General features: G+C 39.0%; 14 protein-coding genes and 1 pseudogene across 17 annotated transcripts; 11 read left to right on the top strand and 4 right to left on the bottom strand.

The window, feature by feature from the left end:
- Positions 1-284: 284 nt before the first annotated feature.
- On the bottom strand, positions 285-6,913 carry zgc:193811 (uncharacterized protein LOC559801 homolog). The gene is made up of 5 exons (XM_067374937.1): positions 6,709-6,913; positions 5,552-5,731; positions 5,329-5,445; positions 1,706-1,794; positions 285-640 (listed from the first exon to the last, which is right to left on the bottom strand). Exons 1-5 carry the CDS (start codon positions 6,805-6,807, stop codon positions 286-288), a joined length of 840 nt encoding a protein of 279 aa, XP_067231038.1. The 5' UTR covers positions 6,808-6,913; the 3' UTR covers position 285.
- A 906-nt stretch (positions 6,914-7,819) lies between these two features.
- lin7b (lin-7 homolog B (C. elegans)) lies at positions 7,820-14,291 on the bottom strand. Its single transcript, XM_067374936.1, has 6 exons — positions 14,043-14,291; positions 13,351-13,469; positions 11,536-11,607; positions 11,253-11,462; positions 10,934-11,097; positions 7,820-8,857 (listed from the first exon to the last, which is right to left on the bottom strand). The coding sequence occupies exons 1-6, from the start codon at positions 14,116-14,118 to the stop codon at positions 8,836-8,838; spliced, it is 663 nt and encodes a 220-aa protein (XP_067231037.1). The 5' UTR covers positions 14,119-14,291; the 3' UTR covers positions 7,820-8,835.
- Positions 14,292-16,712: 2,421 nt separating this feature from the next.
- snrnp70 (small nuclear ribonucleoprotein 70 (U1)) lies at positions 16,713-26,968 on the bottom strand. Of its 2 annotated transcripts, none has more exons than XM_067381981.1 (10): positions 26,779-26,968; positions 26,137-26,290; positions 25,916-25,978; positions 24,027-24,081; positions 23,879-23,943; positions 23,711-23,773; positions 23,538-23,619; positions 18,766-18,867; positions 18,413-18,512; positions 16,713-18,324 (listed from the first exon to the last, which is right to left on the bottom strand). In XM_067381981.1, exons 2-10 carry the CDS (start codon positions 26,281-26,283, stop codon positions 17,514-17,516), a joined length of 1,488 nt encoding a protein of 495 aa, XP_067238082.1. In that variant the 5' UTR covers positions 26,284-26,290; positions 26,779-26,968; the 3' UTR covers positions 16,713-17,513. The 2 variants fall into 2 exon arrangements, with proteins under 2 accessions (XP_067238082.1, XP_067238083.1); XM_067381982.1 differs by lacking the exon at positions 26,779-26,968 and adding an exon at positions 26,639-26,771.
- Positions 26,969-28,616: 1,648 nt separating this feature from the next.
- Positions 28,617-34,250, top strand: rnf113a (ring finger protein 113A). The gene is made up of 10 exons (XM_067374935.1): positions 28,617-28,752; positions 28,908-28,984; positions 29,092-29,190; positions 29,348-29,455; positions 31,982-32,091; positions 32,204-32,310; positions 32,407-32,496; positions 32,577-32,670; positions 32,883-32,989; positions 33,133-34,250. The coding sequence occupies exons 1-10, from the start codon at positions 28,650-28,652 to the stop codon at positions 33,198-33,200; spliced, it is 963 nt and encodes a 320-aa protein (XP_067231036.1). The 5' UTR covers positions 28,617-28,649; the 3' UTR covers positions 33,201-34,250.
- Positions 34,251-34,562: 312 nt separating this feature from the next.
- strada (STE20 related adaptor alpha) lies at positions 34,563-47,867 on the bottom strand. Of its 3 annotated transcripts, XM_067374934.1 has the most exons (12): positions 47,794-47,839; positions 47,646-47,703; positions 44,426-44,454; positions 39,039-39,141; positions 38,810-38,931; positions 38,242-38,350; positions 38,027-38,150; positions 36,973-37,144; positions 36,440-36,544; positions 36,090-36,343; positions 35,842-35,884; positions 34,563-35,740 (listed from the first exon to the last, which is right to left on the bottom strand). In XM_067374934.1, the coding sequence occupies exons 1-12, from the start codon at positions 47,803-47,805 to the stop codon at positions 35,585-35,587; spliced, it is 1,287 nt and encodes a 428-aa protein (XP_067231035.1). In that variant the 5' UTR covers positions 47,806-47,839; the 3' UTR covers positions 34,563-35,584. The 3 variants fall into 3 exon arrangements, with proteins under 3 accessions (XP_067231035.1, XP_067231034.1, XP_067231027.1); XM_067374933.1 differs by lacking the exon at positions 44,426-44,454 and having other exon boundaries at positions 47,794-47,867; XM_067374926.1 differs by lacking the exons at positions 44,426-44,454; positions 47,646-47,703; positions 47,794-47,839 and adding an exon at positions 41,400-43,426.
- A 2,065-nt stretch (positions 47,868-49,932) lies between these two features.
- LOC137017583 (ATP-dependent RNA helicase DDX42-like) lies at positions 49,933-59,262 on the top strand (annotated as a pseudogene).
- A 269-nt stretch (positions 59,263-59,531) lies between these two features.
- Positions 59,532-61,370, top strand: LOC137011766 (zona pellucida sperm-binding protein 3-like). Its single transcript, XM_067374916.1, has 8 exons — positions 59,532-60,095; positions 60,166-60,287; positions 60,374-60,477; positions 60,549-60,726; positions 60,792-60,909; positions 60,986-61,071; positions 61,146-61,234; positions 61,303-61,370. The coding sequence occupies exons 1-8, from the start codon at positions 59,532-59,534 to the stop codon at positions 61,368-61,370; spliced, it is 1,329 nt and encodes a 442-aa protein (XP_067231017.1).
- Positions 61,371-62,730: 1,360 nt separating this feature from the next.
- On the top strand, positions 62,731-69,488 carry LOC137004486 (ATP-dependent RNA helicase DDX42-like). The gene is made up of 13 exons (XM_067364856.1): positions 62,731-62,766; positions 63,123-63,215; positions 64,346-64,450; positions 64,536-64,655; positions 64,762-64,938; positions 65,120-65,307; positions 66,815-66,915; positions 67,028-67,125; positions 67,207-67,483; positions 67,597-67,823; positions 67,938-68,048; positions 68,212-68,316; positions 68,498-69,488. The coding sequence occupies exons 1-13, from the start codon at positions 62,731-62,733 to the stop codon at positions 69,065-69,067; spliced, it is 2,208 nt and encodes a 735-aa protein (XP_067220957.1). The 3' UTR covers positions 69,068-69,488.
- A 669-nt stretch (positions 69,489-70,157) lies between these two features.
- LOC137011759 (zona pellucida sperm-binding protein 3-like) lies at positions 70,158-71,996 on the top strand. Its single transcript, XM_067374902.1, has 8 exons — positions 70,158-70,721; positions 70,792-70,913; positions 71,000-71,103; positions 71,175-71,352; positions 71,418-71,535; positions 71,612-71,697; positions 71,772-71,860; positions 71,929-71,996. Exons 1-8 carry the CDS (start codon positions 70,158-70,160, stop codon positions 71,994-71,996), a joined length of 1,329 nt encoding a protein of 442 aa, XP_067231003.1.
- A 3,155-nt stretch (positions 71,997-75,151) lies between these two features.
- LOC137004477 (ATP-dependent RNA helicase DDX42-like) lies at positions 75,152-79,710 on the top strand (the record flags this gene model as incomplete). Its single annotated transcript, XM_067364843.1, has 10 exons — positions 75,152-75,280; positions 75,387-75,563; positions 75,745-75,932; positions 77,443-77,543; positions 77,656-77,753; positions 77,835-78,111; positions 78,225-78,451; positions 78,569-78,679; positions 78,841-78,945; positions 79,127-79,710. Coding segments are annotated over 10 exons (1,983 nt in total), but the record flags the coding sequence as incomplete, so codon positions are not given.
- Positions 79,711-80,787: 1,077 nt separating this feature from the next.
- Positions 80,788-82,626, top strand: LOC137011755 (zona pellucida sperm-binding protein 3-like). The gene is made up of 8 exons (XM_067374888.1): positions 80,788-81,351; positions 81,422-81,543; positions 81,630-81,733; positions 81,805-81,982; positions 82,048-82,165; positions 82,242-82,327; positions 82,402-82,490; positions 82,559-82,626. The coding sequence occupies exons 1-8, from the start codon at positions 80,788-80,790 to the stop codon at positions 82,624-82,626; spliced, it is 1,329 nt and encodes a 442-aa protein (XP_067230989.1).
- A 3,150-nt stretch (positions 82,627-85,776) lies between these two features.
- LOC137004470 (ATP-dependent RNA helicase DDX42-like) lies at positions 85,777-90,332 on the top strand (the record flags this gene model as incomplete). The annotated part of the gene is made up of 11 exons (XM_067364830.1): positions 85,777-85,905; positions 86,012-86,188; positions 86,370-86,498; positions 86,558-86,567; positions 88,017-88,166; positions 88,279-88,376; positions 88,458-88,734; positions 88,848-89,074; positions 89,188-89,298; positions 89,463-89,567; positions 89,749-90,332. Coding segments are annotated over 11 exons (1,983 nt in total), but the record flags the coding sequence as incomplete, so codon positions are not given.
- Positions 90,333-91,409: 1,077 nt separating this feature from the next.
- LOC137011750 (zona pellucida sperm-binding protein 3-like) lies at positions 91,410-93,248 on the top strand. Its single transcript, XM_067374875.1, has 8 exons — positions 91,410-91,973; positions 92,044-92,165; positions 92,252-92,355; positions 92,427-92,604; positions 92,670-92,787; positions 92,864-92,949; positions 93,024-93,112; positions 93,181-93,248. The coding sequence occupies exons 1-8, from the start codon at positions 91,410-91,412 to the stop codon at positions 93,246-93,248; spliced, it is 1,329 nt and encodes a 442-aa protein (XP_067230976.1).
- Positions 93,249-94,603: 1,355 nt separating this feature from the next.
- Positions 94,604-100,734, top strand: LOC137004465 (ATP-dependent RNA helicase DDX42-like). The gene is made up of 14 exons (XM_067364816.1): positions 94,604-94,639; positions 94,996-95,088; positions 96,220-96,324; positions 96,410-96,529; positions 96,636-96,812; positions 96,994-97,122; positions 97,182-97,191; positions 98,643-98,792; positions 98,905-99,002; positions 99,084-99,360; positions 99,475-99,701; positions 99,815-99,925; positions 100,085-100,189; positions 100,371-100,734. Exons 1-14 carry the CDS (start codon positions 94,604-94,606, stop codon positions 100,590-100,592), a joined length of 1,860 nt encoding a protein of 619 aa, XP_067220917.1. The 3' UTR covers positions 100,593-100,734.
- Positions 100,735-102,029: 1,295 nt separating this feature from the next.
- LOC137011745 (zona pellucida sperm-binding protein 3-like) lies at positions 102,030-103,868 on the top strand. Its single transcript, XM_067374861.1, has 8 exons — positions 102,030-102,593; positions 102,664-102,785; positions 102,872-102,975; positions 103,047-103,224; positions 103,290-103,407; positions 103,484-103,569; positions 103,644-103,732; positions 103,801-103,868. The coding sequence occupies exons 1-8, from the start codon at positions 102,030-102,032 to the stop codon at positions 103,866-103,868; spliced, it is 1,329 nt and encodes a 442-aa protein (XP_067230962.1).
- The last annotated feature ends 656 nt before the right edge of the window (positions 103,869-104,524 follow it).

The following is a 104,524-nucleotide window of genomic DNA, read 5'->3' as shown; positions in this document are numbered from 1 at the left end:
CCCTGGTCTTCCCTCTTTACTTGCATTTTTTTTTCCTCCAGAATTTTTAGCATACTTCCTGTATTCTTGAATTTTCTTTTTTGAGTGAATGATCCCTTTAAGGATAAAGAATACATACCCACAAAAGGCACACACTCCGGATCAATAAATCAATAATGTTTCCACCAACATGTTTCATTCTCCATTTATTACAGATCCTCTGAATGACAAAAGAACAGAAATATTGATGAATCCATTTTAGAAGTTCAGATCAATTAGAGCCGAACTGAAAATCAAACTCTTTTCTTACAGCAAAGACATCTTATTTGTTCCATAAGTCTGATTTTCAGTACTATACATTTTAGGAACACCTAAAACATCCAGTAACAGACCTCTACCACCATTTTCTTCCCATTTCACCCCGCTTTGTGCAATATCAGCAGCTTGTGATGTTGGGGGAGGCACAGGTACCGTAAAACTGTCCATATACAGACTGCTTTTGCCCCTATGGGGCAAAGGCAGAGGTGGGCGAGGCAGCCGGGGTTGACATGATAAAGTGGATGGAGCTTTGTGAGCAGGAAGTCGGCTGTGAGCCCCGCTCTTGGTAAGTTTTCCATTAAAGGTAGCAGCATCCAGGTCAGAGCGAGAAGACAAATCTGACCTGAAAAAGAGGATTATCAATGACTATGAAAAAGAAAGAGAAAATGATTTAGTGGGTAAAGTGGAGGCACGAGGCTCACAGAAGGGTATTAATACATTGCATCCACACACTAGTGCTTTGAGGTCCATTATCTTCTTGCCATATCACTATGCTGACCATTCACTTAGCCCATATATTACTTTGTCAATAGAAACACATTTGGGAGATTGTGGGTCCTCTGAGACTAAAGCTCTTCATTCCTTAGCATAAGAAACATCTTTGTATATGCGCCATACCCGCTCCCTCAATAAAAAAAAAAAAAAAAAAAAAACTAAAACACAGGAAGCTTTAAAAGCTCTTAAAACAATTTGTTCTTAGTTATGAAGTCAGCAAAGTAGATGTACCCGTTCTAAAAAATATGCACAAAAAGAGACATTCCCCAGATGTTACACTGTCATACATAATCCTGCTGTGAAGAGGTGTGTGAATTAGTATCAATATGTGTTTGTGACCTTGAGTGCAGCCCACCAATCAAGAGCTGACAAGGTTCAGGAGGCCAGGCCAGAAGGTGAGATGAGCTATGCTCACTAAATCATTTCAATCTGCCCTGCAGCAAGCCAACATGAAAAATAAAGCATCCATCTGATGTACCATGAGACTAAATAAAGACAGAATTTTAATTCTTAGGTAAACTATCCCTTTAAATTGCTTGTGTTGTGATCAGTTCTGACCCTGAAGATGTGGTTTGCTAAGCTGAGCATGTTTGAAGACATTTTTGATCAGTTGGAAAACCAAGAGTGTATTATGTGCATAATTCTAACTAATTCACGATGGGCCAGATCACAAGATTTACATCACCCCTGATGTTCTTGTGATGGATGCTTTGCTCTAATGGTATCCTGAAAGCAGATTACTCAAATAGTACATTATCCTCCACTTACATCTTGGGATTGAATCAGATCTGCAAACCCTTTGATCTCCATCATCAGTTTTGAGAAGCCACCACTGCTGACCTCAGATCTTGGAATTAGTATTTAATCCACCAGACCAGTACATTAACACTGCCCTCTGGTGGTGGAGAGTTACCTGTGAAAGCGCTTGAAGTCGGTCTTGGTTGTGCTGAGCACTGGTTCTTGCACGATCGCCTGAGTCGTTTCCAGCTGTCTGTACAGTGCCTGAGTAAAATCAAGAGAAGTGTGATTCATTCCATCAGCCCAGAAGCTCTGGTGGAGATAAAACAGCTGGCAGTGTGCTGCTGAATCCTGAGAGCTGTGGGAGTCATCTATTAATATACTTTGCATGAATTAGCATTTTTTAATATTGATGCTTGATATTTCCTTATCCACACCATTTAAAAAAACACATTTCTATTCTCCACTTGGGTTTAATACAAGTTAAAGGGAAAGTTCACCCAAAAATCAACATTTTGTCATCATGTTTTTCCAAACAAATATGACTTTCTTTCTTCATTGGAACACAGAAGATGATGTTTTGAAAAATGTCTCAGTGTTTTATCTCCTTGGTATCCAAAAATGGTTACCAAGGTTCTTAAAAATGTATTTTGTGTTTCGCAGAAGAAAGGAAGTCATGCAGGTTTGGAAAAATATGAAGGGGAGTAAATCATGCCAGAATTATCATTTTTGGGTGAACTATCCCTTTAAGCTCACTAAACAGCATTTTTTATGTTGATTACCAAAAAAAAAAAAAAAAAAAAAAAAAAAAAAAAATGATAACACTTCACGTAAGGTTTCATTAGTTCACTACTTGAACATGAACTAAGAATGAACAATACTTTTACTGCATTTATTAATCTTTGTTAATGTTCATTTCAAAATTTATTAATACATTATTAAAATCAAAAGTTGTATTTAGTAACATTAGTTAATGCACTGTGAACTAACATGAACATACAATGAAGGACTGTATTTTTATTAACTATCATTAATAAAGATTAATAAATACAGTAACAAATGTATTGCTCAATGTTAGTTCATGTTAGTTAATGCATTAAAGGTGCCCTAGAACGTTTTTTTTTTTCAAGATGTAATATAAGTCTAAGGTGTCCCCTGAATGTGTCTGAAGTTTCAGCTCAAAATACCCCATAGATTTTTTTTTTATTAACTTTTTTAACTGCCTATTTTGGCGCATCATTAACTATGCACCGATTCAGGCTGCGGCCCCTTTAAATCCTCATGCTCCCTGCCACACAAGCTCTCGACTATAAAACAGTGCATAAACAAAGTTCACACAGCTAATATAACCCTCAAATGGATCTTTACAAAATGTTCGTCATGCATACTGCATGCATGCATCAGATCATGTGAGTATAGTATTTATTTGGATGATACATTTGAGGCTGTGCTCTGTGGCTAAAGCTAACATTACACAATGTTGGAGAGATTTATAAAGAATGAAGTTGTTTATGAATTATACAGACTGCAAGTGTTTAAAAATGAAAATAACGGCTCTTGTCTCCGTGAATACAGTAAGAAACGATGGTAACTTTAACCACATTTAACAGTACATTAGCAACATGCTAACGAAACATTTAGAAAGACAATTCACAAATATCACTAAAAATATCACTATGATATCATGGATCATGTCAGTTATTATCGCTCCATCTGCCATTTTTCGCTGTTGTTGTTCTTGCTTGCTTACCTAGTCAGATGATTCAGCTGTGCACAGATCCAGACGTTAATACTGGCTGCCCTTGTGTAATGCCTTGAACATGGGCTGGCATATGCAAATACTGGGGGCGTACATATTAATGATCCAGACTGTTACGTAACAGTCGGTGTTATGTTGAGATTCGGCTGTTTTTCTGAGGTCTTTTAAACAAATGAGATTTATATAAGAAGGAGGAAACAATGGAGTTTGAGACTCACTGTATGTCATTTCCATAGACATCATATAGGTAGACGCCCTATCGAACGCTACTGCCTATTGGCACGGACGAGCCGTGGAGCCGCCATCTTGGACCGGTCGCCAGCTCCACTCAGTGTAACTTGTTTGACAGGTGCAATGAGCTGTCAGCGCATTTAATTAATCATATCTCACTGAATACCTAACTGATTTTGACGCAGGTTTTTTTGCTGCAAAGGTCATTCATGTAGCTATGATACAGGACACATTGTTCAGTGTATTTTAATATTCATAGTAGGCTTAACAGTTATATAATATTCTGATATAAGATATAAAGTGACCAGACGTCCAAAATCAAAATATGTGATGTAGGATATAAGGTAATTTATAAATCACACACTATAAATATGATAAAGAAGCAGAAACAGATAGTTGCAGTAAAATAAGATATCTCAGTAATACTAGCAGAAGTGGGAGGGGTAACTCGATTTGCGCTTTGCCGTCATGTGTGAATACATTGCTTCCTGATATCACGTGCACAAACACAAATAACAGTTATTATGTCCGGTCGAACAATGTATGTATAACTTCAGATTGGATTGTGTTGGTAATAGGCACTTAACGTTACCTAACGCTAAAAGTAAGTTTCGTGCATTGAGCGCATTCTAACAAGTGCGAATTCGAACTTCTTTCTGATCTGAATAGTAGGCTAAATTATGTGGAAAACACTTGCGAGGTTCGACGGTTAAGCAGAGCGGTTAAGATAAAGGGGCTTGAATAATTAATAATCAATATAACCTGACGAAAAGATATTTATTAAATGTTATCCACATTATATTTCATCTGCAACAGCATTGTGTACTTTTATAATGATGCGTTGGTCATTAATTTTTAAATGCATCATTATGCAAAGATGAGGAGAATTCTCTGCATGAAAGACCCATGACTGGCAGATCAACGTGCGACTACATTTCTCTCCGAAATGGTAGGAAAATAAATTGAATTGAATGTGGAGGATTTTAACTGTGACAAGATGATTGACAGGGTAGTTTAAACAGTTATAGGTTGCGTAAATAAGCGACGGAAACGTCAATTAAAGATGCAGTTATGACGAGGTAGTATGTCCCAAAGCTTGTCTACTCTTCTGCTACACACTCAAAAGTATGTACTTTTTCTTTACAAAAACAGTAAATGCTTTTAGGACGTAGTATAAGTAGGCGAATTGGGACGCAGCTTAGGAGTACGACCGGTCTAAGATGGCGGCCGCAAATCTCATCGCCCAGCGGCCAATAGGGCGTCTACCTATATGATGTCTATGGTCATTTCCATGTATTGAACTCTTGTTATTTAACTATGCCAAGGTAAATTCAATTTTTGATTCTAGGGCACCTTTAACTAATGTTAACAAATGAAACCTTATTGTAAAGTGTTACCAAAACAACAACAACAACAACAAAAAACAGCAAGAAATCATCACTCATTTTCTTGGAGGAATTAAAAGCAAAAAAGCTTCAAAATTTTATAAAAGAATTTTCCTGTTAAATATTGTGTGTTATTTAAGCTGTACAGTTCTAAGAGACATTTTTACAGTCATTTTAGTCCTTGCATTAAAGTGGATACAACTTTACACAGAAAAGGTTAAGTGATTGTTTTTTTACACTAACATCATGTTACAATGCATATTGTTTACATCTTGTGACTATACTTTTGAAACAGTGAGTATTTTAATGTTTACAGATTGACAGTGCTTTGCTGTAACCCAGATTTTGTCTTTATTTTAAAAGATAGGGATGGGCAAGTGGAAACTTCACCTGGGCCTATAATGTTCAGCTTCTTTATCTCACCTGTATCTTGCTATAGTGTTCACCAAGAGGTTCACATGCTGCTAATTGACCTTTGTACTGGTCCTGCATTTCACTGATGGGGTTAGAGACCGCTCGCACTGTTGGATGGTCTCTGAGCTGTGGAGGATCAAACAGACACATATGAATGACTTGTACATACAGTTCCATAAACAAAAAGGAGATTCTCTAAAGAAAAACTCTCTTTTACACAGACACATCTCACCCTCTGGGCCAGCTCATTGAGGAAGTGTGTGGTCCAGTGTGGAGGGGCTTTAGAGTGGATTTCATTATACAGAGGTCCATTTAGTGGCTTTCTGTTATGCTTAGAGTGTGAGGTGAGAGAGAAATGAGCAGAGGCCGGCACTCTGTTCTGACGCTGGAGGACTGGAGGAAGAGGGGCATTCTGGAACAGTGACAAGAAGATGGTCAAACATATCTATATTTGTAACACATCTTGTTTCTTTAGTTCACTTCACATATGAAGTACATATGGTATCAAAGCTCTAAATAACAAGAACAAAACACATTCTAATTGTGTCTTACAAAGTGTATTTTTGCAATTGTTGTTTTTAAATGTAAAAATATAGTTAATTTGGGTGTCCTTAACCTGTTAACTGTCACCCCCACTTTTTTATAGACATGAACATGCACATCCAAACTTAAATGGTTGTAATTCAAGAATACTTTGGAATATAGACATGAGGCTGGTCTTGTTTTAAAGATGAAATTTGTCAGATTATTGTAGAAGTGAAATAACTGAAATAACGTGTAAGTGAAACAGAAAAAGTTATAGAAGTTTAAGTTTATGAAAATGTAAAACGTAAACATATAATATTTTATATTTTTTTATAAAATATATATTTTACAAAACATGTTTTACTCTAAAACTGCAAGGAAATCAAAGCCAAAAATCTGAACAAGTTGTGTTCCAAATTTCAGGTTGATATCTCAAAAAATGAGCTTTCAGTAGGATTTTGTTTGGGCGCAGTACCACACTTTTTCACTAGATGACAACGGAGCTCCATTACTGACCATATAAGGGCGCCTCCATTTCCATATATGGTTTGAGTGATCTGATCTGAACCATATATTTCCATTATTTCAATTTATGAAGTAAACATCCTATATAGAAGTAGTATGGGAAGTTTGGCAGAATTTGATACGAATTCAGCCTCTAATAAACATAAAAACAACATGTATGCTGCCACAATCATAAATATACGTTATATTTTTTTCTCTGTATTAAAAACATTTTCAGACCTTTTTTAATTGAATGGATGTTATCTTTTGAACTCTTGGCATGAAAACAAACATGTTTCAACCAATCTTTAATGATTTTTAATGTTCATCGCTAAATATATCGAGAGTTAGTGACCATACCTTGCATGTTTTTAAATAAAACGGAGAAGGCTGCAAATACACATGTCCAATGGTTGTGCTTGTTTTGACGTTTCGTCTGTGGTTATCCATTTGCTTCATCCACTCATTCGCAAAAGTAAAAATAAACAACCAAATAAACGCAGGAACTCCTATCCGTCGAAAATTAGTGACATATTACTGAAAGACCCTTGACGTGTTTAGTCAGAGATAATGCTGCTTCCATCCATAGGAATGGAGCCTGCTTTGTTTATCTGCTGCTATGGAAACGAACGCACGGTCGGCCACTGGCGGTCAGAGAAACATTAACCTAAATAGTTAACCCAGGTGAAAAAATACTATAGTAATTTATAGTAAATACTATAGTGTTTTTGATCCATACTGTAGTATATTATAGTTTACTGTATATATATGATAGTATTTACAACACTTGTTAATGAATGCTACAGCATACTGTAGTATTAACTATAGTGAACTGATAATCTGTAATAAATACTGTAGTATACTTTAGTTTTTACTACAGTAAACTGTAGTGTATTGTAGTATAATATACCCTATAGATTAAAGAAAGCTTAGTACAGTATTGGGTAAAGTAATTTGATTATATTACTATAGTTGTTATATTATCACAGCAACTATAGAATTAACACAAATTAATTCAAGTGTTACTATAGTATGGTTCAAAAACACTATAGTATTTACTATAAATTACTATAGTATTTTTTCACCTAAAGCTGAAAAAATAAAGTAAAAAAAAAAATAATTTAGTAAAATTCCATGGTAATTTCTGTAATTATTAGGCTATTACGGTGAGCGGTGCAAGATGATTTTATATTTCTTTTCATTTTTTTTTTTTCCTTTTTAAGTGGTTGTAGTAGGGCCATTCACAACCTTAGAGGTGAATTTAATAAAATATATTTAAACAAGTTCTGTCCCAGTCAAATTTCACTCAGATCAAAAGGGGGGAAATAATTTTTTTTTAATTATTTTTTTCATTACAATTAGTCAATTAAATTATTCATAAACCATGCAAAACAAATGCTCACTCTCATTAATACAAAATAAATGGTATATATTTTACATTTTTAAGTATTAATAGAGCAAAAACCTCTAAAATAAAACATCTGAATGTAGGCTACAATGACAAATTTTGGGGGGAATGTGCTTAATTTTCATTAAAAAAAAAAAAGTGTCACAATGCACTATTGTTTTTAAACTTTTTCATGAGTCACCCATTACCAGAGGAAAAATTCCTCCCCTATATTTTCAGCTTATGCTGCATTTGCTCTCCCCAATCCTGAGTTTATCCTGAATCAACTATGATATTTTGTCAATACTATGACTACCATAGTAAATGCTTATGAACAACAGACAGACTATTAAATGACATTGTTGATTTTAATGTATGAATAAATATATAAATAAACTCAAAAATTCAAGCATTGAACATAGGCACTATGACTGGCAGCACAAAGCCACTCATAGCAGCACACTTTCATGACAACCCTATTTGAGTATGGCGTGCTTAGTACAGAGCAATCAGTTCAATCAGGAAGTGTCCTTATTGTTTGCAATAACAGTGTTTGTCCTCGTTATGTAGTTCTCAGAGCAGAACACATGATACAAGAATACTTATACTGTAACTGGGATGCATAGCTTTAACTCTATTGTCAATGCATGTTTTCTGAAACACTCAATAAGTGAGTGGGTGAATAATGGTCTAAGTAGGAACCATCATGCCATTCAGTTCAATAAACCTACAGCAAAAGACACACATTTTGTCCTACAAGTACACATACTGCGTGCTATTTGCACTCTCCAGGCAACTGTTAAAGCTCTCCTCTGTGCTAACAGACACACACACAACCACCCAGCATATCACAGGGTGCAGGTTCCACAGAAGAATACAATAGAAAATCAGACTCAAGACAGACCAGATGCACTATGCAGTCTCTCCCTCTGCATGGCCAGGGAAAATAGTATATTTGAGGTCTACATGTTTTGAGATCGTTCCACTAACATAAATATCTAAGGGTAGTCTACACTGATCTCCCCAGGGTCTTCTGTCATCCTACATGAGCAGAAAGGGTGGGAGAATGGATCAGCAGCCAAGTCAGAAGTTAAGATTGGTTAACCCCTGGACTCCAGAGACCTGTCGGTGAAAAGACAATGATGGGGAAATGTCAAAATACAGATAGGCTACTTGTACATTCAATATCATATCCCATATTTTATTAAAAACATTTAACATGACAGATGACAAGACATTTTATTGAATGTATTAATTTTAGCAGTCTATTGTATACATATTGTCTACTCTACTGTAATAAAAATAAATAAATAAATAAAAACATGATGGTGATGTGATATTCACAACCATTAAAAAGTCTGGGGTCAGTAATACTTTTTTTTTTTAGGTAATTTCATTTACCAAGGATGCACTAAATTTTTATATTTATAATGTTACAAAAGATTTCCATTTCAAATAAATGACGCTCTTTTGAACTTTCTATTCATCAAAGAATCCAGAGAAAAAAAATATCACAGTCTCCACAAAAATATTAAAGGATTAGTCCACTTTCAAATAAAATTTTCCTGATAATTTACTCCCATGTCATCCAAGATGTTCATGTCTTTATTTCTTCAGTTGAAAAGAAATTAAGGTTTTTGATGAAAACATTCCAGGATTTTTCTCCTTATAGTGGACTTCAATGGACTCCAAACGTTTGAAGGTCAAAATTACAGTTTCAGTGCAGCTTCAAAGAGCTTTAAATGATACCAGACGAGGAATAAGGGTCTTATCTAGAGAAACCATCGGTCATTTTCAAAAAAATACAACTGTATATGTTTTATAAACACAAATTATAGTCTTACACGTGCTCCTGCTTTTCGCATTCTTCAAAAAGCTTACGCTGTATGTCCAACACCTTCCCTATTTAACTTACGGAACGAACGCAGCGCCGGTTTCCTTTTTTTTCCCGTAAGTAGAATAGGAAAGGCGTAGGACATACAGCATAAGCTTTTTGAAGAATGCGGAAAGCGGAAACACATGCAAGACAATAATTTGTGTTGATAAGACCCTTATTCCTCATCTGGTATTGTTTAAAGCCCTTTGAAGCTGCACTGAAACTGTAATTTTGACCTTCAACTAATTGGAGTCCATTGAAGTCCACTATAAGGAGAACAATCCTGGAATGTTTTCATCAAAAAACTTAAATTCTTTTCGACTGACGAAAGAAAGACATGAACATCTTGGATGACATGGGGGTGAGTAAATTATCAGGAAAATTTTATTTGAGCGTGAACTAATCCTTTAAGCAGCACAACTCTTTTCAACAACGATAATAAGAAATGTTACTAGAGCACAATATTAGAATATTAGGATTAAAATATTAGAAGGATCATTTGACACTGAAGACTGAGGCCCTGTTTACACTAGTGCATTTTCATTTTAAAACACATAACTTTTGCTATGGTTACGCCTGTCGTCTACACTACTCCGGATTTTTCGAACCTTTGGAAAAGCTGCAGACCCCATTTTAACTGGAAAACTCTGGGGTTGCTTTTCAGTATAAACGGACCAAAACGAAGAAGGGCTGGATGCCCACATTACGCTACCGAAACAGGAAAATAACGCACCTGGGGTACAGACTATGCTTTTGGAAATGCACCCCAGAGCAGTCTCTCTCAACGGCTCTTTAACAGACCAGCCTCGACGACTGTGTAAACAATAACATGGAGATGGAACTAAATAGAAGCTTTGCTGTCCTTTTTAGCAGCCACTGCGCAGTTAAACTCTGCATTTATAATACTGCAGCTGCCTACAAGCTATTATTAGAGCAATCGCCAACTGTTTACACTACGTGCATGCCCAATGTGCATGAATGGTCATGTGACGTGCCTTTTCGGTCATGTAGCGTGGACAGAGAAAAGCCAGAAGTGGAAGAGCCAGTATGGACAAAGATCGTTTTCATTTTAAAACACAGGAATAAATTACATTTTAAAATATATGAAAATAGAAAGGTTACTTCAAATAATAATGTGAAATATTATAAAAATTTAATCAAATAAATGCAGCCTTGGTGAGCCTCAGAGATTCCTTCCAAAAACATTTATAAATCTTACCAATCCCAAACTTTTTAACAGTAGTGTACAATTTTTAAAGGAAACAAAAATGTCCCAAGAAATAGGAGAGTGAAGTCAAAGAAAGTGATAAAGTCACACTCACGAGTAGCTGGTATGTTGCTGGCGTCTCCTGGCACTTCTCATCTTCTCAAACCTGGCTTCCATCTCTTCTAGGACTTTAGGGGTGTAACGCACCACCAGTTTCACTGAACCCTGAGCTGCCTTTAGCAGCTCTACAGCTTTCTCATGGTGTTCTCCCTCCACACTCTACACACAATGAAGAAATAAAGGACATTTTGAAGTCTGCAAGCACATTAACATGTAATTGTGGCAAACCACAGCTTTTGAAATCAAGGTCATGGTCACGTGCAAAAATATAACTACTAAATTATACATCTCAAAAACATACTGTCCAAACATACCACTCCATTTACAGAGAGCAGTTGATCTCCTCTCTTCAGACCACCCTGTCGGTCAGCAACACCTCCTGGGATGACCCTAGATATGTAGATGGGAGAATTTTGTTCTTTTCCCCCCATGATGTTGAACCCGAGCCCCTCGTCCGTTTTAGGGAGTTCAACCACTCTTGGGTGTGCATGGCCTTCACTGGCTGCGAACGCTGCTACTGTGGCCTGGAAAAGAGATCAAATAAACGTTATGATCATTCTTGATTAACATAGTGGCAGATTTTTGGTAAAAAGTTACCTTGGCAGTGGCTTGCGCTCTGACCTCAGGCCCACCTACAATGTCCAACGTATCATAAAGCTGCTCGTAGACCTAAGAGAGGGCCAGTCATGACATTTCAACTACACAGTGAGAAAGTATTTGTACTGTAGCTTGATTTAGAGATCATTAATTAACGTACATTGAAAAAATAAAATTGAAAAAATAAATGTCCTGAAACTTTGATTCATATTGTCATGTGCATACACAATGGAATGAACACAAACTATTAATTAATAATGATTGTTAAAGACTTTAAAAGAGGTGATAATGTACAATCAGCTGGTCACAATTGCAAAATAAACCCCCAAAGTATCCCACAAACCTTTCTGCTTCACAACAGGATCCTGATCATCCAGTGGGGGTTTAATTTGTGACAATGACCGTGTGACTGTCCATTATTTTGCTTATTACATGGCTGTTTATTACCAAATTAAAAAAAATGGACATTAAAGGGATAGTTCACCCAACAATGAAAATTCGTGTCTTAGGACATCAATGTGTCGTCACGAGCCGCAGGGTTTAATATGGATTTCTCTACGCAAGGTTTTTCGACTCTTATTGATCCAAGTTCCCATTCACTCCCATTATTTGACTGACAGATGGCAACGGTTGGAGTTAAAAATCATCATTTGTGTTCTACTGAAGAAACAAAGTCACCTACATCTTGGATGCCCTGGGGGTAAGCAGAATTTTTCATTTTTGGGTGAACTATCCCTTTAAATATTGACTTTAGCTTTAATTATTTAATTAAATGAGGGGAAAAAGACATCAGGGCGATATGAGAGACATGAATCTAGCATAGCTACATTCTTAAAAATAAAGGTTCCTAAAGAGGGTTTTCACAGTGACACCACAGAAGAATTATTCAGTGAACAGTTCTTAAAAGAACCATTTTTTTCTTAGCGTTAAAAACATTTTAATAATCTTAAGAATCTTTTTTTTCTCACTATAAAGAACCTTTTGTGGAATGGAAAGATTCCATAATTGTTAAATGTTCATGGAACCATTGAAGCCAATAAAGAACCTTTATTTTTGAGTATGTAAGAAATCAGTTTCTTGAAACAATGGTCAATTACACAGTTTAGTGCTGACAGAAGAATATTCGACAGCAGAATACTATTAATGAACAATCAGAATCAAGAGCCATGTAATAATTGAAATTGTTAAATTTTATCAGTAAATCCTATGTAAAATTTGCGAATTAGTAGGCAAATTTTAGTGGGAAAAATCAAGCAATGCAGATATACTGATCAAAACCTTGTCTTATAACCCAATTCTCTCTCAGATAAGCAAAGAGCAGGACACCTGAAGGACATGTGAAAACTAAATAGGTCTGACATGAGTAAATCTGTTTTATTGTCGTGCATAGATTGTGAACAGACTGGCCTCCTGCCATAGGAACCAATTACCACAAGTCACGGAGTGAGATACGGAGGCTGAAGTGAGATGCAGTCTCAAAGAGACAGGAAAGTGAGTCATTCAGGAGGAGGAACAGTGCAGCACAATTCCTTCTATGAGAAACGACCATATATGTGAGGAGGTGGAAAAGGACAAAGTTCTGCCTTATGTGGTGACAAAATTAATTTTATACCTAGCTATTTATGTTGCATTAGTGTTCTGTGAAATCAGCACAAGAAAAAGGTAAAAATTAGTAAAAATTTCTCACTGTCTTTTTTTTATTTTTTTTATGAAGGCAATTTGTTCCAACTGTAAGCAAGAGAATCCAGGAAAGAGTTATTAATAGAAGCAAAGAAGTCAAGCATTCTCATGTTTGAAAGCGTGAAGCAGCTTTACCTCTCTGATGGCAGCACAGAACTTGCTCTGTAGAACTCTCTGTAGAGCCTGAAGTTTGGGAGGAGGAAGCTCACCGCTTCTTTGAAGCCTGTCCAACAGTTCTATCACTCTGCAAACATCTGGAGAAAAATAAAACATTACAGAAATACACTTGAAAACAAAGGTGTCCTGGGATGGAAAGCCAATTAGTCATGGTTATGAAATTATAAACCTGGATTTTTTTTTTTTTTTTTAAGCACCATATTTTAGAGTAACGATGCTTTAAGGGCACTTATTAATAAAATGCCGTCGATAACTTACAGTATTCTTTTGATAACCAAAAAAAAAAAAAAAAGAGGCACGAATTAATGCAGGAAGATCCGGTATAGGAAATAGACCATATACAACGAAATATGATCACGGATGCCAATTAAAGCAGGGAGCATAGGCAAAAAAAACGTTCTGCCATGTGCTTCCATATGCACAGATGTGACATTTACTTGTAAATGAATCGGTTTTATTTTATTTCATTACATTTCAAGCATAAATCAAACATTGACTCATTCACATAATGAGCACTACTCAGTGGCCACTAATGCTGCCTGATTAACAGACACAAAAACCTGTCTGTTCATTGGTTAAGCTATCTGCCATAGCATTTTCCAAATACTACTGGTCTGTTGGGATATAATAAACACGACTGAGTAAATCACCTCTTTCCAAGCAGAGCGGTTCCGTCATCGCCGCCATATCCACCTCTTTCCCCGTATGATAATACGATGACATCATGAGGACAGTCTGCTGCAGTGGAGGACTGAACGGGTTTCAACGCCGTTTTACCAGAGGTAGAATTGAAAGATACAAGATATCGTTTTTGGACCAGAAGGAGCGGGTTCTTAACTGTAAAATTCAATCGTCTGCTGCAGCTCCACAGCGAAAGCGTAGATGCATCAGCTAATGTGGCGAGATGCGCGTGCACTCGTCCCAAGCAGCAGCTTACTGAGTGACGCAATACTATACGTCAGAGGAGCAGGTGGGTGCGTTCACACTTGTAGTTCGGTTCGTTTGGGTTATTTGGTCCGGACCAAAGAAGAAAAAAAAAAAAAACATTTATTCCTGGGTCGGTTAGCGTTCAGATTGGCAATTTTATCCAATATTTTTCGGATTTTCTGACGTACATTCCGAACATCCAAAACAGTGTTGTTTTCTGAGGTAAATGCGCTCATTTGTGTGTGCGTAGCCTGTATGTGATGGTATTTTGGCCAGCTGGGAACTCGTGAAGAGCTTATAAAATGTGTAAAGTAGTCAAAACACCAGCGGGAATTCATCCGTCACACACAGACGATCTATTGCGTGGGCAAACTCGCGACTATGATGAGAAAAACCGATATGCGTGAGGATTCTGTCCTTTTTAGGGTCTCGTCTTCCTGTTTTTGGTTCGGTTACATGTCTTTGGTTCTTGTTGTGTTCATATAATATCATTCGAACCGCACCAGAGTTCGTTTTCAGCGGTCTCGGTCCGCTTGTTTGGTGCGCACCAGGGTTCGGATGGCAGCGTTCACATATGTTCAAATGAACCGCACTAACCGAGCAACCGCACCAGGGTTCGTTTTAATCGAACCAAACATGACAAGTGTGAACGCACCCTTAGGGTGTTTTCACACCTATGGATCGCTTGTTTTGTTCCGAAACAGGGACTAAATTTGTTACAATGTTGCTTTTTTTCTTGGTTCGGTTCGCTTTCAGATGGCAAAATTTCAAAGCGTACCAAAATGCGTTAAGGTAAGTCACATGGGAGTAAAACTGTCCTCTTATTGGTCAGAATTTTCTCTGCGTCATCCATCAAAATAATGATTGATAAGTTCGCTCCATGAGTTTATTGTGGCTTTATTTGTAACTGTCCAGACACACACAAACACTTTATAAATGTAGCCGTCTCTCCCGCAGTTAATTCATATTTGCTGCGGCAAATTCAAACCCGCGCTCTTTCTCTCTCTCTCCGTCTCTGGATTTCCCAGCGCTGTCTAGTAGGCGACCTGTTGTCCGTGTGTCTGTCGAGAGAGACCATTTGAATTTTTTAATGAAGCAGAGCGGGAATTGAGACTTCGTCGGGACAGCATTCTCGCACGGAGAAGTGTAATTACACACCAGAGGCGATCGTTGGCTTTCAGATATTGTAAATAATGTGCTCACTCACAGAATCAGACATTACTGATTTTTATATCATATTTTCCGTTATGAAATGATATAATTTGGTTCGTTGGTCCGTTAACTGGGTCGATTGCTTTCACATCTCAAGCGAACCGCTCCAGAGTTCGTTTGAAAGCGTACCGAGACCACCTCTTCAAGCAGGTCTCGGTACGCTTGTTTGGTCCGCTTTTGGTGCGCACCCGAGTGCGATTGCTGCTTTCCCACCTGCCCAAACGAACCGCACCAAAGGGGCAAACGAACTCTGGTACGATTCAACCGAACTAAATGAGGCAGGTGTGAAAGCACCCTTAAACAAGGAATGAGAAACAGTAAAACATGTGTTGGAACGGTTTAGATATTGATTACTCTTGTAATTTCTGTAAAGGAAACTAGTTTTCATTTATTTTTCCATTGTATACATACAAAAATATTTTGGATTGATGTGGAGCATTAAGAAAGAAAAAATTGAACATTGAATTGCAGTTGAGTGGACTTGATATACACTTTAATTATCATGGGCTTGAGAAAGAGAATGCATACTTCATACAATTGTTCATATTAATGGGAAAGTTTCACATTCATGGGCCAGTTGTTCAAAAGTAATCTGATCGGATTCCGGCTTTCGGATTGGATCAAATCTTGAAAATGGGTTGTTCAAAATGAAAAAAAGGATTCTGAAATTCGATTAGATCACAAAATCCAATCCTAGTTTTAATCTGGATCAAACCTTCAGTTTGTGTTGTTCAACTTGTCAGTAGGATTTGGATAACTTTGATCCAAAAGTAAAATGGATTACCTGATCCTGGATAGCAAAACATGGGATTTCCAAATCCAGATCATTCTGATCCACATTAAACTTTTTGAACAACTGGCCCCATAAGATGAAATGGTCTGACTCCAAGCCAAAAATGACTTCAAACTGTATTGTTCCGTTTTGTGTAATTGTAAAAGTAAAAAAGGCAATTCGAGCTTATAACATTGTAAGCAGATATGTAGAGAGTAGCACCCTTTTCCATTTGTTTTAATTTTGTTCTTGTCCTCTGGCATTATTTCATTCCATTGTAGTTGCTGTATTTTTTTTTTACTTCAATGATCTCATTGTTGGTTTATGGCATTAATAAAAAAAAAAAAAAAAAAAAAAAAAAAAATTAGAAAAGGAATCAAGACAACTCAATGTTTCAATAAAAAAAAAGAATTTATTCGAGAATGAAAGGCAGAACCAATACGACCAGAGATACAAGCAAAAAGAAAAGAAAATTAAGAGCAATTTTAGTGAACCCATGGCAAACATTCATATTTAAAAACATTTGTGTCAGTGTTTCCTGCCTTTGTTCCTTCGGTAAAATTAGGGGCCACTGTACGGTTTGCAAACGATCCACATACTGAACTAAATATAAAACAAATGTACAAGACAAAAAAACAAAACAAAAAAAAACATTGCAGAGAAACTGGGGGTTGAGGAAGACCAGTGTAAAAGGAATTATACAGATAACAAACCAAGTAATCACTCTTGTAGTCCATCATATATGAAAATGGACAGCGTTACTAAACAACGCCAATCACCCATCCCTTACTGAATAAATGACACTGTAAAAATACAGTACTTCAGTCAAGAGACCTCTTCCCAGCAATGCAGTCAATGAGTTGATGGTATAACAGGGAATTCAAATGCATCATAAGGCTAGTGAAGTGAAGATTTGTGTGAATAAAGCCCCAGATATAAATTTAACCGGGCTCAAAATAAAAAATAAAATAAAAAAAAAATGCTCACAGTTCAGCTACATTATCTTTTTATTTAACAAAAGGACGATTCTTACCAGGGAGATACTAAGCTCTCTCAGTGATAGCTGTTGGTAGTACAGTATAATACTCACACACTCTGGACATAGTGCAAGCAAAGGGTGGAGGCATTAAATAATGGTTTAGGATAACTGTGAATCAAAATCAACATTACAACTGAATGACCTTGGATAATTCACACAACGGTGGCACTTTCAGTACTCATCACCCTGGCCCTCCAGCCTGTACCCATTCTCATTGGAGGCATAGCCCTCTCCTGACTGTATGGAATCCTGATCCATCATCATCATCCTCATCCCATCCTGTGAACCTTCTTCTGATTGTGGCGGCACTGGCCCCTCACCCCCTTCGCCACCATTACCCAAACCCTCTTGATCTCCTGAGGATGATACGTGCCTATCTTCCCTCCGGTCCCCACGGTCCCGATCACCCCGGTCCCGCTTGTGTTCACGATCTCTATCCCTATCTCGCCTTCTCTCCCGATCCCTGTCTCTATCTTTATCTCTATGGCTGCGCTTCCTATCACGGTCTCTTTCCCTGTCTTTGTCTCTGTCCCTTCCTCTCTCCTCTCCTTCAGGCCCTCCATCCTCACCTCGTCCTGGTTCACCAGCCAAGGGGTCCTCCATACCCCTTTCTCCCCCTTCTGGCATCATTCCGTCACCTAGCCCGCCCATGCCTTCCTCCCCTCCGTCTGCACCTTTGCCTCTTTCCCTATCTCGCTTTCTATCCCTGCTCCTGCTTCTCCTCTTGCGGTCCCTTTCTCTATCCCGGTCTCTACTCCTCTCTCGGCTGTCTCCGGTGACACCTCTGTCTCTTTCTCTGTCTCGACGTCGGCTGCTGCCCCCAGCCTCCTCCCCTGGAACCGCAATGGCCCTCTCACGCTCACGAGATCTGGTGCGTCTCCGTCTCTCCCGGGACCGAGAGCGGCGGCGCTCTCCACGCTCCTTGTCTCGGTCACGTTCGCGACTGCGCTCCCTGCGTTCGCCACGATCCCGATCTCGGTCACTGCAGGATAACAGACAACAGGTAAGGTTGTGCGTGAAAGACTGAAAGTTACCCATCTAAAAACACAATTATGCTCCAGGCAACTTGCCTGCCAATTGGTCGGTCATCATATCGGGAGGTGTCATCTCTGCCAGAGTGCTTGATATTGACATCTGCCCCTCCTCGCCTTGTACCCCCAAGACCTCCACCTGGATAGTGAAATACATGTATATTGAAGACGTGAAGTCTTAACACATACCATCCCAACCCAACCGTACTATCTTTACCAGGGGTGGGCAACTGTGGCACTGTCACGCAGAGTTTCTTTTTTTCAACTGTAATCAAACACTCCTGAACAAGCTAATCAAGATCTTCTGGACAGACTACAGGACATTGGCTCTCCAGGATCATCATTGGACACCCCTGGCCAAGAAAAGAACACTTGATTAGAAGAAAGCTCACCAAGTCGTCGGGGGCGCCATCCTTTGACCGTTCGTCCTCTTTCAACATCAACAAGTACTCTACGTCCATCAATCTTTTTGCCATCTGCATGCTTGTAGGCAGCTAGTAGAAATGATAGATGAGCAATAGAAAAGCGGAGATTGAGGGATGAAGGGAATAAGGAGTAAAAGAAAGAAAGAGGTGGGCAATGAGAAAACAAGAATACACACAACAGTATTTCCTACTACATACCTTGAATTTGGGAGGAACTCCATTCAAAACATTTTAAACTATTTGAAGACACACGCTTACCTCCAATTGGATAAGACACCAGGAATGAGATAAACTGACAATGCGGTCATGAGCTCAAAAAAAAATAATAAATAAATAAATAAAAAAATCTTCTACCTCAGTTTTAGTTAATGATTACTTGCATGGATTGAGGCACACATTAATACTTCACAAAAACAAAAAAAAAAGGGGGGGGGGGGAGCATTTACTAATTACTGATGTTCATGATTTGGATTATGGATTTAAGCAGTTTTTCCAGACAGCTTTCTTTAAAATAAATTTCAATGCTTAAGAAACAGCCTGTATGTTATGAATTCATAATCCATATGCTAATTTCAGCACTTGACGAATAAAACCTAAACTGAATATTGCAAGTTGCTGAAAAATATGCCAAATACCTTAAATTTAAGGATATAAGGAATTAAAGAAATCAGGGAAAGTTAAAACATTGCAGTGGCATCTAAATTCTCAGTATGAAGATTCAAACTCTGGATACCACATAAGCCGGGCGTACACTGTTCCTTTTTGTTGTACAAGCTCACAGGTGATTTTTCTTCTCTCGGGAAAAATCGCTTGGAAATTGTTGTTGCTCATATGGTCGTGGCTTGCTTTGTGTGAGAGGAATTACGAGCAGAGCATGTTAGGAACATCTAACATCCCAATAATTTATAAGCTTTTTTTTTTTTAAATTCGAGATGTCGGCCCGATTTTGACCAGTGTATATGCTGTCCCCTATTGCCAAATCATACATAACCGTGTCACACAGACTAGATCTACAAATATTACAGCGTGCACATACACTGACAAACACAACTACACTCTGGTTGTTTTTTGTTGAAAGGAATGGCTGTGCTGTTCTCTGCTTTTCACCAAATCATTTGCACACCCATCCTTTTATTTTCTTTGGTTTTTCTATCCAAAGCTATAGCAGCAACACGCTCGAGTCTCCATGTTAAGCGCGAAAGCTCATGCAATTGCTGCTGGCTCACCATGCAATACAGTCGTGCCGTGTACCAGCTGCTTTGACACGATTATCTGGTTAACCCGTAACGTATGTAATGGCTTCCAACCTCTCAAACTCACACAGTGTATGCCCGTCTTTAGAGTTTAGTGTTTAAAGACACTAAACCGTGCTTTCTAAAAACTATGTAATATTCAGGAAAAATGCAGAATTCTTTCTGGAATTCAGAAAGAAATATTAAGGAATATTTAAGTGCTACGGTAGACCTCGAAACTGGCACAAATAAAATTTGAGGCAGTTCTTCTAACAGTGCAAGGTGGATCACAATAACAAAGCAGTACTGAACTCAACAGCTTGGACCACTAAAGTCATCTCCAAATTAAGTGTGATCCACATTAAACTGCCCATTAATGCCATTTTATTCTCATTATACCTTGATAGAAAGCCACAATAAGAAAAAAAAAAAGGCACTTAGTGAATACAGTTAAGCAAAAAGCCATCCTTTCCATTCTCCAAAATCTCTCAGAAACATTCATTCACACTCACACAGAATTTCTATGAGCATTAAAGCACCTTACACTCACATCACGACAGACCAAAGGGGGGCTGGAATTTTTTTTTGCAGATTTACTTCTAGCTTCTAGCTATATATTATAAATAATGGGTGTGCTAGAAGTACTTTTAAATAAGTTACACAATTCCCACACTTCAATATGGCCAATACCCTTGGGTCTTTTCCTTCTGCTGGTCTAAGATAAGTCTAAGCCCTTAAGTATTTAGTCATTATCTCAGTCTTACCACATTACCTGAAGATGCTATCTTACCATAACACCTGGCCAAGGATGAAGTCCTTGATGGAAAACCCCACGGAAACGTAGCCTGGCGATTCCAGCAGCCTCGAATCAATGTCTTTCAGTACATTTGATACAATTCTTTTTTTAAATCAAAACTGGACAACCTTGAACCAAGGAATTAGGGATCCAATCCTTCAACAAGGGATACGATGAAATCCACGAAGCTACTCTGGTCTGCACTGTTGATGGCGTTCAGTTGAAACCCATCATGAGGGCGTTACCATCAAACCCTCAAGTTATTTTGCACACACCTGTCCTGACATCTCATCCAGAGGGCCTTACCAACAACCCTCCGACTACCATACCAAACTAGAGGGGCTTACCAAACACCCTCAGCACACCTACCCAACAAGAGGGCCTTACCATCCACCCTCATTTTTAACAGTTAACAGAGGGCCTTACCACAACCCTCACCTACCTAACCAACAAGAGGGGCTTACCAACCACCCTTATATCCATAACAAAATCTCTCAGATCAGTTTTTCCATTCAATTTTAATTTACGATTCTACAGGGCCTTGCAAGTGACATTTTAAAAGATCTAGAATTTTTTTTTTTAAACCTAGAATTCAAATTCAGAAAAATATGAGAATCGTGAAACGAAATGGTATAAACACATATGTGTTAAGAAAAGTAAAGATAATTCTTATTTAATTAGCTGTATCCATGTCACCATGTCATTTTTTCAGCCCATTACGAGCTTTACAGATAAGGATTTAAATAGCCAGTTTAGACAAAGTTTACAGCTCCTCGCTCGACCTAAATAGACATTTCTTAGGCCTATGGATCAAATATCTCACAGAGGAACTCTGGGACTGAATTTTAACCATTGATGCTGTACAAGGTGAATCCATGGCAATAAGAATGTTTAAATGTATTTAGGTTCCGTGCAATGATTTAAATATCCAAAGCCTTTGGTTAACCAATTCTATTAAAGCCAACACCACCATTTCAGCGAATACAGTGCCTACACACTAAGAATTTTGATTTAAATACATTACCAAATAGGTCTTTTGTGCAATTATTTACATTACAAAACAGTTATGGTCCTGGCTTATTATAGTAGCACTTAGCAATGTAGTAATAGTAATAACAAGAAACATTCGCATTGTCTCTGCACAACACAAGCCGATGCTTTTCTTCTAGTTGTTGCATAGCAACAATGTTAAGGTGCAATCACATTAGCACAAAATTTTGAAGGAAAAAAGATCCACTGTCAAATTGTTAATAGTGTAGCTAAATCACTTTCAAACCAAGCAGCTTTCTGTCTATCAACATGCCAAATCTGCGTGACCAACTTGAACCCATAGCAAAATCTGCGTGGGTATATCTACCCAACCGAAACGCAAAATTCTACATTATCATTACGTGGATTACTATCGAAATGACTGAAAAACTAAGTGTAAAAGCACTTTTATGGCAGGTATGACAACCTCATGGAAAAAAAGGCACTTGACTTTAAAATATTGACTTGTAATAAAATATTTTCATAAGAAAACATGCATCCATTCTGCATATTTTAACAAAACGAGAACCATCCACTTTGACACGGCAATTGTGCTGCAATTGTGCGCACACACACAAAAAAAAAAAAAACTTCTTTGCAACACAGTTCGATTTCAAATATAACTAAAACCGCAGTCTAAATCTTGCAGGGTACAACCACGAGTAGTACAATGGCTTTAATAGAAGAGATTAATGACAGGCTCGCACTCACTATAACTGGCCCAAGCCACGTTCAATGACAACTGGCTATGTTTAGCCCTAAATTGGGGCAGATGAGAAGTGATTTGGTACACCTATCACCTATCAACTAAAATTAGATGAGGGGTGTAAAGAAATCTTACCCATCATACAAACCCATCATACCAACCATATACTGAGCTGTGGTAGTAGGGTGTAGATGTATCAAAACCATCATCATGATCTGCAAGCCAGCTCTGGCCAATAGCCATCAGAGATAGGCGGCTGCAGTAGCAATGAGAACAACACACAATTAATAGAAAGCATTGACTCGCTCCACAACACTTCAATTATAAACGCCCCTGTTTGAACTTAGGTATAAAGAGCCTGGATATTAACGGCTGTTTGTGCACCAGACATAAACAGGTGTGTAAGTATATGGGTCACCTTTTTTCACTACAGACGGCCTTAGCCTTTAGCTTACCATCACCGCTCCGTCCGGAAACACACTGCTATGTCACACTGCCTAAACATTACAGAGATGCCATAGAGTGGCAACATTCATCAGAATGTGTGTTGGGCTAACGCACAGCCACACTCCGCTCCTCACCCACATGTGCTGCACCGTCACACTCACACAGATGCAACACACAAACGGGGTAAAAAACAGGAATATACTACGAACACAGGTATGATAGGGTTGACAAGCGGTCATACAAGCACACACACACACAAATGGAGTTTTATAACATGACAGAGTTACACATTCTCATATGGTTTTACATTTGATAGGTTCGCTACACTTAAATTTGTGGTGACTGGAGAAAAAAAAAAAAAAAACAAAAAACTAAATAGATGGACTATGTCCAACATTTGTTGTTTCAAATAAAAATAGTTTTCACGAGAAGACAATGAATGCCTCTCTTTCATTGCAGTAAGAGATGGTGTAGAATTTCCAAGTCATTTAAGGGATTTAAAGAAGAACGAGATGTCTCGGTTACTCACAGTGCATGTCTCTCTCGTGTTCATATTCAATGAATGCATAGCCTCGTGGTTTTCCAGTTTTCTTGTTGTAGACAATGTAGATCTAATAAAAGCATATAATTAAAGGATGAGATTGTGGGATTAAAAAAAGGGGATGGTGAAGAAATGTACATAACACATTCAACACAACTTACCCGTTTGATAGGACCATAGACTTCAAACTCACGCCGTAGTTTGGATTCTGTGGTGTCATAATTCTGTATGAAGAGAATCCAATGCATAAGATTCACATTTTTAGGGCAAGATCTCAAAATATTTTTTATTCTTGTTGACCAGCCCATACATTAAACAAAAATACTCACAATTCGAGCAACAAACAAGGTCTTAAACGCATCTCCTTGAGCATTAGTATCGTTATGTGGGTCCCCTGTGGAGATACAAGAAACAATTGATAAGGTTTTATAATACAGTGTTGCAAAGGTTCACTTGTTATTAAGTTCAGATACTTACATAGCTTCAGTTCTGTTTCCACCACTACTTGCCTCCTTTCCATCTTCTCTCTTCTCTGGAATTGAAAATCAGTGGACCATATTACATTCAAAACAACACCTCCATCAAAAATGAGATGATATTGAGCGAAAGCTCGCCGCACATAGTATACATTCAAGTTCTTCAAATCCGCTAAATCCCAGCGTCAGCCCATTCAGAAACACCAGGGGTCTCATTTATAACAACCTTTGCATGGGAACTGGCGTACGCACAAAATGGGGCTGGAAACGTGCGTACGCCAGTTCCCATGCAAAGGTTGTGATCTATAAAAACAAACTTGACGGGAGAATCTGCGTACCTTTAAGCAAACTTTGAGCCATGCGTACACACAGTCTGGAGACAAAAGTGATATGAATTTAGATAGTAGATGTGATACTTTCTATCACTTTTCCAGTGACACACTGTTTTAATGACAGTGAGGAGCGCTGGGAGCACAATAATTCCTCTTTAAACCACACTGCAGATGGTATGACAATATTTTAGCGAGAACGATGGTCAATGCAACTCTTAACTTCGATATAATGGAAGACACTGCGGATTCGGTGGTAGAAAGGTCCGTTGTCCAGTTTGAATAGGTCCAAAAATGAGGTGTCGATGTCGTGTGAATAAGGATATTCAAACAATTACCATTTGAAGTATATAATGAGAAAAAAGGTAAGATTTGCATGTTTTCTTTTTAAAATACTTTGTCAGTGACATGCCGAGACAGACGATTACACTGCAGTAAATAAGTAGGCCCATCTCTTTCCACTAAAAATAGCCTATAAACTTCCTAAAAGATATGTTTATCTTATCAGCACAACTGCATACATTTGATTTGAGTTGTTTAAAACTATTAAAATACTATTTGGCCAGTGGAAATGAATGAATCAGCTCTATTCTAAAACCTTTATCTGAAGTATTTAATACAATTTTGTTTTAATGGATATTTTGATATATTTATTCTAAAACATAAAGAGGATATTGGATGATCTTTATCAATATAATGTGTGGCACAAATGGAATTTATAGTCTGTATCTAATATTTTCCAATGTGTTGTACCTTTGACAGTGTTAACCATGGTGTCACGTGGATGGGAATATGTATGGAAATGATATGCAGATGAGGTTATGCATAGTAAAACTAGGCGTCATAATCTCCATATATGGTGATTTCGGGGAGGAGACAGGGTGGAGATGCACGTACGCACAATCTCCCACTGACTGGGATTTATAAAGGGATTTGAGTGCAGGTTCTGGCGTACGCATGGTTTTATAAATCTGAATTTTTTTGTGCGTACGCAGAATCTAGCTTTTGCTCGTACGTACACTTTTAGTAGGGATCCCACGCACAATTTCATAAATGAGACCCCAGTTTCTTGGCAAAAAACACTAAACACCACTTCCCTTTGTCAGAAAAACTCCAGAGAACTACTAATACAGGAGTCAAATCATATGATTTCCAGATGAATGACGGTGTGTATGATCCAGCTTTCATTTTCCGAGCTGCAAGTTAAAATGTTTTGTCCATCATTACAGTGGGAATGACAGGATTTCACGAGTAGCGAGTAAACAACAGTGTTCTTTTGCTGCTGTGAAACTGACGTTTTACTATGTCTTGTTGTCCAAAGGGTAGACTTAGAAGTTTTTGCAAAAAAAAAAAAAAGCAGACTTAGCTGGTTTTGCAGAAAGAATCTAATTTGTTAAACAACAATTAATTGACTAAAGTGACATTTTTACAAATAAGGCATTTCAATAACTGACTAATAACCTTTTCATTGCCATTAATGAAGTCTGAAAATCTAAAAGCCATTCAGCACAAGTAAACAGGAAAGTGAACTCCCCAGAAACAAATGTTAAAACTTCCTAACCTTCCTCTCCAGCCTCTCCTCCCGCGTCTCTGCTCTTGTGGGTGGCGGGGCATCTCTGGGGTCCTAACCAACAGTACATAACAAAAACAACGTTATATGATGTCACAGAATACTTCAAAAATCTTAAGTAATTTGCATCATGCACACAACAATAATCTTATTAAAATGCTTGATCTTTACTGGAAGTATAAAAAAAAAACTTATATAATGTCAAAAAGCACCTCAAAATGCCGGATGAAAGGGGCAATTCCGCAGTACGGCTGGTTGTGGTGTTTCTCGTGGGGAAGCTTCTCCAGCTGCGGCAGGAACGGTATCGGGTCCCGCGGGGCAAACAATGCCAGCAGGTTCGGCGGAAGAAATTGAGTCATTGTTCACCTAGAAGAGAGAAATTAAAACCTATTCAATTAAAATTCAGACCAACCATTAAGAGAACATTAAATACCAGATCTAAGCATTTACGGCGGGTAAATGATTGAGAAGTTCGAGGAGGTTTCAGCTACTCAAGATGGATGAATAAATTCGACGTTGGTAAACTTTAACTGAAAAGGTGGCGTCTAAGTATCTTTCAGCATCTGTATCAACAGCGAAACACCCCCTAATCGAGGCTCCAAAAGTTAGCAGTTAGCAGCACTGGCTAACTCGGCTAGCTTCGGGCAAACAAACATCACTGTATTTGCATTACATAAATGATTGAATTCTCTTACAAATATTGCATAAACTAACCGGAAGAATCACACAAGTACTGGAAGTGCACGTTTTGTTACAAGCGTGTAAACCAAAGCTCAGTCCTGGCTAGGCTCAGCTCTACTGATCAGATCAGAGATCGCTAACATTTCCACGGGCGGCCTCTTACAGCGAATTACCTCAACTTCTCATTCGGTTCCGACGAAACCTCCTATTTTAGACCAGTAATCTCTGCGTTTTTTGTGGGAAATCTTCGTGGATAAATTTCTTAAATCCCTTCAGTATTTTTGTGTGTATTTTCCGTCCACACAATACCCAACGTGTACTCTAACCAAGCTGAACGAGTCGTTCCTTTCTTAAAATGGCGCGAGGCCGTAAACCAGTGTGATATTTTACGACGCTTTTCCTCGTCTACTGGTACTTTACGATAGGGGTGTGGTTAAGTAGTGCAAAAGAAAAGCCATGACGCTTCTTGAAGGACTTTGTGATCTTATAAAACCTTAAAGTGTACCATATACATAAACAGAAATGGGCTAAAGGAAAATCCAACTTTTTGCTATTTCAGATAGATATAAAAAATTATATAGAGTTACTACTTTGGTTGAAAAACAGTAAAGCTAAACGCACTAATTCTCTTTGTGAAGCTTTTATGTTATTTATATGATAATCTCATACCTGTTCTTTTTTTTCTGTTTATTTTTTAATTATTTTATTTATTTTTATTTATTTTTACCTGTATTATTATTATTTATATTCTACTGTACATTTTCTATTTTTTGTTGTAGTTTATATTTGTTCAGTACTTTTATATTATATGTTGGAAATCAATAATAATAAAAAAAAAACTTAAAATGTATGAATAAAGAGCCCTTAAAGGATTAGTTCACCCAAAAATTCTGTCATTTATTACTCACCTTCATGCCGTTCCACACCTGTAAGACCTTCATTAATCTTAGGAACACAAATTAAGATATTTTAGTTGAAATCCGATGGCTCAGTGAGGCCTTCATAGGGAGCAATTGACACTTCCTCTCTCAAGATCCATTAATGTACTAAAAACATATTTAAATCAGTTCATGTGAGTACAGTGGTTCAATATTAATATTATAAAGTGACGAGAATATTTTTGGTGTGCCAAAAAACAAAATAACGACTTACTTAGTGATGGCCGATTTCAAAACACTGCTTCAGGAAGATTTGGAGCATTATGAATATTTTGTGTCTTATCATGATTGTTTTGAAATCGGCCATCACTAAATAAGTTGTTATTTTGTTTTTTGGCACACCAAAAATATTCTTGTCGCTTTATAATATTAATATTGAGCCACTGTACTCACATGAACTGATTTAAATATGTTTTTAGTACCTTTATGGATCTTGAGAGAGGAAATGTCATTGCTCCCTATGCAGGCCTCACTGAGCCATCAGATTTCATCAAAAATATCTTAATTTGTGTTCTGAAGATGAACGAAGGTCTTACGGGTTTGGAAAGACATATGAGGGTGAGTAATAAATTACAGAATTTCATTTTTGGGTGAACTAACCCTTTAATTTGTGCAGTCTTTTAATGCTGCTATTTTAGTTTGTTTTGTGTTTAATGAGGCATGTTTTGTATTTCATTCAAGTAATAATACAATTTTAAAAACTAAAAAAATAATGTTGAGGGCATAATATAAGGCAGTACATCATTATGTAATGATCAAAATAAGACATGTATTTATCTCATATTTTTAGATTTTGCACATGTGGCATTGAGAAGGTCTGAAAGCTCTGGTGTAAAGTATAGTACATTTAAGTACAGTAAATATTAAAATATTATTGTTGTTTTATATCAGAAAAGCTAGCTGCCATTCATTTAGTGTTATAAATGTTTCCAAATTATGTCTTACAGTGAGTCTAATAATAAACTTTTAATAACCGTAAAATGTCAAATATCTCTGGAAAACAGTACACCCCATGCACCTGCACTGTTTTCATCCCAAACACAAGAGGCACTATTACGGAAGTTCCTCATATTTACTCTATGGTTTGTTTTCACATGTAGTTAAAGATGGCGGAGTCAGAAGAGCCTAAGACAACCTGCAAGTTTCTTTTTAAGAAATCAAACAAGAAATTTTCTGCACGGAAAAGAAATGCAAGTGATAGCGATAAAGGTATTTTGTGTTCGGTAAAGCATGTGTTTACTGAGCAGTTTTCTCTAGTCAATAGAGCTGTCTGTTCAGTCAATTAATGTTTATGCTCCACGTATTTCTGATCACAACAACCGACGAGCGGATGTATTAAATCAGTATTTCTGCGTGTCCATCAGACAGGAGTAGCGGCGAGGAGGGCAGTGCTGTGGTCAGAAAGAAGAAAGCTGCTATCACGAACCCCATGATTCAGAAAGTATGTCGGCATTTTGAATGTTTCATGAAGTCTGCATTGTTTTAGTCTTTTACGAAGCTGTTGTTTACCATAACCTCAAGTTTTATACCGCACACCCCACCGTATAGACAAAGAAAGTGGAGAAGGAAGCAGTCTCATCAAGTGAAAGTGAAGAGGAGAAACAAGACAAGAGAGTCACTGTCGCATACAAGTCGACTCGGTCAGCGGTGAGTCTGTCAGTGTTTACAGTGTGGCGCTCGTGCTTCTTTTCCTATGATTTTATTATGGCAAGCATTAAATACTGCAGATTCATTTGATTTAATTCCAAACATTTGATTCTTGTAATTCAGTGTATTACTTTGTGTGTGTGTGTGTGTGTTGCAGAAACCAGAGGGACCGGATGACATGGGGGCCACTGCTGTTTATGAGTTGGACACAGAGAGGGACAAAGATGCTCAGGCCATATTTGAGCGCAGCCAGAAGATTCAAGAGGTACGGGGGGATAATACAATAACTGGCACCAACATTGTACAGCAATGTCAAGTTTATTTGTACAGCGCTTTTTACATTACACATTGTACAGCTTTAAAGTAGTAAACAGAAAAAACTTGTTCTATCAGAATTCATTATTTTCAGTTATTATTACACTGTAAAGCAGCCCTACAGAGCTGGTCAAATCAGTTCAGTCAGTTTTTTTGAGCACATCAGAATTGATGCATTTTATTGAATAGTAATTGTCTAAAATATAATTTAATAAATATATTAGAAAAAGAGCCACTATGGCCTATAGAGTCCCTTAGAGATGACGTGTTTTTGAAGGCAAAACCCGGAAGCGAGTTAGCATTTTAGGACTTCCGGTTCCATCGCCCTAAAGTCAATGGGTTTTTTAAATGGGTTTTTGCTAAATCACCTGAAATAATGTCTATGATTAACGAAGCCTCTAAATATTTTCACGTTTTGATCTATGACATAAAACACACCAGTTATAACCCGCTTGTGATTTTTTTACCTTTATTGTGTCTTAAAAACGGCGGTTGCTAACAAATTGCTAAAAGGGACTACTTCCTTTGGCGGGGACTTTAGACGTCATCATTAAAAACGGGACATTTGGACAGCATTTCTCATGAAAAAGTGGATAAGTATTCATACACAGCGCAGATCATAATCAGTGAGCATGTTTGTAAATAAAGTTGTTTTTTAAATACAGTCTGAGGACGCTTGGTGGTGGTGATGTTGATCCACAACCATGGTGTGCTGTAGTCCGTTTATAGCCTACTGTTAGCTTTTTATATCTGACCACTTTATTTAGGCTTCAAAATGTATAAATATTGTGTCAACTTGTAGCGTCGCTAACTTCCAGGTTGGCCTACAAAAACACGTCATCCCTGAGGTACTCTATAACAACTCTCAATAAACAGATATTATGATGAACTTGTTTTTAAAGGGATACTTTATCAAAAAAAAAACATTGTCGTCATCTATTCACCCTAATGTCATGTCGAAACGTTCTGGTTTTGAACACAAAAGGTATAATGTTCATGTTTTTTTTAAAAACTGAAATGAACATATAAAGAAAAAATGATTAATAAAAGTATTATAAATATATATTCTAAGTCCTCAAAAAACTATACAGTCGCTTTGTGAGAGGAATGCTCAGAAAATCTTCCTCTCAGCCTCAGCTCTCGAATCTCAATTGTGTGATTTTAAAGTCCCCCTGAAATCAAAATTTAAGTTTTTTAGCTTTTAGTATGAATATGTTAACCTTAATGTTATAAATAAGCTGGTGTGTTCCAAAACAATGACAAACTTTGCATTTAGGAGATATAATCATTCAAAACTTAGTCTCTCACTTCCGCTAAAACGGATCACGGATTTTCATGACATCACATCGCACGTCAGCTTCTCATCAAATCTTCTGTCCAATCAAATGCTCTAGAATCTGAAGTCCCGCCCCCTACTACACTTTAAACAGACACTGAAACTGCGGCTGAAATCAGCCATTTGTTCACACATTTACTAGTTTCTACACATAGCACATAGTGCACTATATAGAAAATAGGGAACGATTCAGACAGTGCTTTCTATAGACACGAATGAAGTCTGTTTTCGTTTTGGTATAACATGAACCGCCGCAGCGGGAGCACTGTCTGCTCTGGCCCAGAGACACGAGAGCACAGAGCGGATCATATCCGTGAGTCGGCTCAGACCACGAAAGGTACTGGACCCATTTAAATTCTGCACAGAATGCTATATTTTAAAGTGATATAGAGGAGATTAGGAGGATAAACGGTTAGAGATTAAAAGGAAAAAGAGGTTTTACTGAGTTTAACGGCTCTGGCCGAGCTGTGATATAAACAAAACATTATTGGCTATTTTAAAAAAGGGGTGGGGCTGTTCGATATATCGCCCTGTCTTCCTGTTTCAGTTGAAATTACGTCAACACATTGAATAATGCTGCGTGTTCCAAGGCACTTCAGTGGGCCTTTAAATATGTGCATATTCAAATTTGGTGCATACAGTAGAACAATTGTCTTTTTTGGGTGAACTGTTTCTTCAAAGTTGTGATGAAATGAAAGTAGCAACAGATCATTTCTTCTGTATTGTGACATATGACTGAATGAAAAAGATCATCAAAAAAGATGTAAAGATGAAAAAATGTAGCTTGATTCGTCAGTTGGTTGAATGAATGAAGGCAGATCTGAATGCGAACTTGTGGTTGATTGTAAGGAAGGGGGCAGGGTTTAAGCAGACTAAATGATTAGAGAAGTCCAGCATATATCAACAGAGAGAAGTCTGTCATTTTTCTGTCGAGTTATGACATTTTAAATAAAAATTATGAGGTCAAAAATGAAGCATGCTTGGTTGAATCATTCACTGTAAGATCATTAAGATGCTTTTAGAAAATAGACAGTGAATTTCCATTTCATATTTTTAAGAGGCATGATTGTTGATATTGTTAGGGTGGCCACAATAAGCACAGTTTCTTAGTTCTGTGGCATGTCTGTATTTTATTTATAGGAGTTGACTGGTAAAGAAGACGATAAGATTTATCGTGGCATCAACAACTACCACAAATTCATTAAACCCAAAGATTCCACCATGGGCAATGCCTCCTCTGGTATGGTCAGGTGAGTCAGAAGAAATGCTGTTCAAACAAGCAGCTGGTCCTGTTTTCTGTGACTAAATATGCTTTTGAAGACACACAACTTTTAACTGCTCCACAATGTCACAATGTGATAGGAAAGGACCAATCAGAGCCCCTGAGCACCTCAGGGCCACAGTCCGGTGGGATTACCAGCCTGACATTTGTAAAGACTATAAAGAGACAGGCTTCTGTGGGTTTGGAGGTCAGTAAGCCACAGGTTTCCTCTCATTTTTGCCTTTCTTTTGAGGTTCAAGGCAAACGTCATTGCAGGAACCAACATGTCTTTTTTTATCCTCAGACAGCTGTAAGTTTCTGCATGACCGTTCAGACTACAAGCACGGCTGGCAGATTGAGCGAGAGCTTGAAGAAGGAAGATACGGGGCAAATGGTGAGCCATCTTTAGGTAGAGGTCTTTGAAAACATTTCACTTCTTTTGTCCTGCTTTCTAACGTATTGTTTATCTCACAGACGATGAGAACTACGAAGTGAGCAGCGACGAGGAAGATCTTCCTTTTAAGTGTTTCATTTGTAGGGAGTCCTTTAAGAACCCTATTATTACAAAGTAAGTGCTACATCAAACCATGGCCAGTTTGAATTGCAAATGCTGTTCCCCACTCTTACAAACAACACAAATCCACATTATGATGCTTTAGCTGGTGTACATCATATCTAAAGTTTGACATTGTTTTTGCTTGTTTTAGCCACATATTTGACTGCAGACCTAGTATGTCCTTCTCAATTTAAAAGTATAATTACTTTTTTTTTTTCCTCCAGGTGCCGGCACTACTTCTGCGAGACCTGTGCTCTCCAGCACTACCGCAAGTCTAAGCGCTGCTATGTTTGTAACCAGCAGACAAATGGTGTCTTCAACCCAGCTAAAGGTGCTTATCTTTTCCATTAATCACAGACAAGGTTTGGTCAATTGGTCAGAAACTCTTGAAACCCTTATAAATGAACTCGCTAATGTCATATATAGAATGAAATGAAGAATAAGGAACTCATTTTTGGTGTATTTTTTCCTCAGAGCTCATGGCTAAGATGCAGAAACAGCAGGCAGCTGCTGACCAGCCTCCCTCAGATGAAGATGACTAGCACCACACAACCTCCTCTTCTGTATTCTACTTCAGTCATTCAGATTCCATCTGCGTTGTAAATTCTCTGAACCTTTGAAATAAACATGCACTCTTTTTTTAGAATGTTTTTTTTTGTTGTTTTCGTGATTCTTTTCTTCATTCTCAGAAATCTCCCAGGATGAGAACTCAGCAATCTGTACATCATTCACTAGAGATGCAGTATATTATTGGCCAATATTAAGGCACTTTCACATCAAATAAGATGACTATAACGAATGAAGTTTTAATAATTGTTCTAATTCTTTGAGAATAGTGAAGTCAACACCACGACTATAATAATTAAGCAGAGGAAAAATATCATTGCAATTACTTTCAGTACAATTTTTTTCCAGCTAATTTAACATTTAACAACCAATATTCATACTCATTTACCCTATTTTTTACCCTAGTGGGTTAAGTGAGTGTTTTTCGATAATGACAAAGTTAATTTTTACTACAAATCTCAAAAACTTCAGAAATCACTTTAAGGGAATACATGGTCATTGTGCCATGTTCAATTCACATCATCACAGTATGATAATGCCTAACAACTGCAAGGGATTCATCAATATATTGATTGAAGGACTGTTGGGACACTCCAGGCACAGGATGGTTTGTTCTGGGAAGACGAATCGTTCACCTCAATGACACATCTGTACCATTTGCTTCACAAGACACGTGCTTTCCACTACATACTATTTATCTACTACTATGTCATGTTTGATCTCATCTGACAGCTTATAAACTGAACTCAAAGGTGCTGAACTTAATAGAGATATTAAAGTATCCTAATGTACAATCTAGGTGCTTAAACATGCATTGAGGAGAATATGTTAATGTGTTTCTCCCCCTCTCGATCACCACCCATTTGCCTTATCTTTTGGTTTCCTATCGGTCAGTTTTGGTGTTGGTATTCCACTCATGTTTAACAATGCTTTGCTCATGGTATACGGAGGAATGTTAACTGCTGATCTGGGAGAATGGCTTTAATCCTGCCACTCACGCACACCAGTGCATAACCTCATACTACAAAAAAAGCTTTAACAGCTTCTTCTGCACAGTACAGCAGTGCATTATTTGTTACAGCGAAGTTTTTCTATACAGTGTGTTGTTCTACTGTCTGTATATTTAAACATGTAACCTAATAAATAACTTTGCCTACTTTGAAAATCTTTCCTTTATCACTGATGATGTTGAAAGCTAAAGTGATTGTAACTTTGGTTATCAAACCATTAAGGGTAAATCCTACATTTTCCAATCAGTTCTAAGGAAGGCTTTTTACCTTTAAAGAATAAGAGGTTAAAGAATAACATCTTTATTGGAGTCAAATTATGCACGTCATTCTTCAACTGCTTTTTGTTCTGATTATTGCATTTATCAAAATAGCATTTATCAGCTGTCGGCCAAAACATGAAAATAATTATAAGCTTACCTGTAAAATTTTAATATCAGTGCATCCCTAAAATCACAATTGCAGAAGGTGTTTTTCAAAATAAGTATGCAAGTTGTAACGTAACAAACATTCTAAAACATACAAAAAATAAGTAAGTAACAGCAAACAACATCAACATTTATTCCATTTGACCAAGATGTAAATATGCTGAAAATACACAGAAGGTCCATTGAAGTATTTCCTTTTGTAACACATGCCAAGAACACAAATTAACCGTAGCAAAAATACAACAGAACTAATAATTTTAAACTAATAACTGCACCAGATAGCAGAAAACTTGTCCTCTAGCATAATTCTTGTGCTGTCACTATTGAGCACCATTCCCACAATCTATTATCCATATATTAGACAGTGCTATGTCGAGTTTGACTTTACTGACAGCTCTTTATGCTTCACTGGACAAATATGGTAATTCAATCGTGAACCTGTGTTGCTGTAAGCTGGTAGACATTCATAGAGTGTCATTAGTTCAGTTGAAACACACAGAGAATGTTTCAGTAGCCTGAAGTGATCACCATTGTCACATGGCCAGTCAGTAAGAGTAACTAAAATGTAGGCGAGGGTGCACAGTGCATGCCTCAGGCTTCAGTTCATGCTTCTGAATACATTAGCAAGGCTATGTGGCTGCTGGCTTTTCATTTCTCTTCTTATAGTCTCTCTTTGTTATTTGTGTACGTCACTTAAACTACAAAGACAACGAAGAAACATTACAGAGTCTTTTGTAGCTTCTTTGAAGCTCTTTGTAATGTCTATATCACATTCACATAGCATAGGCCTTCCCTTTTTCTCCCTTAAAACTAAAAAGCAAAAAGACACAAAACGAAATCTTCCACATTTATCATTAAGAGCCCTACAGTAAATCAGCCCTTCCAATCCAGTCCATAGTCCCTCCATCTCGCATCAATTTCATGTCAAAAGTCCCAGTCATCCACATCCAGCTGGCTGAGATCAGACTCCAGACTGGCCAGTCCAGTGGGCGAATCCTGAGGCTGCATGCAGTCTAGGCTGCTGATCGGAGAAACCGAACGCAGGAGCTCAGGAAGAGCCTCGGATGGTCTGCGCTTTATCTGAAACGTTACATTGAGCACAATGAAACATTGAGGAGAGTAAGTGTGTTTAAATTTGTAAAAAAATGTCAGGAATTTGCTTAGAACAGGGTAAAACTCACTTGTTTGAAGAAGGAATGGCCTATCAGAGAGCTGGCAGAAGGTCTGTGGTAAGACATAACATGAATTTCAATCTATTCATCGCACCACAAAATTATAACCCACTTGTTTACACTTTACAATAAGGTTTAATTTCTTAACATTAGTTAAATGATTAGTGGGATATGATGGTGAGTAAATCATGACAGCATTTCAAATTATTCCTTTAAAAATAAATACAAATCGGAAGCAGTGGAGTGTTATTATTGACCTTTTCTCAGGATCTCTCTGCAGACAAAGTTCCACAAAGGCATGAAAGTGAGGACTGAAGGTCCGGCTGTATGGGTTTCCCGCAGAGGAGGATGAGGGCTCTCCGTTAGTGTGGCGAGCTCCACCGGCACTGGGGCCCTCACAGATCCCAGAGTCGGCCCCCGAGCGAGACGGTTTCATGCTCAGTTCTTCAGGGGGGATGGTGGTGGTGTCCAGAAGGCAGGGGACTGTACCATTCAACTTCTCTAACAACATCTGACGCAGGCAAAGAGACATTTTATGAAGCTAAATGTAAGTTAAAAAAGGAGTGAATGCAAAAATGGATGGATAAAATGCAAGAGTGTGCCTTACCTGCGTAGCAGGCATGTCTTTAAAGGGCACGTGTCCATTAGCTAGCTCACATGCAGTGATGCCCAAACTGTAAATGTCTGAGCGGAAGTCATATCCCTGAAGATTCTGTCATATGCAGAGATGAATACATATGCAATCAAATGTCATTTGCTCATTTCTGATGTATTATAAGTACAGTATACACTACTGTTCAAAAGTTTGGGGCTTTTCAGTAAGTTTATTTATTTTTTAAAGATGTTTCTTATGCTCACCTGCTCTTATTTAATCAATATTACAGTAATAAAAAAGTAATAGTGTGTATTTCAGTGCATTCTAATGTGTTGCTGTGCTTCTTAATATTTTTGAGGATTCTTTGAATAAAAAGAAAAAGCTCAAAAGAATAGCATTTATTAGAAATAGAAATCTTTTCTAACAATGTAAATGTCTTTACAGTCCCTTTTAATCAATTTATTGTAGGCTTGCTGCATAAAACTTTATATTTTCTTTATATTACTGACCCCAAAATTTAGATCGGTAGTGTATATCAAACGTACCTGCTGCAGAACCTCTGGACTGAGCCAAGGTAGCACTTTAACACTGTACTGGGGAAAATCGTGTACAACACGTGCTCTCTGACCGTGACGAATCAAGCTGAAGATACTCCTAAGACCGGACAAATACACCTGCCCATCTGCTGAAATCAGGATGTGGCTTGCCTTCACACTTCTACAGAGACAGATTAAGATGATTAAAAAAGTATTCTTGTAGCACCTACATTAAAAACATGAGACTGACAGTCTGGTTTGATGGTGGATATATATTAAAGGGTTATTTCAGCCAAAAATGAAAATTCAGTCATTTATTACTCACTCTCATGTCGTTCCACACCCGTAAGACCTTCGTTCATCTTCAGAACACAAATTAAGATATTTTTGATGAAATACGACGGCTCAGTGAGGCCTCCACAGACAGCAAGTTAATTTACGCTTTCAATGACAGTTCATGTGACTACAGTGGTTCAACCTTAATGTTATGAAGTGACGAGAACACTTTTTGTGTGCAAAAAAAAAAACAACAAAATAACTTTTCAGCATCTGACTTTTCAATATCTAGTTATGGATGTGATTCAGATCGCATGGCAAACTGCCAAACTGCTGAAATCACGTGACTTTGGCGCTCCGAACCACTGATTCGAAACAAAAGATTCATAAATCTTCGAAGCAGTGCTTTGAAAATGGCCATAACTAGATATTGCTGAAAAGTTGTTATTTTGTTTTTTTTGGCACACAAAAAATATTCTTGTCGCTTCATAATATTAAGGTTGAATCACTGTAGTCACATGAACTGTAGTCACACGTCTTTAGTAGCTTTCTGGGCATCTGAAAGTGTTTATTATCTTGCTGTCAATGGAGGCCTCACTGAGCCATCGGATTTCATCAAAAATACCTTAATTTGTGTTCTGAAGATGAATTAAGGTCTTACGGGTATGGAACGACATGAGGGTGAGTAATAAATGACAGGATTTTCATTTTTGGGTGAACTAACCGTTTAACCCGTTTGTCTAATAACAACAATAACTAATCATGTGAGTGTACTTGTATTCCTCACCGGTGAACGTAGCCCATCTGATGTATGTACTCCAGCGCTCTCAGGACACCCAGCAGGATGTAGGCAATTGTCTGCTCGCTCAAACCATCAGCAAAATGTGTACTGATCAAGTCTCGAGCTGAACCTTATAGAGAAGAGAAACACAAAAAATGGTAAGCAAAAACATTTTGAGCAGGTCAGACTTGATATAGTTGATGCAGAATGTCTCAGCTAACCGTAGGCCATGAAGGGCGTGATCACCCACAGTTCATTCTCAGCAATGAAGACGCTCTTGTATGGGAGGATACAGGGGTGGTGGAACAGCTTAGACACATGGAGTTCTCCCTTTGGAAAAAACAAACAGAAAGTGGTTGCAAGGCTTATGTATATATACTAACGATATGCATGACTAATTGGCCCGTTAAGTATTTGTTTTAGCTGCACCCACTACTTACAATAACAAACTAATTAGAATTACAAAAGCACAAAATTACTAAAACTAAATAAAATGAAAATATTAATAAATACTATAATAATATATAATACTAAAGATTCAAGAATGATATTAAATAATCCTAAAATAACACTGCATTGACTGAGGATATGTTCTTATTAATGTATATTAATGTATATGTACATGTTTTTTTCAAATTAAAGACACGCTGTTAAAAATAGCTTATTTTGAAACAGTTGTCGGTGATGTGATGTTTGGGAATACAACAAAATATTAATTTCAGTTATTTTGCATATTTTGCTATTTCATATTTACTATTGTTTAAAAAAATTATAAAACTTTCTACTGACCTGTAAGTAATTGACCATGTCATTAGTACAGGAATCCAGGTCAATACGGCGGATGGCCACATGCTCCCCTGTAGGTCTATACCTGGCCAGATTCACTGTCATCAAATGCTCCAAACCTCGACCTACACAGCACAGACAAAACACACACTCATCAGATGTAGGAATCACAGACGATCTCAGAGAACCTCACGGAGATATCTGTACTAGTGCTGTGCAGTCTTGGCCTCACCTATGACAGTGCGCAGCTCATAGGCGTTGTTGTCTGGAAGAAAGCTTCCCATCGTGTCCCTGCGTGGGATAGGGCTCAGAGACTCTTGACTGTCCTCATGGGCCTGAGTCAATGAAGAGTCATTAGTCTCAAAAAAGTGTGATACCACTGGGGCTAAATAAACAAAGTGCCAACTGAATATGGCTGTGTCTCGATCACCTTCCTGATGTCAGACAGTTTATTGTAAACATAAACTCGGGCATTAGAATGGGCCTTGATCCACTAAATATTGAGACACTAGGGAGCGGATTGAGACACACTTCAGATCCCAAGAGCATTCCCAGCCCATTTTAACACAACCAAACCCTTTTAACATACTTAAATTATTAGATTGTGAAACCTGTGATTTTACTGGAGGTGCATTTGTGATAGTGGCTTGTGGGTATGCAGACATACAGTGACCCAATAAAGTATTTCAACACTTAAAGGGTTAGTTCACCCAAAAATGAAAATAATGTCATTAATTACTCACCATCATGTCGTTCCACACCAGTAAGACCTTTGTTCATCTTCAAGACACAAATTAAGATATTTTTGATAAAATCTGATGGCTCAGTGAGGCCTCCATTGCCAGCAGGATTTCCTTTTTCAATGCCCAGAAAGCTACTAAAGACATATTTAAAACAGTTCATGTGACTACAGTGATTCAACCTTAATGTTATAAAGCGACTAGAATACTTTTTGTGCACCAAAAATCACAAAATAGCAACTTTATCCTACAATATCTAGTGATGGGCGATTTCAAAACACTGCTTCATGAAGCTTCGAAGCTTTACGAATCTTTTGTTTCGAATCAGTGGTTCGGAGCGCGTATCAAACTGTCAAAGTCACGTGAACCACTGAAATTTCAAAACACTTGTGACGTAACAAAGCCTTGTTTTCTTGGATTTTGGTGCTCTAAACCACTGATTCTAAACAAATGATTTGTAAAGCTTCGAAGCTTCAAGAAGCAGTGTTTTGAAATCGTCCATCACTAGATATTGTTGAATAAAGACGTCCTTTTATTATCATTATTTTGTTTTTTTGGTGCACAAAAAGTATTCTCGTCGCTTTATAATATTAAAGGTGAACCACTGTAGTCATGAACTGTTTTAAATATGTTTTTAGTACCTTTATGGGCATTGAAAAAGAGAGTGTTATTGCTGGAGATGGAGGCCTCACGGAGTCATTATTTTTAATAAAAAATATCTTAATTTGTGTTCTGAAGATGAACGAAGGTCTTACGGGTGTAGAACGACATGAGGGCAAGTAATAAATGACATTATTTTCATTTTTGGGTGAACTAACCCTTTAACTAACCCATACTTACAAATGTATGAATGTCATTACATTTGATGATCAAATACCAAATCAAATGGCATCTACCTTAAAGTAATGTTCTTGTTCTACTTTCCAAGCAAAGCATTTCACAAAACAAGCTTGTTAGGTTTTAAAAGATAATTTTGTAGATCTATTATTTTAAGAAAAAAACATGCTTGAGTCTGACACTTTCTGGTGGTAAACATGATCAAAATGTGATGAATACAATGAACTTGCTGATCTATAGTAGATGAACTATACTAGCAGTTTGGGTCAGTCATATATATTTTAAAGAAATTAATATATTTATTCAGCAAGGATACATTAAATTGGGGTGACAGTAAATAAACATATAAATTTACAAAATATTTTATTTCGAATAAATGCTGTACCAATACCTTCTATTTTGAAAAATAAATGTTTCTTTAACAACAAATTATCTAATCATCATATTTGAGTGATTTCTCAAGGATCATGTGACTAGAGTAATGATACTGAAAATTCAGATGTAACATCACAAGGAATAAATTACATTTTAAAATATATTCAAATAGAAAACAGTTATTTTTAATTAATACAATTATTATATTAAATGAATAGAATTACACAATATTACTGTTTTCACTATTTTTGTGCCCGTGTGAATTTCTTAAATCCACTACCAGTTGGTTGAAAGTCACAGCAAAGATCTCTAGATAAAGGATGTTTGCAGATGCCACTTTGTTTGATAGTTTGTTTCTAATGCAAAGACATTTTAAGTATTTTTTGACTCACTGCACATTCACAGATGTTGTAGGGAGTCTGTCTTTTGTGTTCCAGCATCAACCTTTAGTGTTTCTGACAGGATTTGTGTCACAGTGCAAGCAGCAAACATTCTAAGTGCATGTTAGCTTTCCTTCAAAATGCATCATAGTATTTTGGGATATCAATCAAATATATTATGACAATCAATGTCAGTTTCAGTGAATTAGGAAACATTTCAAGTACACACATATACAATCACAGATAACAGCACAAACCAACCTGGTTTTGAAGAGGGGAAGGGTTTTTTTTGCGCATACACTGATAAATCCCAGCCATTGCAAAGCTCTTCAGAGAATCATACAGATCAAGTACTGAGAAACGGCAGATTATAGCTAATTAAAGATTCAGTCCAACTGTTCTGAAACTCAGTACGAGACCAAGAAGTTGAAACTGCAGCAGGAGTGGCTTCACAAAACTCTGCATATTTGCAAAAGCATGTTATAAGCATCAAATAAACTGTACAATACACTATGTTGCATTTGGCCATAGATATGCATGATCCCATTAAAGGTGCTAAAGAGGATGTTTTGTTTTATACATTTTTGCAATATTACTTGAAACTGTCTTTACTAACTGATAAAAGACTATTAGCTGCACTGAAAGGAATAATATTAATATACGTCATCTGTGCACGAGGTAGGGCCTTAAAAACATCAGCCAATCATTTACGCAATCATTGCGTAAACGATTGGCCCTCTGGCTTGTCAATCACTGCCGTGACGTTCCTTGTGAGAGACGAGCGCAACTGCACTCCAGTAACTTTCCACACTCCACAGGCGCCGCATGCAATGTTTTTGTCCGGAGACAGGAGTAACAACTGCAGATTATGAGTTACCTGAGGTGAGTCCGTCATAATGAATCCACTAACACGACACAGCGAATGCCGGTGGTAAACACTCGTGTTCCAATACGAGTGTTTACGAGTTTTGGGAGGCGTTCCTTCGAAGGAGGGGGGTTGTTCTTACGCCTGCGCTCATTTCAAAAACTCAGTCGATGAAAAGATCCTCTTTAGCACCTTTAAGACCAAGTACTTTTTTTTTTTTACTTATCCATTAGTGCTACCATGGAACTCATAGATAATATTAACAATAACTCTCAAATATTTGAGAGTATTTGTCAGTCGAGATCATGCAGGTGTATGGCAATTCATGTAACAAATCATTTTCCGCCCTTTGATGTGTTTGCAGAGTATTTCGGTCCCACTTTATATTAAGTGGCCTTAACTACTATGTACTTACATAAAAAAATAAGTACAATGTACTTGTTGTGTTCATATTGAATTGCAAAACACTTTTGCAGCTATTGAGGTGGGATATGGGTAAGGTTAGGGAAAGCTTTGGTGGTATGGGTAGGTTTAAGGGTAGGGGTAAGGGTTAAGGGATGGGTCAACAGTGTAATTATAAATGTAAGTACAGAAATTAATTACAGATGTATTTACATGCTGGTGTTTTTAAAATATAAGTACAATGTAGAAACATGTATGTACACAATAACTGTATTGTATCAAATGATTAATTTAAATGTAAGTACATAGTAGATAATGCCACTTAATATAAAGTGCGTCCGTATTTCAGTGAACAGTGCAGCAAGCCCAGGCTTTGACAGGATGACTCCATGTGTTGCATTAACACAATGAGCATCATCCAACTTCACATGCTTAGGTGACCAATGACAACATTATCACTATTCCTGGTGTTGGTTCATTCTTTGTGACAACTCTTATGAGTGAATTTCATAAGGTAGATGTCTTAAATTGCATTAATGAGGGGTAATGCAGAATTAGTCTTACTGATTCACAATGTGTCAATTTATGAGGTGAAAGGGCAGTTGCAGTAAACAACAATACACAAATCACAGACTAGCCATTTACATTCTTAATTATCTGTTGAATTGGACTGATAATTAGATAAAGAAGCAATTCATTAAATTCACTTAAGTTTATGTCCTCCTTCATTAAAGGGACAGCTCACCCAAAAGTGCAAACAGTATGTACTCATCCCTTAAGCTACCATATGGCTTTAGAAACTTTGGATTTAAATTTTTTTTTTTATTACTTTTATTCAGCAAGAGTACATTAAATTGGTCAAAAGTGTCAGTAAAGGCGTTTATAATGTTTAAAAAAACTTTCTATTCTTCAAAGCATGAAAAAAAAAAAAAATCATGGTTTCCAATAATTAAAAAAAAACAACTGTCTTCAGCATTGATCATAATAAATGTTTCTTGAGCACCAAATCATAATTTTAGAATGATTTATGAAGTATCATGATGACTGGAATGACAATGCTGAAAATTGCAATCAAAAGAATTAAAGTTACATTTTGAAATAAATTAAAATAGAAAAATGTGATTTTAAAATGTAAAAATACAATGTAACAATTTTACTGTGTTTCTGATCAAATAAAAGCAGCCTTGGTGAATATAATACTCTTCTTTTAAAAAGTAAAAAGATTTTTAAAAATCTTACCAGCCCAAGTAGTGAATCTATCAATATTAAATTATTTAAAAGGGTGAGCCATCATTTCAACCAAAATCTCATTGTAACTCTTGAGACTTAACATGCATGTGTATTGCAAAATACAGTGCGACTCTAGCTAAAAACATTTTCGCTATTAGATATAATCACACTATTAAATAAGTTAATAAGACTATTATTAGTGTGTCTTACACTCATGCTTGCAATTTACAAGTCAAAGAAAAATGACAAAAATGCAAATCAAATCTTCTAGTGAATTTTTGGGTGAACTATCCCTATTGTATCTGATCTTCAACATAAATGTGTTGAATTGCTGTTTGCTCTTTGATTCAGGCTCTTAATTATGATTCAAGTATTACATTACTGGGTAAGTAAACCCCAAGCTTTCGTTTCCCTTTGGTATTATTGTAAGCACTACTTACAATAAAAAAAAAAAAAAAAAAAAAAAACACTTTACCCAGTGAGTTTCTTGGGCCATAATTTTTCTTTTCCTCATTAAAGTTTGAACACTTCCCTCTTCTGGACCCTCAGTCTGAGTGGGTGTGGAGATATGAGTGTCACAGCAGCACGATGAGTGCATGCATGCAAACACAGGAGCACAGGGGGATGTATTCATCCGAGCACACACACACACACAAACACACACCCACCATAAATATTGCATTTGCTAACTGACACAAACACACACCAGCTCACATGCTCATACACGCACAACCATCGCACACCCACACCAACAGGCGAATGGAAAAGCTGGAAGATATTCCGCACTTACTTTCCTTAGCGGGCTTGCCTGAGTTTGCTCTGGCGTAGAGAAACCATGTAAATGACGCAAAAGACACACATACAAACAAACAATGTGCCTTTAAAGTGGTTCTCACAAATTTAAGAAACACCGAGAACATCATTACTTTTCTGAAAGCCCCTCTTAGCTTATTATCAACATTCGAAACTCTCTACATCCTTCATGCGACTGAATCAATTCAAAAAGATATTTTGTATAAAATTTAAAAAATTTAATATATATTGATACCCAATTATTAGTTTTTCCCCTTTCTCCTAACAAACAAACAAGGAAACATTACATAAGAAAGATTCTAACTTAAATAAATATAAGAAACACAGTGTCAAATTTTTTATTGTCTAGTCTAAATTGCTACACAGGGCTTGAAATTAACTCTTTTGCTCTTCAGCCACGGTGGCTAGTGGTTTTCCAAAGTTACTAGCCACTCTTTTTTACATTTTTGACATCAATACCATGGGGGAAAAACTGCCATATAGATATTTTTAATACTATCTCATAATTTGGCAGCAGGCATGTTAGGCTGCTGTCACTTGAAGACCTGACACAAAGATCTATTATACTGTTACACAAGCGGTTTCTTTCTCAAATGTTTACGTTCACTTAAAACATTAACTGACTGTGCTTACATGAAAACTCGCCATTTTGACATTATTTTGGGTGTATTTGACTGTTTAAGTGCAATATGCAGCAAAAAAGAACTTGATTTAGTACGGAGAGGTGGCTTTATGTGTGCGCACTTTGGGTGTGAGCACAAAATCCCACGCCAAAATTCAAGCCCTGTAACACCAACAATTTTCATCCAGAGCAAATGAAACGAGTGAGTGAGGGGAGGCGGGTGTGTCGGATAGATGAAAGAGTGAGAAAGCGCAGCTGGTATCATGTATTCTTGTACCTATTCTATGGAAAATGAGTATTGGAAGTGTTTCAGATATTTCAGTGTCAATATGTATCAATATTTTTGATAACACTATATCGCACTTAGTTTATTATTTCAAATGCCTTTTTAAAAGACTACAATTGAAAAATGTATATTATATAAAATTCAACCCGCCAAAGTGGCTAGTTGGAGTGACTGCGTTACACGCCACTGCTGAAATCCACCCGCCTTTGGTGGGTTGGCGGGTGTTAATGTCAAGCCCTGTTGATACCACATATATTATGATCTATATCGCAGCTGACACAGATATTTAATTGCATTGCATATACTAAATGATCAAAATCATTTAAACAAGCAACAATTCTATTTATATTACTTGAGCATTCAATTCAACAAAAAAGGATAAACCATCAAAAAAACATTCTTTAATATCTACTTTCTTACTTTAACATCTTTTTTTAAACTGAACAATCTTGGTGATCATCCCTTTTTATTTAGGCATTGCCATTGAACACGTAACAGCCAAAAGCAAATGAAATTTAGCGTCTTTAAAGCAGACATGAAGCAGCGATTATGGACTACAACAAAATGAATGGAAGCAGACATGGAAAAAGCAGCAACATCTAAAAAAATCTCTTCATTGTCCATGAATTACACACCATCTTAGAGACGGGCAACTTTAAAAACTAATTGATATTAGCTACAATATAGCATTCAGACTGTCAAGACACTGTGGCTGTACAGTTTATAATATATATATATATATTATATATATATATATATATATATATATATATATATATATATATATATATATATATTATATTTATATATATATATATATATATACAATTTCAAAGCCACTTGGCACTAAAATAAATCTCTTATTGTCACACCTGTCAGCAAAAGCATGCGAACTGGAGAATTATACACCACACAAGTCTGAAATAATGCTTTTCATTTTTACAAGAGAGTTATTGTACCAGTACAGTCTAACATATTAGTTCAGTTTATATTGTAAACTACCGTTCAAATGTTTGGGGTCAGTAAAAGTTTGTATTTCTTTCTTAAAAGAGTTCTCCTAAACTCACCATGGCTGTTAATTTGATTAGACTAATTTTGTGAAATAGTATTACAATTTAAAATAGCTGTTTTAATTAAAATTAACGTTGAATATATTTTTAAATGTCATTTATTCCTGTGTTGGTAAAGCTGAATTTTCAGCATCATTACTCCAGTCTTCAGTGTCACATGATCCTTCAGAAATCATTCTAATATGATGATTTGCTGCTCAAAAACATTATTATTATCAATGTTGAAAACAGCTGTGCTGCTTAATATTTTTGTGGAAACCATGATACCCATTTTCAAGATTCTTTGATGAATAGACAGTCACTTTTATCAGTTTAATGCATCCTAGCCGAATAACAGTATTCATTTATTTAAAAATAATAACAACATCTTTTACTGACCCCAATGTTTTGAACTAACTGGGAGAGAATGCGAACGTTTATACTGATGTAAGCACAATGCTGTCAAAAGCCAAATGCATCAAAAAGTAAAAAGATACGAAGCATTTCTTATATCTGGATTTCACTGTAAACTAGTCTGTAAGTAAAAGCTCACAATCTACCGATACACATAGTGTTCCTGTAAGAGATTTCATACGGCTTCACCTTAGACCTCCCCTACAGATCAGTTGCAGTGACTCAGCTGTCAGTTGCACCACAGAAGCAATCCATCAACACCTAGCAATTACACTACATCAGAGTCAGCCTACATACATACAGATACATCACCACAAAAAGAAGATTAAAAAGCCTCACAGACACAAGGACACACACAATCTGCTGTTACCGCCATCATCAGTCACCATGACACAAACGCTGCACTTTCATTACAGAGCAGTACCACACCACACCGTATAACACAATTACAACAAAACCCCACAAAGATTGGCAATACTAAATTCACAAAACCTTTGATGAAGCGCACACAAAACAAACAGCGAACCAAAAGCTGTATTGTTGCTTTTGCAAAGGTTGCGATCATGGGTAAACTGCTTCTCTTTTGCTATGTGCCTGCATAGCTGACTATGAGGGGGATTTGTGTCCAAAAAAAGTGTATCTGTGGGCCAATTGACCCTTTGAATGTTGCATTTAGGAACTAAACGTTCGTGCCAAAGGTTTGATGTTCTAGGGCTCCCCTTCACACTCACCCTGGCTACAGTGGAATAAGCTCAGGCGGTGGGGTTTGCTGAAAGAGGTACGAGAAGCACAGCGACATGAGGTGCTGCTGGACTATTGAACTCACCTCCAAATAACTCTAGATCCCTCAGGCTTTCCACACTAAGTTTCTCTGACACCCAGCGCTGAGAGAAAGTGAGAGATCAATGTACATTCAAACTAAATCAGTCACTTAGACAATCATGTATGTCATGAACTCAATCAAGCTCACTCACCAAAAAAGACATGGATCCTGGAGATGGTGATGACAGGTAGAAGTACTTTCACAAACACATAAAGAGTGAAGACCTGCAAGAACATAGCAGAAGTTGATTAGATTCATAAAATGTGATTATTTTCTCCTGCTCTAAAACTTTCTGAATCATGCAAAGAAATTATTAAAGAGCAGTGGTCCACATCAAATGGGATTTATTGGCTAGATGTGTTTGTAAATAAGATGATTTTGGGTTTGCTCAGTTAGTGAGCAGCATTAGAAATGAGTATGTACTCACACAAATCCTCGATGTTATAAAAAGCAGGGTTAATCATTTATAAACAAATGTAGCATGCAAGTTTCCAGGTCAGTATCTTTCAGTTAGCCAAGCAGCGACAAGAATATCTCTCAATTATGATAAACAGAGGCTCGGAGGTCCAGTGTGCTTGTGTAAGTAATGCAGTATAATGGTTAAACTCACCCTCTGTTAATAACTTGCGCTCGTCTATTTGATCAAATAGTCAAATGTTTGGTTCAGTTATAAACAAAACTGGAGGATGAAACGTATTTCTTCCCTCGCAGTGGGCGGGGTCGTGTTAAAAGCGTTAGGTAATTGGACAAGTGTCGTTGACAACTCGGCGTCCTCGTGTTCCTATTGGATCCAAGGTTGGATGCGTGTCTCCCTATTGGTCTAAATTCGTGAGCTCATGAAATATTCATGTATTCTATGTTGCCATATCTTCGTATTATCATTTATTATAAATATGAGCTGTTGCAGTTTTAGGGTCCAAAGGCTGATCGCAAATGTCAAATATCCCACCACTGTCATAGTCACAGTAAAGAAAGATTTATTAATTTGTCTAGACGGTCTGTAGAATATATAAACTATTTTAATTATCTTCGTAAAATGCGTTATTTCGCAACAGTGCGACCGTTTAATCAATGGTTATTGTTGTTTTCTGTGCAGAGCAATGAAACTTTTCTCAGTGATTCATGTACTAAGATTTATTTATTTATTAATTTATTTTAAAACAACATATTAACATATCAACATATTAATTAACAACATATTAAACACTCACTCCCGGTTTCACAGACAAGGCGCTAGTCCTAGACTAAAAAGCATGTTTGAGCTGTTTTAACTAAAAGAAACTTGCTTAAAATATGTCACTGCCATTGTTTTGTCTCAAGATGGACACAAGTAATGTTTTTTTTTTTTTTTTATTCAAGTGAACGTTTATAAAAGCTACTTAAATATACTTATTGAACTAAGGTCTAATCCTGGCTTTAGGCTAAGCCCTGTCTGTGAAACCACGCCTACATATACAACAACTAACTGGCATGAAAGATTCAAAACATCAGAATCAGATCTAAAACAGATAAAAAAGGATAAATGTTAAATTTAAACTAAATAAATAAACTCCAAAATTATAATATCATTATCATACATTATAATATAAGGTCAAAGTAAAAGTATTATACACTGAAATAAGATTTTTTGCAATCATTTATTTAGTGTGAAAATTAGGAAAAATGAAGTTAGGAAAAATATTGAAACTCTTTGGTCTTTTTTGAGCGAGATGCTAACGGTCTAATCAGATTCAACGAACTATGCTAAGCTACGCTAAATATGGTACTGCCAGACCCGGAGATCGACTGAATGGATTCGAAAACTGTAAAACTCAACTGTTTAACTCTAGGGGAGTTGGAAAATGAGCCTATTTTCAAATAAAAGTGGAGGGTTCCTTTAAATAGCTTTTTTTAAGAACACAAAGAAAGGGAACAGAACAAAGAATCTAAGAGGATAAATAAATAAATAAAAAACACACCAAAACAAGTATTAATCATACATAATCATACAGTACATGAAAGATCTCATCATATCTCTTCAAAAAAGAAATGCATTTTTTGTTATTAATTATTCTTAGTGATTTGATTAAATGTTCACATAAAAAATCTATAAAAGTAGGTATTTCCTTAAGGAACCTTTGTTTGTAGATTTTTGCCACAAGGATAAGAAAGTTAACAGTATATCCTAAAGATTTTTTTTTTTTTCTACACTGAAATAAGATGGGGATCTGGCAACATTTGCATTCTACGTTCAACACAAAACGCGTCGCGTAAATTCTACCCAACACAAAACGCGTCCATTGTAAATGACGTAAAACACAATCTCCAAGAAGTGTGCAACATAGCCTGAAGTGGTAAATACGCTGTGGATAAATAAGGTGTCCACCCACTTTAGAAGATCGCTCTTTTCATCGTATCAGTGACAGGTAAATAAACAGATAGCGAAGAAATATGTCTAATACTCTTTGACGCACGCATAGTGAAAGTAATCGAAGCAAACATAATCCGTATACACACAGCTCAAGGCCTCTCCACGGCCATCAGCACAGCATAACGAGGCAGTCTCGCCTACTTGCTGTTTGACAACAAAATACTGAGAGAACACTGAAAATGTGTGAGTTATGGCAACAACAGAAAAGATAAGCATACTTTTTAATTGTAATGCTACAGTGGCCTGGTGGGTTTTCGTGTGTGTAAAAACCGTATATAAAACACAACCAGTTTTTAACACCAAATTTGACGCTATTTTTTGCAGCAATGAACTGGAACAAGGGAGGCCCGAGTGCCAAACGAGGCTTTGGATTCGGGGGATTCTCTCTTGCGAGTGGGAAGAAAGAGGAGCCTCCTGTTTCCCAGAAGGCCCACTCCGCATTTGGGAGTTCAGGACCATCAGGTGGATTTGGCAAGAATCAGCAACTTTCGTCTTTTTACAAAATAGGAACAAAACGAGCCAATTTCGACGAGGAGAATGCGTAAGTACTTAACATGTGACCACTTTTTTTAGTCCTCATTCGCTTTCATTGCTCATTATGACTAATTTCTCCTTTGGAGGTGGAGTAAATTAATTGGTGTTAGGTGAACGAAAGAGGCTATTACATTTAATGCTTGAAATGTATTTTTAGTTATTTTGAGGATGATGAAGAGGAGTCTAGCAGTGCAGATCTGCCATATATACCCGCCGAGAACTCTCCCACTAGAAAGCAGTTCCAATCTGGAGGTGGAGGTGGAGGAGGAGGAGGCTCAGACAGTGAGGATGACCCCCTTGATGCCTTTATGGCTGAGGTGGAGGTGAGAGCTGCGTTCCTGAACTGATCTCTATTAGAGCCAGCAGTGAACATTGTGGCTCTTTTGCTTTAATTTTTGTTCTTTTAATTCTTTTGACTTATTTCAGGACCAAGCAGCAAAAGACATGAAGAAACTTGAGGAAAAGGAAAAAGAGAAAAATATGGCCAAGTAAGATTCTGCAATTATTACAGAAAAATAAATAATAATTTTAAAACCATTCATCCAGATAATATTTATAGCAGAGAGGATGGGAATAGAAAATGGGGGTTTATGGGTAGAATATGGGTTTCCATGGGTGATTGAGCGAGTCGCAGGGAAGTTTTTTTTTTCTCCGCTTGTTTCTTCCAGGGGTATACGGGATGACATTGAAGAAGAAGATGACCAAGTGAGTGACCCTCTTGACGTTACTTCCGCCATCGTATCTTTGCCACAGCAATGGCTGTGCCCCACCCCCTTTCTATCTTTCTTTCTTATACTTTTATATATATATATATATATATATGTATGTATAGATCTACATCAGTTTACGGACTGGGCCATTAAAATGTGCTTTTGGTGATAAGGTATGTGCAGAGTAGGTCTGTAGCTTTAAATGCACTTATCACATTTGATTTCTAAAGATTCAAAGGTTCTAAGTCATTATCTATTTTCTTTAAAGGTTTACAGGTAGAGTGATTCTTCTGTGACTGAAATTTGAGAAAATATCAGTGACCAATTAAAATGTATTGCAATGTCATTGACGCCACATCAGTGCTGTCAGATATGTGATTTTGAATTGTTGGCGAGAACTTGCTATTTAATATTTGGATGACTTCTTGATATTCCAGAGCCCGCGGCTCTTTGTCTTGATCTAAAGCGTGGCTTTGCATTCTTTGCAGGAAGCATATTTCCGTTACATGGCGGAGAACCCAACAGCAGGGTTGACCCAAGAGGAAGAGGAGGAAGAAGTGGATTATGACAGCGATGGGAATCCCATTGCTCCTACTACCAAAAAGATTATCTTGCCCCTGCCCCCTATAGATCACTCAGAGGTATTGTTACTGCATCTCCCTACAGTAGTTGTTGGAATGATGTAATTTTGTAGGCTGGAAGTTTGCATCACCCTTGTTCCCTTAACCAAAAGCAATTTAAGATTTTTTTCATTAGCTTTTAGATTATTGCAGAAATAGTCTCTTTTTTGCCACTTGATAGCAACCACCATTTTCAAGACAAGTATAAGCTTTAAAAATAACAAGGGGTTATTGCTGATGTATTTTATGTCACAGAATAAAACCTCATTTCAGGCATTTAAAGGAACACTCCACTTTTTTAGAAAATAGGCTCATTTTTCCCTATAGTTAAACAGTTTGGGTTTGAAAACAGTAAAACTCTTCAGCCGATCTCCGGGTCAGGTGGTACCACTTTTAGCATAGTTCATTGAATCTGATTAGACCACTAGCATCCCGCTCAAAAATGACCAAAGAGTTTCAGTATTTTTCCTATTTAAAACTTGACTCTTCTGTAGTTACATTGTGTACGAAGACTGACGGAAAATGAAAAGTTGCGATTTTCTAGGCCGATATGGCTAGGAACAGTACACTCATTCTCAACTTTGCTGCCGTACCATGTGTGCCGCAGGTACAATGATATTATGCAGCGCCTTTGACCCCCTGCTTGGAGACATTTGTGAGAGACACTGCGTAATATTGCACCTGCTGCACCCATGGTACGGCAGCAAAGTCAAGTTTTAAATAGGAAAAATATCGAAACTCTTTGGGCATTTTTGAGCGAGATGCTATTGGTGTAATCAGATTCAATGAACTATGCTAAGCTATGCTAAAAGTGGTACCGACAGACACGGATATCGGCTGAATGGATTCGAAAACTGTAAAACTCAACTGTTTAAGGAGTTGGAAAATGAGCCTTTAACAGAGTGTTCCTTTAACAAAAATTAATTTAAAAAACACACTGATTTTGGAACAATCGAACTGGAATTAAAAAAAAAAAAAAATGCTAACTTGTTTCCAGGTTTTCGTATTCCTTCCTGCAGTTCTCTATTAATGAGCAAGGTCATTGTAGGTTATTCAATTTTTCAAATAAAAAAGCCCCTTTATGTTCTTTTAAAAGAAAAGTATGAGGTGTAAACAATGACTTTTTACCTCTCTTCTGTCTGTAGATCGACTATCCTCCCTTTGAGAAGAACTTCTATATTGAGCATGAGGAACTCAGCAGTCTGACTGGGGCTGGAGTGGTGGAACTGAGACAGAAGCTCAACCTGAAGGTCAATAGCAGCACACACAAGTACATACACAAATGATCATTCCCTTTTTTTCAACTAACATTAAAACATATTCCAAAATGAACAGGTTTCAGGTGCAGCCCCTCCTAAACCAGCTACCAGTTTTGCCCACTTTGGATTTGATGAACAGCTTATGCACCAGATCCGTAAATCCGAGTACACTCAACCAACACCCATCCAGTGCCAGGTGAGCTGTCAAACCCACCCACAAATTACCCTTTGTTGGTTTATGCTGTCATCAAAGTAGTCATTTTAGGCTTGTTTCTACAATAATGTGTGTGTTGTTACACTAGGGTGTTCCCATATCTTTGAGTGGTAGAGACATGATTGGCATTGCCAAAACCGGCAGCGGAAAGACGGTAGCTTTTATTTGGCCAATGCTGGTGCACATCATGGACCAGAAGGAGCTGGAGCCGGGAGAAGGACCCATTGCTGTGATTGTCTGCCCCACCAGAGAGCTGTGTCAACAGGTCAGTGAGAAAGAAAGCTCCTTCATGTTAGGGGAAGGTGTACGAGATGAATGAGGAAGGAGATGAAAAATAATTACTGAGCAAAAGAATTAAATATGTTTTTCTTACGAAGAAATCTTGGTCATGAATCAAGTTTTTGTATTGAATTTTGGGATTTTGCAATGCTTATTTTGCGGTTCAGATCCATGCCGAATGCAAGCGCTTCGGGAAGGTATATGGCCTCCGCTCAGTGGCAGTGTATGGAGGCGGCAGCATGTGGGAACAAGCCAAAGCTCTACAGGAAGGGGCTGAAATTGTTGTCTGCACCCCAGTAAGAAAATCTCATCTTTCGATACACAACCCCATTCAACTTGTTTCTGTTTATGAGAGGTGTTTCTTGGTTTGTCTTTTTTTCATATTAATATATTGTATGAAGATTTTATTCATATGTTTGCTCTTCTCACACAGGGTCGTCTGATCGATCATGTGAAGAAGAAAGCTACATCTCTGCAGCGAGTGACCTACCTGGTATTTGATGAAGCTGATCGCATGTTTGATATGGGCTTTGGTATGTGTGAAATGTCTTTTTTTTTCTCATTCATTTTTATTTCCTATTAAAAGCAAAGTCAAAACAGCAGTGCATTGCAGAATTGCTGTTTGTTCATTTTAGGTGAACTAACCCTTTAATTCAATACTTTGTTGACCACTGTCATCATGTCTTAAATCTGAGAGATTTCCATCCTTCCACTGAAAGTATGTTACGACCATCTAGGGGTCGGCCGCAACAGGAAGAGGAAGAAATGAGTCTCACTACCAGAGAGATTCCTAAAAGAAAAGATTTTATTTCTTACAGAGGGTTAGTGTCAGGGGCAGACAAGGCCAAAATAAACAAAAGAATCCTTTTTTTAAACCTCTACAATTCCTAGTTGAAAATAAAGAAAACAAAATACAGTTTAAACTTACCTATCTCCCTAACCAAAAACAATATAGAAAATGAGTACAAAAATAAAAATGGCGTCCAACCCCCTACATCCCTCGACTGGGCAAAGATATATACAAAAGTATTTACAGGTAATATTTAGAGAAGTCCGTAGCGAACAAAGCAGTATCAGAATCCAGTAATCGGTAGTCAAACAGGCGTGATTTGAATAAACAAGAAATAACAACAAACAAAATACTTCAGTCAGTCACACTCACAAATACAGACTCCAAATAATCACTCACAATCAATCTCTCTGGCACGACACTCTAGACTAACAAACGATACGAAGCAATGATGAGATAGGTTACGATCAACGACACGATGGCACAATGATGGCCTCTTCAGTGTGTTTGGGGCGGTCTTTATATTCAGATCAGGTGAGGAGGAGAACCAATCGCAGCCTCCAACAGGTTATCACAAGCCACGCCCATCTGTAATACAAACATGCAGGCACATACACAGAGAGAAAAAAAAAAAACACAGGACAACAGGATGGGATGAATGAATAAATAACTTCTGCTCATAACAGTATATTACACCAAAAAAAGCTTCAAACTGTCCACAAAGACTGTTTAATTCAGTCTACTTAAAGGGATAGTTCACCCAAAAATGAAAATTTGATGTTTATCTGCTTACCCCCAGGGCATCCAAGATGTAGATTACTTTTTTTCTTCAGTCGAACGCAAATTATGATTTTTAACTGCAACCGCTGCCGTCTGTCAGTCAAATAATAGCAGTGATTGGGAACTTGAACAATAAAAGTCGAAAAAACTGATGTCTTAATACACGAAACGATCGGTTTGTGCGAGAAACCGAACATTATTTATATAATTTTTACCTCTAATACACCACTATGTCCAACTTCGTTCAGCTTCCTGTTAGTGAGGTCAAAAAACGCGTTGTGATGACGGAAGTGATGTCTCGCCCATATACTTCAATGAGCGTGAGACATCACTTCCGTTGTCAGAGCGCGATCAGACCTCAGTAGCCGGAAGCTGAACGAAGTTGGACATAGTGGTGTATTAGAAGTAAAACATTATATAAATAATGTTCGATTTCTCGCACAAACCGATCGTTTCGTGTCTTAGGACATCAATGTGCCGTCACGAGCCGCAGGGTTTAATTTGGATTTGTCTATGGAAGTTTTTTCAACTTTTATTGTTCAAGTTCCAAATCACTGCTATTATTTGACTGACAGACGGCAGCGATTGGAGTTAAAAATCATAATTTGTGTTCGACTGAAGAAAAAAAGTCACCTACATCTTGGATGCCCTGGGGGTAAGCAGATAAACATCAAATTTTCATTTTTGGGTGAACTATCCCTTTAAGAGACATGATCACTTATATGGTCAACAGGTTTAATTTAGGCTTATTCACATATGGAGGGCATTTTTGTTGACTGCGCAAAGCTGTTCAAAATAAAACATCATGCAAGGATTAGTGTGTCACAGAAGATATTCCTGCACTCAGCTCCTTAGCAGTTTTAGATGTTTTTTTTTTTTTTGTGCTGTTACAATGAGGGTGAGTAAATAATGATAGAATTTTGGCATTTTGGGCTGAACTATTCCTTTTAAGAAACAAAAGTACAATTGAGCTGCCTTGTCTTGAATTGAATCTGCATTATACAGAATACCAAGTGAGATCCATTGCCAGCCACGTCAGACCTGATCGACAGAGTAAGTGTCTTTCATATTCATATTATTGTGCTGCCTTAAAGCATTTCTATTAGATTTCAGCTTGACTCCATCCAGTACTCACAAGCTTTTCTTGACCTCTGATCTCTCACAGCTCTCTTATTCAGTGCAACATTTCGGAAGAAAATTGAAAAGCTGGCACGAGATATTTTGATCGACCCCATCCGTGTTGTGCAGGGTGACATAGGAGAGGTGCGGCCCTTGTTTCTTATACAAGAATTTGTGCTTAGTATTTGAATAAGTCTGTTTAAACTTGTTTTCTGATCCTCCCAGGCTAATGAAGATGTCACTCAGATAGTGGAGGTACTGCTGTCTGGGAAAGAGAAGTGGGGTTGGCTGACGCGCAGGCTGGTGGAGTTTACCTCCGCTGGCTCAGTGCTGGTCTTTGTCACTAAAAAGGCTAACTGCGAGGAGCTGGCTACAAATTTGAATCAGGAAGGTTATAGCCTGGGACTGCTCCATGGAGATATGGATCAGAGTGAGAGGAACAAAGTAATTGCTGACTTTAAGAAGAAGAATCTGCCCATATTGGTAGCTACTGATGTTGCTGGTTAGTGTTACTTATTTCTGCATCTGTTCAGGGAACTATTTTCAATTTGTGTACTTTTTCCCTTTATTATAAATATGTTTTCATTCAAATTAATTTTCTCTTTCATTTCTCAGCTCGCGGGTTGGATATTCCATCTATCCGTACAGTCGTGAACTACGACGTAGCACGAGACATTGACACACACACACATCGAATTGGTAGAACAGGTCGTGCAGGAGAGAAAGGTGTAGCTTACACCCTGCTCACCACTAAAGACACTTCATTTGCTGGTGACCTGGTTCGCAATTTAGAGGGAGCCAATCAGAGTGTTTCAAAGGACCTGATGGACCTGGCAATGCAGGTAAAACAACATCCTGTGCACAATATACATTTTTCATAGTGCATGTTTCATTGCTTTTTTTCACTAACTTTGCATTTACTTTTTTTTTTTTTTTTTTTTCCTTTCCTTCTTCTTTAGAATCCCTGGTTCAGGAAATCCCGCTTTAAGGGTGGGAAAGGGAAGAAGATAAATATTGGAGGTGGAGGCCTGGGTTACAGGGAGAGACCTGGCCTTGGATCTGAATCTACTGTTAGTTTGACAATATTATGTAATTTATTTAAAAAATATTTATCATTTCAACCCCCCCCCCATGATTTTCCATAGGGCCTAGTTATTCCTGTGTTTGCAATTACAAGCAGGAACCAGAGCTAATTCATTGTTAATGCATTTATTGTTACATCTTACATCAGGAGCGCAGTAGTAGTGGCGGTGCTGCTCTTGGTAACTATGAGGCCTACAAACCCTCAACTGGAGCCATGGGAGACCGTATGTCTGCCCTGAAGCAAGCATTTCAGGTAAAACAAACAAAACAAACAAACAAAAAAACACTCTTTGCCACCATTTTTCAGTATATCAAGTATCAGTATACCATTTTTTCAGTATACCATTTTTCTTAGCCATCATGTTTTTCAGTATAGATATTGTTGGATGTATCATTCTATGGAGTTTGTTAAACATGATCTTGCATTCCTTCAGGCTCAGTATAAAAACCACTTTGTGGCGGCATCTGGTGTTCCACCTAAACTTACCACAAAGTCCAGCAGCTCTTCTGGGTGGACCAGTGCAGGAAGTCTAAGCTCTTTGCCTTCAGGAGCACCTGAGGGGCCTGACAGACCCCACCTGCCCTACTCGCCAACGTCCTCTTCCTCATTTTCCTCCATGGCGCCGCCCCTGCCCTCAGCTCAGGCACCAAAATGAGTGGCTTCAGTAGCGCGGGCTCCCTGAGCTCAGTTTCAGACTCTTACTCTAGCTCTTCTTCAAAAGAGGGGTCCCGTAGCGATAGGAATGCTGACGACAGGGGTCGTCATGGAGATAGTCATTATCGTCATGGTGATAGGCATAGTGGGGTAGACCGTGATCGCTACGGGGAAAGGGACCGCTACAGTGACAGAGATCGTCATGGCGATAGCCGAAACGGTGAAGGGAGCCATAGGGACAGAGAGGGACGGTCAGAACGAGATGGAGGGGAAAGGTCAGGGACTCATAAGGACAGCTTTGCAGTTCCTGATCCTCCCAAACGTAAGAAAAGCAGATGGGATAATTAAAGTGTATAAGATAAAAGCAGTCAACTGTTCTTATATCAGAACACACAGCTGACCCAGTCTCCCCAGCGGTGTCTGTCTTTTTGTTTGTTTAAATAAATCCATCCCAGACTGACTGTTTCAGTCATTTAGAGCTGTGAATTGGCAGGATGAGTAACCAAATGCATCTTGAGCCCAAGCGTTGTGTTAAAGTAGATACTTGTTCAGTGGCAGACAAGTTGTTTCTTTCTGAAGAGACTAATAGGATGAGAAAATGTTGACTCTGACTGTGTAACATGAAAAATATTCTGATTTCAAGTAGTTGAATACTTTACTGTGTGCTGATTCACAGATATTTGTGAACTATATATTTTCTTTAAGACTCAGCAGTGTGTTTTAAAGTGTGCTATGTCATGTTTCATCTTTTTTTTTTAAGTTCTTAAATGTCCATTAATGAGCTTGTGTTTTGTTCATACCTGTTAATATTTTAAATTCAGTTTTAGTAGACTCTTCAGATTGTATTTTGGTGCTGACTAGCATATAGTATAGTTCAAGAAGGAATGACGTCTACAATAAATTCACACACACAGTCTGATCAACCTAATCATAACAGTTGTAATGGGAAAAAAACATATCAGTGAATCTATAATAAAATGTTTGATCTTGCATTCCTTTGGTTCTGAACTAAACTGCTCAATTTCAGTCCCTTGAAGATTGTTGATGTGAGCAAAGAATGTTTTTTACAATCTAAACCTGACTATAAACATACTAATCTTTATTATCTTGGATACTGTAGTGTACAATTCTGTATGTGGCTATGTTTCTGAATCAATAAAAGAGGAGGATGCAAAGGATGTTTGTCGTGTCTGTCATTTTGATAAAATAAGCAATCATTTGGTTAAGCTACTATTACAGCATGCCTGTATATGGTACTTCATTTTACTCTGATTAATAAAGAATCAATGACTTTCACCTGTGACATACTGATTGAGTAAATTGGCAGGTGCAAAGACAAAACATGCTTGTGGAGTGAGGTGGAGCCATGCTGATTTACATCTGTATAAATATGAATGGCAGCACCCTAATGTATCATTGAAACAAGCTTAGCAATAATGGGGTTTTGGCAGGTTGGATTTGGATTGGTGTTTGTTCTTGCACTTGGATTTTCTGAAGGACAATGGAGAGCAAGAGCAGCACACAATCTGAGTCCAACCAAGCTTAGGCCAAGGGCATTAGCTCAAGTTTTTCAACAAGCTGATTCTAGGAAGTCTTTGGTTCCCAATAATCCTGTATTTGCACCACAAAGGTTTCCTGTTCAAACACCAGCCATGACCAACTTTGGAAACCCTTCTCAAGATCTTCTGGGTGTTCAGTCAAAAGAGCTGTTGCAGGGTCCAGTGGCAAAACTGATGTGGAGCTTTCCAAGTCTACCAGAGGAACCACGGCAGCCAGACATTCCCTTCGAGCTGCCGCATCCTATCCCTCCCAACAGTGTAGCGGCTCAGTGTGGAGAGAATTCAGTATATGTGGAAGTGAAGGAGGACTTCTTTGGGACGGGGCGTCCACTGTTGTCCTCTGCTTTTACACTGGGAGGCTGTGCTGCAACTGGAGAGGATCCTTCTGCTCAAGTGCTCATTTTTGAGTCTGAACTGCATGGATGTAGCAGCACATCAACAGTAGGGCTCTATTTTGATGTTATCATAGGTATTTTGAACTGTCCCTGTGAGTGATGTTTGTTCTTTTTAGGTGACTGAGGATGAGCTTGTCTATACATTTAACCTAATCTACACCCCACAAGAGGCTTCCTATGGTGTTCCTATTGTCAGGAGCAGTGGTGCGGTGGTTGGTATTGAGTGTCACTATCCAAGGTGAGGACTAGTTTAATTCAGGCTCACTGGATGTGCTAATCCCACCATTTATGGACATAAGATGACTGCTTGTTTAACTCTTACAGAATGCATAATGTGAGCAGCAATGCCTTGATGCCCACTTGGATCCCATATGCCTCAACTAAAGTTGCAGAGGAAGTCTTTGTCCTGTCCCTCAAGCTCATGACTGGTTGGTGTAATCCAAACCGGTTTGTATCATGCCTGTGCATTTGAACCTGTGCTAAGACTCTTTCTCTGCAGATGACTGGACTCTTGAGAGGCCTTCTAACCAGTACTTCCTGGGTGACCTCATAAATCTTGAAGCATCAGTGCATGTGTACAACCATGTTCCTGTCCGTGTGTTTGTGGACAGCTGTGTGGCTACTGCAGCCCCTGATGTCACTTCTGTCCCCAGATACTCCTTCATTGAGAATAATGGGTAAACTGTGCAACATGTTTCCCACCAGAAGTGTTGTAGGATGTCTAACTGTGTTTTGTCCCCAGGTGCCTAGTTGATGCTAAGCTCACAGGCTCCAGGTCTCACTTTATGCCCCGGACTCAAATTGACAAGCTCCGGTTTCAGCTGGATTCGTTCAGGTTCCAGCAATTGGACAGTGGACTGGTATGTCTGTATGTTGTAGTTGTGCAGATCCTTGTATGAATTGCTAGCATGGTGCACAAACAATTTGTCTCTGCAGGTCTACATTACTTGCATTGTGAAGGTGGCTGCAGCATCCGCTCCGACAGCACCCGAACAGAAAGCTTGTTCATTCTCTCCTAATGGGTATGTTGCCCACTAGATCAGTGTACAGGTAAATTGGCAGTTGTAAATTTTTAATTGAGGGTTTGTCTTGTCAGTTGGGTGTCCGCAGATGATTCTGACCAGGTGTGTGGCTGCTGTGACTCCACTTGTGGCATCAGAAGTGCAAGTGATCAGCTGCTTACAGGTATGGACTAACTCTGATAACTTGTTGTCATGCACCACTTTGGTTCTCACTACTCTCTTGTTCCTCAGGTCTACAATGGGAAAAGGCATCTGTTGGCCCCATCAATGTGAAGGAATATGGCTACGGCCAAAAATAACTGGAAATGCCATGTGACTTTTGGTGACTTAATAAAAAGTGGTCTTAATAGGCTTGTGATTTTGTCTTTACTTACACAAACACTTTGCTTAATTTCTATCCAGTTTGTGGCTTCACTGCTGTTCAGATACCGCAAGCCCTTTACTACTGGCTAGTGTGACGAAGTTTTGCCTGGCCTGTGACAACACTAAACAGCATTTCAATGGCTGTCATATGCTTACTGGAGTTGTTTTTAGGGCCCAAGACACTGGGCTTTTTTTCCTCCCCATGTCATCCTGGCGTTTTTGGGAGCCTTAACGTGCTCAAACTCTTGGAAATTGGCACATGTTGGAGTCTGTGGCCATTAGGAGGCTGCAAAGGATGACCTGGGTGTGGCAGGGGGGTTATATATCAAACATGCTTGCATGTATTTGAATGGAACTTGGTACACAGACCTCATTGGGCCTAACAACAACTTTCATGCTCTAAGTTATACACCAGCTCAACAGGAAGTCAGCTATTATGGATTGCCTGAAAAACACATGCTCTAGAATTTGATTTACTCCTTGGCAACAAATTTATGGCTTTTTTTTTTTTTTTTTTTTTTTTTTAACTTAGGCCTCCAATGAACACAAAGCTTATCACATGGCTGTGATTTATTGTTGTCTGTGTCCCTCTCTGTACTTGTTTTGACTACTTGTGAGGACCAAATGTCCTCACTTATTGAGGAATACTTTCACAACCCACTAGTGAGGACATTGCTGGTCCACACTATTTTAAAAGGCTTCTAAATCAGCCAAAATATGTTTTCATCTAGTGATGGTTATGTTTCTGTGCTGGGTAGGTTTAGGAGTAGGGGTTGGGTTAGATGATAGAAAATATCATTGACCTGATATAAAATCAATGGAAGTCTATGCAATTTCCTCACTAAGATGGCAATACAAACCTGTTTACCCATTTTTTTGATGAACTTATAGAAATATTGAACCGCAAATAACTTCACACATTTGAAATTGAACCGTGACATATCACTATTCAGACAGGACTACTTTTCAAATGTCATTTGAGTTACAATTATTACCAACACCTTTGATTTCATGTTCTGATTCATACAAAACTTAAATCTTTTTTTGTTTTTACAGAGGAGAGTGTGTTTTTTAGACATGGGAATTATAGTTATGTGCTGTGTTTGCAAACATCATGTACAATGCATGTCTTTAAATTAATTATTTATTGATATAATTCAAATTGATTCAAAATCAATATTTGAGTAAATTTCACTTGATTTTATAAAAGTGATGGTTAAAATATAGTTGCATAAGTGAGCAGAAACATTTTGACATGTACCTTACTATTACCTGAGACTGATATTAAAATTGTCTATGCACTGTGGATATGGAGATCTGCATGATGAGATGGTAAGAGATAGACTTGTGGGTCTGACAGACAAGAGGCTGTCGGAACAGTTGCAACTTGACCCTGAATTGTCTTGAGAAGGCTGTTGTTCGAGTTTGACAGAGTGAACAAATAAAAAACAAGAACTGCTCAAGTCAAACTTCAAGGGTGAAGAACAGCTGGATAGTGTGCAGACTAAACAGAACAGTAATGTGAAATTAAAACAAGTGAGGCTACAATATGGACAGCTGGCAAGGAAATCACCTCAGGTAAGACCTAGAAAGCGGACATTGTGTACAAGATGCGGAGACACAAATGGCCACAATCTGCAGCGATACCCTGCAAGGGATGCGATATGTAATCGTTGTCATAAAAAGAGGAGGAAGTAGTGGATTACGACAGCGATGGGAATCCCATTGCTCCTACTACCAAAAAGATTATCTTGCCCCTGCCCCCTATAGATCACTCAGAGGTATTGTTACTGCATCTCCCTACAGTAGTTGTTGGAATGATGTAATTTTGTAGGCTGGAAGTTTGCATCACCCTTGTTCCCTTAACCAAAAGCAATTTAAGATTTTTTTCATTAGCTTTTAGATTATTGCAGAAATAGTCTCTTTTTTGCCACTTGATAGCAACCACCATTTTCAAGACAAGTATAAGCTTTAAAAATAACAAGGGGTTATTGCTGATGTATTTTATGTCACAGAATAAAACCTCATTTCAGGCATTTAAAGGAACACTCCACTTTTTTAGAAAATAGGCTCATTTTTCCCTATAGTTAAACAGTTTGGGTTTGAAAACAGTAAAACTCTTCAGCCGATCTCCGGGTCAGGTGGTACCACTTTTAGCATAGTTCATTGAATCTGATTAGACCACTAGCATCCCGCTCAAAAATGACCAAAGAGTTTCAGTATTTTTCCTATTTAAAACTTGACTCTTCTGTAGTTACATTGTGTACGAAGACTGACGGAAAATGAAAAGTTGCGATTTTCTAGGCTGATATGGCTAGGAACAGTACACTCATTCTCAACTTTGCTGCCGTACCATGTGTGCCGCAGGTACAATGATATTATGCAGCGCCTTTGACCCCCTGCTTGGAGACATTTGTGAGAGACACTGCGTAATATTGCACCTGCTGCACCCATGGTACGGCAGCAAAGTCAAGTTTTAAATAGGAAAAATATCGAAACTCTTTGGGCATTTTTGAGCGAGATGCTATTGGTGTAATCAGATTCAATGAACTATGCTAAGCTATGCTAAAAGTGGTACCGACAGACACGGATATCGGCTGAATGGATTCGAAAACTGTAAAACTCAACTGTTTAAGGAGTTGGAAAATGAGCCTATTTTCAAAAAAGTGGAGTGTTCCTTTAACAAAAATTAATTTAAAAAACACACTGATTTTGGAACAATCAAACTGGAATTAAAAAAAAAAAATGCTAACTTGTTTCCAGGTTTTCGTATTCCTTCCTGCAGTTCTCTATTAATGAGCAAGGTCATTGTAGGTTATTTGATTTTTCAAATAAAAAAGCCCCTTTATGTTCTTTTAAAAGAAAAGTATGAGGTGTAAACAATGACTTTTTACCTCTCTTCTGTCTGTAGATCGACTATCCTCCCTTTGAGAAGAACTTCTATATTGAGCATGAGGAACTCAGCAGTCTGACTGGGGCTGGAGTGGTGGAACTGAGACAGAAGCTCAACCTGAAGGTCAATAGCAGCACACACAAGTACATACACAAATGATCATTCCCTTTTTTTCAACTAACATTAAAACATATTCCAAAATGAACAGGTTTCAGGTGCAGCCCCTCCTAAGCCAGCTACCAGTTTTGCCCACTTTGGATTTGATGAACAGCTTATGCACCAGATCCGTAAATCCGAGTACACTCAACCCACACCCATCCAGTGCCAGGTGAGCTGTCAAACCCACCCACAAATTACCCTTTGTTGGTTTATGCTGTCATCAAAGTAGTCATTTTAGGTTTGTTTCTACAATAATGTGTGTGTTGTTACACTAGGGTGTTCCCATATCTTTGAGTGGTAGAGACATGATTGGCATTGCCAAAACCGGCAGCGGAAAGACGGTAGCTTTTATTTGGCCAATGCTGGTGCACATCATGGACCAGAAGGAGCTGGAGCCGGGAGAAGGACCCATTGCTGTGATTGTCTGCCCCACCAGAGAGCTGTGTCAACAGGTCAGTGAGAAAGAAAGCTCCTTCATGTTAGGGGAAGGTGTACGAGATGAATGAGGAAGGAGATGAAAAATAATTACTGAGCAAAAGAATTAAATATGTTTTTCTTACGAAGAAATCTTGGTCATGAATCAAGTTTTTGTATTGAATTTTGGGATTTTGCAATGCTTATTTTGCGGTTCAGATCCATGCCGAATGCAAGCGCTTCGGGAAGGTATATGGCCTCCGCTCAGTGGCAGTGTATGGAGGCGGCAGCATGTGGGAACAAGCCAAAGCTCTACAGGAAGGGGCTGAAATTGCTGTCTGCACCCCAGTAAGAAAATCTCATCTTTCGATACACAACCCCATTCAACTTGTTTCTGTTTATGAGAGGTGTTTCTTGGTTTGTCTTTTTTTCATATTAATATATTGTATGAAGATTTTACAAAGCAGTATCAGAATCCAGTAATCGGTAGTCAAACAGGCGTGATTTGAATAAACAAGAAATAACAACAAACAAAATACTACAGTCAGTCACACTCACAAATACAGACTCCAAATAATCACTCACAATCAATCTCTCTGGCACGACACTCTAGACTAACAAACGATACGAAGCAATGATGAGATAGGTTACGATCAACGACACGATGGCACAATGATGGCCTCTTCAGTGTGTTTGGGGCGGTCTTTATATTCAGATCAGGTGAGGAGGAGAACCAATCGCAGCCTCCAACAGGTTATCACAAGCCACGCCCATCTGTAATACAAACATGCAGGCACATACACAGAGAGAAAAAAAAACACAGGACAACAGGATGGGATGAATGAATAAATAACTTCTGCTCATAACAGTATATTACACCAAAAAAAGCTTCAAACTGTCCACAAAGACTGTTTAATTCAGTCTACTTAAAGGGATAGTTCACCCAAAAATGAAAATTTGATGTTTATCTGCTTACCCCCAGGGCATCCAAGATGTAGATGACTTTTTTCTTCAGTCGAACGCAAATTATGATTTTTAACTGCAACCGCTGCCGTCTGTCAGTCAAATAATAGCAGTGATTGGGAACTTGAACAATAAAAGTCGAAAAAACTGATGTCTTAATACACGAAACGATCGGTTTGTGCGAGAAACCGAACATTATTTATATAATTTTTACCTCTAATACACCACTATGTCCAACTTCGTTCAGCTTCCTGTTAGTGAAGTCAAAAAACGCGTTGTGATGACGGAAGTGATGTCTCGCCCATATACTTCAATGAGCGTGAGACATCACTTCCGTTGTCAGAGCGCGATCAGACCTCAGTAGCCGGAAGCTGAACGAAGTTGGACATAGTGGTGTATTAGAAGTAAAACATTATATAAATAATGTTCGATTTCTCGCACAAACCGATCGTTTCGTGTCTTAGGACATCAATGTGCCGTCACGAGCCGCAGGGTTTAATTTGGATTTGTCTATGGAAGTTTTTTCAACTTTTATTGTTCAAGTTCCAAATCACTGCTATTATTTGACTGACAGACGGCAGCGATTGGAGTTAAAAATCATAATTTGCGTTCGACTGAAGAAAAAAAGTCATCTACATCTTGGATGCCCTGGGGGTAAGCAGATAAACATCAAATTTTCATTTTTGGGTGAACTATCCCTTTAAGAGACATGATCACTTATATGGTAAACAGGTTTAATTTAGGCTTATTCACATATGGAGGGCATTTTTGTTGACTGCGCAAAGCTGTTCAAAATAAAACATCATGCAAGGATTAGTGTGTCACAGAAGATATTCCTGCACTCAGCTCCTTAGCAGTTTTAGATGTTTTTTTTTTGATTGTGCTGTTACAATGAGGGTGAGTAAATAATGATAGAATTTTGGCATTTTGGGCTGAACTATTCCTTTTAAGAAACAAAAGTACAATTGAGCTGCCTTGTCTTAAATTGAATCTGCATTATACAGAATACCAAGTGAGATCCATTGCCAGCCACGTCAGACCTGATCGACAGAGTAAGTGTCTTTCATATTCATATTATTGTGCTGCCTTAAAGCATTTCTATTAGATTTCAGCTTGACTCCATCCAGTACTCACAAGCTTTTCTTGACCTCTGATCTCTCACAGCTCTCTTATTCAGTGCAACATTTCGGAAGAAAATTGAAAAGCTGGCACGAGATATTTTGATCGACCCCATCCGTGTTGTGCAGGGTGACATAGGAGAGGTGCGGCCCTTGTTTCTTATACAAGAATTTGTGCTTAGTATTTGAATAAGTCTGTTTAAACTTGTTTTCTGATCCTCCCAGGCTAATGAAGATGTCACTCAGATAGTGGAGGTACTGCTGTCTGGGAAAGAGAAGTGGGGTTGGCTGACGCGCAGGCTGGTGGAGTTTACCTCCGCTGGCTCAGTGCTGGTCTTTGTCACTAAAAAGGCTAACTGCGAGGAGCTGGCTACAAATTTGAATCAGGAAGGTTATAGCCTGGGACTGCTCCATGGAGATATGGATCAGAGTGAGAGGAACAAAGTAATTGCTGACTTTAAGAAGAAGAATCTGCCCATATTGGTAGCTACTGATGTTGCTGGTTAGTGTTACTTATTTCTGCATCTGTTCAGGGAACTATTTTCAATTTGTGTACTTTTTCCCTTTATTATAAATATGTTTTCATTCAAATTAATTTTCTCTTTCATTTCTCAGCTCGCGGGTTGGATATTCCATCTATCCGTACAGTCGTGAACTACGACGTAGCACGAGACATTGACACACACACACATCGAATTGGTAGAACAGGTCGTGCAGGAGAGAAAGGTGTAGCTTACACCCTGCTCACCACTAAAGACACTTCATTTGCTGGTGACCTGGTTCGCAATTTAGAGGGAGCCAATCAGAGTGTTTCAAAGGACCTGATGGACCTGGCAATGCAGGTAAAACAACATCCTGTGCACAATATACATTTTTCATAGTGCATGTTTCATTGCTTTTTTTCACTAACTTTGCATTTACTTTTTTTTTTTTTTTTCCCTTTCCTTCTTCTTTAGAATCCCTGGTTCAGGAAATCCCGCTTTAAGGGTGGGAAAGGGAAGAAGATAAATATTGGAGGTGGAGGCCTGGGTTACAGGGAGAGACCTGGCCTTGGATCTGAATCTACTGTTAGTTTGACAATATTATGTAATTTATTTAAAAAATATTTATCATTTCAACCCCCCCCCCCCATGATTTTCCATAGGGCCTAGTTATTCCTGTGTTTGCAATTACAAGCAGGAACCAGAGCTAATTCATTGTTAATGCATTTATTGTTACATCTTACATCAGGAGCGCAGTAGTAGTGGCGGTGCTGCTCTTGGTAACTATGAGGCCTACAAACCCTCAACTGGAGCCATGGGAGACCGTATGTCTGCCCTGAAGCAAGCATTTCAGGTAAAACAAACAAAACAAACAAACAAAAAAACACTCTTTGCCACCATTTTTCAGTATATCAAGTATCAGTATACCATTTTTTCAGTATACCATTTTTCTTTGCCATCATGTTTTTCAGTATAGATATTGTTGGATGTATCATTCTATGGAGTTTGTTAAACATGATCTTGCATTCCTTCAGGCTCAGTATAAAAACCACTTTGTGGCGGCATCTGGTGTTCCACCTAAACTTACCACAAAGTCCAGCAGCTCTTCTGGGTGGACCAGTGCAGGAAGTCTAAGCTCTTTGCCATCAGGAGCACCTGAGGGGCCTGACAGACCCCACCTGCCCTACTCGCCAACGTCCTCTTCCTCATTTTCCTCCATGGCGCCGCCCCCTGCCCTCAGCTCAGGCACCAAAATGAGTGGCTTCAGTAGCGCGGGCTCCCTGAGCTCAGTTTCAGACTCTTACTCTAGCTCTTCTTCAAAAGAGGGGTCCCGTAGCGATAGGAATGCTGACGACAGGGGTCGTCATGGAGATAGTCATTATCGTCATGGTGATAGGCATAGTGGGGTAGACCGTGATCGCTACGGGGAAAGGGACCGCTACAGTGACAGAGATCGTCATGGCGATAGCCGAAACGGTGAAGGGAGCCATAGGGACAGAGAGGGACGGTCAGAACGAGATGGAGGGGAAAGGTCAGGGACTCATAAGGACAGCTTTGCAGTTCCTGATCCTCCCAAACGTAAGAAAAGCAGATGGGATAATTAAAGTGTATAAGATAAAAGCAGTCAACTGTTCTTAAATCAGAACACACAGCTGACCCAGTCTCCCCAGCGGTGTCTTTGTCTTTTTGTTTGTTTAAATAAATCCATCCCAGACTGACTGTTTCAGTCATTTAGAGCTGTGAATTGGCAGGATGAGTAACCAAATGCATCTTGAGCCCAAGCGTTGTGTTAAAGTAGATACTTGTTCAGTGGCAGACAAGTTGTTTCTTTCTGAAGAGACTAATAGGATGAGAAAATGTTGACTCTGACTGTGTAACATGAAAAATATTCTGATTTCAAGTAGTTGAATACTTTACTGTGTGCTGATTCACAGATATTTGTGAACTATATATTTTCTTTAAGACTCAGCAGTGTGTTTTAAAGTGTGCTATGTCATGTTTCATCTTTTTTTTTAAGTTCTTAAATGTCCATTTATGAGCTTGTGTTTTGTTCATACCTGTTAATATTTTAAATTCAGTTTTAGTAGACTCTTCAGATTGTATTTTGGTGCTGACTAGCATATAGTATAGTTCAAGAAGGAATGACGTCTACAATAAATTCACACACACAGTCTGATCAACCTAATCATAACAGTTGTAATGGGGAAAAAAACATATCAGTGAATCTATAATAAAATGTTTGATCTTGCATTCCTTTGGTTCTGAACTAAACTGCTCAATTTCAGTCCCTTGAAGATTGTTGATGTGAGCAAAGAATGTTTTTTACAATCTAAACCTGACTATAAACATACTAATCTTTATTATCTTGGATACTGTAGTGTACAATTCTGTATGTGGCTATGTTTCTGAATCAATAAAAGAGGAGGATGCAAAGGATGTTTGTCGTGTCTGTCATTTTGATAAAATAAGCAATCATTTGGTTAAGCTACTATTACAGCATGCCTGTATATGGTACTTCATTTTACTCTGATTAATAAAGAATCAATGACTTTCACCTGTGACATACTGATTGAGTAAATTGGCAGGTGCAAAGACAAAACATGCTTGTGGAGTGAGGTGGAGCCATGCTGATTTACATCTGTATAAATATGAATGGCAGCACCCTAATGTATCATTGAAACAAGCTTAGCAATAATGGGGTTTTGGCAGGTTGGATTTGGATTGGTGTTTGTTCTTGCACTTGGATTTTCTGAAGGACAATGGAGAGCAAGAGCAGCACACAATCTGAGTCCAACCAAGCTTAGGCCAAGGGCATTAGCTCAAGTTTTTCAACAAGCTGATTCTAGGAAGTCTTTGGTTCCCAATAATCCTGTATTTGCACCACAAAGGTTTCCTGTTCAAACACCAGCCATGACCAACTTTGGAAACCCTTCTCAAGATCTTCTGGGTGTTCAGTCAAAAGAGCTGTTGCAGGGTCCAGTGGCAAAACTGATGTGGAGCTTTCCAAGTCTACCAGAGGAACCACGGCAGCCAGACATTCCCTTCGAGCTGCCGCATCCTATCCCTCCCAACAGTGTAGCGGCTCAGTGTGGAGAGAATTCAGTATATGTGGAAGTGAAGGAGGACTTCTTTGGGACGGGGCGTCCACTGTTGTCCTCTGCTTTTACACTGGGAGGCTGTGCTGCAACTGGAGAGGATCCTTCTGCTCAAGTGCTCATTTTTGAGTCTGAACTGCATGGATGTAGCAGCACATCAACAGTAGGGCTCTATTTTGATGTTATCATAGGTATTTTGAACTGTCCCTGTGAGTGATGTTTGTTCTTTTTAGGTGACTGAGGATGAGCTTGTCTATACATTTAACCTAATCTACACCCCACAAGAGGCTTCCTATGGTGTTCCTATTGTCAGGAGCAGTGGTGCGGTGGTTGGTATTGAGTGTCACTATCCAAGGTGAGGACTAGTTTAATTCAGGCTCACTGGATGTGCTAATCCCACCATTTATGGACATAAGATGACTGCTTGTTTAACTCTTACAGAATGCATAATGTGAGCAGCAATGCCTTGATGCCCACTTGGATCCCATATGCCTCAACTAAAGTTGCAGAGGAAGTCTTTGTCCTGTCCCTCAAGCTCATGACTGGTTGGTGTAATCCAAACCGGTTTGTATCATGCCTGTGCATTTGAACCTGTGCTAAGACTCTTTCTCTGCAGATGACTGGACTCTTGAGAGGCCTTCTAACCAGTACTTCCTGGGTGACCTCATAAATCTTGAAGCATCAGTGCATGTGTACAACCATGTTCCTGTCCGTGTGTTTGTGGACAGCTGTGTGGCTACTGCAGCCCCTGATGTCACTTCTGTCCCCAGATACTCCTTCATTGAGAATAATGGGTAAACTGTGCAACATGTTTCCCACCAGAAGTGTTGTAGGATGTCTAACTGTGTTTTGTCCCCAGGTGCCTAGTTGATGCTAAGCTCACAGGCTCCAGGTCTCACTTTATGCCCCGGACTCAAATTGACAAGCTCCGGTTTCAGCTGGATTCGTTCAGGTTCCAGCAATTGGACAGTGGACTGGTATGTCTGTATGTTGTAGTTGTGCAGATCCTTGTATGAATTGCTAGCATGGTGCACAAACAATTTGTCTCTGCAGGTCTACATTACTTGCATTGTGAAGGTGGCTGCAGCATCCGCTCCGACAGCACCCGAACAGAAAGCTTGTTCATTCTCTCCTAATGGGTATGTTGCCCACTAGATCAGTGTACAGGTAAATTGGCAGTTGTAAATTTTTAATTGAGGGTTTGTCTTGTCAGTTGGGTGTCCGCAGATGATTCTGACCAGGTGTGTGGCTGCTGTGACTCCACTTGTGGCATCAGAAGTGCAAGTGATCAGCTGCTTACAGGTATGGACTAACTCTGATAACTTGTTGTCATGCACCACTTTGGTTCTCACTACTCTCTTGTTCCTCAGGTCTACAATGGGAAAAGGCATCTGTTGGCCCCATCAATGTGAAGGAATATGGCTACGGCCAAAAATAACTGGAAATGCCATGTGACTTTTGGTGACTTAATAAAAAGTGGTCTTAATAGGCTTGTGATTTTGTCTTTACTTACACAAACACTTTGCTTAATTTCTATCCAGTTTGTGGCTTCACTGCTGTTCAGATACCGCAAGCCCTTTACTACTGGCTAGTGTGACGAAGTTTTGCCTGGCCTGTGACAACACTAAACAGCATTTCAATGGCTGTCATATGCTTACTGGAGTTGTTTTTAGGGCCCAAGACACTGGGCTTTTTTTCCTCCCCATGTCATCCTGGCGTTTTTGGGAGCCTTAACGTGCTCAAACTCTTGGAAATTGGCACATGTTGGAGTCTGTGGCCAATAGGAGGCTGCAAAGGATGACCTGGGTGTGGCAGGGGGGGTTTATATATCAAACATGCTTGCATGTATTTGAATGGAACTTGGTACACAGACCTCATTGGGCCTAACAACAACTTTCATGCTCTAAGTTATACACCAGCTCAACAGGAAGTCAGCTATTATGGATTGCCTGAAAAACACATGCTCTAGAATTTGATTTACTCCTTGGCAACAAATTTATGGCTTTTTTTTTTTTTTTTTTTTTATAACTTAGGCCTCCAATGAACACAAAGCTTATCACATGGCTGTGATTTATTGTTGTCTGTGTCCCTCTCTGTACTTGTTTTGACTACTTGTGAGGACCAAATGTCCTCACTTATTGAGGAATACTTTCACAACCCACTAGTGAGGACATTGCTGGTCCACACTATTTTAAAAGGCTTCTAAATCAGCCAAAATATGTTTTCATCTAGTGATGGTTATGTTTCTGTGCTGGGTAGGTTTAGGAGTAGGGGTTGGGTTAGATGATAGAAAATATCATTGACCTGATATAAAATCAATGGAAGTCTATGCAATTTCCTCACTAAGATGGCAATACAAACCTGTTTACCCATTTTTTTGATGAACTTATAGAAATATTGAACCGCAAATAACTTCACACATTTGAAATTGAACCGTGACATATCACTATTCAGACAGGACTACTTTTCAAATGTCATTTGAGTTACAATTATTACCAACACCTTTGATTTCATGTTCTGATTCATACAAAACTTAAATCTTTTTTTGTTTTTACAGAGGAGAGTGTGTTTTTTAGACATGGGAATTATAGTTATGTGCTGTGTTTGCAAACATCATGTACAATGCATGTCTTTAAATTAATTATTTATTGATATAATTCAAATTGATTCAAAATCAATATTTGAGTAAATTTCACTTGATTTTATAAAAGTGATGGTTAAAATATAGTTGCATAAGTGAGCAGAAACATTTTGACATGTACCTTACTATTACCTGAGACTGATATTAAAATTGTCTATGCACTGTGGATATGGAGATCTGCATGATGAGATGGTAAGAGATAGACTTGTGGGTCTGACAGACAAGAGGCTGTCGGAACAGTTGCAACTTGACCCTGAATTGTCTTGAGAAGGCTGTTGTTCGAGTTTGACAGAGTGAACAAATAAAAAACAAGAACTGCTCAAGTCAAACTTCAAGGGTGAAGAACAGCTGGATAGTGTGCAGACTAAACAGAACAGTAATGTGAAATTAAAACAAGTGAGGCTACAATATGGACAGCTGGCAAGGAAATCACCTCAGGTAAGACCTAGAAAGCGGACATTGTGTACAAGATGCGGAGACACAAATGGCCACAATCTGCAGCGATACCCTGCAAGGGATGCGATATGTAATCGTTGTCATAAAAAGAGGAGGAAGTAGTGGATTACGACAGCGATGGGAATCCCATTGCTCCTACTACCAAAAAGATTATCTTGCCCCTGCCCCCTATAGATCACTCAGAGGTATTGTTACTGCATCTCCCTACAGTAGTTGTTGGAATGATGTAATTTTGTAGGCTGGAAGTTTGCATCACCCTTGTTCCCTTAACCAAAAGCAATTTAAGATTTTTTTCATTAGCTTTTAGATTATTGCAGAAATAGTCTCTTTTTTGCCACTTGATAGCAACCACCATTTTCAAGACAAGTATAAGCTTTAAAAATAACAAGGGGTTATTGCTGATGTATTTTATGTCACAGAATAAAACCTCATTTCAGGCATTTAAAGGAACACTCCACTTTTTTAGAAAATAGGCTCATTTTTCCCTATAGTTAAACAGTTTGGGTTTGAAAACAGTAAAACTCTTCAGCCGATCTCCGGGTCAGGTGGTACCACTTTTAGCATAGTTCATTGAATCTGATTAGACCACTAGCATCCCGCTCAAAAATGACCAAAGAGTTTCAGTATTTTTCCTATTTAAAACTTGACTCTTCTGTAGTTACATTGTGTACGAAGACTGACGGAAAATGAAAAGTTGCGATTTTCTAGGCTGATATGGCTAGGAACAGTACACTCATTCTCAACTTTGCTGCCGTACCATGTGTGCCGCAGGTACAATGATATTATGCAGCGCCTTTGACCCCCTGCTTGGAGACATTTGTGAGAGACACTGCGTAATATTGCACCTGCTGCACCCATGGTACGGCAGCAAAGTCAAGTTTTAAATAGGAAAAATATCGAAACTCTTTGGGCATTTTTGAGCGAGATGCTATTGGTGTAATCAGATTCAATGAACTATGCTAAGCTATGCTAAAAGTGGTACCGACAGACACGGATATCGGCTGAATGGATTCGAAAACTGTAAAACTCAACTGTTTAAGGAGTTGGAAAATGAGCCTATTTTCAAAAAAAGTGGAGTGTTCCTTTAACAAAAATTAATTTAAAAAACACACTGATTTTGGAACAATCAAACTGGAATTAAAAAAAAAAATGCTAACTTGTTTCCAGGTTTTCGTATTCCTTCCTGCAGTTCTCTATTAATGAGCAAGGTCATTGTAGGTTATTTGATTTTTCAAATAAAAAAGCCCCTTTATGTTCTTTTAAAAGAAAAGTATGAGGTGTAAACAATGACTTTTTACCTCTCTTCTGTCTGTAGATCGACTATCCTCCCTTTGAGAAGAACTTCTATATTGAGCATGAGGAACTCAGCAGTCTGACTGGGGCTGGAGTGGTGGAACTGAGACAGAAGCTCAACCTGAAGGTCAATAGCAGCACACACAAGTACATACACAAATGATCATTCCCTTTTTTTCAACTAACATTAAAACATATTCCAAAATGAACAGGTTTCAGGTGCAGCCCCTCCTAAGCCAGCTACCAGTTTTGCCCACTTTGGATTTGATGAACAGCTTATGCACCAGATCCGTAAATCCGAGTACACTCAACCCACACCCATCCAGTGCCAGGTGAGCTGTCAAACCCACCCACAAATTACCCTTTGTTGGTTTATGCTGTCATCAAAGTAGTCATTTTAGGTTTGTTTCTACAATAATGTGTGTGTTGTTACACTAGGGTGTTCCCATATCTTTGAGTGGTAGAGACATGATTGGCATTGCCAAAACCGGCAGCGGAAAGACGGTAGCTTTTATTTGGCCAATGCTGGTGCACATCATGGACCAGAAGGAGCTGGAGCCGGGAGAAGGACCCATTGCTGTGATTGTCTGCCCCACCAGAGAGCTGTGTCAACAGGTCAGTGAGAAAGAAAGCTCCTTCATGTTAGGGGAAGGTGTACGAGATGAATGAGGAAGGAGATGAAAAATAATTACTGAGCAAAAGAATTAAATATGTTTTTCTTACGAAGAAATCTTGGTCATGAATCAAGTTTTTGTATTGAATTTTGGGATTTTGCAATGCTTATTTTGCGGTTCAGATCCATGCCGAATGCAAGCGCTTCGGGAAGGTATATGGCCTCCGCTCAGTGGCAGTGTATGGAGGCGGCAGCATGTGGGAACAAGCCAAAGCTCTACAGGAAGGGGCTGAAATTGCTGTCTGCACCCCAGTAAGAAAATCTCATCTTTCGATACACAACCCCATTCAACTTGTTTCTGTTTATGAGAGGTGTTTCTTGGTTTGTCTTTTTTTCATATTAATATATTGTATGAAGATTTTACAAAGCAGTATCAGAATCCAGTAATCGGTAGTCAAACAGGCGTGATTTGAATAAACAAGAAATAACAACAAACAAAATACTACAGTCAGTCACACTCACAAATACAGACTCCAAATAATCACTCACAATCAATCTCTCTGGCACGACACTCTAGACTAACAAACGATACGAAGCAATGATGAGATAGGTTACGATCAACGACACGATGGCACAATGATGGCCTCTTCAGTGTGTTTGGGGCGGTCTTTATATTCAGATCAGGTGAGGAGGAGAACCAATCGCAGCCTCCAACAGGTTATCACAAGCCACGCCCATCTGTAATACAAACATGCAGGCACATACACAGAGAGAAAAAAAAAAACACAGGACAACAGGATGGGATGAATGAATAAATAACTTCTGCTCATAACAGTATATTACACCAAAAAAAGCTTCAAACTGTCCACAAAGACTGTTTAATTCAGTCTACTTAAAGGGATAGTTCACCCAAAAATGAAAATTTGATGTTTATCTGCTTACCCCCAGGGCATCCAAGATGTAGATGACTTTTTTTCTTCAGTCGAACGCAAATTATGATTTTTAACTGCAACCGCTGCCGTCTGTCAGTCAAATAATAGCAGTGATTGGGAACTTGAACAATAAAAGTCGAAAAAACTGATGTCTTAATACACGAAACGATCGGTTTGTGCGAGAAACCGAACATTATTTATATAATTTTTACCTCTAATACACCACTATGTCCAACTTCGTTCAGCTTCCTGTTAGTGAAGTCAAAAAACGCGTTGTGATGACGGAAGTGATGTCTCGCCCATATACTTCAATGAGCGTGAGACATCACTTCCGTTGTCAGAGCGCGATCAGACCTCAGTAGCCGGAAGCTGAACGAAGTTGGACATAGTGGTGTATTAGAAGTAAAACATTATATAAATAATGTTCGATTTCTCGCACAAACCGATCGTTTCGTGTCTTAGGACATCAATGTGCCGTCACGAGCCGCAGGGTTTAATTTGGATTTGTCTATGGAAGTTTTTTCAACTTTTATTGTTCAAGTTCCAAATCACTGCTATTATTTGACTGACAGACGGCAGCGATTGGAGTTAAAAATCATAATTTGCGTTCGACTGAAGAAAAAAAGTCATCTACATCTTGGATGCCCTGGGGGTAAGCAGATAAACATCAAATTTTCATTTTTGGGTGAACTATCCCTTTAAGAGACATGATCACTTATATGGTAAACAGGTTTAATTTAGGCTTATTCACATATGGAGGGCATTTTTGTTGACTGCGCAAAGCTGTTCAAAATAAAACATCATGCAAGGATTAGTGTGTCACAGAAGATATTCCTGCACTCAGCTCCTTAGCAGTTTTAGATGTTTTTTTTTTGATTGTGCTGTTACAATGAGGGTGAGTAAATAATGATAGAATTTTGGCATTTTGGGCTGAACTATTCCTTTTAAGAAACAAAAGTACAATTGAGCTGCCTTGTCTTAAATTGAATCTGCATTATACAGAATACCAAGTGAGATCCATTGCCAGCCACGTCAGACCTGATCGACAGAGTAAGTGTCTTTCATATTCATATTATTGTGCTGCCTTAAAGCATTTCTATTAGATTTCAGCTTGACTCCATCCAGTACTCACAAGCTTTTCTTGACCTCTGATCTCTCACAGCTCTCTTATTCAGTGCAACATTTCGGAAGAAAATTGAAAAGCTGGCACGAGATATTTTGATCGACCCCATCCGTGTTGTGCAGGGTGACATAGGAGAGGTGCGGCCCTTGTTTCTTATACAAGAATTTGTGCTTAGTATTTGAATAAGTCTGTTTAAACTTGTTTTCTGATCCTCCCAGGCTAATGAAGATGTCACTCAGATAGTGGAGGTACTGCTGTCTGGGAAAGAGAAGTGGGGTTGGCTGACGCGCAGGCTGGTGGAGTTTACCTCCGCTGGCTCAGTGCTGGTCTTTGTCACTAAAAAGGCTAACTGCGAGGAGCTGGCTACAAATTTGAATCAGGAAGGTTATAGCCTGGGACTGCTCCATGGAGATATGGATCAGAGTGAGAGGAACAAAGTAATTGCTGACTTTAAGAAGAAGAATCTGCCCATATTGGTAGCTACTGATGTTGCTGGTTAGTGTTACTTATTTCTGCATCTGTTCAGGGAACTATTTTCAATTTGTGTACTTTTTCCCTTTATTATAAATATGTTTTCATTCAAATTAATTTTCTCTTTCATTTCTCAGCTCGCGGGTTGGATATTCCATCTATCCGTACAGTCGTGAACTACGACGTAGCACGAGACATTGACACACACACACATCGAATTGGTAGAACAGGTCGTGCAGGAGAGAAAGGTGTAGCTTACACCCTGCTCACCACTAAAGACACTTCATTTGCTGGTGACCTGGTTCGCAATTTAGAGGGAGCCAATCAGAGTGTTTCAAAGGACCTGATGGACCTGGCAATGCAGGTAAAACAACATCCTGTGCACAATATACATTTTTCATAGTGCATGTTTCATTGCTTTTTTTCACTAACTTTGCATTTACTTTTTTTTTTTTTTTTTTTTCCTTTCCTTCTTCTTTAGAATCCCTGGTTCAGGAAATCCCGCTTTAAGGGTGGGAAAGGGAAGAAGATAAATATTGGAGGTGGAGGCCTGGGTTACAGGGAGAGACCTGGCCTTGGATCTGAATCTACTGTTAGTTTGACAATATTATGTAATTTATTTAAAAAATATTTATCATTTCAACCCCCCCCCCATGATTTTCCATAGGGCCTAGTTATTCCTGTGTTTGCAATTACAAGCAGGAACCAGAGCTAATTCATTGTTAATGCATTTATTGTTACATCTTACATCAGGAGCGCAGTAGTAGTGGCGGTGCTGCTCTTGGTAACTATGAGGCCTACAAACCCTCAACTGGAGCCATGGGAGACCGTATGTCTGCCCTGAAGCAAGCATTTCAGGTAAAACAAACAAAACAAACAAACAAAAAAACACTCTTTGCCACCATTTTTCAGTATATCAAGTATCAGTATACCATTTTTTCAGTATACCATTTTTCTTTGCCATCATGTTTTTCAGTATAGATATTGTTGGATGTATCATTCTATGGAGTTTGTTAAACATGATCTTGCATTCCTTCAGGCTCAGTATAAAAACCACTTTGTGGCGGCATCTGGTGTTCCACCTAAACTTACCACAAAGTCCAGCAGCTCTTCTGGGTGGACCAGTGCAGGAAGTCTAAGCTCTTTGCCTTCAGGAGCACCTGAGGGGCCTGACAGACCCCACCTGCCCTACTCGCCAACGTCCTCTTCCTCATTTTCCTCCATGGCGCCGCCCCCTGCCCTCAGCTCAGGCACCAAAATGAGTGGCTTCAGTAGCGCGGGCTCCCTGAGCTCAGTTTCAGACTCTTACTCTAGCTCTTCTTCAAAAGAGGGGTCCCGTAGCGATAGGAATGCTGACGACAGGGGTCGTCATGGAGATAGTCATTATCGTCATGGTGATAGGCATAGTGGGGTAGACCGTGATCGCTACGGGGAAAGGGACCGCTACAGTGACAGAGATCGTCATGGCGATAGCCGAAACGGTGAAGGGAGCCATAGGGACAGAGAGGGACGGTCAGAACGAGATGGAGGGGAAAGGTCAGGGACTCATAAGGACAGCTTTGCAGTTCCTGATCCTCCCAAACGTAAGAAAAGCAGATGGGATAATTAAAGTGTATAAGATAAAAGCAGTCAACTGTTCTTAAATCAGAACACACAGCTGACCCAGTCTCCCCAGCGGTGTCTTTGTCTTTTTGTTTGTTTAAATAAATCCATCCCAGACTGACTGTTTCAGTCATTTAGAGCTGTGAATTGGCAGGATGAGTAACCAAATGCATCTTGAGCCCAAGCGTTGTGTTAAAGTAGATACTTGTTCAGTGGCAGACAAGTTGTTTCTTTCTGAAGAGACTAATAGGATGAGAAAATGTTGACTCTGACTGTGTAACATGAAAAATATTCTGATTTCAAGTAGTTGAATACTTTACTGTGTGCTGATTCACAGATATTTGTGAACTATATATTTTCTTTAAGACTCAGCAGTGTGTTTTAAAGTGTGCTATGTCATGTTTCATCTTTTTTTTTTAAGTTCTTAAATGTCCATTAATGAGCTTGTGTTTTGTTCATACCTGTTAATATTTTAAATTCAGTTTTAGTAGACTCTTCAGATTGTATTTTGGTGCTGACTAGCATATAGTATAGTTCAAGAAGGAATGACGTCTACAATAAATTCACACACACAGTCTGATCAACCTAATCATAACAGTTGTAATGGGGAAAAAAACATATCAGTGAATCTATAATAAAATGTTTGATCTTGCATTCCTTTGGTTCTGAACTAAACTGCTCAATTTCAGTCCCTTGAAGATTGTTGATGTGAGCAAAGAATGTTTTTTACAATCTAAACCTGACTATAAACATACTAATCTTTATTATCTTGGATACTGTAGTGTACAATTCTGTATGTGGCTATGTTTCTGAATCAATAAAAGAGGAGGATGCAAAGGATGTTTGTCGTGTCTGTCATTTTGATAAAATAAGCAATCATTTGGTTAAGCTACTATTACAGCATGCCTGTATATGGTACTTCATTTTACTCTGATTAATAAAGAATCAATGACTTTCACCTGTGACATACTGATTGAGTAAATTGGCAGGTGCAAAGACAAAACATGCTTGTGGAGTGAGGTGGAGCCATGCTGATTTACATCTGTATAAATATGAATGGCAGCACCCTAATGTATCATTGAAACAAGCTTAGCAATAATGGGGTTTTGGCAGGTTGGATTTGGATTGGTGTTTGTTCTTGCACTTGGATTTTCTGAAGGACAATGGAGAGCAAGAGCAGCACACAATCTGAGTCCAACCAAGCTTAGGCCAAGGGCATTAGCTCAAGTTTTTCAACAAGCTGATTCTAGGAAGTCTTTGGTTCCCAATAATCCTGTATTTGCACCACAAAGGTTTCCTGTTCAAACACCAGCCATGACCAACTTTGGAAACCCTTCTCAAGATCTTCTGGGTGTTCAGTCAAAAGAGCTGTTGCAGGGTCCAGTGGCAAAACTGATGTGGAGCTTTCCAAGTCTACCAGAGGAACCACGGCAGCCAGACATTCCCTTCGAGCTGCCGCATCCTATCCCTCCCAACAGTGTAGCGGCTCAGTGTGGAGAGAATTCAGTATATGTGGAAGTGAAGGAGGACTTCTTTGGGACGGGGCGTCCACTGTTGTCCTCTGCTTTTACACTGGGAGGCTGTGCTGCAACTGGAGAGGATCCTTCTGCTCAAGTGCTCATTTTTGAATCTGAACTGCATGGATGTAGCAGCACATCAACAGTAGGGCTCTATTTTGATGTTATCATAGGTATTTTGAACTGTCCCTGTGAGTGATGTTTGTTCTTTTTAGGTGACTGAGGATGAGCTTGTCTATACATTTAACCTAATCTACACCCCACAAGAGGCTTCCTATGGTGTTCCTATTGTCAGGAGCAGTGGTGCGGTGGTTGGTATTGAGTGTCACTATCCAAGGTGAGGACTAGTTTAATTCAGGCTCACTGGATGTGCTAATCCCACCATTTATGGACATAAGATGACTGATTGTTTAACTCTTACAGAATGCATAATGTGAGCAGCAATGCCTTGATGCCCACTTGGATCCCATATGCCTCAACTAAAGTTGCAGAGGAAGTCTTTGTCCTGTCCCTCAAGCTCATGACTGGTTGGTGTAATCCAAACCGGTTTGTATCATGCCTGTGCATTTGAACCTGTGCTAAGACTCTTTCTCTGCAGATGACTGGACTCTTGAGAGGCCTTCTAACCAGTACTTCCTGGGTGACCTCATAAATCTTGAAGCATCAGTGCATGTGTACAACCATGTTCCTGTCCGTGTGTTTGTGGACAGCTGTGTGGCTACTGCAGCCCCTGATGTCACTTCTGTCCCCAGATACTCCTTCATTGAGAATAATGGGTAAACTGTGCAACATGTTTCCCACCAGAAGTGTTGTAGGATGTCTAACTGTGTTTTGTCCCCAGGTGCCTAGTTGATGCTAAGCTCACAGGCTCCAGGTCTCACTTTATGCCCCGGACTCAAATTGACAAGCTCCGGTTTCAGCTGGATTCGTTCAGGTTCCAGCAATTGGACAGTGGACTGGTATGTCTGTATGTTGTAGTTGTGCAGATCCTTGTATGAATTGCTAGCATGGTGCACAAACAATTTGTCTCTGCAGGTCTACATTACTTGCATTGTGAAGGTGGCTGCAGCATCCGCTCCGACAGCACCCGAACAGAAAGCTTGTTCATTCTCTCCTAATGGGTATGTTGCCCACTAGATCAGTGTACAGGTAAATTGGCAGTTGTAAATTTTTAATTGAGGGTTTGTCTTGTCAGTTGGGTGTCCGCAGATGATTCTGACCAGGTGTGTGGCTGCTGTGACTCCACTTGTGGCATCAGAAGTGCAAGTGATCAGCTGCTTACAGGTATGGACTAACTCTGATAACTTGTTGTCATGCACCACTTTGGTTCTCACTACTCTCTTGTTCCTCAGGTCTACAATGGGAAAAGGCATCTGTTGGCCCCATCAATGTGAAGGAATATGGCTACGGCCAAAAATAACTGGAAATGCCATGTGACTTTTGGTGACTTAATAAAAAGTGGTCTTAATAGGCTTGTGATTTTGTCTTTACTTACACAAACACTTTGCTTAATTTCTATCCAGTTTGTGGCTTCACTGCTGTTCAGATACCGCAAGCCCTTTACTACTGGCTAGTGTGACGAAGTTTTGCCTGGCCTGTGACAACACTAAACAGCATTTCAATGGCTGTCATATGCTTACTGGAGTTGTTTTTAGGGCCCAAGACACTGGGCTTTTTTTCCTCCCCATGTCATCCTGGCGTTTTTGGGAGCCTTAACGTGCTCAAACTCTTGGAAATTGGCACATGTTGGAGTCTGTGGCCATTAGGAGGCTGCAAAGGATGACCTGGGTGTGGCAGGGGTTATATATCAAACATGCTTGCATGTATTTGAATGGAACTTGGTACACAGACCTCATTGGGCCTAACAACAACTTTCATGCTCTAAGTTATACACCAGCTCAACAGGAAGTCAGCTATTATGGATTGCCTGAAAAACACATGCTCTAGAATTTGATTTACTCCTTGGCAACAAATTTATGGCTTTTTTTTTTTTTTTTTTTTATAACTTAGGCCTCCAATGAACACAAAGCTTATCACATGGCTGTGATTTATTGTTGTCTGTGTCCCTCTCTGTACTTGTTTTGACTACTTGTGAGGACCAAATGTCCTCACTTATTGAGGAATACTTTCACAACCCACTAGTGAGGACATTGCTGGTCCACACTATTTTAAAAGGCTTCTAAATCAGCCAAAATATGTTTTCATCTAGTGATGGTTATGTTTCTGTGCTGGGTAGGTTTAGGAGTAGGGGTTGGGTTAGATGATAGAAAATATCATTGACCTGATATAAAATCAATGGAAGTCTATGCAATTTCCTCACTAAGATGGCAATACAAACCTGTTTACCCATTTTTTTGATGAACTTATAGAAATATTGAACCGCAAATAACTTCACACATTTGAAATTGAACCGTGACATATCACTATTCAGACAGGACTACTTTTCAAATGTCATTTGAGTTACAATTATTACCAACACCTTTGATTTCATGTTCTGATTCATACAAAACTTAAATCTTTTTTTGTTTTTACAGAGGAGAGTGTGTTTTTTAGACATGGGAATTATAGTTATGTGCTGTGTTTGCAAACATCATGTACAATGCATGTCTTTAAATTAATTATTTATTGATATAATTCAAATTGATTCAAAATCAATATTTGAGTAAATTTCACTTGATTTTATAAAAGTGATGGTTAAAATATAGTTGCATAAGTGAGCAGAAACATTTTGACATGTACCTTACTATTACCTGAGACTGATATTAAAATTGTCTATGCACTGTGGATATGGAGATCTGCATGATGAGATGGTAAGAGATAGACTTGTGGGTCTGACAGACAAGAGGCTGTCGGAACAGTTGCAACTTGACCCTGAATTGTCTTGAGAAGGCTGTTGTTCGAGTTTGACAGAGTGAACAAATAAAAAACAAGAACTGCTCAAGTCAAACTTCAAGGGTGAAGAACAGCTGGATAGTGTGCAGACTAAACAGAACAGTAATGTGAAATTAAAACAAGTGAGGCTACAATATGGACAGCTGGCAAGGAAATCACCTCAGGTAAGACCTAGAAAGCGGACATTGTGTACAAGATGCGGAGACACAAATGGCCACAATCTGCAGCGATACCCTGCAAGGGATGCGATATGTAATCGTTGTCATAAAAAGAGGAGGAAGTAGTGGATTACGACAGCGATGGGAATCCCATTGCTCCTACTACCAAAAAGATTATCTTGCCCCTGCCCCCTATAGATCACTCAGAGGTATTGTTACTGCATCTCCCTACAGTAGTTGTTGGAATGATGTAATTTTGTAGGCTGGAAGTTTGCATCACCCTTGTTCCCTTAACCAAAAGCAATTTAAGATTTTTTTCATTAGCTTTTAGATTATTGCAGAAATAGTCTCTTTTTTGCCACTTGATAGCAACCACCATTTTCAAGACAAGTATAAGCTTTAAAAATAACAAGGGGTTATTGCTGATGTATTTTATGTCACAGAATAAAACCTCATTTCAGGCATTTAAAGGAACACTCCACTTTTTTAGAAAATAGGCTCATTTTTCCCTATAGTTAAACAGTTTGGGTTTGAAAACAGTAAAACTCTTCAGCCGATCTCCGGGTCAGGTGGTACCACTTTTAGCATAGTTCATTGAATCTGATTAGACCACTAGCATCCCGCTCAAAAATGACCAAAGAGTTTCAGTATTTTTCCTATTTAAAACTTGACTCTTCTGTAGTTACATTGTGTACGAAGACTGACGGAAAATGAAAAGTTGCGATTTTCTAGGCTGATATGGCTAGGAACAGTACACTCATTCTCAACTTTGCTGCCGTACCATGTGTGCCGCAGGTACAATGATATTATGCAGCGCCTTTGACCCCCTGCTTGGAGACATTTGTGAGAGACACTGCGTAATATTGCACCTGCTGCACCCATGGTACGGCAGCAAAGTCAAGTTTTAAATAGGAAAAATATCGAAACTCTTTGGGCATTTTTGAGCGAGATGCTATTGGTGTAATCAGATTCAATGAACTATGCTAAGCTATGCTAAAAGTGGTACCGACAGACACGGATATCGGCTGAATGGATTCGAAAACTGTAAAACTCAACTGTTTAAGGAGTTGGAAAATGAGCCTATTTTCAAAAAAGTGGAGTGTTCCTTTAACAAAAATTAATTTAAAAAACACACTGATTTTGGAACAATCAAACTGGAATTAAAAAAAAAAAATGCTAACTTGTTTCCAGGTTTTCGTATTCCTTCCTGCAGTTCTCTATTAATGAGCAAGGTCATTGTAGGTTATTTGATTTTTCAAATAAAAAAGCCCCTTTATGTTCTTTTAAAAGAAAAGTATGAGGTGTAAACAATGACTTTTTACCTCTCTTCTGTCTGTAGATCGACTATCCTCCCTTTGAGAAGAACTTCTATATTGAGCATGAGGAACTCAGCAGTCTGACTGGGGCTGGAGTGGTGGAACTGAGACAGAAGCTCAACCTGAAGGTCAATAGCAGCACACACAAGTACATACACAAATGATCATTCCCTTTTTTTCAACTAACATTAAAACATATTCCAAAATGAACAGGTTTCAGGTGCAGCCCCTCCTAAGCCAGCTACCAGTTTTGCCCACTTTGGATTTGATGAACAGCTTATGCACCAGATCCGTAAATCCGAGTACACTCAACCCACACCCATCCAGTGCCAGGTGAGCTGTCAAACCCACCCACAAATTACCCTTTGTTGGTTTATGCTGTCATCAAAGTAGTCATTTTAGGTTTGTTTCTACAATAATGTGTGTGTTGTTACACTAGGGTGTTCCCATATCTTTGAGTGGTAGAGACATGATTGGCATTGCCAAAACCGGCAGCGGAAAGACGGTAGCTTTTATTTGGCCAATGCTGGTGCACATCATGGACCAGAAGGAGCTGGAGCCGGGAGAAGGACCCATTGCTGTGATTGTCTGCCCCACCAGAGAGCTGTGTCAACAGGTCAGTGAGAAAGAAAGCTCCTTCATGTTAGGGGAAGGTGTACGAGATGAATGAGGAAGGAGATGAAAAATAATTACTGAGCAAAAGAATTAAATATGTTTTTCTTACGAAGAAATCTTGGTCATGAATCAAGTTTTTGTATTGAATTTTGGGATTTTGCAATGCTTATTTTGCGGTTCAGATCCATGCCGAATGCAAGCGCTTCGGGAAGGTATATGGCCTCCGCTCAGTGGCAGTGTATGGAGGCGGCAGCATGTGGGAACAAGCCAAAGCTCTACAGGAAGGGGCTGAAATTGCTGTCTGCACCCCAGTAAGAAAATCTCATCTTTCGATACACAACCCCATTCAACTTGTTTCTGTTTATGAGAGGTGTTTCTTGGTTTGTCTTTTTTTCATATTAATATATTGTATGAAGATTTTACAAAGCAGTATCAGAATCCAGTAATCGGTAGTCAAACAGGCGTGATTTGAATAAACAAGAAATAACAACAAACAAAATACTACAGTCAGTCACACTCACAAATACAGACTCCAAATAATCACTCACAATCAATCTCTCTGGCACGACACTCTAGACTAACAAACGATACGAAGCAATGATGAGATAGGTTACGATCAACGACACGATGGCACAATGATGGCCTCTTCAGTGTGTTTGGGGCGGTCTTTATATTCAGATCAGGTGAGGAGGAGAACCAATCGCAGCCTCCAACAGGTTATCACAAGCCACGCCCATCTGTAATACAAACATGCAGGCACATACACAGAGAGAAAAAAAAACACAGGACAACAGGATGGGATGAATGAATAAATAACTTCTGCTCATAACAGTATATTACACCAAAAAAAGCTTCAAACTGTCCACAAAGACTGTTTAATTCAGTCTACTTAAAGGGATAGTTCACCCAAAAATGAAAATTTGATGTTTATCTGCTTACCCCCAGGGCATCCAAGATGTAGATGACTTTTTTTCTTCAGTCGAACGCAAATTATGATTTTTAACTGCAACCGCTGCCGTCTGTCAGTCAAATAATAGCAGTGATTGGGAACTTGAACAATAAAAGTCGAAAAAACTGATGTCTTAATACACGAAACGATCGGTTTGTGCGAGAAACCGAACATTATTTATATAATTTTTACCTCTAATACACCACTATGTCCAACTTCGTTCAGCTTCCTGTTAGTGAAGTCAAAAAACGCGTTGTGATGACGGAAGTGATGTCTCGCCCATATACTTCAATGAGCGTGAGACATCACTTCCGTTGTCAGAGCGCGATCAGACCTCAGTAGCCGGAAGCTGAACGAAGTTGGACATAGTGGTGTATTAGAAGTAAAACATTATATAAATAATGTTCGATTTCTCGCACAAACCGATCGTTTCGTGTCTTAGGACATCAATGTGCCGTCACGAGCCGCAGGGTTTAATTTGGATTTGTCTATGGAAGTTTTTTCAACTTTTATTGTTCAAGTTCCAAATCACTGCTATTATTTGACTGACAGACGGCAGCGATTGGAGTTAAAAATCATAATTTGCGTTCGACTGAAGAAAAAAGTCATCTACATCTTGGATGCCCTGGGGGTAAGCAGATAAACATCAAATTTTCATTTTTGGGTGAACTATCCCTTTAAGAGACATGATCACTTATATGGTAAACAGGTTTAATTTAGGCTTATTCACATATGGAGGGCATTTTTGTTGACTGCGCAAAGCTGTTCAAAATAAAACATCATGCAAGGATTAGTGTGTCACAGAAGATATTCCTGCACTCAGCTCCTTAGCAGTTTTAGATGTTTTTTTTTTTGATTGTGCTGTTACAATGAGGGTGAGTAAATAATGATAGAATTTTGGCATTTTGGGCTGAACTATTCCTTTTAAGAAACAAAAGTACAATTGAGCTGCCTTGTCTTAAATTGAATCTGCATTATACAGAATACCAAGTGAGATCCATTGCCAGCCACGTCAGACCTGATCGACAGAGTAAGTGTCTTTCATATTCATATTATTGTGCTGCCTTAAAGCATTTCTATTAGATTTCAGCTTGACTCCATCCAGTACTCACAAGCTTTTCTTGACCTCTGATCTCTCACAGCTCTCTTATTCAGTGCAACATTTCGGAAGAAAATTGAAAAGCTGGCACGAGATATTTTGATCGACCCCATCCGTGTTGTGCAGGGTGACATAGGAGAGGTGCGGCCCTTGTTTCTTATACAAGAATTTGTGCTTAGTATTTGAATAAGTCTGTTTAAACTTGTTTTCTGATCCTCCCAGGCTAATGAAGATGTCACTCAGATAGTGGAGGTACTGCTGTCTGGGAAAGAGAAGTGGGGTTGGCTGACGCGCAGGCTGGTGGAGTTTACCTCCGCTGGCTCAGTGCTGGTCTTTGTCACTAAAAAGGCTAACTGCGAGGAGCTGGCTACAAATTTGAATCAGGAAGGTTATAGCCTGGGACTGCTCCATGGAGATATGGATCAGAGTGAGAGGAACAAAGTAATTGCTGACTTTAAGAAGAAGAATCTGCCCATATTGGTAGCTACTGATGTTGCTGGTTAGTGTTACTTATTTCTGCATCTGTTCAGGGAACTATTTTCAATTTGTGTACTTTTTCCCTTTATTATAAATATGTTTTCATTCAAATTAATTTTCTCTTTCATTTCTCAGCTCGCGGGTTGGATATTCCATCTATCCGTACAGTCGTGAACTACGACGTAGCACGAGACATTGACACACACACACATCGAATTGGTAGAACAGGTCGTGCAGGAGAGAAAGGTGTAGCTTACACCCTGCTCACCACTAAAGACACTTCATTTGCTGGTGACCTGGTTCGCAATTTAGAGGGAGCCAATCAGAGTGTTTCAAAGGACCTGATGGACCTGGCAATGCAGGTAAAACAACATCCTGTGCACAATATACATTTTTCATAGTGCATGTTTCATTGCTTTTTTTCACTAACTTTGCATTTACTTTTTTTTTTTCTTTTCCTTTCCTTCTTCTTTAGAATCCCTGGTTCAGGAAATCCCGCTTTAAGGGTGGGAAAGGGAAGAAGATAAATATTGGAGGTGGAGGCCTGGGTTACAGGGAGAGACCTGGCCTTGGATCTGAATCTACTGTTAGTTTGACAATATTATGTAATTTATTTAAAAAATATTTATCATTTCAACCCCCCCCCCCCCATGATTTTCCATAGGGCCTAGTTATTCCTGTGTTTGCAATTACAAGCAGGAACCAGAGCTAATTCATTGTTAATGCATTTATTGTTACATCTTACATCAGGAGCGCAGTAGTAGTGGCGGTGCTGCTCTTGGTAACTATGAGGCCTACAAACCCTCAACTGGAGCCATGGGAGACCGTATGTCTGCCCTGAAGCAAGCATTTCAGGTAAAACAAACAAAACAAACAAACAAAAAAACACTCTTTGCCACCATTTTTCAGTATATCAAGTATCAGTATACCATTTTTTCAGTATACCATTTTTCTTTGCCATCATGTTTTTCAGTATAGATATTGTTGGATGTATCATTCTATGGAGTTTGTTAAACATGATCTTGCATTCCTTCAGGCTCAGTATAAAAACCACTTTGTGGCGGCATCTGGTGTTCCACCTAAACTTACCACAAAGTCCAGCAGCTCTTCTGGGTGGACCAGTGCAGGAAGTCTAAGCTCTTTGCCTTCAGGAGCACCTGAGGGGCCTGACAGACCCCACCTGCCCTACTCGCCAACGTCCTCTTCCTCATTTTCCTCCATGGCGCCGCCCCCTGCCCTCAGCTCAGGCACCAAAATGAGTGGCTTCAGTAGCGCGGGCTCCCTGAGCTCAGTTTCAGACTCTTACTCTAGCTCTTCTTCAAAAGAGGGGTCCCGTAGCGATAGGAATGCTGACGACAGGGGTCGTCATGGAGATAGTCATTATCGTCATGGTGATAGGCATAGTGGGGTAGACCGTGATCGCTACGGGGAAAGGGACCGCTACAGTGACAGAGATCGTCATGGCGATAGCCGAAACGGTGAAGGGAGCCATAGGGACAGAGAGGGACGGTCAGAACGAGATGGAGGGGAAAGGTCAGGGACTCATAAGGACAGCTTTGCAGTTCCTGATCCTCCCAAACGTAAGAAAAGCAGATGGGATAATTAAAGTGTATAAGATAAAAGCAGTCAACTGTTCTTAAATCAGAACACACAGCTGACCCAGTCTCCCCAGCGGTGTCTTTGTCTTTTTGTTTGTTTAAATAAATCCATCCCAGACTGACTGTTTCAGTCATTTAGAGCTGTGAATTGGCAGGATGAGTAACCAAATGCATCTTGAGCCCAAGCGTTGTGTTAAAGTAGATACTTGTTCAGTGGCAGACAAGTTGTTTCTTTCTGAAGAGACTAATAGGATGAGAAAATGTTGACTCTGACTGTGTAACATGAAAAATATTCTGATTTCAAGTAGTTGAATACTTTACTGTGTGCTGATTCACAGATATTTGTGAACTATATATTTTCTTTAAGACTCAGCAGTGTGTTTTAAAGTGTGCTATGTCATGTTTCATCTTTTTTTTTTAAGTTCTTAAATGTCCATTTATGAGCTTGTGTTTTGTTCATACCTGTTAATATTTTAAATTCAGTTTTAGTAGACTCTTCAGATTGTATTTTGGTGCTGACTAGCATATAGTATAGTTCAAGAAGGAATGACGTCTACAATAAATTCACACACACAGTCTGATCAACCTAATCATAACAGTTGTAATGGGGAAAAAAACATATCAGTGAATCTATAATAAAATGTTTGATCTTGCATTCCTTTGGTTCTGAACTAAACTGCTCAATTTCAGTCCCTTGAAGATTGTTGATGTGAGCAAAGAATGTTTTTTACAATCTAAACCTGACTATAAACATACTAATCTTTATTATCTTGGATACTGTAGTGTACAATTCTGTATGTGGCTATGTTTCTGAATCAATAAAAGAGGAGGATGCAAAGGATGTTTGTCGTGTCTGTCATTTTGATAAAATAAGCAATCATTTGGTTAAGCTACTATTACAGCATGCCTGTATATGGTACTTCATTTTACTCTGATTAATAAAGAATCAATGACTTTCACCTGTGACATACTGATTGAGTAAATTGGCAGGTGCAAAGACAAAACATGCTTGTGGAGTGAGGTGGAGCCATGCTGATTTACATCTGTATAAATATGAATGGCAGCACCCTAATGTATCATTGAAACAAGCTTAGCAATAATGGGGTTTTGGCAGGTTGGATTTGGATTGGTGTTTGTTCTTGCACTTGGATTTTCTGAAGGACAATGGAGAGCAAGAGCAGCACACAATCTGAGTCCAACCAAGCTTAGGCCAAGGGCATTAGCTCAAGTTTTTCAACAAGCTGATTCTAGGAAGTCTTTGGTTCCCAATAATCCTGTATTTGCACCACAAAGGTTTCCTGTTCAAACACCAGCCATGACCAACTTTGGAAACCCTTCTCAAGATCTTCTGGGTGTTCAGTCAAAAGAGCTGTTGCAGGGTCCAGTGGCAAAACTGATGTGGAGCTTTCCAAGTCTACCAGAGGAACCACGGCAGCCAGACATTCCCTTCGAGCTGCCGCATCCTATCCCTCCCAACAGTGTAGCGGCTCAGTGTGGAGAGAATTCAGTATATGTGGAAGTGAAGGAGGACTTCTTTGGGACGGGGCGTCCACTGTTGTCCTCTGCTTTTACACTGGGAGGCTGTGCTGCAACTGGAGAGGATCCTTCTGCTCAAGTGCTCATTTTTGAATCTGAACTGCATGGATGTAGCAGCACATCAACAGTAGGGCTCTATTTTGATGTTATCATAGGTATTTTGAACTGTCCCTGTGAGTGATGTTTGTTCTTTTTAGGTGACTGAGGATGAGCTTGTCTATACATTTAACCTAATCTACACCCCACAAGAGGCTTCCTATGGTGTTCCTATTGTCAGGAGCAGTGGTGCGGTGGTTGGTATTGAGTGTCACTATCCAAGGTGAGGACTAGTTTAATTCAGGCTCACTGGATGTGCTAATCCCACCATTTATGGACATAAGATGACTGATTGTTTAACTCTTACAGAATGCATAATGTGAGCAGCAATGCCTTGATGCCCACTTGGATCCAATATGCCTCAACTAAAGTTGCAGAGGAAGTCTTTGTCCTGTCCCTCAAGCTCATGACTGGTTGGTGTAATCCAAACCGGTTTGTATCATGCCTGTGCATTTGAACCTGTGCTAAGACTCTTTCTCTGCAGATGACTGGACTCTTGAGAGGCCTTCTAACCAGTACTTCCTGGGTGACCTCATAAATCTTGAAGCATCAGTGCATGTGTACAACCATGTTCCTGTCCGTGTGTTTGTGGACAGCTGTGTGGCTACTGCAGCCCCTGATGTCACTTCTGTCCCCAGATACTCCTTCATTGAGAATAATGGGTAAACTGTGCAACATGTTTCCCACCAGAAGTGTTGTAGGATGTCTAACTGTGTTTTGTCCCCAGGTGCCTAGTTGATGCTAAGCTCACAGGCTCCAGGTCTCACTTTATGCCCCGGACTCAAATTGACAAGCTCCGGTTTCAGCTGGATTCGTTCAGGTTCCAGCAATTGGACAGTGGACTGGTATGTCTGTATGTTGTAGTTGTGCAGATCCTTGTATGAATTGCTAGCATGGTGCACAAACAATTTGTCTCTGCAGGTCTACATTACTTGCATTGTGAAGGTGGCTGCAGCATCCGCTCCGACAGCACCCGAACAGAAAGCTTGTTCATTCTCTCCTAATGGGTATGTTGCCCACTAGATCAGTGTACAGGTAAATTGGCAGTTGTAAATTTTTAATTGAGGGTTTGTCTTGTCAGTTGGGTGTCCGCAGATGATTCTGACCAGGTGTGTGGCTGCTGTGACTCCACTTGTGGCATCAGAAGTGCAAGTGATCAGCTGCTTACAGGTATGGACTAACTCTGATAACTTGTTGTCATGCACCACTTTGGTTCTCACTACTCTCTTGTTCCTCAGGTCTACAATGGGAAAAGGCATCTGTTGGCCCCATCAATGTGAAGGAATATGGCTACGGCCAAAAATAACTGGAAATGCCATGTGACTTTTGGTGACTTAATAAAAAGTGGTCTTAATAGGCTTGTGATTTTGTCTTTACTTACACAAACACTTTGCTTAATTTCTATCCAGTTTGTGGCTTCACTGCTGTTCAGATACCGCAAGCCCTTTACTACTGGCTAGTGTGACGAAGTTTTGCCTGGCCTGTGACAACACTAAACAGCATTTCAATGGCTGTCATATGCTTACTGGAGTTGTTTTTAGGGCCCAAGACACTGGGCTTTTTTTCCTCCCCATGTCATCCTGGCGTTTTTGGGAGCCTTAACGTGCTCAAACTCTTGGAAATTGGCACATGTTGGAGTCTGTGGCCATTAGGAGGCTGCAAAGGATGACCTGGGTGTGGCAGGGGGGTTATATATCAAACATGCTTGCATGTATTTGAATGGAACTTGGTACACAGACCTCATTGGGCCTAACAACAACTTTCATGCTCTAAGTTATACACCAGCTCAACAGGAAGTCAGCTATTATGGATTGCCTGAAAAACACATGCTCTAGAATTTGATTTACTCCTTGGCAACAAATTTATGGCTTTTTTTTTTTTTTTTTTTATAACTTAGGCCTCCAATGAACACAAAGCTTATCACATGGCTGTGATTTATTGTTGTCTGTGTCCCTCTCTGTACTTGTTTTGACTACTTGTGAGGACCAAATGTCCTCACTTATTGAGGAATACTTTCACAACCCACTAGTGAGGACATTGCTGGTCCACACTATTTTAAAAGGCTTCTAAATCAGCCAAAATATGTTTTCATCTAGTGATGGTTATGTTTCTGTGCTGGGTAGGTTTAGGAGTAGGGGTTGGGTTAGATGATAGAAAATATCATTGACCTGATATAAAATCAATGGAAGTCTATGCAATTTCCTCACTAAGATGGCAATACAAACCTGTTTACCCATTTTTTTGATGAACTTATAGAAATATTGAACCGCAAATAACTTCACACATTTGAAATTGAACCGTGACATATCACTATTCAGACAGGACTACTTTTCAAATGTCATTTGAGTTACAATTATTACCAACACCTTTGATTTCATGTTCTGATTCATACAAAACTTAAATCTTTTTTTGTTTTTACAGAGGAGAGTGTGTTTTTTAGACATGGGAATTATAGTTATGTGCTGTGTTTGCAAACATCATGTACAATGCATGTCTTTAAATTAATTATTTATTGATATAATTCAAATTGATTCAAAATCAATATTTGAGTAAATTTCACTTGATTTTATAAAAGTGATGGTTAAAATATAGTTGCATAAGTGAGCAGAAACATTTTGACATGTACCTTACTATTACCTGAGACTGATATTAAAATTGTCTATGCACTGTGGATATGGAGATCTGCATGATGAGATGGTAAGAGATAGACTTGTGGGTCTGACAGACAAGAGGCTGTCGGAACAGTTGCAACTTGACCCTGAATTGTCTTGAGAAGGCTGTTGTTCGAGTTTGACAGAGTGAACAAATAAAAAACAAGAACTGCTCAAGTCAAACTTCAAGGGTGAAGAACAGCTGGATAGTGTGCAGACTAAACAGAACAGTAATGTGAAATTAAAACAAGTGAGGCTACAATATGGACAGCTGGCAAGGAAATCACCTCAGGTAAGACCTAGAAAGCGGACATTGTGTACAAGATGCGGAGACACAAATGGCCACAATCTGCAGCGATACCCTGCAAGGGATGCGATATGTAATCGTTGTCATAAAAAGAGGAGGAAGTAGTGGATTACGACAGCGATGGGAATCCCATTGCTCCTACTACCAAAAAGATTATCTTGCCCCTGCCCCCTATAGATCACTCAGAGGTATTGTTACTGCATCTCCCTACAGTAGTTGTTGGAATGATGTAATTTTGTAGGCTGGAAGTTTGCATCACCCTTGTTCCCTTAACCAAAAGCAATTTAAGATTTTTTTCATTAGCTTTTAGATTATTGCAGAAATAGTCTCTTTTTTGCCACTTGATAGCAACCACCATTTTCAAGACAAGTATAAGCTTTAAAAATAACAAGGGGTTATTGCTGATGTATTTTATGTCACAGAATAAAACCTCATTTCAGGCATTTAAAGGAACACTCCACTTTTTTAGAAAATAGGCTCATTTTTCCCTATAGTTAAACAGTTTGGGTTTGAAAACAGTAAAACTCTTCAGCCGATCTCCGGGTCAGGTGGTACCACTTTTAGCATAGTTCATTGAATCTGATTAGACCACTAGCATCCCGCTCAAAAATGACCAAAGAGTTTCAGTATTTTTCCTATTTAAAACTTGACTCTTCTGTAGTTACATTGTGTACGAAGACTGACGGAAAATGAAAAGTTGCGATTTTCTAGGCTGATATGGCTAGGAACAGTACACTCATTCTCAACTTTGCTGCCGTACCATGTGTGCCGCAGGTACAATGATATTATGCAGCGCCTTTGACCCCCTGCTTGGAGACATTTGTGAGAGACACTGCGTAATATTGCACCTGCTGCACCCATGGTACGGCAGCAAAGTCAAGTTTTAAATAGGAAAAATATCGAAACTCTTTGGGCATTTTTGAGCGAGATGCTATTGGTGTAATCAGATTCAATGAACTATGCTAAGCTATGCTAAAAGTGGTACCGACAGACACGGATATCGGCTGAATGGATTCGAAAACTGTAAAACTCAACTGTTTAAGGAGTTGGAAAATGAGCCTATTTTCAAAAAAAGTGGAGTGTTCCTTTAACAAAAATTAATTTAAAAAACACACTGATTTTGGAACAATCAAACTGGAATTAAAAAAAAAAAATGCTAACTTGTTTCCAGGTTTTCGTATTCCTTCCTGCAGTTCTCTATTAATGAGCAAGGTCATTGTAGGTTATTTGATTTTTCAAATAAAAAAGCCCCTTTATGTTCTTTTAAAAGAAAAGTATGAGGTGTAAACAATGACTTTTTACCTCTCTTCTGTCTGTAGATCGACTATCCTCCCTTTGAGAAGAACTTCTATATTGAGCATGAGGAACTCAGCAGTCTGACTGGGGCTGGAGTGGTGGAACTGAGACAGAAGCTCAACCTGAAGGTCAATAGCAGCACACACAAGTACATACACAAATGATCATTCCCTTTTTTTCAACTAACATTAAAACATATTCCAAAATGAACAGGTTTCAGGTGCAGCCCCTCCTAAGCCAGCTACCAGTTTTGCCCACTTTGGATTTGATGAACAGCTTATGCACCAGATCCGTAAATCCGAGTACACTCAACCCACACCCATCCAGTGCCAGGTGAGCTGTCAAACCCACCCACAAATTACCCTTTGTTGGTTTATGCTGTCATCAAAGTAGTCATTTTAGGTTTGTTTCTACAATAATGTGTGTGTTGTTACACTAGGGTGTTCCCATATCTTTGAGTGGTAGAGACATGATTGGCATTGCCAAAACCGGCAGCGGAAAGACGGTAGCTTTTATTTGGCCAATGCTGGTGCACATCATGGACCAGAAGGAGCTGGAGCCGGGAGAAGGACCCATTGCTGTGATTGTCTGCCCCACCAGAGAGCTGTGTCAACAGGTCAGTGAGAAAGAAAGCTCCTTCATGTTAGGGGAAGGTGTACGAGATGAATGAGGAAGGAGATGAAAAATAATTACTGAGCAAAAGAATTAAATATGTTTTTCTTACGAAGAAATCTTGGTCATGAATCAAGTTTTTGTATTGAATTTTGGGATTTTGCAATGCTTATTTTGCGGTTCAGATCCATGCCGAATGCAAGCGCTTCGGGAAGGTATATGGCCTCCGCTCAGTGGCAGTGTATGGAGGCGGCAGCATGTGGGAACAAGCCAAAGCTCTACAGGAAGGGGCTGAAATTGCTGTCTGCACCCCAGTAAGAAAATCTCATCTTTCGATACACAACCCCATTCAACTTGTTTCTGTTTATGAGAGGTGTTTCTTGGTTTGTCTTTTTTTCATATTAATATATTGTATGAAGATTTTACAAAGCAGTATCAGAATCCAGTAATCGGTAGTCAAACAGGCGTGATTTGAATAAACAAGAAATAACAACAAACAAAATACTACAGTCAGTCACACTCACAAATACAGACTCCAAATAATCACTCACAATCAATCTCTCTGGCACGACACTCTAGACTAACAAACGATACGAAGCAATGATGAGATAGGTTACGATCAACGACACGATGGCACAATGATGGCCTCTTCAGTGTGTTTGGGGCGGTCTTTATATTCAGATCAGGTGAGGAGGAGAACCAATCGCAGCCTCCAACAGGTTATCACAAGCCACGCCCATCTGTAATACAAACATGCAGGCACATACACAGAGAGAAAAAAAAAACACAGGACAACAGGATGGGATGAATGAATAAATAACTTCTGCTCATAACAGTATATTACACCAAAAAAAGCTTCAAACTGTCCACAAAGACTGTTTAATTCAGTCTACTTAAAGGGATAGTTCACCCAAAAATGAAAATTTGATGTTTATCTGCTTACCCCCAGGGCATCCAAGATGTAGATGACTTTTTTTCTTCAGTCGAACGCAAATTATGATTTTTAACTGCAACCGCTGCCGTCTGTCAGTCAAATAATAGCAGTGATTGGGAACTTGAACAATAAAAGTCGAAAAAACTGATGTCTTAATACACGAAACGATCGGTTTGTGCGAGAAACCGAACATTATTTATATAATTTTTACCTCTAATACACCACTATGTCCAACTTCGTTCAGCTTCCTGTTAGTGAAGTCAAAAAACGCGTTGTGATGACGGAAGTGATGTCTCGCCCATATACTTCAATGAGCGTGAGACATCACTTCCGTTGTCAGAGCGCGATCAGACCTCACTAGCCGGAAGCTGAACGAAGTTGGACATAGTGGTGTATTAGAAGTAAAACATTATATAAATAATGTTCGATTTCTCGCACAAACCGATCGTTTCGTGTCTTAGGACATCAATGTGCCGTCACGAGCCGCAGGGTTTAATTTGGATTTGTCTATGGAAGTTTTTTCAACTTTTATTGTTCAAGTTCCAAATCACTGCTATTATTTGACTGACAGACGGCAGCGATTGGAGTTAAAAATCATAATTTGCGTTCGACTGAAGAAAAAAAGTCATCTACATCTTGGATGCCCTGGGGGTAAGCAGATAAACATCAAATTTTCATTTTTGGGTGAACTATCCCTTTAAGAGACATGATCACTTATATGGTAAACAGGTTTAATTTAGGCTTATTCACATATGGAGGGCATTTTTGTTGACTGCGCAAAGCTGTTCAAAATAAAACATCATGCAAGGATTAGTGTGTCACAGAAGATATTCCTGCACTCAGCTCCTTAGCAGTTTTAGATGTTTTTTTTTTTGATTGTGCTGTTACAATGAGGGTGAGTAAATAATGATAGAATTTTGGCATTTTGGGCTGAACTATTCCTTTTAAGAAACAAAAGTACAATTGAGCTGCCTTGTCTTAAATTGAATCTGCATTATACAGAATACCAAGTGAGATCCATTGCCAGCCACGTCAGACCTGATCGACAGAGTAAGTGTCTTTCATATTCATATTATTGTGCTGCCTTAAAGCATTTCTATTAGATTTCAGCTTGACTCCATCCAGTACTCACAAGCTTTTCTTGACCTCTGATCTCTCACAGCTCTCTTATTCAGTGCAACATTTCGGAAGAAAATTGAAAAGCTGGCACGAGATATTTTGATCGACCCCATCCGTGTTGTGCAGGGTGACATAGGAGAGGTGCGGCCCTTGTTTCTTATACAAGAATTTGTGCTTAGTATTTGAATAAGTCTGTTTAAACTTGTTTTCTGATCCTCCCAGGCTAATGAAGATGTCACTCAGATAGTGGAGGTACTGCTGTCTGGGAAAGAGAAGTGGGGTTGGCTGACGCGCAGGCTGGTGGAGTTTACCTCCGCTGGCTCAGTGCTGGTCTTTGTCACTAAAAAGGCTAACTGCGAGGAGCTGGCTACAAATTTGAATCAGGAAGGTTATAGCCTGGGACTGCTCCATGGAGATATGGATCAGAGTGAGAGGAACAAAGTAATTGCTGACTTTAAGAAGAAGAATCTGCCCATATTGGTAGCTACTGATGTTGCTGGTTAGTGTTACTTATTTCTGCATCTGTTCAGGGAACTATTTTCAATTTGTGTACTTTTTTCCCTTTATTATAAATATGTTTTCATTCAAATTAATTTTCTCTTTCATTTCTCAGCTCGCGGGTTGGATATTCCATCTATCCGTACAGTCGTGAACTACGACGTAGCACGAGACATTGACACACACACACATCGAATTGGTAGAACAGGTCGTGCAGGAGAGAAAGGTGTAGCTTACACCCTGCTCACCACTAAAGACACTTCATTTGCTGGTGACCTGGTTCGCAATTTAGAGGGAGCCAATCAGAGTGTTTCAAAGGACCTGATGGACCTGGCAATGCAGGTAAAACAACATCCTGTGCACAATATACATTTTTCATAGTGCATGTTTCATTGCTTTTTTTCACTAACTTTGCATTTACTTTTTTTTTTTCTTTTCCTTTCCTTCTTCTTTAGAATCCCTGGTTCAGGAAATCCCGCTTTAAGGGTGGGAAAGGGAAGAAGATAAATATTGGAGGTGGAGGCCTGGGTTACAGGGAGAGACCTGGCCTTGGATCTGAATCTACTGTTAGTTTGACAATATTATGTAATTTATTTAAAAAATATTTATCATTTCAACCCCCCCCCTGATTTTCCATAGGGCCTAGTTATTCCTGTGTTTGCAATTACAAGCAGGAACCAGAGCTAATTCATTGTTAATGCATTTATTGTTACATCTTACATCAGGAGCGCAGTAGTAGTGGCGGTGCTGCTCTTGGTAACTATGAGGCCTACAAACCCTCAACTGGAGCCATGGGAGACCGTATGTCTGCCCTGAAGCAAGCATTTCAGGTAAAACAAACAAAACAAACAAACAAAAAAACACTCTTTGCCACCATTTTTCAGTATATCAAGTATCAGTATACCATTTTTTCAGTATACCATTTTTCTTTGCCATCATGTTTTTCAGTATAGATATTGTTGGATGTATCATTCTATGGAGTTTGTTAAACATGATCTTGCATTCCTTCAGGCTCAGTATAAAAACCACTTTGTGGCGGCATCTGGTGTTCCACCTAAACTTACCACAAAGTCCAGCAGCTCTTCTGGGTGGACCAGTGCAGGAAGTCTAAGCTCTTTGCCTTCAGGAGCACCTGAGGGGCCTGACAGACCCCACCTGCCCTACTCGCCAACGTCCTCTTCCTCATTTTCCTCCATGGCGCCGCCCCTGCCCTCAGCTCAGGCACCAAAATGAGTGGCTTCAGTAGCGCGGGCTCCCTGAGCTCAGTTTCAGACTCTTACTCTAGCTCTTCTTCAAAAGAGGGGTCCCGTAGCGATAGGAATGCTGACGACAGGGGTCGTCATGGAGATAGTCATTATCGTCATGGTGATAGGCATAGTGGGGTAGACCGTGATCGCTACGGGGAAAGGGACCGCTACAGTGACAGAGATCGTCATGGCGATAGCCGAAACGGTGAAGGGAGCCATAGGGACAGAGAGGGACGGTCAGAACGAGATGGAGGGGAAAGGTCAGGGACTCATAAGGACAGCTTTGCAGTTCCTGATCCTCCCAAACGTAAGAAAAGCAGATGGGATAATTAAAGTGTATAAGATAAAAGCAGTCAACTGTTCTTAAATCAGAACACACAGCTGACCCAGTCTCCCCAGCGGTGTCTTTGTCTTTTTGTTTGTTTAAATAAATCCATCCCAGACTGACTGTTTCAGTCATTTAGAGCTGTGAATTGGCAGGATGAGTAACCAAATGCATCTTGAGCCCAAGCGTTGTGTTAAAGTAGATACTTGTTCAGTGGCAGACAAGTTGTTTCTTTCTGAAGAGACTAATAGGATGAGAAAATGTTGACTCTGACTGTGTAACATGAAAAATATTCTGATTTCAAGTAGTTGAATACTTTACTGTGTGCTGATTCACAGATATTTGTGAACTATATATTTTCTTTAAGACTCAGCAGTGTGTTTTAAAGTGTGCTATGTCATGTTTCATCTTTTTTTTTAAGTTCTTAAATGTCCATTAATGAGCTTGTGTTTTGTTCATACCTGTTAATATTTTAAATTCAGTTTTAGTAGACTCTTCAGATTGTATTTTGGTGCTGACTAGCATATAGTATAGTTCAAGAAGGAATGACGTCTACAATAAATTCACACACACAGTCTGATCAACCTAATCATAACAGTTGTAATGGGGAAAAAAACATATCAGTGAATCTATAATAAAATGTTTGATCTTGCATTCCTTTGGTTCTGAACTAAACTGCTCAATTTCAGTCCCTTGAAGATTGTTGATGTGAGCAAAGAATGTTTTTTACAATCTAAACCTGACTATAAACATACTAATCTTTATTATCTTGGATACTGTAGTGTACAATTCTGTATGTGGCTATGTTTCTGAATCAATAAAAGAGGAGGATGCAAAGGATGTTTGTCGTGTCTGTCATTTTGATAAAATAAGCAATCATTTGGTTAAGCTACTATTACAGCATGCCTGTATATGGTACTTCATTTTACTCTGATTAATAAAGAATCAATGACTTTCACCTGTGACATACTGATTGAGTAAATTGGCAGGTGCAAAGACAAAACATGCTTGTGGAGTGAGGTGGAGCCATGCTGATTTACATCTGTATAAATATGAATGGCAGCACCCTAATGTATCATTGAAACAAGCTTAGCAATAATGGGGTTTTGGCAGGTTGGATTTGGATTGGTGTTTGTTCTTGCACTTGGATTTTCTGAAGGACAATGGAGAGCAAGAGCAGCACACAATCTGAGTCCAACCAAGCTTAGGCCAAGGGCATTAGCTCAAGTTTTTCAACAAGCTGATTCTAGGAAGTCTTTGGTTCCCAATAATCCTGTATTTGCACCACAAAGGTTTCCTGTTCAAACACCAGCCATGACCAACTTTGGAAACCCTTCTCAAGATCTTCTGGGTGTTCAGTCAAAAGAGCTGTTGCAGGGTCCAGTGGCAAAACTGATGTGGAGCTTTCCAAGTCTACCAGAGGAACCACGGCAGCCAGACATTCCCTTCGAGCTGCCGCATCCTATCCCTCCCAACAGTGTAGCGGCTCAGTGTGGAGAGAATTCAGTATATGTGGAAGTGAAGGAGGACTTCTTTGGGACGGGGCGTCCACTGTTGTCCTCTGCTTTTACACTGGGAGGCTGTGCTGCAACTGGAGAGGATCCTTCTGCTCAAGTGCTCATTTTTGAATCTGAACTGCATGGATGTAGCAGCACATCAACAGTAGGGCTCTATTTTGATGTTATCATAGGTATTTTGAACTGTCCCTGTGAGTGATGTTTGTTCTTTTTAGGTGACTGAGGATGAGCTTGTCTATACATTTAACCTAATCTACACCCCACAAGAGGCTTCCTATGGTGTTCCTATTGTCAGGAGCAGTGGTGCGGTGGTTGGTATTGAGTGTCACTATCCAAGGTGAGGACTAGTTTAATTCAGGCTCACTGGATGTGCTAATCCCACCATTTATGGACATAAGATGACTGCTTGTTTAACTCTTACAGAATGCATAATGTGAGCAGCAATGCCTTGATGCCCACTTGGATCCCATATGCCTCAACTAAAGTTGCAGAGGAAGTCTTTGTCCTGTCCCTCAAGCTCATGACTGGTTGGTGTAATCCAAACCGGTTTGTATCATGCCTGTGCATTTGAACCTGTGCTAAGACTCTTTCTCTGCAGATGACTGGACTCTTGAGAGGCCTTCTAACCAGTACTTCCTGGGTGACCTCATAAATCTTGAAGCATCAGTGCATGTGTACAACCATGTTCCTGTCCGTGTGTTTGTGGACAGCTGTGTGGCTACTGCAGCCCCTGATGTCACTTCTGTCCCCAGATACTCCTTCATTGAGAATAATGGGTAAACTGTGCAACATGTTTCCCACCAGAAGTGTTGTAGGATGTCTAACTGTGTTTTGTCCCCAGGTGCCTAGTTGATGCTAAGCTCACAGGCTCCAGGTCTCACTTTATGCCCCGGACTCAAATTGACAAGCTCCGGTTTCAGCTGGATTCGTTCAGGTTCCAGCAATTGGACAGTGGACTGGTATGTCTGTATGTTGTAGTTGTGCAGATCCTTGTATGAATTGCTAGCATGGTGCACAAACAATTTGTCTCTGCAGGTCTACATTACTTGCATTGTGAAGGTGGCTGCAGCATCCGCTCCGACAGCACCCGAACAGAAAGCTTGTTCATTCTCTCCTAATGGGTATGTTGCCCACTAGATCAGTGTACAGGTAAATTGGCAGTTGTAAATTTTTAATTGAGGGTTTGTCTTGTCAGTTGGGTGTCCGCAGATGATTCTGACCAGGTGTGTGGCTGCTGTGACTCCACTTGTGGCATCAGAAGTGCAAGTGATCAGCTGCTTACAGGTATGGACTAACTCTGATAACTTGTTGTCATGCACCACTTTGGTTCTCACTACTCTCTTGTTCCTCAGGTCTACAATGGGAAAAGGCATCTGTTGGCCCCATCAATGTGAAGGAATATGGCTACGGCCAAAAATAACTGGAAATGCCATGTGACTTTTGGTGACTTAATAAAAAGTGGTCTTAATAGGCTTGTGATTTTGTCTTTACTTACACAAACACTTTGCTTAATTTCTATCCAGTTTGTGGCTTCACTGCTGTTCAGATACCGCAAGCCCTTTACTACTGGCTAGTGTGACGAAGTTTTGCCTGGCCTGTGACAACACTAAACAGCATTTCAATGGCTGTCATATGCTTACTGGAGTTGTTTTTAGGGCCCAAGACACTGGGCTTTTTTTCCTCCCCATGTCATCCTGGCGTTTTTGGGAGCCTTAACGTGCTCAAACTCTTGGAAATTGGCACATGTTGGAGTCTGTGGCCATTAGGAGGCTGCAAAGGATGACCTGGGTGTGGCAGGGGGGTTATATATCAAACATGCTTGCATGTATTTGAATGGAACTTGGTACACAGACCTCATTGGGCCTAACAACAACTTTCATGCTCTAAGTTATACACCAGCTCAACAGGAAGTCAGCTATTATGGATTGCCTGAAAAACACATGCTCTAGAATTTGATTTACTCCTTGGCAACAAATTTATGGCTTTTTTTTTTTTTTTTTATAACTTAGGCCTCCAATGAACACAAAGCTTATCACATGGCTGTGATTTATTGTTGTCTGTGTCCCTCTCTGTACT

This window comes from Chanodichthys erythropterus, chromosome 3 (genome assembly GCF_024489055.1).
Source record: "Chanodichthys erythropterus isolate Z2021 chromosome 3, ASM2448905v1, whole genome shotgun sequence".
Taxonomy (NCBI): domain Eukaryota; kingdom Metazoa; phylum Chordata; class Actinopteri; order Cypriniformes; family Xenocyprididae; genus Chanodichthys; species Chanodichthys erythropterus.
This window is presented reverse-complemented; position numbering and strand designations above follow the sequence as displayed.

Excerpts from the sequence above, each read along its gene's own strand:
- LOC137011759 (XM_067374902.1), top strand. The coding sequence starts at position 70,158 with ATGGGGTTTTGGCAGGTTGGATTTGGATTGGTGTTTGTTCTTGCACTT. Across the intron at positions 70,914-70,999 it reads ATTGAGTGTCACTATCCAAG|AATGCATAATGTGAGCAGCA; the intron begins GTGAGGACTAGT and ends TAACTCTTACAG. Across the intron at positions 71,104-71,174 it reads GTCCCTCAAGCTCATGACTG|ATGACTGGACTCTTGAGAGG; the intron begins GTTGGTGTAATC and ends CTTTCTCTGCAG.
- LOC137011745 (XM_067374861.1), top strand. The coding sequence starts at position 102,030 with ATGGGGTTTTGGCAGGTTGGATTTGGATTGGTGTTTGTTCTTGCACTT. Across the intron at positions 102,976-103,046 it reads GTCCCTCAAGCTCATGACTG|ATGACTGGACTCTTGAGAGG; the intron begins GTTGGTGTAATC and ends CTTTCTCTGCAG. Across the intron at positions 103,225-103,289 it reads TCCTTCATTGAGAATAATGG|GTGCCTAGTTGATGCTAAGC; the intron begins GTAAACTGTGCA and ends TTTTGTCCCCAG.
- LOC137011750 (XM_067374875.1), top strand. The coding sequence starts at position 91,410 with ATGGGGTTTTGGCAGGTTGGATTTGGATTGGTGTTTGTTCTTGCACTT. Across the intron at positions 91,974-92,043 it reads GATGTAGCAGCACATCAACA|GTGACTGAGGATGAGCTTGT; the intron begins GTAGGGCTCTAT and ends TGTTCTTTTTAG. Across the intron at positions 92,788-92,863 it reads AGCAATTGGACAGTGGACTG|GTCTACATTACTTGCATTGT; the intron begins GTATGTCTGTAT and ends TTGTCTCTGCAG.
- zgc:193811 (XM_067374937.1), bottom strand. The coding sequence starts at position 6,807 with ATGAAGCAAATGGATAACCACAGACGAAACGTCAAAACAAGCACAACC. Across the intron at positions 5,732-6,708 it reads TTTATTTAAAAACATGCAAG|AATGCCCCTCTTCCTCCAGT; the intron begins GTATGGTCACTA and ends TCACTGTTCCAG. Across the intron at positions 641-1,705 it reads GACTTCAAGCGCTTTCACAG|GTCAGATTTGTCTTCTCGCT; the intron begins GTAACTCTCCAC and ends CCTCTTTTTCAG.
- LOC137004465 (XM_067364816.1), top strand. The coding sequence starts at position 94,604 with ATGCACTGTGGATATGGAGATCTGCATGATGAGATG. Across the intron at positions 95,089-96,219 it reads CCCCTATAGATCACTCAGAG|ATCGACTATCCTCCCTTTGA; the intron begins GTATTGTTACTG and ends TTCTGTCTGTAG. Across the intron at positions 100,190-100,370 it reads CCCTGAAGCAAGCATTTCAG|GCTCAGTATAAAAACCACTT; the intron begins GTAAAACAAACA and ends GCATTCCTTCAG.
- LOC137004486 (XM_067364856.1), top strand. The coding sequence starts at position 62,731 with ATGCACTGTGGATATGGAGATCTGCATGATGAGATG. Across the intron at positions 62,767-63,122 it reads GAGATCTGCATGATGAGATG|GAGGAAGTAGTGGATTACGA; the intron begins GTAAGAGATAGA and ends TCATAAAAAGAG. Across the intron at positions 67,484-67,596 it reads GGTAGCTACTGATGTTGCTG|CTCGCGGGTTGGATATTCCA; the intron begins GTTAGTGTTACT and ends TTCATTTCTCAG.
- LOC137011766 (XM_067374916.1), top strand. The coding sequence starts at position 59,532 with ATGGGGTTTTGGCAGGTTGGATTTGGATTGGTGTTTGTTCTTGCACTT. Across the intron at positions 60,910-60,985 it reads AGCAATTGGACAGTGGACTG|GTCTACATTACTTGCATTGT; the intron begins GTATGTCTGTAT and ends TTGTCTCTGCAG. Across the intron at positions 61,235-61,302 it reads AAGTGATCAGCTGCTTACAG|GTCTACAATGGGAAAAGGCA; the intron begins GTATGGACTAAC and ends CTTGTTCCTCAG.
- snrnp70 (XM_067381981.1), bottom strand. The coding sequence starts at position 26,283 with ATGACTCAATTTCTTCCGCCGAACCTGCTGGCATTGTTTGCCCCGCGG. Across the intron at positions 24,082-25,915 it reads AGGAGAGGCTGGAGAGGAAG|AGAAGAGAGAAGATGGAAAG; the intron begins GTTAGGAAGTTT and ends TTTCAATTCCAG. Across the intron at positions 18,868-23,537 it reads ACACGAGAGAGACATGCACT|CTGCCTACAAGCATGCAGAT; the intron begins GTGAGTAACCGA and ends CATTTCTACTAG.
- rnf113a (XM_067374935.1), top strand. The coding sequence starts at position 28,650 with ATGGCGGAGTCAGAAGAGCCTAAGACAACCTGCAAGTTTCTTTTTAAG. Across the intron at positions 28,753-28,907 it reads TGCAAGTGATAGCGATAAAG|ACAGGAGTAGCGGCGAGGAG; the intron begins GTATTTTGTGTT and ends CGTGTCCATCAG. Across the intron at positions 28,985-29,091 it reads CGAACCCCATGATTCAGAAA|ACAAAGAAAGTGGAGAAGGA; the intron begins GTATGTCGGCAT and ends CCCACCGTATAG.
- strada (XM_067374934.1), bottom strand. Across the intron at positions 39,142-44,425 it reads AGGCAAGCCCGCTAAGGAAA|GCCCATGAGGACAGTCAAGA; the intron begins GTAAGTGCGGAA and ends TCATTGACTCAG. Across the intron at positions 36,545-36,972 it reads GTCCAGAGGTTCTGCAGCAG|AATCTTCAGGGATATGACTT; the intron begins GTACGTTTGATA and ends TGCATATGACAG.
- lin7b (XM_067374936.1), bottom strand. The coding sequence starts at position 14,118 with ATGATGTCATCGTATTATCATACGGGGAAAGAGGTGGATATGGCGGCG. Across the intron at positions 11,463-11,535 it reads GAGCGCAAGCCACTGCCAAG|GCCACAGTAGCAGCGTTCGC; the intron begins GTAACTTTTTAC and ends TCTCTTTTCCAG. Across the intron at positions 8,858-10,933 it reads CAGCAACATACCAGCTACTC|GTCTCTGGAGTCCAGGGGTT; the intron begins GTGAGTGTGACT and ends TTTCACCGACAG.
- LOC137011755 (XM_067374888.1), top strand. The coding sequence starts at position 80,788 with ATGGGGTTTTGGCAGGTTGGATTTGGATTGGTGTTTGTTCTTGCACTT. Across the intron at positions 81,352-81,421 it reads GATGTAGCAGCACATCAACA|GTGACTGAGGATGAGCTTGT; the intron begins GTAGGGCTCTAT and ends TGTTCTTTTTAG. Across the intron at positions 82,328-82,401 it reads TGTTCATTCTCTCCTAATGG|TTGGGTGTCCGCAGATGATT; the intron begins GTATGTTGCCCA and ends TTGTCTTGTCAG.